This window comes from Falco biarmicus, chromosome 1 (genome assembly GCF_023638135.1).
Source record: "Falco biarmicus isolate bFalBia1 chromosome 1, bFalBia1.pri, whole genome shotgun sequence".
NCBI classification, from domain to species: domain Eukaryota; kingdom Metazoa; phylum Chordata; class Aves; order Falconiformes; family Falconidae; genus Falco; species Falco biarmicus.
In genome coordinates, this window is record NC_079288.1 from 55,586,296 (window position 1) to 55,708,191 (window position 121,896).

The following is a 121,896-nucleotide window of genomic DNA, read 5'->3' on the forward strand; positions in this document are numbered from 1 at the left end:
TGCAGATGAAATTTCTTATTTCTTTCTTGTAGTGCTCAAGTGTCTTGGCCAACTGAGACAGATAGGTAGTTCCAAGGTGCATATTACAGATTAATTTAAGCTTTGGATGATGAGATTTCTTTTCCTGTGGGTAAATTCTGCAGTACCCTCAGAGGTGGGTCACTTAAGCCCCCTACTGAAATCCCTCATTTTGTCCATTACAGTCAAATAATCATTACAAGGAGTTTTCTCTTCAAAGATAACATCAGTTGAACTGAGGGAATCCAGTTTCTTGCCTCTGCCTTCTGCAGATTATGAATACAGTGTAAAATAGGAGCAGGGTGGAAAAAACACGTGTTCTTACCCAAGCCCTTGGATGTTTGGAACATCTTACCCAGAAAGCTATCTCCTACTGCAGTCTGAAATATTTTTCTTCCTTTGTGAGCTAATTATTAAGTTGCTTCACTACTTGCAGCATCTTATTTCAGTATTTCCCAAGTTGGCCAGCAGTTTCTATGTCTCCTCCATTTCCTGGAAAACCTTCCGGTTCTTGACAGCCAGGTCACTGAACACCTCATCAATCTGTCTTGCTTTTACAGACAGAAAGCTCTGATTTGACTTCTACATTCACTCAGACACTTTTAACTGCATAGCTGAGAGCTTTTATCTCCTCTGACAAAGCACTGGAGGTCTCCCAGAAGGGAGGAGAGGATATCTTAACTCATTTTGCAAAATCTGTAGTTCTTGGGTCTCATTTATTGGACTTCTAACAGCTTTTGGTTGCTTCTCAGTGCTCCCAGCACCTCTGTAACGTTCTGTTTGGGCTTATTGGGAATATCACATTACAAGTTCCCTGCCTGGAAACTCTCTCACTAACACCAGCGCATCAAAATTTAGCCCACATCTAAATGAACAAAATGATAGGATCTCTATATAGGTTGAATGCCTTGGATAGCACTTTGATTGTTTCACGTATTATAGCCCCTATGTGTTAATGAAGAAGAGGGACAGGGTTAGCAAGGTCCAGGTTTGTTCGAGTGTTAAATGTCCATCTTCTGTCTGTCATTAACATAGCACCAAAGCAGCTGTGGAGGGCCTTGGCAGGCCAAGCTAATTGCCCGAAGTTCCTATGGTAAATCCACACCTTTACTTGCCAACACCTTCTTCTGGTAGCTGAGGAACACAAGCATCATTACATGAACTCTGCATCATGCCTAAGCTTTGATGCTACTGTTAAGGCACCTGCAGGTCTGCTTTGTGCCTCCTGTCTGGTGCAAGGCAGTGGCTGCCCATCTGCAGAACATTTCTGGTTTATGTTAGATAAATCATAAAAAAAACCAAACAAAAAACAACAAAACGCCCACACATACCACAACCACGCAACACAAAACTGACAGCGTGCCCAGATAGGAATGAAAATTGCACTAGTCCAAAGACTGGCTCTTGTCCAGATGAGTCTAGATCAGTACCATATAATGTTACTAGATACTGGAAGAGACCAACTGAATTTTAGTGGTCCTATAATTGTTAGTCCTATAATACTACAAATTCCAAAGCGCTCAAGAACCACGTATCTCATGTTTTCGATGCTGATAAATAGCTGCTTCTAGAATTAGCACGGATTGAATGACCACAGTTTCAAATTAACTGATGCATTTGCTAATTGGCATCTATACACAACAGTGCAGATCAATACAATTTAGGTATTACCAAACTGGCAAATGAAGCTTTAAATTGACTTAAAGTTTAGGGACTGATTGATAATTGAAGGCAGCAGTAAACTTCCACCTTTTGTAACACAGTTAGTCATGCTCACAAGCACATCAATCTCCATTCTAAACCAGACAGGTACTTCAACTATTCAGAAGGCTGATCCAGAATCCTGTTTTCTTTTAATATTTTCTTCTGTCCTGCCTAAATTAAGGTGCATAGCCCATTCATATGTCCCTATGCCATCCCTGCTTTAATTCTGTTTTTCTTGCTCGCTGACTTCTGTCTCACCTCTGTATACTCATAGATAGAAAATGTGATCTTTAGGCCTGCATTTTCAGACTACACAGCAGGTCATACTCCACTTTTAGGATATGTACTCCATTTTCTTGTAAGGCAAATTTGAATTTACCTTTCCTGAACCTGAGTAATCATAGAGATCCTAGATAAGAGCTAACCACTAAGAGACATCTTACAGCTTGAAGTTTCACATTGGAAATGGATCAAGAGGCCTATGAGATGCTAAAGAAAAGACATTATTAAGGATGTGTAAATTTGACCACCTAAGAGGAGAAGCAGCCCTGGATTAACATACATGTCCCTCTTACTTGAGGTCTCCTATAACCCCATGCTATTCATTACAAAAGAAAAAAGTAGCTCCTTGATTACAGGCTAGATTGAAGGAAGTGCAAAACCCAGCCCCTATTTATTCCCTTGTTTCACTAAAATAGCAGGACTGAAGAGACTAAAGCAGTTGTTCCTTGCTACTTTCTGCTCATTTAGCCCTTTGTTGCTAATGGATCAGGTTAATGCAAGCAGGCTTAGGAAGAAATGCATGCTGCCTTTTTAAATATTTTTTTCCCTTTTTTTGATGTTTATTTATACTTGTTTTTCATTTTTGGCCTGTCCACACAGGTTTTGTACTGCTTTAACTAAGGACCTACTGCAGCAAAAGAGAGAGAAACCTCCTGTGTATGTGGTTTTGTATTTATACCAGGGCAACATCCAGTTCTAATGCCCTTAATCAAAATAATATTGGCAGAAAATTTACACTGAACTAGTAAGTAATAAACTGTACTTAGTACTGACACTGCTGAACAGTTACACAATTCCTTAACTTGCAGCCATTGCTCACACCAAGACAAATACTCAATTTCAGCAATTACCTTTCACGTATTCTGAAAGTTGTCTTCATTATCATTAGTACCAGAGTGCTTGGTATCTTTTAGATCATTTTCCTTCTTTAGTCCTAGCTGTAGTATTCAAAGCATTTCCTCAGTGCTGTCTGAGGGCTGCAATTACACTCTGCCTGTGCTTAAAACCTCATGCCCAGCCCATTTAATTTCTCTGACAATATCCCATAAGGCATGTCTATTTTGCTCACTGAGCTCATTAGTATCTATTCCTGCTCCAGCAGGTAGATCTCAGACTTCCAGGGTCTTTTACTTGAAAGACTATTTTATTAGCAACCGTATACAAAGAAAAGGATTATTATGAATAAAAGATTAAAGGAAATCAGTGGCTATCGACTACAACATAAATGTAACAACAGTTATGCCAGCAAAACTTTGTCACGCAGATCTGACCTAAATGACTACTTGAACCAAATTGCAGAAAGAAGAGTGGGTTTACACACCAAGATGCAATTGATACAGTCAAACAATACCTACTTTACTAGCACACCGATGTCTGCATAAAGGTGATTTCCACTCCTAGATATACCTGCTTAAAGTATATCTTCCCCATAAAATTTCTTCCACACTATGGATTTTGTCAGTATGCCAGTTTTACATTAAAAAAAAAATAAATCATATCTTTATTTACTAGGCCAGAGTAACTACTCATAGCACCACACAATGTTAGGATCTGCTCTTTAAAGGTTTGGGTTAGGTATAACTTAAATGAAGCACCTAGAAGGACCAGGACAAACCCCCTTTCCCTCAGCTACAGAACACTTCATATTTTCTAAGATTTAATCATGCTTAGTTACTAATGATGGCAGTTACTGTGTCTCTACCCAGAAAAATAACAGTTTCTTCTAGAAGATAAATTTGCATGTCAATAAATGTCCTTGATAACACTTAAGCCTTTACTGAATTTTCCTAAATGAGCCAAAATTCTATGTAGTTCTCAAAAGTATGGCATACTCTTGCATTTAAATGTTTGTTAGGTGGCATAATATTTATGTCGCTGAATTGTAAAGCATTAAAAAAAAATCTTACAGAGAAAGGGAAAATTAAGATGCTGATTATGGGAATGGTACTAAATTCATATAGGAAGAGGAATGACTCATCTTTTGTGAGAAGTTATCTGAATGCACCCAGCCAGTACTGGCTTCATATCTGCCAGGCTTAGAGTATTTCTGGGAATCTAAAGAGCCTGACATTCCTGTCAGCTCCAACAATGTGTTCCCTTAATTAAGATATGCATACATACATTGATGAAACATCATTCCTGTCAACTGATCCGAGGGCTTGTCTGCGGAGGGAAGCTATTCTTGAACACACAAGGGTGTGAACGTAACCTGCCTGCACCAGGAGCTTGCATTCAACTGGTATCCTGCGATAGCTGTTTTATTCTATTTCCCCTTTAACCAAGGACAAATATGAAAACAAACAGATATGTTTAATTGCAAACACATATTACCTGTGGCGTTAACTTAAAAAGAAGCTTGCAAAAAGACAGAAATCAGTAAATCACTTACTGAAATCAAAGATTGGGAACCTTTACTAGGGATTACACAGAAAAAGTTTGCTGAATCTGTTGTTGTATATGCAGGAGAGCTCGCAAACTATGACTATTTGAAAGGTCATTCTTGAGACAACTTGCAGACTAGCATCCTATACATCTGTAACCATTTATTTTAGATAGTTCCAAAAATACGTAATTTGAAGAAGAAAAATCTTGTGGATTTTTTCCTGGAATACTTCTTATTCATTAAGCTCTGAGAAATAGAACATGAAAGATAATAATTTGATAACCTGAACCTATAGGTCTGAATTTTTCCAAATCCAAAGAAAATGAAATAGTAATAGCATACTGTGTACACCCCTACCAGTCTGGATACTTCTACCTATGGTGCACATTCACTCTAAAATAGAAGCAGACAGCACAAAATCCCTGGAACGCAGTCTGTCCTTTTTTCTTTGTGATTATTTTCTTGCACTGTCTGTGATGTGATGCAAATGACAGTCTCAATTTCAATCTGGAATTTCACTTTGGAAAGCCCAAGCATGACAAGTTAATTTTATTACACAGAACGTCTGCTGAACAATGCACAGAACTATGCTAACCACTCAAAAAATAACATCTTTGATGTGTGACTTAGCATGGCAACCAGGCAGAAAGCCACCCCTGCAAGGGTTTTACATTCAAAACCACAAGCACGGACTAGACACCACTTCGAGTTATAAAAGGTAAAATTTAGAACAATAAATGCTGGCCATCCCCATCATCTTAATACTTGAGCTCTACACTACGTCATGGAATAACACAAGTTCCCTACATATTTCAGGGGTTAGGGATAATTCCTTTTCTTCAGACTTGTTCACTGTTTTGTTCATGAAATTGTTTCTTACAGCTAAGATACCTTACAGAAATTTAAAACTACACGATGAAAAGTGGTTAGGTTTCTTACTAAACAGTTTATATAGACGAAATTGCCATAATTCAACATTTACACTGAAGAATAGGAAGAAAGATTAATTATGATTTTCAATAAAAACATACAAGCTCAAAGGCACAGTAATCACAAATAACAAGACAGTGATTGTACCATAATCATTTATCCACATGCACCATTGTAAGGGTCCTGGCACTTAGCAATTACAAGTTTCAATCTTCAGTAATGAGTTTAAAGCACTGCTACGTAAGATCCAACAGCAAATCTGTGTCCACTCTTCCCTGAGCATATTGGCTAAACCACTGAGGATCATTAAACCAGCTGTACCAGGAAATTAAAAAAAACCAAACAACCCCACATGAACAAACACACCCACCACACCACACCACAACCTTATTTCTTTTACATGGTTTAAGTTAAGCGTTGAGATGGGGGTGGCGAGCAGGGCGGCTGAAGAAAAGCAGGAGCTGATGATTCTGAACAGCATGGAAGCTAAGTACATTAACATCTTTTCCTCATAATCTCTAGATAACACCCCCCACCCTCAAGGTACAGACAAGTTCCTTTTAAATAGTACTAAAAGGATATATACACAGACTCCAGTTGCAGGGCTTGGAAACTACGAGTGGAGTAAAATACTACAGGGAAGGACTCTGTAGTGGGGCAGGACAAAAGAGATGTCTGGAAACATAGGAGTGTTGATAAGGTTGATAGAAACACTTCAATGTATTTATAATTTCAGTATAAAAGGCCAAACTTAGCGTATACACTTAGTTTCCTAACATTTTAAAAATCAACAAGCAATTGTAACATGTCATAAATATAAATAAAAATATTTTAATAAAGCATATTATTTTTTAAGATCAGTCACACAGCTTTTTGTATGCTTCAGGTTAGATTCTTGCATCCAGGCTTTTCAAAGGATAAAAAAAAAATAAAAATAATAATTTTCTTCTTGTCCAAAGATACTCCATAAAATATAGCATCTGTGTAAATAAAAGGTAACCTCACCAAGTTTGCAACATAAACTAACATGAAAGCAAATGTAAAAAAACAAGCTCCATTTTATTCTTAGGTACATCACATATATTGTGATTATCTCCTTTGATTCAATTGGAATTGTATCATTTTTACTGAAATAAGAACAATGAAGAGCATGGGTAATTATCTTTTGATTTTCTATATTTTTATGGTGATGTCTTGTAAACCCAAAAACAATGGCTGCAAACATGGAAAAGATTAGAAGTGTGTATTCTCCTTCCAGACAAGATAATCCTGAGTCAGTAGAACTGCATGGAAAGTTACACTATGTTATAAGGACTCTATGAAGGGGTTACTTGAGCTTATTTCCAGTACAGAAAATGATAATTTTTCACATCACTGGCCAATTAAATGAGTTCAAACAAACCTCTCATATCCTGGGGTAATGCAAATTTATAAGAAAAAAAAATATAGCACTCAGTCTTAGAAATCCAAACCAGGACATCAAAGGAAAACACATCACAATATCACAAATGCAAATTAGTTTTTGCCTGGGAAACAAAAAGCTCTGCAAAAATGTCCACAACAGCAGAATTCCTAGAGCTCAGAGTTTTATAAAGCCAGTTAGCAGGGTTTGACTCATCTTTGATAACAGAAGCCTGACCCTTAGGAAGTTATTTGTGATATTGGAGAGACAGTCCCAGCTCCCCAAAGTTTGAAGGTTTGGAAATGTTTAATTTTTACTAAATATTGTATCTGAAATGTTTTTATTCTATTTGAAGTTATTGTATTCTACCTGGCCTGCACAACACAAAGTTTCCTTTAAAATAACAAGCCTAAGGAACAGAGAATTTTTCTAGATTCCAGTAGAATTTGGGCCTGGGTCCAAAAGCCTACAAGAAACTGTAATGCCTTTATTTTAGGTTCTCTCTCTGAGAAGTAAATATCATCCATCTTAATAATGCTTCTAATTTGGTAGAATAAGGTATCAGGGGAAAGTGAATCAAATATTGCAGTGAAACTCTGAGGTAGAGGTTACAGTTGTTGTAGGCTCCAGTTATTTATGCTTGTTCCCTCCTGCAAAATTACCCATGGACTTCTTATTTTCAACCCTTCCAATTTATCAGGGTATGTTATTACTATGCTATTCACTAGTTATTGTTTGCCCTCACTTCCAGATATTTTATGCAGATAAGACATTTGTAATGCTGAATTTTGATAGCACTGGATCCCACAGGCATCCGCATATGATCCCATAATGGGGTCTAGGAGGCTCAGCTTAGACTTTGGTGTGCATTGATGTTGTCAGAACACACAGCTGCTTCGATTAAGCCACGGTCTCATTGTTAGTCCAAGGGGAGAGGCAGTGGTCCGCCTGGAGTTAGGCAAGCACAAAGAGGAAAGGGAGGAGGCTTCCCTACAAAATACACAGCCCCACAGAATCTCTCTGGAGAAGGTGAGCTAGGAAAAAAACAATATATAGGAGACAGTACAAGGAAAAGAGAAAAAGAAAAAAAAAAAAAAGATTTATTTGTCTCTCTTTACACAATGAGGTAGGTGTAGCTCTCTAACTGAGCAATTTTAAGCAAGTGTTTTGCATGAGATGAGCTTCCTGATTTTTCAGACCCACATCTCTGACCTGCAGGCTCGCATACATGTTTGCACATACTTCATTGTACATGTGGATTATACTTCCAAGTCCACTATTTTAACAAAGTTAGCATGAATACACAGGTGTACCCATAGGCCCAGCTCCAGCTAATCCCTGAACTATTCTTGGCACATCACCAAGCAGTAGCAAATATAACGAACGACAATAGGAAAGAAACGATTGCCTTATCTTTCTGGCAAGCGCTCCACAAGAAACTCATCATCACTAATGCAAGCCCAAGAAAGGGGGGAAGTGTGCTTTCACTAAGCAGCATTCTCACTGGGGGCTCTGTTTAGGATAACATTCACAGGAGCTTAGAAAACTTCCTATAATAAAACAGTCAGTAAAGACTCATGCAGGACAAATGTGTCAAAGCAAACAGGGGAGCAAATAGCCATTTTAACTATATTGGTTCATGACATTTTTTAAATTTTCCTGCTAATCGTTTATTAATCAGGTTTGTGAAAATAAAAGAGTTTTGGGAACTGTTACTTGAGAATACCAGAGATCTTTAACTGATTTTAAATGTTTTTAAATTTAAAGCTTGGGTAGTTACCAGTTTCATACCCCAAGAAAAAGGTCCTAGCCTCAAACGCAACATCAAAAATCAGAATTCAGCAACATAAAGCAGCAATGAGATTACTTGAAACCTTTTCTTTCTCTTTAACATCCCTGCACTCCTTGCCATCAGGAAGTGCAAGGACTGCAGCTGCAGTCAGCCCCGCAGCAAGAAGTTTAAGGCTTCAAAGCTAATTTTTCAAAGGCCTCTCATTTTGCTGTTGACAACAGTGTTTTGGTTTCAGTTCCAGAGTTCCTTATAACTAAAACCACTGAGATATGGGTACATATATATGGGTGTCCCTGAATGCAGGCTAACATCAAGCAGGAGACATTTTTTATATAGAAACTGCCAATTTGAAACAGTATCCTTTGGGGTGATGGGGAGGTCAGGGCCATAACATAGAGCTAGGAAACACAAGAGTAGAGGGTACTGGAAAACTGCAATGTAAATCAGAAATGTCTTTATAAGGCTAAAACATAACTCTTATAAAGAAGGTTTTAAAATTGAAGTTTTATATGTTCTACCTCCCATCATCTGTCCTCCAGCTTCAGTTTGTGCCCCCTACATTGTTGATTCCTCTTCCAGATTGGCAGGTCCAACGCTGCTGCTGCAGCCCTCCTCACCACGCCAAAAACTGTTCAGAGTGCACCAAGCCAGCGCTGCAGGCTTCGACTCCTACCTTCCCCATTCTTCCCCAAGGGAAATCACTCCTAAGAGCAATCTCCACTGCCTGAAGATCAAGGTACTTGGTAATTACCTTTGTTGTGATTTCCAGCCCTGCTTGTGCTGCTATGGATAATGTTTTCAGACATGGAAAGTACTGCAAGGTCTTGCAGTTTGTCAAAATGCCTGGCAGGCTAAATTGGCAATGGTGGTGGAAAAAATACAGTAACATATGTATGCAGCACTAAAATAGGGCAACTTCAAATCAGCTGTAAGCTTCAAAGTTGAGTAAACCCAGTATATTAATACCATTATTAGAACAAGTGTGGATCTAGCAGTTTTTAGAAATAGAGCTGTGACTGAACACAAGTTTATGTGCTTTTTGTACAACACATAGGCTACATTATGCTGGCAAGTTGTCATGCTCAGGAATGGTCACAAACATTGGGAGCACACCTGTACAGTTACTGGAAAATGAGGTCCGACCCACAGACTGTCCCACTATTTTTTTTCATTAAGGAAACAAAGAGAGAAATTTTCCGTTCCTGCACCTTCTTGTGTTACTCCAATTTTGAGGCTTCCATAAAATAAGAAATAACCCAGACTTCAATGTAAAATGCTGATGGAAATAATCCTTAAATTATATAGTCTGAATTTGACTTCTTTTTCATTTACATTTTATTTTCCTTTTTGTTTTGGTAGCTTGTTCAGTAGATAATGAAAACACAGAAGTATAAAAGGATCTCTGCATTCCAATTGCACTGACATTCAATTCTGTCTATGATCTGATCATCTCTTGCTGCTGCTGTGGCCTGGACATCATCTATCTTGGCAGCTTTCTCTGTATGTCAGAACACTACTGCTAACCACAAATCTTTTCCATCATGCAATATAACCATCAGATTTTTTTAAATCTCTCTATTGTCTTCTTTTCTCCAGATGCATCAGATTACCTTTCCCTTACTACTTGGGGTATAATAGATAATAACATTATTTCTTTATCTCAAGTGTAATTTCACAATACAAGTGTGAACTCTTCGCAGTCCTATTGTGTGTCTTAACGCTTAGTCCCTTTGTGGTCCAACTGCTGCATCTATCATCAAGTTGCTGTTGTATACCTGAAATCTTCAGCCATCGATTCCAGCCACTCTCACAGTCTTTTTAAGTATCATCTTAAAGATTCTAGACTAAGTAACACCTCTTTTTCACATTTATCAACAATCCTGACATCCTGTATTATTTGTCTGTTGTATTGAAATCTCAATCTTTCCCAAGGAAGACAAGTCTTAGGTACAACCCAAACAGCTTAGAGGCAACTGAACCTATGCCCAAAGGCAAGATTAGTATTGTGGGTTTTTTTAAAAAAAGATATTTTTTTTCCAGTCCCACTGGGGAAAGCAAATAAATTTGTTTGGGCCTGGAATATCATTATGTTTGGATTTTTTACATGGACCAAACCTTACAAAGGCAAACAATAAAAGTGGGGAACCTGGCTCAGTGAAGATGTTTTAGCAGTATTTTGTGGGAGACAGTTAAAAGTAGCACATTTCACAACTTTTGAGCTCTCCTGCTACTGTATGTAATTAATGCCCTTCTTGGGGAAAAGGAAAGACATTAAGGAAGGAGAAACTGACATAAACATTTTGAGATATCAAGCCTTCTCTGAACGCAAATCCCAAGAAGTCTGAAGAATCAGACATCTAGGCTTAATTTATCAGGTAATTAGAGTGAAGTGCTTTGACATCCTGAGAGTAGCTCTTGTGGGCATTTGAATGTCTCAGAATTGCCTTTCTGAAATTCTCAGCCTCAGCAAACAGCCAAGCTTGCCAAGAGCTGGCTATAACATTCAAAGATAACAAGGCAACAGCCTCACTTCTGGTGGCTAGGTGCAGATTTTCCCTAATTCTAGTTTTGGAAAACGCTACCTTTCTCTAGACTTGCTAGAATCTAGAATTCATTCTTGATGCTACAATGGATATGGGTTTTACTGGTAGCATCATTGTTGGTACCAAGATTTCAACATGAAAAAAAAAAAAAAAAGATAATAAGAATGTGAAATTCACAGCTACCAAAACTAAGACACTTGCTGGTCCCCTTCATGAACACCAGCATCTTCATTGACTGAGGCAGCATTTACAGTCAATTGCTCCATCATGCACCTTTTACGTACCCTGCCTTAGCTGTTACACATTAATTACTTTCACAGCATAAACTGCTAATCCACCCCAACCTCCTGAACTGCATGGTAGAAAGAAATGCAAGGGAAAAAAGCTTGCGAGTCAGCAGATCAGCCCAGAGCTCAACATCTATCTGAAAATTCAGTTTTCTTCTCAGATTTGCCCAACTGCATTTTTACAACTATAGACGTGTCAGATGCTATTACAGACTTAAGTTTCTTGCAGCATCTCAAATACAGTATGAGTTTTTAGAGCCTGTCTAGGAAAAACAACTCAAAAAAATTACTTCAAATCACCAGGTTATACCTAGAGCCGCCTGGCTGCAAAGCAGGCTCTAAGACCCAGGACAACAGGGTTCAACTAATTATTTATGTTGTGGAATGCAGTCAGAGAAATACGGGTTGCAGTAGCTCAAGGGATAGAAATGGGTAAAAAAAAAAAAAAAAAAAAAAGAAAAGAAAAATTAAAGCCTAAGGATTTTGTCTGTGATATTCAAAATTGTTATTTCAGGCTTCCTCAAATGTAAAACGACTTTTTTTTTCAGTTCATACCTAATTTATATTTTTAAGATATACCAGAAATATCTATGCACGTATACATATTTGTATGCATATATATAGACATATACATATTAAATATGCAAACATATATATATTTAGTGAAAGCTCTGTTTCTGAAATTCAATGAAACCTACAGCCAATCTTACATTTAAGGAACCACATAGCATACAGGGTCCTACATATATACACACACACAAATTTTGCTACCTTAAGATATAGCCTAAACTCCTGTACTATAGAACAAAAAAATTAAATAAACCATAGAGTTCATATTTCATCTCCTTGAACTAAAGACAGGTTTTAAAAGGACACAGTCCAAGCAGACAGATATTCCCTTCTCCACCTTATTGTAACACTAGCATGTTGTGGGCAATAATGTGGCAAGACACTGCCTCAGAGTTGCAAATTCCTCTGAAGACGGTCATCTGGCAGATGACAGTCAGAAGTAGATTGGTTGTCAACTGTAGCAAAATTATTTCCTGACAGGGATGAAGTAAACGGAGTCAAAATAGAGAGAGTTAAGAGTACTGGGGAAGCCCAAGCTCACTGGATTGCAGGGTCTGAAAAAAGCAGAAAGATTTAAATAAGTAAGGCTAACATACACATCTCTGTAATGTCTTATTTAAATTCTGAGAGCTTACTGATGCTATTAAAACATTGCAGTATTGAACTTGGCACTGAGGGATACACTATGTGATAAAGCATAGTGGTTTTTTTCTTTAACTTTTTTTTTTGCTATTTAATTCTATCAGAATACGTACAGCAAACAACAGATTGGTTCTTTTCCATCGGTTGTTGAAAGGCAATCCTCATGGACGTACAGTCACAGACCAAAGTAACTTGCTTATACCACCTAGAAAGTATAAGAGGTAGGATATCAAACCAGGTCTTTTTTGTAATTCTACCCTAAACCATATTTTTCTTTGTATTGTAATCGCTAACAGTTGAACACAGTGCCCTAGCTTAGCTACAGCTTTGCTCTTACAGTTACTGCTTAGATAGAATTCAGGTTGTTTCCATTAGTATTATCAAGTCAGAAGCTGTTTTTACAAATGAGAAGTTACTGACAGGGCTTAGTTTTATTTACACTGAAGTAGAGAAACTGGCAGAAGCAGACAAATAGGGCACAGTTGTCCCACTAGAGGAGGAACATTATTTCTGTAGTAATAAATTATAACATTTAAACACAAAAATTCTTCATAACACTTAAAGAAAATACCATAGCAAACTCTGCCACAGAAGCACACACTTCATTGGGTTAAGTCCAAAAACACGTGATTTAATCAAATGAAGATACAGTAAAGGTATACTACTAGAGTATTGTATAATTGCTTTGTACATCTTTCAACTCCAAAATAAACCAATACCCAAGAACACGATTGTGTATTAGCACTCACTTAGAAACAGCAGCACGAACCTATCAAAAGGTTTAATTCCAATTTATTTCACATGCCTCTAACTTAAGCAGGAAAATAACAAAAATTGTGATTATAGCCAGTCAATATTGAGAAGAACATACTTACAAAACAGCTGAAGATGCCTGCAGACAAAACCCCTTTTTAGCAAACACTGTAACCTCTTTCATTTAAACTAGCTGAGGAAAGCTTAAGTTCTTACCTACCATGAAGGGATATAAACCAGAAAGCCAGTTCATCCTTTCCTATGTTTTTTCTCCCACCCCTCTCAGCTGCCTTGAATCACTTCCTTAATGCATAACACCAGCAGGGGCAATGAGGTCACCTGTGTATCACAGGCCAATAAATTTAACCATGTTCCATGGATTAGTCTGACTTTACTCACCTGCACCCTAATGGGATTTAGTCAAATTTCACTGTGCACCACCACTGAGGAAGGGGAACCACCAAGTTCTCATACCCAAGACAGCTGCATGACTGGATGCTGGTTTAGGTGAGATTTATGGAGAGAGTTCAACTGGCAAACCACCTCCCATAGTGAAGGGAGAGGCAAATATAGGCAAGGCCCCTATCAATCTCACCTGGAAGCAAGGTCTTTTCCCAAGCCCAGATCTTGTGACTAGGTTATCCAAGTAGATTTTTTGTGCACAAAATAATCTTGGAGCTATTTTTCCCTCCAGTTGCTCTCCTAGCTCTTCTTGAGGACTGTAAGAAAGTCCTACTAAATACAAAACCCTAGCAAATAAACAAAAATTAATACATCTGCCTAGTTAATCTGAGGTGAAGAAGGAAGACTCCTTCCCGACTATGCAGGAAACCTTCTTCAGCTCTTACAATGTAAGACTAGCCTATAGGCTTGAAGTGTAATGAACATACCAAGCATCATATGCCATTTTACTCTCCCCAATACCCAGGAAGAAAGCGGGAGATTGTGGTCATTCAAAAAGTTCCACATTTTCAGGCCAGAAAGAGTTACTGCAATCTTGTAGCATGACAGACAATGCACACATACTCACACATAACTCACACAGATTTTTCCTTCAGCCAAATTAAATCTTTGAGTTTTTTGAAAGCTTGGGATTAAGAGATAAAAAATTCCCATGAGTTTCTGATTTCACTTTCCCAGGTCAGCCATTCTGGTATTTAAATTGCACTCACAGCTCACAGCTAGAAAGATGTACTTATTTGAAGGTTGGAGTTTTCTAATTGCAAGTTCCAGCACTTAGCAGAAAGGCTTTATCATGAATACTTACACACCAGATATGGGAACATGAATTAGTTATCATAGAACAAGGTCAGGTGTTCACTTTTGTATTAATAATTGCGTTTACCCCATGGAAAACATGAGGCAGCTTACTCTCAGGGAAAAGGACATCAGGTCATCCCTGGCAACACACCCTGTGCACACTTTGTTGTCTTCCCATTCACATATCACAGGAAGATCTCAACAAGTAGCTTGTTCTGTTTTCCATGTGCAAGTTTACAGGCAGCCCTGCACTATTTCCACCTCTAGTTTTACAAGAACTTGAATTTCTCAGGGCGCCAGGACTTGGAGTGTTGTCTGTGCCTCTAACAGGAAACAAAGGGTAAAGCACTACCCACACTTCTGCTTTTCTTGCCCTTCCTTTACTTACTGTGGAATCAGTTGTGACAGCCTATTCCCATCAGATGATTCAAATTCCACCAAGTTACAGTACCATATTGTATTTCCCTATGTAATTAAGCATCCCAACACCCTCCTGTTGCTCATGTAGGTTTCTAACATCAGTACAGAGGCAATTAAAAAAATATATTCCTTACATACGGTTTTGTGCCAAATTAAATGATACAATGTATGCAAGATTTTCAAGGAGTTGCTGTCAGGGGTGAGGAGAGGCGCTGAGAATTTGAAACTGGTGCAAGATATGACAAAGAAAATTCATGAAGCAGTAAGCACTAGAAGGTCACTTTGACTCAATTTTCCATTTTCTTGCAGAACATCAGACACAGTGTTTGGGACTGCAGAGACAGAACTTGCTAACAACTTCATTATTTCTGTAGTCTACAACTCAATTTTCACAGCTGTATTACAAGACCAGAAACAAGCAGTGATCTCATAAGCTGTTCTAAAGGATATTTTTATGAAAGAATCTTCCATTCACTTCCCTGCTGCTGAAATTAAACATCCCCATGAAATCCACAGAATGTGTTTGCACAGGTTTCTTCCCAATTTCTATTGCAAATCTCACTGGTAGCTTAACACATTGCTTCTAGTTTCGAGTTTTCCTCAAAACCCTTGGTTTTTAATTAATTTTTAATTTGATGAATATATCAAGAGCATCATCATTTCTTTGTTTATAATGAGATACTCTCACAGACATCACTGCACCACACTTCACAGGTGATAATCACTTCAAAAAAATCCAGCACACTGATTATGTCATTATCTTTTTATAGTTATGGTATCTAAAGCCCGGTGGCCCAAAGCTCTTCCATATAGTCTCTTGGAGATGGAAATTATTTTCATGAAGGCTCTCCTCCCTTCTGCAATATAACAGGAGTAGCCATACCTACAGGATCTTGCATTCAGCTGCAAGAATGGCAGGGCATGCTTTGGAGTTTTTTTACAACGGTCCCTTTGTTCTAGTGTAAACTTGTACCTAATTGAGGCACTGACAAAAAAATCAAGTCCTCGGCCCCTCTGGAGTTTTCTCTCTCTCCTAGAATTATGAAGTATTCAGTCAAAAGATCAAAAAGTCTCCCTAGTTTTGCATCGTTCTTTTGGATTTGCTAAAATGAACTATAATCAAAGATATTCTGTAGTGCCAGGCCTCTTTCTGCCAATTTTTTTGAAATCACAACTGCCCTCAAAATCCTCTCTTATAGCAGGTTAACAGGCTTACCTTTCTGGGTCTTGCAATGATATATGCCTGCATTTCAATTAGGACATGTAAATTAACTTGTGAAACCCACACATTTTACAGATTGCTCCGATTTATGCCAGGTATCCAAGTCCAAGTGGGAAATAATATGGAATAATATGTGGAATATCTCCTTCATGATCTCTCAGAGACAGATCAGTAAGAACAGTATTTCACTGCCTTTTCCCCCAGACAAGTAGAGGAAATATTTGGGAAAGTTATAAAGGCAAAGCAAAATTTATTGCCCGGCGAAACAAATGAGGAGGCAAAAACAGAGGACAAATGTGAATTTCAGGCAAGATTTTAAAACAGAAGCAAGAAGAAAAATACAGCTTTTCACCACAGACTCATTTAAGAATCCCTGTATTTTATTAGGTACCGAATTAGACAAACCCTGCAGTTAAAAAACCAGCATGTTCTCATTTGAATTTTCTGCACTCACAGTGCAATGAAAATGGTACCAAAAGTGTTTTAGTTGTCTAGCCATTCTAAAAAACATACTAAATGTCAGTATCAGCTGATCGTAAAATTACATATCTTCAGTGTCAAAAGTTCTGCATACGGGGACAGTGGTTAACCCCAATGAAGTCAACTGCAAAATTCTGCTGATGCCCTATGGAAGGAGTTGGTCAATCGTAACACTGCGCCAAAGTAAATGAAGAAGCCCCAACATGTCCAGTCAGTACTCCATAGAACTGATGAATTACCCTTTGCTTTGTCATGTCACGCTGCCCTTTTACAGGCATGAAAGCTCCCGGGACCTCTTCCAGAGGAAACCCCTGGCAACTGCTGATGGCTGATGAAAGCAACTACTGGCATCACTTGTGAAGCCACTGTGGGGGCTGACTCATCTGCAACTTCTTTTTACATCACTCATCTCAATTGTCCCTGGCCTATCCGTTTCTGCAGAGCAAGCAAAACACTCTGTCATACTCTTCGGTCCTACTCTATTTAACCACACTTCAGGATTTACTCAGTTAAACCTGTGAATACATAAATATGGAAAGATTTGGAAAAAGTGAAAATGCTACAAGAACTACTCAATTTGAAACACCATCACACACACACAAATATTAAAAAAATTTCTCACTGAAAGCGCTATAATGAGAGGACTGTAACAGCAAACCGGTCCTTACCGTTCCCTGCATTATAGACTGACTATCCCAGGGCAGAAGGGAAGGGGGAAAACCAAATAATGGAGATTTATCTTCTTGTTAAAACTGCCTTCACACCTAAGTACTTTGTGCACAAACCTTTCAGTTTTGGGTGTAAAACTTGTAACGTTCATTCAGCAAAACGTACGGCAATCGGACTTCACTGGGCAGTTTCCTCCCCCAATTCTCCCCACGTATCCCACATAAAATACGCTTTTCCATCCGGCTTAATCCCCCGCTTCGTGCAAAACGCTCCTCCTCAAGTCCCTGCTCTCGAATACGAACTTAAACGCCACGCTCCCCATTTTGAAGCCACCCGCCTCCTCCCTTACGTCCAGCCTGTGCCCCGACCCCGCGGCGGGGGCTGCGAGGTGGCAGCGCCGGGCCCTGCCGCACCTCCGGCGGCGGCCGCCTGCCCACCCAGCCACCGCGGCTCCCGCGGCACGCACCGCACCGCACCGCCCGGCCTCCCGCAGCCCCGGCCACCGGCGAGGCAGCCCGCCTGCCACGAAACGTTCAGGGGTGGCCGGCGCCGCAGGGAAATCCCCCCACCGCCCCACAGGTAACCCTCTCCCCGGAGGGCACGGGCAGGTGGAGGGCGGCGGGAGAAACGAGGAGCGAGCTCAGGCGCCCGCCGCGCCCAGAGATGGGGGGGTGGGGTCGCCGCGCACGCTCCCCGCCGCTGCCAGCGGTCGGACCGGCGCCCCTCGCTGCCCCAGCGCCATGCTGCCCCCGCGGCCCGGCGGGCGGCCCCACCCCAGCCCTAACAAAGGAGGCCCGGGGCCGCGGCGAGGGGCGGGAGCTGCTGCTCTCCGCGGGGACCCGCCCCTCGGCTCCCTCCTTCCCAGCCGGGGGCGCTGCCGCCGGCCCCGCACCGCCTCCGCCCTCCGTAGCTGCCCGCCCTTCCCCGGCGGCAGCGGCAGGGTGCCGCCGGGCGGGCGGGGTGTCTCCTAAGCGGCCTTGCCCGGATGTGCTACCCTGACTCATAGCCGCGCCGCACGCAGGCTCCGCGCCGCTGCCGCGCCCGCCCCGCGCTCACGCCTCCCGCGCCTCTCTCCGCGCCCGCGGAGAGGCGGCGGCTGCAGCAGCGGCAGGAGGGGAAGGAGGAGGAGGCCGCGGCGGCACCATGGGTAAGTCGCCCCAGCACCACGCCGTGCAGCCCCCCTGCCGCCGCCCCTCTGCCCCTGGAGGCCGCCGCCCGCTCGTCGCCGGTGGGTGGGGAGAGGCGGCTGGCCCAACTTCCCCGTCGGCCGCCTGCCGCCGCGCCTCAGCCTGGGGGGCAGCGGGGTCCGCCGAGCCCCCGGCGCCGCCGCGGCCACCGGCCGGCCCCTGGCCCTGCAGCGCAAAGTTTCCGCGGCTCCTGCGCCGCCGCCTGCCGGCTCTGCCCGGCCCGGGGTGCCCGCCGGGGCGGATTAGGGGCAGGGTCGGTTCTCCGGGTGCGAAGGGGGCTTCGGGGCAAGGAGTTATATAAGGCACCCCCGGACGCGCTCCCAGTTACCGTTTGCATAATGGAGACGGTTGGGACAGTGATTATAAAATAATCTCCCTTCGCCGCTCGTGGAAGACACAAGGATCCTCGTATTTCTCCGGCTTTTAGGAAGGCGTTACTCGTGCCTACAGATGCAGCCATATTACCTCTGCCTTTTTTTTTTGGTCTTAAGACTGTAAATTAAGTAGCTTCACGCTGGCTGCTGCTTGCACGGAGCTTCCAACAAATGCCATGTGAATCTAAGTAGTACAGTATTTGATTTTTCTTTACAGAGTGCTCAGTGAATTTCTTTTGCCTCCTCCACCTCATCCTCTTGCACAAACTACAGCTCTGCTGGTATTAAACAGCCACCATAAAACAGATTTCCCAGAAATCTGGCTGTAACGCAGATCCCAGGGATGGGTAGGGAGCGCCCACATTGAGCTGCCAAAGACCCAGCCAGTCTGCCAGGTGTGATGGTGAGACAGAGGGTGCAGATCCGGAGGGTAGGGAGCTGTGGCTCACAACCAGGGTGAGGAGGTGGTGGTTCCCGAGTTGGGCTCAGGGGTTTGACATCAGCACTTCCTGCGGCCTTAGGTAAATCAGTAGTTTCTTTGCAGATCACATGCATCTTTCACTTTTAACTAGAAGTTTCCATGGAAAGAAGCAGTTGCAATGCCTCAGTTTTTCTGCTTATGAGGTGGGGGTAGATACTTATTTAACTCCTTTAAAGCAATGGAGAACCTTTGGAGAATGGTTCAAATTAGAAGCTGTCAGGGTCAGGCATGAGGAATGTCAGGTTTCATCCTAGGTAAACTCTTTTCTTGTGCCTTGCCTTTTTAACCCGCGTGAATTTAGTTTGGGTATGTTTCCTGTCTCCTCCAGTCACTAAGTAGGACTATGAATCTCATCGTTCTGTTTAAAGTCTGCTTGTTGGTAACTCTGTTTTGGCTTCCAGAAAAGAAACAACTTAAGGGCATCACTTAAAACCTGTTCAGAAAAGCTGGTGCAGAATGAGCACAGCGCTCCTTTTTAGAGGAGTCTATGCTTCAGTTGCAGGCAGGTTCGTAAACAGCTTGAAAATCTGCTACAGCTTGCTGCATAAGTAAGGGTAGTTATAATTATTTTTAGGAAGACTGAAATAATTTTTCTGTGAATCTATCAGCACCTATCCATAATTGCCCAGAGAGATTGCACGTGAAAATACAGAGGAGCCTTCCCCACCCCAACTTCGTCAAGTATCAGGGTCTGATTCCACTGTCTTTAAAATCAAGGCAAACTGTAAGTAGCCTCTGCAGCAGATCTTGTTGTGAGTGGCAAAGACTGAAATCAGTTTCACCTTGGCTCGCAACTAATAATGACTTTCCATGCGAGACTTATGTTTAGGCTCATACAATCAATGCACTACCTTCCCTCGTTCAGCTTATAGTATTCTTTTTGCTAATGCATTACATAAAAGCTGAAAATCCTTAGAATTAAATCAAGGATGAATTTGTTCTTCCTGTAGCTTTTATATCTTTCCCTAATTTGGGCTCAATAAGCTAGCATTTGTGGCAGAGAGAGCACTAATGTCTTACGGTTAAACATATGATCTGTTCTGTATTTATGAAGCTTGGTATGATATTAAGTGGTTTGTATACTGATGATATAAAACGGAAGCCCAAGTAGGTATATTCTAACTCCAATTAAAATATTTCTATTGTTAAAAATACTGGTTATGTATACGTGGATCTGCTTTTTCTTGACTGTGTAGAAATACTTCTGCTGCCACTCTGATTCCAAGTGTGTATTCCTCTGAAGATATTATGGCTGTTGTTTCCTCCTAGAGGATACTGATTTGCTCTCATTAATATCAGTTCTTTCCAAAATTACCATTTTTGTTGCTTGCATTTATTCAGAGTTCTGTCTGAGTACAGTTTAAACAATATTCAATGTTTGGTGCTGAGAAGCAAGTTGCCATAAGTCCTTCTGGCGGTAGAGCACTTTGAATACTTGAGATGACATGTGCACCACCAGTACTTGACTTCTGTTTTTATAAGAACAATTACAGGTTTTCACTTTTCAGTTACTATTGTAATACTTCGGTTTCACAATGAATAGCGGTTTTCCAGAGTCAGTTCTTGTTATTTAACCTTGAAAAACACAAGTGGTATACTTGTGCAAACACACTATATCTAAGAAAATCTTTCTATTTTAGAGCAGTGTCCTGTGGTGGTTATTGTAAGCAGGCTGCAGTTATTTTACAAACGTAAATTAGTAAAATAAAAATCAGGAACTTGGTTACATGTTGACCGCTCAACAGTAATCCTTTGGCCCCAAAAGATGGAGAAACACCACTTATGAGAGTTTGTATGTGGAATGCAAATACAGATGACAATTTTTTTTTTTAATGAGACTTAACAGTTTGTTTGAAGTGTTATTATGGTCTGTAATAGGGAAAGCTTATAGAAGTATTCTTCCATTTTGAGACTATTGGTTTTGTTAGCAGAAAATGGAAGGCAGCCGCTGCTCTGATGAAGCTTAATACGTGCTTAGGCGCTTTGTTGGGCAGCAAACTGTGAAAGCAACCTGCTAAACTGTTTTTACAATACCTAGCCGTAATGGCATGATGACAAGATATAGAAAGCACACAGGCTGCGATGTAGTTGGATTTAAATACTGTCCATTTAGCTACATTGTTGTCAGAACAAAGATTTGTATTGCCTCTGTCTTCCCAATATACTCTTGTTTTCTCTCCCAGATTCCCTGAAGAATTACCACGTGCAACTATGTATCGAGTTTTGGGGTCAGCCTGAGGGTTGTCACACACCAAATCCAAAGTGAACCACAGGTCAGGGTGTAACAAGCCACTCTCTGTCTTCAGGATGTGAGTTCACAAAATAAAGGAGGCAGGAAGGTGTGAAGCTTCAGGCGTGCTTGTGTGTAATACTGTTTTCAGGAAGACAGGGATAATTCTCCCTGCTTTTAGTTAAAAATGTAATCACTAGCTTCAGACATGAGAGGAATGAAAGCTAATGAAAGTCTTCCATCTTGAGAGATTTCCTGCTAGTTTTGTTATAAAAGATGCAAGTCAGACTAATAAGTTGCTTGGAAAAGAGATCTATCCATTGCACAAAAAGATAATTTTTAATTCTTTTAAAATTTTTGCTAAAACAGACTTCTTACACCACCAGTGTATTAGTTCTAGCCAGCCCAAATATTTCAGTTTAAGCCAGTATAAAATATTGTATTAGCATTTCCTAAAAACAAGACTGATTTTTGGTGAAAGTCTTGTATTTAAAAAACAAACATGGAGAAGACTGGTTTTAGACTGCATCTCTTTTGCTTCAGTAATGTTCCTCGAAGTATGCCTCTGAAGCAGCCAGAGAGGTTAGGTTAGTTTGACTGACATTCCTTAATGAATAACTGTTCCTGTGTTCAGGCCAATATTTGTGATCTTTTGTTATTACGTGAGACTGAAATGAAGTAGTTCTGTCTTTAGCTTTAGGTTAAAGGCTTCATTCGTAAGTAGGTTTCCTGAGAGCAGAATATTCGGAGGTAGTGTCAGAAGTCTGTGAGGAGCATCTGGCTTTCTGTAGCATCAAACTGAAAGTGGAAAGAGAAAGGGCAAAAGAACAGCTGAAACCTGAAGGAAACAAAGCGGTAACAATGGAAATGAGAAAGCTACCAAGACAAGAGACAAGAATAGAAGGGAACAAAAATCCCTTAAGGGAAATGCATGGAGGGAGAGAAATACTAGAAGCAGAGGAAAGATGGGCGTAATAGATGGATGAATGGAACAACAGAGGACAGAAATAGGAGAAAGAAATGAGGATCTTGACTCTGTGTTCCCCTCCCATCTCTCCCCCCACCCCCCCCAAAAAAAAAAAAGTTAAGAAAATAGTTGTGGTATAAATGTAAATAAAATCAGATAATTTTTACCCTCTTTTTTTGTAGTACCATTTAGCTGCTGCTGACAGCCCTTGAGAAGACCCATTATAATTTTCCGTGTTCCTCAAGTAAAGCAGATTTGTTTCTGGGAGTTCTGAGAATTTAATTATTTATAAATATGTTAAAAAATAACATAACCTACAATTGGTTCAATAAAAGGAAAAATTATGTCATCACCGTTTGATGGAAAGCAGTGGAGATTCATGTATGGCATCTGTCAAGGAGGTTGGTTGTTATCCCTTCTTAACTCTGTGGCAGGATGTAGTTCATGTTTTAGCATAACAAAGGGACATTAAACAGTGACTGATGTAAGAGAAACTTCATTTTCCAGTGTTGACTAGTCCACCTGGGTCTGTTCACATGCTGTGTGTTCAAGAAAACGAGCATCCCTGCTGTCTTGATATACTGTGGAGGCATCACATTTCCAATTCTAACTTCTTTCCAGATTAAAATAATTAGGAACTATGTCTAAACTTCTGGAAATTAGGAGTCTTAAAATGTCAATACATGTTCTTCAGCTAATGGAGAAATTTTTTTAATGACAGTTTGAATTTTAATTAGACAAGGAGCTTTTCCTAGTAAGGGATTTTATAAGTAGAGCTTTCACTGCGAGGACAATCTCCCAGGGCCTCTTTTTGTTAGATATGATGTAGAAAATTGTTTCTGTTTACAAATTTTAATGTAATGGCAAGCAAATGAAATTTGTTCTGGTAGAGTAAAATAGTAGTTAAAAGTCATGGACTTCTGAATGGTGAAGTTCCTTTTAGTGAAAAAAAAAAAAATAGCTGTACTAGAATTTGTGTGTGCTCTAGATATGCCTAATACAATTTGTAAACTCTGAAATAAATGACTGTGGTTTAAGGAGCCTCAAAGCTGTGCACACAGCCTGACAACATTTGTTCAGCCTGAGAGTTGCATGGTTCTTGTTCAGAGAGTTTAAGTTGTGCAAACTCTGGTGATCTCACTGTGTTCTTAAGCTCTAGTTCAAGTAGGTTATGAAGTCGGCAGATATCCAGAAGAATTTGTCAAATCTATAAACCAGATAATTGCTGTTCATTTAGCTCCAGATAGAGGACAGAATTTAGTGCAGGATGCTTTGGGACCTGCGAATAAATACAGCATACCTTAGCTGTACAAGTATAAGCGTTTGTTGGCAAGGCATATGTCTTGGAAGTATCTCTGACTTGAAATACTTTCAGATACATCTTCTTCACAAATTCTGATAAGAAATGTCAGGGAATAAATGTATGTGTGTCTGAAGAAGTTGGAATTCAAAATATGCATAAATTGAGACAATGCAGATGCCTGTACAAAGTTGTGTTAAAATTTGCAGTATAAAACAAGTGAAGTGCTTTCATTTCATGTTTCCCATTTCTAGTTTAGACACAAACATCATACAAAAATCAAATTTACACATTTAAAAATCCGGGGGAGTGGGACAGAAATCACACTTTTGCAAAGGAAATACTTTGTTATCCATTTCAATATTAGGTTCCATTTTCCTCACATTTCACAGCTCTTACAAGCTTCCTGCTTCCTAGTCATGTGTTGTAGGGACATCTTAGACATAAGTCAATTTTGAGCTTTTATTAAAACACTAAGCTATTCATTGTGTTAGTGATAGCTCAGGGAGATTAATGAAAGTTAATCAGTGTTGTTTAAGTTCATCAGCTGGTTCCATCCACTGATACTTGCCAGGCACAGACAAAAAGGTGGGAGAAATATGCAAAATTTTTCTATACCTTTAATTTTTTTGTTGACCCCTCCAATCAGTCGACTTAGATTTGACAAGTCATTTCAGTATCTGATTAAATCCAGTTAAGCAGGTGCGTAAATTCCCATGGTGAACAGCAGCCTTTCTTTCAGGCTTACTGCTGGTGCTCTGGAAATGTGGACTCCCAAGTCTGCTTGGGAGTACAACTGGACAGAGAGACAGAGACTGAGTGAGAAGTCTGATTCATGGCGGAGAGCAGCTAAGCGGTATAGGATAGATGACGCGATGAGGATTGAACTAAACCTTGGAGAAATTTGTCAGGGCTACCAATGAGCCTGTGGGGAACAGGCCAGTGCTTGGGAGACCAGGGGAGGTGACAGCTCAGCATCTCCTGGTATTCTTGAGTTTGCATATTTAGTCAGCCACCTGTGCATTTCTATGGCCTTCCCGATGTCCCAGTACCGGAGCATCAGGGCACACAACCTGCAGTTGAAAGCCCTATCCTTATTTCATTCTTCACCTTTCAGTAAATGTCTTTACCTCTGGAATACACCAGTCCAGAAACCCCCAGATATTACAGAATACTCATCCTACTCTCATCTTGTCTTCCATACAGTAGAGGTCTACAGTTGGAAGAGAATTCTGTCATACCTAGCACTTTACAAGTTCTGTTCTACCCCTTTTGCTCTTGATTATACCTAGGCTGGAAACTAAAGTTGCATGGTACCATATGGATTAATTCTGTGACAGCATTTTTGTGGAAGGAAGCTGAAAGTTCTGCTAGCTTAGCTATTTGACTTAAATATCAAAAATGCTAAAACATGGCCTGCGAGCCTTTATGGTCTCTAGGGTGAGTGGGGCGTTTGACTGTGGAGGTCTGTGAGTTGCTGAGAGTGGCCTGCTCTGGCAGCTAGGAACTCCTCTTGGGAGCATATTTAGAAACACTTCCCATCTTTGATGTTGGACATGACAGTCCAGGGACTTAAATTAATGGGACTATTTTAACATTTCTAGCCTTAAATACAACCTTATAAGTACGTGTCAGTATTTACAGGGCCAGTAGTGTACCTGGTCCCTTCTCTAGCCTTGCTGAGTTTATTCCCATATCCCTTGTCTATGGAGAAACCCCATCATGCTCGCAGTCTATATAGCACCCAGTACCCTGCAGGCATAACTTGAGTTCAGTACTGCCAAATAGCTACTTGTGCTACATGAAGGCTTTGGAACAATTTCCTTAAATCAAAATGCTGTTCTATCTTGACAGCAGGAACAAAGCATGGGAAGAGAAAAGGGTTTTAAAACCAAAGCAGGACTGTACACATCTTTCTTATCTAAATCTTCCCTGTCCACAGAATGTTTAACTTACCTCCTGGGCCTCTGGAGGAACTGACTGAAGTCAGTCTTCTAAGTCTGGTGTACTTGGTAACAGCAGCATCTTCATATCTCTGATCGCTTCGTTCAGCAATCTTCTGATGTGCACACTGAAAGTCACTGGATTGCTGATCATGTTAGGACCCTGTTGTACAAATACCTAAGACACCCCTCCTGAACTTCAGTGAGAAATTTAGGAGGAAATGCAGTGAGTGAACGTGACCATCAAGAGGTGTGGTAGCAGCAATGAACAGGTATTTCCACACTTAACTTTCTCTTCACACACCCCCCCCACCCCTTTTCCCCTAAGTAACTAGTAGACATTATTTTTCCTCAGTCCTCTCCCATGCTTATGTGTTGAACTGATTTTAGGATCAGGATGCAGTTCAGGGGGCGGCAAAGGAAGGCCAGCCACAACAGAACACTAGTCTGTGAGCACATTCATTGTAGAATTGTCTGGTATGATTAAAATCCATTAATATGCTTTATACAAATACATTTGCTATCATCCTGCAGAACCTGTTGGGCAGTCCCCGTTCTTGCCTGGTTTTCCACAAAGCTCAGGCAGAATATACAGACATGCTGGCTTCTGCCATATGGAATTAGGGGAAAAGCAGGGAAATGTTGGCAATTGAGGGAAAGAGATGGAACGTGTACATAAGGAATTGCTGACAGGAACCAAGCAGTTTCAGGAGGATGGTTTCTGTTGTTGTGTTGTGGTTTTTTGTTGTTGTTGTTTTTTGTTATTATTTTATTTAAACCTTTGCAATAATAATTCCATCACCCATTTGCGGCAAGATAGCGCTTCAGTCCAATCACAGATACTAATCAATACTTGTACATGCAGCAGTGCCCAAAATACAGTGTGCGTTTTCCAGACGAAAAGCACACTTCTGTATCTGATGTTACAGTGTACTTATTTTCTTTGTCTCATCTATTTTACCAAAGAATCCTTTCATAAGCTTCACACACTCTTCCACGGCCTTCCTGTTCCTTTAAGACTTCTTTATTTCATTCCCCAGGTTTCTGTGAAGTCTTCCTCCTCTCTACCTCCTCCAGTTATCTGTTCATTTGTGTCTTTCTTCCCATCTCCCACTCTCTTTTCTCCTCTGGTTCTATCTTTATTAATTAAATATCTAACAGCTTCTTCCGTCATCTATGCTTTCTACTATCTTTGTTAGGGAAAGAATTGAAAAACTGGTGTTCCGCTTTCTAATTTCAAGAACTTAAGTGATTATTTTTTTTCTCTTCTCTTTAGTTAAATATGAGTTATTTATAACCAGTTTAAAATCATGCTTCAGTTTTTTCTAATGTACAGTAAGTGAGAATATATGAAAGAATGTATCTTGTAGGAAAGAAATTAGGCAGAACTGGGCCCTATTCATGTAAATGCTATTTATGCAGCATTCTTGTACCCACACAAAGCCCACACTGAGTACTGCTGAAGTCATTGGGATCCTGCTTTTTCTGACTCAGCTGTAGTAGAGTTTAAACTGCTCTGTTTTGGTGAAACCATGTAAAAAGACACGCATCACCCCATCCGTTCAAGACATAGTAATGTTGACTTTCCAGTTTTACAACTGGGGGAAAATGGCAGACACTGGACCGATTTTGACGATCTGTTAAAATGGCTTTTATTCATAGGTATGGTGCTATACTAACATGTAGCATCTGAAGGAACTTGCCAAATGAAGAAAGAGCCATGTCCTATGATAAAGAAAATAATTTGTTGAACTTGGCTTTTCTTAAAAATTTATAGAATTGTCATTTATGTAGTATGTTTTATCAAAGAGGAAACAAACTGAACATTGAACATCTTCCAGTGAAAGGAATAGTAAGCATGGTGTCTTAAGCTATTAATATACATATGTTCTAGCTTGTAGAAGCATAGGGGAAAAAGAAAAACTAAGTTTTCAGAAATCTGTTTCAGAAACTGACTTTGTAGCCATTAGGTGATGGCTTTTGGTGCTTTCTGATATTTCCAGCAAATGTTAGGAATTCCGCTTTGCAAGATTGCTACGCATTATGCTTCTGATGACGCATATATTTTGAGTGTGGACACTTAATGCTCTGAAGGCAAGAATGATGGAGAGAAACAAAAAGCAATTCGGTACACTTCTTCAGAATACATCTTCATCCCAGAAATGATCTGAAGTGCTTGTTTATCTTTATGAAGGCCATAACTTCCGAGGAGGGTGAAGGCATCGCAGTTCTTTTTTTTGGCTGTGGAGGGCAAGGTGGAATTTAAGACTTCCTATGCAGTCTCTGGAAGAGACTGGAAGAGTTCTCTTGTGAACATAGAATTTGAGTTCGGTACATGTACCCAGTTCAAAACAGATGGCTGGAGAGAGAAATGCCCTAGATAATCAGCACTTCATGTTAGCAAGGGGTGGCCTGTTTTACTTTTTCTTTAAATTGATATTAAATAGGCTTTCCAATAAAAAGCAACAGCTGTAGACTACTGGATTGTTTTTAGCCTGCTTAGCTCTTTCAGTTCTGAACAGTTTACTGCAGTGATCATAACAGCAAGGAGTCACTTGGAAGCCAGCATACTTAGCAACTATTTAAACTAAATTGCTTTCTTTTCTAAAATCAGAAACGGTCATCAACAAAACAAGCATATTTGGCTGTACATAAAGAACTTACTGGATTTTTTTGAAAGCTGTTTAATAGGCACATTTTACAAAACGACTTAATCATTGGCGTGTTTTTTGAAACATAGGCTTTTCTGTTTGACCCTTTTTATGCTTTAAAAATAAATAATGAGCCTATTAATTTTTTTCCCGTTACCAGAAATTTATTTCTTACAATCAGAAATATGCCGAGGAGCCTGTTTGCAGGTTAAGATTAGACTCTCTTTGAGAAAAGATGTAACTATGAGACCAAGGATTAGATATCAAACTTTAAAATTCAGGAATTCTTGCAAGTTTCTGATTTTTATTTTTTTTTTAAATCCTTCTTTCTTCTCCCTAGATTCATGTAGTTCTTGCAGAAGCAGCCATTATAACAAAACAGGCCTCTTCAGGTTTTGGTCACAGTTTGGAATTAAAATGTTTTTAACAATTCTTTTTTAACACTTAATTGTTGGCCCCTCAAAGAACAATCAGAATAGGTTTTTGACGGCCACTATGGTTGTTGTATTTATGTAACAGTAAAAGATTCAGTACTATTTAGGCTTTGATCATGTAGCATGTGTTAGACTTTAGCATTATTTTGTAACACCTTCAGAGGGCCAGTGCAAGTTTAGAAGCCAAATTCTGCTTGTTTACATAAGCATACTATTTTGCTCTGTATTTGTAGAACTAATTTGTCCCCAGAATTTAGCATGTCATTTGAATCCTTTCATTCTAGAGGTTTCTGCTGCTTCATGTAATGCAATCTGAGGTTAAGATAAAACCATCAGACAAGAAAATCTGGTTGCTTTGACATGAAAGATCTGGATGCGCAACACAGAGCTTATAAAAAGGCATTAATTGAATTAAAGTAATTTTTTTTTATTCAGTGCTGAGACATGACTTCTTTAAAATTGAATACAGCAAACTCCATTGAAATACATGTTTAAGTGTGTGTTGTAGTTTTAAATGACTCTGTGTTGCAGTGCTTTTAAGTGACCTGGTTGCAGAGCATTTAGAGAAGGTAATCTGTTGAAACCAGCTTTGCTGCTGAAGCTTCTGTGTAGTCAGATTATGGCCTCAGTTCCCCATTGCCCTGTATTATGCATAAAGTGACTGCAAATTTGATTTAAGATGGTAATTGGGCCCAAATTGTAGCTTTAATATTCTGCCTGGGCATAAATGGCCATAGGATAATGGCTAATAAAGTGATGGGTAATAAAATGATGCCCATGGTGCTTTCATATTTGAGATGACTTGAAGTCTCATTTTTAAATACTCATCGTGGTTTAGTAGAATTAATGGATTTAAGATCTGCACACAGTTTTGAGGCTACAGTGACTCACATCTGTAGAAGCCAGAAAAAGCTGCAGGTGTTTGGTACACTGGAGAATTTGTGGCACGGGGAAATTAGGAGTTGTATTCTCAAAAGACTAGTCAGCTCAGTGTATGATGGCAGACACAGATGAGGAAATTAACTTCTCAGGGGTTAGAAAAGGTAGATGTGCTACCTGTGGGTGACAAAGAGACAGTTACTGAAAAGAGAAGACCACTGATCTCTATCATTAAAAAAAACACTCTTCAGAGGGATCTTTAAACACTAATTCATCTAAATAGCCTTTTAAGTGAGAGTGTGAAGCAGGGAAATAAAACCAAATTTAGCCTTCCCCCACCCCCCAGTCTGTTTCTTTAAAGAAGTGAAAACGACAAGACCAAGATAGTAGATTGTAAAAAGGTGTCTTCCCCTCTACTCTTTCTCATGCAGGATTTAAAGTTTGTATGTTGAAGAAGGCTGCTATTGACCCAGATAGGGAGATAGGAAATAAGTGAAAACTAGATTTTTACCTTGAACTCTGGAATGTGAAAGTAAACAAGTAGCCTACCAAATGAAAGGCGTGCTGTGCAAAAGAGATACTGGTTTGATATATGTGGAAACATTTGCTCCTGAAATGTAGTTTTCTACTGTGACACTGCATCATTAAAAGAGACATCAAGGTGCAAAAGGTGTTACAATGACAGCTAGAATTAAACCCAGCATTTTCAAGGGCCTGTGTTCAGACCACAACTCCTTATTTACCTCAAAATGGTAAAGTTTCTGGATATTTTGATAATTATTGTATACATAGAATCTCCTAACAATTGGCTGGGAAGTTCCTAACCACTTGTTTTAGTAGGAATGTGCAGAGTTAATATGCTTTTGTGGTTCTACTAGTAAACAGTTCACAAAATGGCCTCTGTGGTTTGTGTCAGGTACAACATCTTCTCACAAATGCCAAATATTTTTTTAACCAGAATTCACATTTTTAGTCTTTTTTTTTTTTCTTTTCAGAGATAGAAATAATTAATAATCTTTCCTTGGTATTAAAATGTAGCTACAGAAAGCAAGCCTCATTCAAGCTTTTTTTTTTTTTTTTTTTTGCCTTTACAACTGAAGACCACAGTGAAAGGGACTCCACCTTCTCTGTTCTTCAAAGTTGTGCTCAGATCCTTCTGGAATAGTGTGAAGGACTTAACAAATCAAGATAATTATGTATCACATTCAACAAGTTGCTTTTTCCCAATAGTAAGACTTAGTCTCCATGACATTTTACAGTCACAAGCTGTCATCTTATATGTGGGAATTCAAGCAGTACTGAAAATACATACACCGCTGAGTAAATGCAAGACAAGAATCTCACAATAAAAAATAACAGAATGTTAGCAAGAGAAAGGGGATAATTTTATACATACAAAGGAGTCTGCTCTTACCTGTGTTTGAGGATTTTTCTTCTTGAGCCCCAAACTGCTACATTATTTGTAGAACAAAAGGGTACTTACCTGTTTGGAAAGAAAAGGAGAAGTTTTGTTATGTAAGGGTTAAATAGCAGGAATAGTCAGATCAGGATTTTTCCAGTCTGTGCTCTGCTAATTTTTAGTAAGACCAAGTAGTTACATTTCTGTCATGCAGCAAGACTTAGATATACCTGTAATAAGCATGTCCTGCCTGGAGGCATTGTAATAAGCCCTGTGGTATTTACAGTGAAGATGTTCCGAGCTGAAATTTGTAAAGATTCATGGAATTATATAAGAACTACAGAATTGTTATTTGGAAGGATTTTAAAGCAGGACTGCTGCCAGCACTAGAACCAGGTCAACTACGACTTTGTCTAGCTACTACTTGAAGCCTCTAGTCTTTGTAATGTCCCTTCAGGTAGCTACAGGCCTCCTCTTTGCCAGACTAAAGCAGTCCCCAACCTCCCCTTACATGTCATGTATTGTGGGCATGTGCCCATCTTGTTAGCCCTGTCCTAGACTCTGTCCAGTTTTTCAGTATCCTTCTTGATCTGGGACACCCACAACCAAGGAATTTTGGGACACACAAATCCTTGCCAGGCATGAAGCACAGTGTTGATCTGCTGGCCATGCTCCTAATATAACCAATACACAGTTTGCTTTATTTACCTTGAGAGCATGCTGCTGCCTCATGTTTTGCTTGGCATCCACTGTAACCCCTGGGTCTTTTCAACAGTTTGTTCCCAGCCTGCATTGATGCTTGGGGTCATTCTGCCTTAGCTGCAGAATTTGGCTCTTAGCCTTTTTGAACTTGATGAGACTCCTGTTGATCCAGTCCCCGGGTTTCTGAAAGGTGCCTCTGGATTGCTATTTGATATGCTAGCCATTCCCCCAAATTTAATGTTGTCTGCAAAAGATTACAAATGCCTATCTGTCTTCAGACTATACTGATATCAAACACAAACTGCATACTCGAAATCTGCAGTTTAACCTGTCCATATAGGGCCACGTAGACTCACATTTCACTTCTTGATTATTAAGTAAAGCAATGATAAACACTTTGTATCTCTAACTCTAGAAAAAGTAAAAAAGGCTGTGTGCCTGAAAAAAATCTCTAGGAGTGTTTGTTAGACTAGCGTTTGTAGATGCAAGTGAATATGAGTTACTGGCAATCATTTAATGCAAGTGAATGGAGGATGGCAAACAATTTGTATGCACTCCAATGGACTTAATTCTGCAGAATCACACTGGTGGTGAAATATGGATTCTCGGGTGTAGCCTAAATGGGATTTCAGCTTTTTCTGTGGTACTTGCTGAGCTGATGAGAAATGCATTGAGATTGACTTGCAGGAGCAATTAATGGGAACCATTGGGTCCAGATCTCCCAGTCATTCTCGTGAAAGCCCTACTGAGCATGGAATAGTTCCTACCTTGTCTACGTGTCCAGTTTCCTTTCCAGCTAAGCAGGTGACAGTGCATATCTTGAGCTGTCTCTGACATAGAATATGGTAAGCCAGAATGCATCCTTAGAAGCTCTCCCAAGTCCCCCAGTTTAGTCATAGCCACAATCTGTCTGTCATGGCCCATATCTTACTTTAGAGGTAAAAGACCCTTCCTACATTGGGTTCATTTATCCCACACATTGTGCTTTTACTTGTGTATTACTATTTTTAAAATATAATATTTTTTTCAGCTTCAGTAATAAATTTTTATCAACCTGGAGCAAAAGGAAGCTTTTCCAAGATAGATGAATCTACACTAGCAGATTTATTTGGTAGCATCTGCCACTATCTTTATCTCTCTAGAGCACCTATGGTATAGATCTGAAATAGGACAATCAAGACTTCTGCTCAACTAGATCAGAGAATAATTCATTTTCCTTACAGGAGTTCAGCTTTGATTACACATGGGAAGTGCTGTCATAGAATAGGGGAGCGCTTAGTCTGAGAAGGCCCAGTGTCTAGATGGAACTATGCATGTCCTGTCATCTGCTGGATTTGTAGGGAATTTGAAATTACCAACTACTACTCGTTGTGCCTAGCTGCCTGTTTCAGTGGGATGTGAGGAAGAAGAAAGACTTCTTTTTGTCTTGTGCTGACAGCTGAAACATTAGCAATTTTCCTGATAAATATTGCTTTAAGAATCAATTGCTGACTGAATTAATTAATATAACCTCAGTAACACTCCATGTGAGGCTTTGTGTGTTAATAAAATGGAAAGGATGGATATTAAACCTGGTAATGCTTCTTAAAATTTTTATTCTTATGCGCAGCCTCTGGAAGTAAATGGAATATGGCTAGCAACAAAGCTGCACTGATTTATGCCTGCTGATACAGAAGCATTCTGGTCTTTTCCTCATTTGATTAAAAACTCAGCGTATCAACAGTAGTTAAAATTGACAGCAGCTTTTGGCTTGTGCATAATCCACACATTTACTCCATGAAATGTGTCTCTAAAGTTTCCCCCTGTAAGGTGTGACAACTTCTGAACTGTTCTTTTCTCCACTTCCCCTTCCTTCTGCTTTCAAGGGACCATAACAGTTGAGAAAACAAAGATTCAGAAAAAAACATAATTGGAAAATTTAAAAGGAGAGATTCTTCCCTCAACTGTGGTTCCTTTGTGGCTGGCATCTGTGGGAGTTATATATGCTGACCAAAAGGAATTTCCTTGGCACAAACACTATGAATGTACAATATAGAGAGGACTGTGCTGGTCCTTGATGTTGGTGCAAGATGCCTAGTGGATAATGGGCTGGGGCACATGGGAGTTTTTTAGGCTATAGACAGACTTACAAAGATTCTTAGTGTCTCTTGACTGTCAAGCAGTCCATAAATTACTCCTCTGTACTCAGTTATGCTACAAGCTACAGCATCCTTGCTACGTGCAGGAGCTGGTCAGGAAATCACCTCTCAGAAAATCATGCTGTGTCCCTGCATCTTTCAGCCCTAATGGCAAAAGGACCGGCAGTCGATCAGTAGCTCAGTCCTTCTAGGAGTCTGCCTATGTTGGGTAGTCTACTGACATTATAGACCAGTGTAAGAGCACAACTGCAGTTAACAGCGATACAGTTCTCTGAGACCACGATTGAAAATGGCATAAAATAAATAACATGAATATCCTGAAATATGGACTGACTACAGTGGAAGTTTCTCTGCAGACAGGTGGTTAGGGACAAACTGCGTTACACATTCGCTCTGGATTTTAGGTGCTGGTTCCCAGCATGGCATTCAGACACCTGAGCCAGGAGTTTTATCTCCCAAAGCAAACAGTGCCCAAAATGTTCAGAGTGGGATCAGTTACCAAGCTCAGCAGGAAACCACCCGTCATTAATATGCATACCATTTTCTGATCAGCAAAATTTCTGCCTTAAGCCCAGGGCCTGGAATTATTTCTCAGGGGTGGATGCCTGCACCTTTTCTATTAAATTCTGAACCTTCATTTCTCCTTTTCAAATGTGAGTGGAAGAAGAGACACAACTGGGTTACCACCTTTACCTTCCTTGGGATAGGCACATGTTTACACAGGAAGCCGAATGGTCCAGGCTTTTTCTCTGCCTGAAAGTGAAGCTGCGCCATCAAACAGACCAGAAAACCAGACAGACCTAATAGTGGTATGTGTTCATAGCCTGTTAGTCAAGGCTTTTTTCAAAAGGTGGAATTGTTTAGTTCCAGCACTTCTTCCTGTGACTGCTCATTTGTTTTATGCAATGACTGCTTAATATAAAATATATCTCAATAGAAGAAGTACATGGTGTTTCAGTCCTCACGTGGAAAATATAAAAATCTGATTTGAGTATGTTTCTGGGAAATTGTGTTTAAATCCTTTCAGGTTGAGGAAAGCAATTGGTTTCTTTTCATGTTTAGGCTAATGTGCAAAAGTCACTTTCACATTTTTGCCACCTACTTTCTGTTGGATGCTAGTGTCTGTCACCAAGAATTCCTGTGTTGACTTTGTGTATGAGGCACATTCGAAGAAGGGACAGGAAGAGTCACTCTCTCAGAGATCGTGATAATGCTAATACATTATTTTGGTTATTAAGCTGCCTGAGAGGACTAGGAGAGTTCTGCATTTAGGCTTAAGCTGAATGCATGTGGAACCTCAAAGGCAAAAAGGTTAAATTTCTCCAGAATTTTGTGACATGTGAATGAGACCATGGGAGCTAGGCTTCCTAGAGTCTCCTCTGTGTATAAATGTGATTTTTAAATTATTATTTTTTCCTCCTTTGTGATTTAAGGGTCAGTCAAGATCTGCTTGGTCATCAGAGGGATGTCTTTGAGAGTACAGTGGACATTCTTGTTTTTGGGGCCATAGCATTTGCAACTGTACCCAGCTGTCACAGAACCATGCATCCCTTGTGAAACATATTCCAAGGACTTGTTTGTCCTCCCCATCTGTTATTAGCTCTACCCTTCATTCTTGAGACCTGCAGGTTGTATGCAGAACCTGACCCTTTATTCTGTCCATATGACTATTTAGTCTGAGAGATGGTTATTAAGCAGAGAAAGCAAACCACTCCTCCACTTTGCAACGCAGACAGATCCTGCTTGTGGGGGAAATAAATGACTTGTAATTTAATATAGCAAGTGGCATTTTGCATAATTTTTTTGTCTTTTAAAAATACATTTCTTTTTGAAAAAAAAATTAAAGTCTTGGTTGCCTTTCTTATTGAGCTTTGTACAAATACGTCTGTCTTGGGAGCATTTAATTTGTTTTTGTGATGTTGTCCAAACACAGCTAATCGCAGATTGGGGGAATAATAGTTTAATTAAGAGTCACAAGATTTAAGACAGATAAAGTAGCCTTTTCTTTTGAAGATTTTTTTTTTCATTTGATTTTAGACTGTTAGATTTTTCTCTCTCCAAACCCATGTTTTCAGTGGGATACGTATTGCATCTTCCCATTCATTGAAATGTTTATTGCAGTGGTTTGAAGTAATACTTGAGGCCTATAGCATTTGGCTTATGATTTACCCAGCTGTGCATATGTACTGTAATGTGCTGCCTCAGAACATCACTATCATGTTTACTGCATTGTCACTGTTGTATAATTTTTACTAAATAAACCTCTTAAATGCTGTGCAGAGGTTAATAATCACTTATAACTGCAGCAGTTATGCAGAATACTAGTGCGTTTTGTGGAAATATTTCTTTAAAAAACGGTTATATTAAGCATTTTGTGCTCCATTTTAATTTTGCCATCTGATTATGCAGTTTTATGTCAGTCTTACATGAAAAGTCAGTTAAATTCTTTTCCTCTAGAGAGCATCTGATCCTATCACTGCAGTGTTTTTATTGATGCTCTACATCCTAGGCATTCCAAAGTGAGAACAAATAACTGCATTAATAGGTAAATATTTATCACTAGAGAGATTAACCACAGATGTCTACTAATCTTAGTAACACCAGGTTTAAGGCAGAACATAATACCTATAAAAACAAATTCTAGAGTACATTTTGGCCCTAAATTCTTATAGATGAATGATACTGACAACCCAGTCTTCAATTTACAATATGTAGGCACCACAATCTGCCTACAAAGTGTACATTGTTGATTTGGGGCAATTTTAGTAATTTGTGCTAAACTGCTAAATTGAAGAACTAGTGACATCAGACAATCTCACCAGCCAAGAAGCAGTGCTTTTCAGGATTGAGTTGTTTTCCTTCATATCCTTCATTGACATTAGAGAACATCGAAAGCCTTTTTCTCCAAGGCACGAGGAGACTGCCACACTTCTATCAGCCCTTCTATGGTTAAAGGACATTTTTGAATTACAGGTTTTAACAATTGTGTTTTTAGGAGGAAAGACACATTCTTATGTGATAGTCTTTCCCTCTCTTCCTTCCTTGGGACAAAAATGTTTTGCTGAGAGTAACTGTAGTAGGAGAATAGAGCCAAACAAGTACTTATCATATGATTTTTCCATTGAAAGACACTTGTAAATAAAGGGGTTTAGAGTCACTTATTAGATTTGCAGCTGATCTCTTTCTAACAAACTTTCATTGAAAACCAAACAATAGCACAAATGGCAGGTCATTTCCATTATGAACTTGTTTGCAGACACTCATCGGGTTCAAACAATATATTTTCAGGGCTGAAAGCTTTCATGCATAGTTTGTAATTATCATGTAGTTTGTGATTAAAAGTAGTTATTTTGGGGAAAATTAAATAAAAACAAATTAAAAGCAGATTTTGAAAGTTCTCTGGGGAACAGCATAAATCACTGTTAAGACTTCCAATCTAAGGAACAGGTGCCCTTTGGGACATCATTGTGAAGTCCCCCTTTCTGACGAGATGCAGAGGCTGCAGTTCTGGTCTTCTGCTGGGATAGAGAATTGCGGGAAAACTGCATGTAACTGTGGGGACAGGTGTAGTGGATCAGTTGGTTTAGGATATGTTTCATGTTGTCAAGAAGGAAAATGGAACTTGCATGAGTGTCGTTGCGTAACAGAACATCTTATGTCTTTAATTAGGAGCAGCTAAGCTATTTATGAGTCTCTTTAATTTGTTTCTAAGCTTTATTTTGCCAGTGGCAGATGTATTATTTTACATTTGTATCTCTGTACAAAGTGACCTTTATAATTATATCAAGGTTAACATTTACTCTCCTTGCTGAGGTTTTGTTGAAGTGTGCTTGCGAGCCCTCAGCCTTTCAGTGTCTAACGTTAGATTCTGTGTCAGGGTGGTTTCTCGCAGAGCTAACACGCTAAGGGAACTATATCCGCACAGGACACCATGGTAGCAACTGCCGTTGCTGGACCAGGAGAAAATGGGTTGCTGGAGTGCTCTGATCAGACTTGAATTTAAAATAAGCTGCTTGAAGATCCAGAAAACAAAACCATTTCTTAGCTTGGAAAAGGACTGGGAAATTAAGTCTCCGTATTTCAAGAGTTTTTAAAGGGCTTACCATTCAGAAAGATGTTCAAGGTCCAGACTTCTTCCTAGAATGGTATACATTTGCAGACAGGTACAACAATTTAAATCCATAATCACATGCAAAAAGACAGTAGCAAAAAAAAAAGAGAAGTTATTAACTGATTAAAAATGTAAGATTTCAGACTGGGTGTACAAAAGCATGTTACATAAATTGCTAATTTTCAATGACAACTTCATTTAAGGTGCCAAGATACCTTTAAAAATGTAGTTCTAAGTAATTATAGAACATGTAGAAACATTGTTATGTTCTGTTATTAGGTCTATTATAGCCTTTTCTTAAAGTTTCACAGCTTTTCCTAGATATCTACTTTTCCACTGCTCAGGCCAGTTTTATTTTCTGTAGTATTTTCTTTTTGGGTCCTAATCATATATGTTATGGCTTTGAAGATTGGAGTAGCTAGTTTTAATTAAGTCCACAGCCAAGAGCTGAAAGAGTATGTCAAAGCAAAATCCTTTAAAAAAATCAATTTTGTCAAATTGCCCACAAATTAATTAAAACAACAATAAAAGTAGTCTTTATTTTTACAGTTTTATTCCCTTTAGTATCTCATTACGTATCAGGACCTCCAAGTGTTTATGCACATGTGGAAGACTGACTTACAAAAATAATCCAGCAAGAATGAAAAAGTTACTCACAGATAAGTAGTGACAGAATCAGGCTCTTATCTGTCTTCTGAGTGCTTATCCTACAGAGATTTAAGATAAAAATTAATCCCATTAATTCACAGATTTTGTACTTGATTCAGTTAAAAAGTGTGGAGGGATAGGAATGAGGAGGGAGTGTTACTAAACCACTTTTTATAACTGAATAGCGTTTTTGTCTCACTGTATTCCTCGCATCCCAGATAACTGATCTCCTAGCTGAGAGTCTGGTGGGACATTCAGTGTTGTTTTATCTGTCTGTTTTGACTCAATGTAGTGCAGAAGTGGATCACCTAGATTAATTCTGCCAGTCTTGCAATGCTTTGATTCCTCCCTGATAATTTGGCTATTACTGTGATTATTTTAGTAGTTATTTTGCATTGAAGGCTGTAGACCAGGCCAAGCAATTCAGTGCTGTGTGTTTATGATGTATACATCCTTATCAGATAGACTCATAGCATCACACGGAAAAGTAATTAGGGACATAAGAGGTCACCTAATACAGCTTCCTGTGCCAAGCTGGGCTAACTTTGAAGCTAGATCAGGTTGCTCAGGACATTATTTTTTATTTGGGGGTGGGGTTTTTTTGGTAAATCAATTTCAGTTTTCCAAGGCAAATTTGAATATAAGTTACAGTATGGGGTTTATTTTTCTCTATTAAATACCCATATATTAGCACAGTGACTAGAGAATAATTCTGTAACTGATTTTGGCACTAAAAGATACATACTTAATACACACTGAACATAGTACCCATCTGTTGCCAAAATCTCTCTCATTGCTCAGAGCAGTTCTTGAGATTTGTTTCCCCCGTGAATATTTTTGTCACTGAACATTCCTTTAATTTGCTCTCTACGGTGCCTTTAACTCCCTGTACCTCCTCCCATTCCATTGGCTCTGAGCAGGCTGAGCGTATCCTTACTATGCTTGTGGTTTTAGAACAACTAGGCACCAAGTTTTCACTTTCACTTTGTATTTGCCTAAGAAGGAACTTGGTGCAGCAGTAGACTGAACAATCTTAAATGCTATAAAAAAAAATACACAAACCAAAGCAACAACCCAAAGCCAAACCTCAGCAGCTTACTTTCAAGGTTAGTGTCAAGTTTACATGCAAGTAAACTTGTTAAAACCTAGCCATCTGTACACTATTAGGTGCATATTTGACAAAAAAAAAAAAAAAAAGGTAAATAAAAAACCTGTCAAGTGACTCTTGAACATTCAAATAGCTCAAAGGCTCTTTGTGTGGTAATGTTGGCACAGCTTCTAAGTGACCAGATGGAATTTTATTAACACTCAACAGGACAAGGGCTGAGATTTTGTTTATTAACTTACTATATTTGCAACACTTGTAGAATGTGTCAGAAAGCTTGATGTTTTTTCCTACTACGCAAAATTACACATATACCTTCCCTTAATGCAAAGATGCTGACTGCTTCAGAGGGTGTCATTTCTGTAAGGTGGGTAAGAAAAGAGATATAAGATGTACGGTAATTTAAATATCACAACTTTTTAGTGAATTATAAAAAGATTGTTTCATATGTACAATTAGTGGTCATACTAAAAGCAGAATTTAGAAACAGCCTTTTAATAAATAGACTTGATTAATGTATTTTTATAAGAAAGAATACAAAATATCTTCATTACTAAAATTACCTTGATTTCTGACATCAATAACCACTGAGAGTATTGATGTCAGATTCCCATTTAAGGATGCTGGTAGACATATAAACCCATGTGAATTTATGTAAATTCTCCTTTTCTAGCATCCTCATGGGTGTATTGTTAAGTTAGAAATGGCTGAGAACTAAGAATCTCCATTGTCTCTGGTCAAGTGCAGGATTACCTTCAAACCAGACAATTTAAGAAGCAAAGGAACAAAACCTGTAACACACTCTGGACTCCTTGTTTGCCTTGTGCCTTGTAAGTGCTTCCTTTCCATATTCAAGGTTTCTGAGGAACTCGGGAGAGCTAGAAGCGTGCTGTGTTGCAGATTAGTATTTCATAACATCTGACAGAAGAAGACTGATATGACATACAATTAGAGTTAGCAGTACTAATTTTGAGCCTGGGTATCTTAGGCAAAATTTTCACTGTTGCTTGGTGAAAGATGAGGCTGAGGGCTTTGTAAGAATCAGATCCTGTATTTGTTCAATAACTCAAACTGGTAGCATAAGTATAGTTATGACAGATATTGTACTTTGTACTTATATTGTATAATTTATATGTACTTACTTGCATAGTGTAGGCCAAAGACCAGATACAGAGCTTGTTGAAGTAAATCAGAGTATTTCTGAGCTTCTTCTTCAGCACTGTTGCTAGTCCTGGAACTTTGTATCCTCAGCCTTGTGTTGCCTGGTTTTAGTTTATTTATTTATGTATTTATTTTGTTAAAGCCTCAGCTGTGTTTATACTCTTCAGGTAGGAGAAGATGACAGGCCCAGTATCATTACAAGAGGAAAAAGTCATTTTAACTAGTTTATTGAAAGATCTAACAGTAGATCAACCTTGTTACGTAGATTAGAAATGTATAATTCAAATCTGAATCATTATCTTGCATTATAGCATCCTACAAAGGCCCATTCAGATAAACTTCTGGCATTGCATATGCGTTACTTTGTTGCTTATCAAGTCATATTTTGTACAGAACCTGGAAAAAGTATAGTGAATTGGGAGCCCCATTAAATTATGCGAGGAAAAAACACACCAGTGTTTGTTCTAATATTATATATCTATTAAATCAGTGCTTGTTCTAATATAGTAAATGGAATAATTTAAAGGAAAATTAAAAAACATTTTAGGAAAGTGCTTTCTTCTTACTTGATTTTGTAGTGTCTAGATTAGCATTTGCCATCTGCAGTCACTTAACTTGAATGACATTAGGATCAAGACGTTTAGAGCAAGTATGGTCAGAAAAGGTTATATGCAGTACCATGGGCAGAGAACATCCCAAAGAAAAGATCAGGCTGAGAGAGCTAACAGTGTTAAATGTGCTGTTTCTAGACTGTACTATTTCTGTAGATTAATTTTCTTTTGTTTGTTTTTTATCACCTGTTCTCTTTTCTTGCTGTCTTGACAAAGTCTCTCTTGCTTGTGAGGTTAAAAAATGCTTCAGGCAGAAATCATCTGGAGGGGCAGAAGAGGAAGGGAAAAGAAAGAGGACAAAAGACAGCTAACATGAATGAAAAAAAGAGCCAGTAAGCAGACGCAAGCCCTGCTAGTTTCGTGTGTGTGCATACACATACAAGTTTTTCTTTTCTATAGTCCTGCTCTGTATGGTTGTCTATTTATATGTAATATAGCATTGTAGGGAATAATAGCATTGATTGTTATGAAGGTTACCCCTTTATTTGAAAAAATCTGTTTCAGTCATTTACTGACTCTTCAGGAAGAGCTATATTCTATGTCAAGTGTCTGCTTTAGGCTGTCCATTTTCATTTCTTGGTTGGTTTTTGTTTTAGTGTTAGCAAAATACAGGTTTGGACTATTGTCTGAAGTATCAGTAGCTGTTTAAGAGACTTTTTGGTCCTGTCAATTTTTCCCCACAAAATATTTCTCATTCTGTGCATAGGGTGGGCAGCAATCCAGGATAATCTGGTGACAGAGACCTTCTGTTGCCTCAAGGACCGTTGCAGTGCTTGGAAGCCATGTCATAAATTAAGGAGGAGTGGACATGTATAGAGAATAATTGGTCTTGACAGTTAATAGTTGAATGTTCTTACAAAGAACTGGATCCCTCTCTCCCTCATGACACACAGTTTCTGTGGGAAAATATGGTAGACAATTTTTCAAACCAAAAATAACCCTGGTAATCTATCACATATCTCATGCTTTCCTGATACCTACCCATGGTGTGTTGCAGTCTGCTTTACAGAAGTGCTGAGGAAAACTCATATCTGCATCTGAAGACTCCAAAGGAATCCAGAATGTGCAGTAACTCTGGAACCTGAAAATCAGGAGCTGTCTCGTGTTGGAAACCCCGAATTCCCACACAAATACTTTTGACCTTAAATTTTCAAGTTTCAGTTCTCCCATTCAGTCACATAGTGTATTGATTCCATCTTACCTTATAAACACCCTGTGAAAATAAGCATATTAATATTTTTGAAATACTATGACATAAGGTAATGATACTAATAGTGTAATTGCCAATGAGAAAGTAAGTAATCTTTCAGAACAGGATTTTTTAATAGTATCTGGTAAATAAGACTAGAACCACATGCCAGGAATGAGAATAAGAGAAGACATTAAGTAGTTGTTCTTTGACAGACCATTTGTCCTTAAAGAGATAGGGGTCCCTTGGAAAGAGCTCTTATAACATGGAATACATGCAACTTTTGCTTAGATACATATTTTACTTATTTGGGCGATTACATTAGTAATAGTATTTGTTGATATCTAAGCAACTTAATGAAACTGACAAGCGTGGGTATAATTGTGGGAAAAACCCACAATGGAATTTGAAAATGCTGAATGATGAGCAAAACATAAAAAAAAATAACCAGTGGGATTATTTTGTAAAGAATAAGCCTTTAGTTTGTTTCTGTTATCTAGTTCATGTTTTCAGGTTGTTGGGTTTTTCCCAAATGTGAGAGCTAAAAAATGCATATTGGGAAATGAAACCTGGTAATTCTCAGATATTTGAGACTCATCGAGAGCCATGCCTTTGGAGAAATGCCAGATAACACATGATAATATTGTGACAGTTGATGACCTGGGAGCTGCATAATTTGAACTGTTCTTGGGAGCTGTTGTGGGAGGCCACCAAACCAAACAATTCATTTCTATAGTTTGGGCTAAAAAATCAGAAGCTAGTTAACAACAGAAAGAGGCTGTCTCTTTTGTGAACCAAGTGCTGTGACTACATACAGCAGCCAGCTGGTTGGCTTTTTTGCAAAGCAGCCTGTAGTACCTTACATCCTGGAAGAAACCTGTCTACTTCTTGTGGCCACTCCCTTGTTCTTCAGTAGGGACTGACGGGGAGACCAGCAATGCTGAAAGAAAGGATACCTGCAGCTTGAGCTTCAGCTCCCAAGCGCTCTTCACATGAGCTGTCACGTATTATATTGCTACAGATCAGACCTATGGGAAGCAGGAGGAAGAAGAAGCATAACACCCATCACACCCAGCAAGCAGAGGTGTGCATTGGTGTACTTACACAGCTTGCTTTCAAATCCTTAATTGTGTTTCCCTTCTTTTTTCTAAACCACCTGTTCAGTCCATTTGTCTAGAGGCAGCAGTGCCCCTGGCCGTAGTGCTTCTGCACAGCATGGCTAACATAGTAACATAGTTTTGACACAATCTGTCAATGTGAGAACATTTTATCTATTAAATAACATTGCATTTTTGTTAGATGTTACACAGAGGAAGAAAAATCCATATACACCACAATGCACAGGTATTTGTCTCCTGCATTAGATATATTCTCAGGCTATAAAAAAGTTGAGCCTTAACAGGACTCATTGTTTGAACGCTTAGGTTGCGATACACATTTTATAATTTTTCTTTTGTTTTTGACTTGGATCTATGCCTGAGCTATTATTTCTGATGATGGTGTAATCTCTTTACCAGGGAGATGGATTGGTACTTTTTTTCATGTAAATACAGGAGGAAGGTTAGGAAGATTGCTTCTGCTGTGCTACATTACCTGTACGGATTTCCTTGGAAGAGATTTAGAGACTCCACATAACCTAAGTAGGCAGATAAGAACTACGCAAATCCCCAACATGCTAAAGTTAGGCTTTTGACTGTCTTGCAGCTTTTCTTTCTGTGTTGTTACTGGCAATAGCTGAAGTGTCAAAGGACATTTTTATTTTGTAAGGACACTGGGCAGATGCCCTGCCTTAGCCTTTTTTCTTCATATGGAAAAATTGCTGCAATGAACTTTGATTTTCCTCTATGTTCAAAATTCTGATGCTGCTTTCCAGAAATGCAAGTACCCTGAATAGTAATATGGAGAGAAAAAAAACCTTAAAGATTGTCTTTCTAAAAGTAAGGGAAAAAGCTAAGATCTATTCAGTAGGGCGACTCTGAAGAAATCAACTGAGATATGCATGAAATTTGATGAAAGCGATACATCTATTTGAATTTTTTATGAAAGTAACACATTTTTATTAAATGTATGTAGTTATAAAAAGAGTGATATGAACATGTGAGAATTAAACCAGATGACACAGAGCAATATTATGTACTACTTAGGGTAGAGATGATAAGACATTTTTCTTCCAATCAGCACCCAAACCATTTTTCTCTGAAATTTGGCTGACCTTAATACAACACATCATTTAGGATAAAACAGTCATCTTACAGTGTTTATTATCAGTTTTATAACAGAGCATTGAATAAAGCCACTGATGTAAATTGTTTTGATTGCAGATGATGTTGTGTTTTTCTTGCTTACTAAGGATCCAGTGAGAATTTAAAAGGCTTTTGTCCATCAGAGGTTCCAATTAGTATTTTCTGTTACACCCTGCATGTCTCCTGGGTTTTTGTAACATAGCCTGGTGAAGATCAGGCACCTGGAGAAAATAATCTGTATGAAAATAAAATGTGCAGTTACCTGTCATTTAAATGTAATTCCTTACAAATTGGTAGCCATCTTGTGCATGATTTTGTTTACTAGACCTAGTAACAGAGTACTAGAAAAGATCTTTCCATAAGCTGAGAACCTGTATGTCTTTCATTGAAATAATTACTTTTTCTATCATTAGCTGATTTTAAAATGAAATTAATCTAGTATAGATTATCAAATAATAATATTTCTTTTTTATTTATGAAAAAATCCATTTCGTCCTTCTTTTATGACTTGTGTTAAGCAAGACCTTTTAGGGCTTTTTGTAAATCAGTAAAAGTTGTTATGTTGATTTCACTGAATTTTAATCGGTTTCTTTGGACCGTAAGACAATTCCAGATCTTCAGTGTTTAATGATGAAATATAAAGGTAACTAAATCTGTACACATTTTCCCAGGGAAGGGATAAAAATCTTCCAAGACTCTGCAAAGTCTTCTGAAATGTTGTTCTTATAGTCTAGCCTTTGAAAGTCAGGATTTAAATAATAGGGAAAGGATCATTAGCATACAGAAACCAATTACAGCAGCTACAGATCAATATACTATGCAATAGTGTAAATGTGTTTGTATTAATGTTTTGTTTTATCTGTGACTATAGTAAAAATCATAGAGATAATTATTTTCAAAGATCTCAAATTTCCCCCAAAGCAAAGAAACCAAAACAGAAAACAAGAGAACAGTCAATTTAGCTAATATCTGTTTCTGGTTATCTTTAGGGTTGATCCTTTCAATTCTATTTACAGACATGTTATTGAGGGAGTTCAGAAGTAGTAAAAAAACCCAAACAACCACCACCACACTACTCTTTTTGCTTAAAATGAACAAGAATTCCACAGCAAAATGAAAATTTTGCATTGGCAAGAGATTCCAAGTGAACTGAATGCCAGCTGATGTTTCAGGTTTGTTTTAGGTTTCTGTCCTGATTTTGAATACAAACTAAGTAGTTGTTAGCATGTATAGGCTGACCTGATAATTACAAAAAATAATTAGGTAGTTTACTGCTCAGGTGGCAGCGAGTCATAGCGTGTCAGTATTTTCAGGTAATAAAAATGAAGCTTCGTGAGGGATCGAAGTGTGAGAAAAACAGATGCAGAAGCAAACAGATAAATGAAAGAGTAACAAGTCTCTAAGGCCAGATGGTATATATCTAAGATTCAGAAAGTGTTTAAGAATGAAGCAGCTGAACTGTTAACAAAAATAGTCACTCTCATTAAAATTAGTTACTATACTAGAAAAGTAGAGCAAATGTACCTAAGTTACAAACAGGTTGCAGTAAAAGCCTCGCAGTATTTCTCTAGAACTAGTAAAATCAGTTGGAAAACAAAAATATTAACCCACCTCAGTGAAGATGTTAGGACAGAAACAAACAAGCAGGATTTCTGTTTAAAAAAAAAAAAAATAATCCTCCCTGATTAAGATACCTGGATTCATGGATTTAAGTGTTAATCTGGTTTAGGGCCAGGATCAGCCTCAGGACCTGTTCAGCACCAAAGATGCAGCCGATAACACAGGAATTACCTTACTGGCTGTGAAGAAACCACGGAACCCAAAATCTTTTCCAGCTTGCTGGATCCAAACAGAAGGCCCAGTAAAGTCCAAACACGTGGGGAGATTTGTTGGCCACCTTCTTGGTGAACTCGAGCACTGAGGTGCAGTGTGACAGTGCAAGTACTCTATGGCCCACCTGTAGCCGAAAGTCTGCGCACCCAGTTATCCTATTTCTGACAGTGGATGACCAGTAGCTGATGTCTGGGAAAACACTGGGTGGGGCAGGGACAGGGACAGGAGGTAGGTAAGTACAGGGTGATAATTCTCCCAATTTCTAGTAATCTAACATTTGAGAACTTCCAGAAGTTTTGTGCATATCATAGTATTAATAGCCAAGCATGAACTTTATTTTGCTTGTAATTTTTTTCTGATTGAAAAAATTAAATGAATCTGTTTATAGTTCCAGCCTCTTAATAGTTCCACAGTTTAATTACGCGTGGTGTGAAAATATACTTTGTCCTGTTTAAGTTGCTTGATAATTTCATTTTGATATTCTAGTTTTTGTGTTAGAAGAAACAGTAAATGCTAGCTTTCTTTTCATTACCTTAGTCCTATTCATGATTACATACATCTGGATCATCTTTTACCCAGATTTAAAAAAAAAATTAGGTTTTTTTTCAGAATGAGTCCTTGCCTATTTAACTTTATAACAAGTAGTTGTTCCTTACCTTTGCTCAGACATATCTGTGCCTTTTCTAGTTTTGCAGCATGTCATTTGCAGCACAAGGTGCCTAGACTTGTGTGCTGTATTAAAAATGTGAGTACATAGTGATCATTTAACAGTAGCAAAATAGTTTTCTATTTCCTGTTTGTTTCCCAACAAAGCTGTTGACCTTTGAATTGTCTTAGACCATTTGGTCTGTTCTGTTCTTACCAGGTCTCCTGGCTGTGCATCCTCAGACAGTTTAGGTGACCTCAGCCAGGAATAGCCCCAGGCTGCCAGCACATGTCTTGCAGGGCAGCAGAGCAGGCAGAAACAGCATCCTGTGGCTCATGCTACATCCATTCACCCTGGAGAGATGCTGTGTCCCTTCAGAGTCTCAAGAGAACAGGAATGCTTTCAGACTGCCCATTCCACTAGTGGCATAACTCACAGAAGCAACATCTGTAAGGGTCAAAGAGGAATCCCATGCCAGGTTGTTGCTTGGAAAGGTTATGTACAAGAGCACCAGTGCAGCCAAAAGCATCTTGTTCAAATGATGATAAGTGAGGAGAGCCACCTCCAGATACAACCAGTGTGGCTACAGCGCCTGTGCCTGTTTGTCAGCTTTCTGAGACGTGTTTCTTGGCACCTGGAGATCCTTCTCTGACATTGCTGACTGAATGACGTCTGCAGAATAGAGTGTAATTCTCAGGTAGCCTAAATTTCCACAGCAACCAGGCACAAGAGGGCATGGTAAGGAAAAAGGGCATTTGCTTGCTTTGATGGCCAGCATCTCAGTCTCCCAGCTCTGGCCTGCAATGCCATTATGTAGCAAAGAAGCAAGATGGAGCACAGGTTCATGTAGCAGATGCAGATCCATCTCCTGCCTATGTCCAGCAGTTGCTAACCCAGTCTGTGTGTCAGGTGTGGTTCACACTCGGGTTGTCCCAGGTGTGCCCTGGCAGTGTGTGAAATGCTGCATTTGTAAGGACCCGCTCCTCCTGGGCCCACCTGTTTGTTATTCCTGAGATGAGTAAAATGCTGTGGGAATCCATTGAGTCACACTGGACTTCCTTTGCTATTTGAAGGGCACTGTTACTTCTATCATTTTTAGGAGACAATAGCCAGCTAAGTTTCTCCTGGCATTACTTATCAAAACCTAATTCTTTACCACCAGCCTCTGACAGCATATACCTATGTCCTGATTAGATGCCAAGTTTCAAAATTTCCTGGATGGGAAGATCTAAGGGGGCAGGGGCAAGATCAGAGAGTTGTTTCAGATGGTGAATTTGGGTGGTTTGACAGAAAGCACTGTACACTTGGGAGCGCTTGAGGGCAGCTGCTGTGAAGAAAGGAGGGGCTGCAGTATTTTTTGGCAATGGCCTAAACATGAGGATAAAGTTCTTTTGTCCTCAGTAAGCTGTGTATTCGGGGTATTTTGCATGTCTAGGGAGATATACTATTGTATGGGACTAGGTATCTTCTGACAAGGTATCTAAGGGGAAGTTTCTCAGCTTTTCGTCATGTAGATTCAAGAAGGATGCATCCTGTGCATTCCTGTCAGTTCAATGTCCTGGGAACTACGGGTTCTGCCTGTTCTGGGCCTGCTCTTCAGGCTTGTGCCACTCCTGTGGCCCTGACCCTGAACAAGATGGATCAACTACCAAATTTTTACAAGATGAAAGAACAGTTTTCTGTATAAAATGTTAGTGGTTGAAAATAGGAATGAGTCAAAGGAAAGCTCTCATAAGAAAGGGTAAAGTGAAATGAAATGGAATATTAAAGCATTCACTTACGTTAGTGTCTGACTGTTTTTTCTCTGTAAAAAAGCCTGTGCAAGAGATAGCAAAAGTTTGTGAGAGATAGTAATAATGCTGTGCCACCAAAAGCAATGTGGGCTACTATAGTATTTAAACCACCTCATTTGTATGAGTGCTTGTGCAGGCATAGTTATCAGGGGAAAACAAAATGCAGCCATTGGTGGAATGGGCCAGGCAGGTCTGATAGCTCTTGCCAGACTCCACTTCCTGACTTATCAGTTTGTGTCATTAGGATATATGGGATTAAGGTCTGTGGGATTCAGGGCTTTCTGTCTAGATAGGAGAACTAATTCTTCTGAAAGCAATCTGGTAAACCAGGTATAAGTATGAGCAACTCCTTCTGTTTGGGGTCATCAACAAGACAGCTGATAGTTCTGTTAAATTTCTGACTCGATGCCTAACAAACTCACAACCTGATAAAAGATCACTGAGCAACTGTGCTGTAGGGAACCTTACTAGCCTTATCTAACCTTTACTATCCTGATCTTGCCCCAGCCCCCTTAGATCTTCCCAACTAATGTGAGTTTTCTTATGACCTTGCACATTGACAAAATCTACTTAATTCACATTTCCCTGACACTCAGCCAGAAAGATTCCTTATATTGTTTTTATCCTATGGGGTTTTGTCTGTTAGAATCTGATCAGCCTATGCAGTAGTAAGCCTGCTGAAAACAGCTTCTGTAGAAGGAGAGTAAGAGATAGAAAGGTAAGCAGGAGACGATCATAAGAAAACAACAGGGTTTTTGTACATGGAAGACAAGCATCTGCAGCTTCTTCCCTAAATGACAGGTTCAGGGCAAATATGAAACTGCAGAAGTCAGGAAGCCTTGGGTAATTATATGGTAAGAGCCCACTGGAACAGTACAGTTCTTCCTCTCTGAATATCCTTGTCGGTGTCATCTCAAACTGTAAAGTTTTGTTCTTTTCAGACCAGAAAAAAAACCAAACAACAACAAAAACCCAAACAACCTCTGAATCTATTCAAGATGTATTTGCATATGTCCAAGATTCTCAGGTTTCAGAAGTAAATGTATCTTTCAAAGTATTGACCCGGTTTAGAAGGGAGACCGGCTTTGACAGAAAGAATCAAAGTGGGCAAATAAAGTCTTTCCTGAAGGGTGTTTTTTTCCTCTGCACCAGTGGCCTTCTGACATTGTGTCAGGAGGTCTGTTGTTTCTGCAGTATTCCTACTTATGTTTTCTCCTTTTGCACAAGAATAAGTCTCAAGCTGCAATAAATTTAGAATTGTAGGCTTGTTAGAAGATCAAGGATTATTGTAATTTATTTTAGAAACATACTTTATGCATATAGTTTCTAATTTAATTTCTACTATCATTTTAGAAGTACCTATAGTATCCAGTCATATCTTGTGAAATGGCAGTTTGGCACCTATTGCAACATAGTTTCATTAGATATTTTTAAAGTAACCCGTCAATTTATTTTTGAAGTGTCTGTCTAAAGTTGAAGTCAAATGTCCATGTATGTCAGTGGGATGTGCAGATGCTTGGTACCGTGAAAAATTTAGTTGTCTTAGGGAATAAAATATCTGGATAGTCACATTCGAAATTTTTGCCCAAAATACAACATTCTGCATATCATATGTAACTGTATAGTGATAAAATAGTGAGCTCTTTCCCCAGAAAAACTTAACCTGGCACTGAGCAGGAAGGGGAGGTAGGAAAAAAGTCTGGGAAGACCTTCATAATTATGTTGCAGGTTCTGATGTGGCATGTAGTGGAAGAAATTACAAGTATTTGAGGTAAAGCACTTGTTTCTTTGCACAATGAAATAATAAGTGGGATCTAGTGATATATTGGGCACATGCAAGGTAGAAGAGGCTGTAAGAGAGAAATAAAGTCTGGTGTGATATCTGATCACAGTAGCCTCTCTCCAGTCTGCAAAATCTGGTGTGAAGGTCAATTTCTTACATATGCGTTTTCTTCTTCCACAGATTGTAGGAACCCCTGTTTTTAATATATGTAGTAGATTTAGTCCTTGTACTAGAAATGGTTGCTACAGTATCAAAGCTGAGTGTGTGAGTATACAGGGACATGAGATGCCTGTAGGATGGAAGAGAATTGGTGCCATACTAGTGGAAAACTGAAAAAAAAAATATGAGAGGGAGGTGGTTGAGAAAAGTCTAAGAGGAGGTGGAATGTACAATGTTCTGTTGTAGTACTGGGGCTGGACATTGGGTACCATACACCTGTGTCTTTTGAATATTCTTTCTTGAATAATTTAAACCATGAGACTTTTCAGTGCATGCTCAGCTCTACTGTTGGTTAAGTGTCATTCAATAAATGTGCTGCAGTAAGCCTGCTAGAGGGTAACGTTAAGTCAGTACAAGGGAAAATGATAAATCTTTTCTTCTTTTTTTTCTTGTTAGCTTGTTCCAGGAGGTATCAGTTCAGTGTAGTGAGGACAGGTGGCAAGGGAGGCAGGTTTAAGATCTCAAGGAGCACAACCATGCAGCTGCCCCAGAAACTTTTACAGAGTTGCCTGCATGCTGCTGACTGCATTTAGGAGTAATGGAATACCTGGCTATAGTGTAGCTAGGAACATGTTCATTACTTAATAGACAAACTAACAGCCTGATAAACAACTTCATGACAAATTTCTTACCTAAATACTGAGCACTTAAAAAATGAAGCATCTTACCTTTATCTGCATGGGATATTGGGCTTCAAAAGCATATGCTAATAAAAGATGGGTGTAGGACAGAAGCCACAGCTTTGAGCAGCAGAACAGCTCCAGAAGGAGTGAGATTGCATGCAGTCTCCTCGTGAGGTGCTTGCTGCTGTGTCTCTGCTGGGCAGCCAGTATCTCAGACAAATAAAGGGAAGTTCTTGCCATGCCTCCTGTCCTTTGCACCATGCCATATGTGGGCAAGTGAAGAGGAGGCAAAGCACAGCAGCTGCCAGCTCGCCTAAGAAGGGGGCTTCCTACATTGGTGTGAAGCTCTAAGGCAGCACTGGCTGCCATTCAGGCGTAGAAGATACAGTGATGCATTGCAAAGAAACTGTACCTACAGTTCTGTGGGGCTTGGGTCAAGGCTTTTTGGTTAGTCACTGGGGAACAAGAGACAACTAGACACTATTCAACATTATTTGTTTTGAGTAACACTTTCCGCTTACCGAGAGAGTTGGCATGGAAACTGAATCAGCACTCATTTTTTAGAAGGATAGTCCATTCAGAGTGAGGTTAGTCATCAGCAGGCAAACCAAAGAAACTCAGTCTGCAGCTGCTAACACTTATACCTTGCTTGTGAATATTCGAAATGGTAGCAGTCATATTACTTCAGCTTTTACGGGGAAAAAAAATGTGCATCTATTGAGAATTATATTATGTGGTTTGCATTGGGATGTTGGGTTGGTTTTTTTTTGAGGGAAGAGTTGTTTAATTATCTGAAATCCACAAAATAACTTTTTTATTTCTACAAGAAGCCTTATGTTTTTATGGATCAGTTGAATTTCAAGAGTTAACACAGTTCATATAAACAGTGGTGCTTATCACGTTGTGGTGGAAAATGGCATAACAGATTAAAAGGCTATAAGCTTAGCTTTAGGGATCTTTGAATATATAGCCTACACAGCACACAGAAAATGACATTTTCAATTAGCTTCCCTTTATTGATGAAAAAAAATCAAGATGTGCTTATTTCCATAGTATTTTTTTCTCGCACACAAAGGTAGAAGCAAAGAAACAGCTGCTGGTTTTCTGCATTAACTAGGCCGAGAAAATATTGATGGCTAAATTGCTGTTCAGTGGCATTTCATAAAGTGCCTGTTGGCATCCTATTCTCAGATGCAGAATGATAAAGGTATATCTAAATTTGAGAGGTTTAATTTAATCTATAAACTTTGACTCCTGGCTTTTTATATCCTCAGAATACAGACCATACATGCCTTCTTCATTGCTACAGAATCTTGTTGACTTTACAGTAACTATTTACATTCAAGGCTATAATGCTGTTACCAAATTGATGAGGACACTGATTTCTCTTTTCTTGGTGTTTACCAAGCAGATAATCTAAGTGATGCCCTGAAAAAGCTGCAGATAACAACCACTGACAGCACAGAAGATAGCTTGGAGGGATGCTTGGACTGTCTGCTTCAGGCTCTGGCACAAAACAGTAAGTTGTATGGACCTTTCAAATTTTATATCATATAATGAGATCAATGAAGTAAAATGGAGGTAGTAAAATGTGGAAGACTGACTTAAGCAGTAGGCTCCTGGATTGTCTCTTCTGCGTTTTGGGTTTTTTAACTCATGTATTTGTAACGTTCAGGTAGCAACAAAGACAGTGACAGGTGAATACCTGGATATTTGGAACAGCTGTAGTCCAGTCCTTTTTCCAATATCATGTAGTAGCACAATTACTTGTCCAATTGATCACTCTAGAAACCAAGAAACTGGATGGACAAATAAGCCTGATAGGATTGGGAGAGGGACATGGGAGCTGCTTGCTAACTCTGGTTAAAAGGCCAGAGTTTCCTATTTGTAAGTATTTTTCTTTATACTTCTGATCATATATTTTTTACTTCCAGTAGTTTCAATTAGCAGAAATAGGCTGGATGTCCAAAGATCGTCCAAATTTGACATGTGGTATGATGATAAAAATAACTGAAGAATGGAACAAGATGTCTTTTTCACCAAAAGCTGTAGAATGTATGTCCCCACACACAGTATGCAGAAAGGTATGGTAAATTAAGATGACAGTTTATAAGACTTTTCTGAGTTTAACTTTCTTAGCGCTTCAGATGATGAAAGAAGAAAAATCTGTGTACAATTTCAGGCTGAAAAACTTGTCAGGATAGATACAAGCCATGATTAGAAATTCTTCATTTAGAAAAAGTATTAGTCCTTTGTAAATATCAATACAGTCAAAAGTATGTACTATTAATAAGTTATGTTTCTTTCCCATGATGGTATTCGGTAAATCACAGCCTTTTGACTTAGTTGTTGTAAAATACTTCATGAGGTTTTTCACAATAAAATATATCCATATCAAACCAAATATGAATTATAATAGTCTCTGCAATTAATGGTAGTGGGTTTTTAATTCTGATTATTTTGCAAGGAGGTGTCAGCCAGAAGATAATAAAATATTTGGGGTTTAGATCAACCCATTTTTTGAAGATGCTGAATCATTTTTCTTATGGGTTTATTTATAATGTATATCCAATATTTCAATCCAACTTCCAGTTGGATTTCATATTTCCAGTACTTTCAAGTTTAATACCTAAATGATAATTACTAAAAAGAAGATGGTTTGAAAAGTGACAAAGTACTTAGCGCAGATAACAGAATTTACCATTTTGTCTATGAAGGTCAGATAGCTGTATCACAGAACAAGTTTTGGCACACGCAAAATAATTTTGACTGATGTACAGCAAACTTAACCAATGCATCCTGGCAACCCGATGACTCTCTTCTGTCTCAGTCTAGGGCTTTGCTCTTCCTTCCAAAATCTTTTCTCTTTGAGTCTCATAACTGCCACATCAGATAAGCAGATCATTAGGATTTTGACCTTTCTCTTTTGGGTAGTATTACAAAATTTAGCTATAAACCCTCCACCATTTACCATGTTCTTTGTGAGTCAGTAAGATGGATATGACCCTGCTGAGCTGCCATATGACATGCATCTCCACATATTTTCAGTTGCCCAAGATTGAGGGCAACTAAAATAACTCACTGAAAATGAGATGGGCTATAGATGGACATTTTTTTCAACAGATTGCTGCTGAATTAGACACTTCAACACCTAAGTTTTGCTGAGTCTCTTTGGACAACAAACAGGCTTTAGTTCTCAAGATAGTCTGATGATTTTGAAAAAAATTTAAAATTCCTCATAGAAGACAGATTTCTGGTTTGAAATAAATTTGTGAGAACAGCAGTACGTTCAAAAGGCTTCAGAGATTATGAGGTAAATTGCATGTAATAAATTGATTCCACAAACAGATAGAGAATCAGCTTTCTAGATGCTGCGGTCTCTGTGTTATTACTGGGCTACCAATATATTATGACTATCCTTCCTTTGGATAGTCAACAACAAATGAATGTCCTTTCTCATAGTTCTCATCCATCCAGTTAACATCTTAATATGGATTTTGTTTATTGATTGATTGATTTTTAGTTACAGTGTATACTATCATATATATGAGATATGATACAATCTAGACAGAGGATACACATTGAACTTCTGTTTCTTTGTATAAATTATTATACAGTAATAATTAGAAATCAGATTTTTTATATAAAACTACAGGTTAGTTGTAACCCAGAAATAATTTAAATAAGATCTCTCAAATAATTATTCTGCCCTCCTTTAGTATATTCCCATGTGTATGATTATATTGATAAAGTATACGTTCTATTAGAGTAAAACTAGAATAAGCCATGAAAGGAATACCTTATTTTAAGACAATTTTGTAGGACTATGTTTTCATTGGAAGTTCATGATGGTATCATAAGTCATAGAATTTAGTTCTATTTACTTCATTAAGACCTGGAGATAAAAATATTATTCTATTTTATATAAAATTTATATATTACTAATACACTAATGCAACCCACTCCCATCTACTGTCAGCCAAAAATGGCAGTTAAACCCAGTGTTAATACAATATTGTGATTTTTAGCAAAGGAAATCATAATTTCCACAACTTCAATTTGGGCATATTGCATGTTCATATCAATGTTTCAGAGACCATTACACTGCTTTTAATTGCTAACTGCATGCATGCAGCATAGGGTTGGGGCTGCTGCAGAAATGTAAGTTAAATTCCTTAGTCTACAGTGACAATTATAGTTCCATTTACTTTGCATCCAGTCTTTTAACTTTTCATTATGTTAAAACATTACAGACTACTTGCTTCCCATATTGTCTACCATATAGAAAGAGATGGCAAAGTTATAATGAATATTGTGGCTTTAAATTTCTTTTTATGTAGTCTGCTGCTCTTTCTTTTGTTTTTCACACCCATTCTGACAGCTGATCTTCTGATAATCCCAAACAGGCTGTATTGCCCCAGAACTGATATCTCCTGTGTTGCTTTACAAGCTATTCTGCTTTTTGTCACACCAAATTAAGGTGTGTGCACGCATGTGCTATGCTACACAAGGGTGAATCTAATAGTTTGCTGAGTGTGATAACTGCTGGTAAATATTTGGCAAGCCAAATTCAAATGGTTTTAGCTACTGTTTGTCCAGGAAGATAATTGCATAGCCCTTCATTCACATCTGAGACCCAGGTCTGAAAATCCTGCACAGATGGTTTCTTTAAGAGACATTGTTTGGAAACATGAATATTCCTGTTTATGCAGATATTTTAGTTCTTATCTGTCACCAGCACTTCTGGCTGAGACCAGTCCTATATGGCCTAGCTTGAGGCACTTGATAAAACTGAGGACTTTAGGATGGAAGAGGCAGCAATGATAATGTGTCACAGTTTAAACCCAGCTGGCGACTGAGCACCAGGCAGCCGCTCACTCCCCCCACAGTGGAATGGGGGAGAGGATTGGAAGAGTAAAAGTGAGAAAACTTGTTGGTTGAGATAAATAGTTAATAATAGTTAAAGCAAATGCTGCACATGCAAGCAAAGCAAAACAAGGAATTCATTCACTGCTTTCCATAGGCAGGCAGGTGTTCAGCCATCCCTAGGAAAGCAGGGCTCCATCATGTGTAATGATTACTTGGGAAGACAAACACCATAATGCTGAATGTCTCTCCCGCTCTCTTCTTCTTCCCCCAGCTTATATATACTCAGCATGACTGTCTATGTTACGGAATATCCCTTTGGCCAGTTCGGGTCAGCTGTCCTGGCTGTGTCCGCCCCCCACAGTTTCCCATGCCCATCCAGCCCTCTCGCTGGGAGGGCCAGAGAAACTGAAAAGTCCTTGAGTTAGTATAAACCTTACCTAGCAACCACTAAAAAGATCAGTGTGTTATCAACATTGTTCTCACACCAAATCCAAATCGCAGCACTGCATGGTCTACTAAGAAGAAAACTAGCTCTATCCCAGCTGACACCAGGACACAGAGGAATAAGAGAGAAGCATGCATTAGAAATGCTTTAGAATAATAACATACCTCATTTTGTGTGGCCTTCCTTCAGCATTTCCAGTGAAGTTAGCTGGCATTGCTGGGAACTTTGCACCTGTAAGGCCTGCAGTAATGAAGACATGCAGTAGGTTAGCTGGGAATCTAGACAATATTAAGTCTGCACAGCTCTCTTCACCTCTGTGGATCTACCTCATTCACGTAAGCTGAGATTCTGCCCACCTTACTTCTGAAAGGAAAACATGAATGCTTGATTTCTCTCTACCTGCCAGCATTCACCATCTCTAGATGGCTAAACTTTCCATAATTTAGATTTTTAAAGGAAGGCTGTGGTGCATGATCCATAAAGCAGTGTTAGCAAAGAAATACTCAGCCATGCATTGAATGAAGTACTGGCCTATACTGAATGAGGAGATAAAATCCATATATCACATGTGTTTTCTTTTAAAACTATATATTAAAACAAATTACTCCATTGTCTGCCCCACATAATTGGGTTCTTTCTATATAGATGTATTTTGATGTGTTATTGTCAGAAAAGAATTTTGCTGATCTGGAGGCAGACTGCTGTTATATGGAGCGTGGAATGATCCTCGCAGTCAGAAAAGGCAAAACCCAAAGAATTACTTGTCGGAGAATGAGATTCCAAGGTTCTGCAGCTTTTTTTTAAAATTCAGCTTAAAAAAGCCCCTCTGAGATTAACTGTGCATTGCAAAATGAAATTTCTTTTTGTGTTTAATATGTCAGAACTCCTTAGAATTTGAGACTTTTTACAAACAGGTAATTTTCTACCCCTGCGATGGGCTAGAGCAATAAACAGCTTATCTTGTAGCTGCTTTATAATAATGTGTGTAAAAAAGAAAATAATTGAAGTCTGCAGAAAAAGTCCACAGGAGGAAACTGGGGGAAGGAGAGCTGTAGTAGAAGAATCTGGATGTATTTTTCTCAGAGAAATGCAGCTGTGTCACCTCCCTGTGCTGCCTGCCCTCCCCTTGGGCTTCAGACAGCCCTCTGACCAGTATACAAGTGTTGCATGCATGTCTGCAGCCCACAGCCATCTAACTCAAGGTCTTAGCCATAGTTATGGAAGCTGTATATTTGCTCTGATATTTTTGCTAAGTTTCTGTCATATTTAGCAACTTCGGAATTCAAGGGTATTTTGTGTTGTTTTTGTAAATGACAGTTTACAGAGGAACATTCTCTGAAATCTCATTCTTCCCCTGCATACAAGTGGTACTGAAAGTTACGCTAAAGATGCAAGGGAGGCGTATTTGCTTTCCTGACCAACAGAAATTTTTAGTGCAAATACTGTAGAAAAATTACAGTATTAAAACATCAGCTCCAGTGGCATCATTAGACTGGGTATATTACTGAATTTTACTATTTTTTGAATAATAGGAAACAACTAAATGTTACAAGCTGAAGTGACTTTCTGTTTTGGAACCAAAACCTATCTTGTGAAAAAGAAAACAGTTATTGGTTTCAACAGTTTTGTTCGTTCTAAAAGCACAATGTTACATGTTTTACTATGATAATGCAAAGAACATAAGAGAACTAAACTAGTTATATGTAGAAAAAAATCTGTGAGACAATGGATACAACTTCATTTATGATTTTATTGGCTCAGATATTTTCAATATAAGCATTAATGGCAGGCTAAGGTAAGAGAAAAATATGATAACTTAACATATGCTTTGCAGCTTGGAATCTATTTAAAAAAAACCCTACTTGTCAAAAGAATGAGTAAAGCACTTACTGGAGAAAAGTATTTTGAGAGATCGTACACTTACATTTCTGGAAAGAAGTAGTAAGTGCTTTATTTTTTATCTTACACTCAAAGAAAAATATGGGTATGTACTATTGGGTATTGGAAACAATATGTTACTTGTATAGGGAAATACAACAGAAAACAGTATTTGCCTTCGTTTTATATCAACATACACATATTTATACCTACTAAGAGCTGTCTCATAAGTATTGTTCCTATCAAAAAAGTGCAGAAATCCCAAGATCCTCAAATAAGAGGTCCACAAGAAAGGACTGCCTGAGGAAAAGAAAACAAGAAGGAAATAGAAGTTTTCTTTTAAACCACAGCCCTTCTGGGACATAATTATTGCAGCAACAACAACAAAAAAAATGTTATTGCTCGTCCAGACATGCTGCGTTTTAGATACAGGAGGTTATAGCAGACATAAATAACCCAGTTTTGATAAATGAGAAATCTGAAAATCTGCTGAGAACGTTATTTTTGGCTCCGGTATACTCAGTGTAAGAGGCTGGAAATGCCTGCTAATCCCAGCCTTCAGCACCTGGCTCTGAAAAATCTGTGACATATAACCGAAGTGCAAAGGCTAGCATGTGCATTTGAAACATTTTTTTACATACACTTTTTGGGAGGCTAAGAGTATGAGTTTTCCCAAGTTTGTGTGGGAAAATGGCTGAACAAAATCACATGAATAAAGATAAGCTTAACTGAGAAGCCAGGGCCCCAATTTTGAAAGAGATTTAGAAAATTTGGAAAGCTCTTGGAGTTCAAAGAAGATTTAAAATAATGCACTTTACCTTGAAGATGTGGTTGATTAAGATGCGGTGTTTTGTATTTGTTGAGCTATGCTGGTACCTGGTAAGTCAAGGAATCGTCAGATGACACATGAAAATTTTAAATTCATGTTTGAAACTGAAAATTTCAGATTATCCTAAGGCTTCTTTGGCCTTTCATTTTTCTCCTCACACAGTTTCTTTAGGTTATTTTGCTTTGCCCCAAAACATATTTTGATTGTATACTGTAGCAGTGTTTTGCTTTGAATATACTCACTGTGTTGTATCAGAGAAAATAACTTCGTTACAAACTGCCTGAGCAACTATAAGCAACTTCGCCATCACCGCCCGCTGATTCAGCTCTGTGGTGTTGAGATCGTAAGCTCAGCCCTCCTACCTAAAGCTTCTGTTCAGGTTTTTCTCTTGAAAGTCACCAGTGGGTTTTCTCAAATGCGTTGGTTCCTGTTTGACAGCATCACAGAGGAGGATGTGTTAGCATCTGGACTGCTTAAGAAAATGTTGGATTTTTGCAGAGACTGCAGATTTCTCACATTCCTTCATCAGTGATGAAACTTTCCATCCAATGCCCTGAATCTTCTGTAGGCACTTGCTTTCAAAGGCATCTAGTTTCCTCTCTTTAACGTTTTGGTGGATTTCCAGTTCTCACAACCATATGTTAACACAGAGGTTATATTCGAGTTGGAAATTCTTCATTTTATTCTGCTCTTTATGTCTGTGGCTTCCATATGTTGTTGAATACAGTTAGTACTTATGCTCTTCCTATACTTGATGTCCTTTTTCCTGATCTTCACTGGCCATAGAAGATGGAGCAATTCCTCTGCTGAAGCAGAAAAATCATGGAGAATTTAGAGATAATGTTTTGTAATTGTTAAATTCAGAGCTCAACTAAAAAAAATACAAGATTTTAAAATATATTATTGTCACTATTAATGCCTTTGATTTATGAAAAATATGAGAGCTTTCCTTTTTGAACATTTTTGACAGTTTAGTGTACGTACTCTTATTTATTCATTGCAGAGTCAGGTAAGCAGCTCTCTGCTTAACTTTTAACGCATGAGAGTGTCATCGGATTTCCATGAAATCTTGTACTTCTTTAGTACACACAGGATTAAGCAATAGTCATTTCATCTTTTGTTTCTGTGATCCTCTCACACATTAGTATGGCAGTAAAAGATGTGCTACCCTCCCACCCCAAACAGAAAAAAATTAAATTGTAGAACCTCTTGTCCTAGCAGAGTTATTCTGAGGTATAAATGTTATCAGAAATCACTTCCATTTTGTCCCATTAGCTAGACATCTTAAGCTTACTCCTTTCCCTTTCTGAAGCATGGAGAAAAAACCTCCACATTTCACAGCTTACTCAAGCAAACCTGTCCTTAAACATCACCAAATTAACCTTTCTCTATTTTGAAGAGACTGTTAGAGCAGATTAAGAGTAAAATCAGGTGACAATCATTTCATGTGGATTGTGACCAAGTAACAAGGCTTTCATGATTGTGAATGCTTGATGTTACAGCAGCACACATGTTTAGAGCACAGAGTAAAATTAGTAAAACAAATATAAGGAAAGGTCCTGATTTTGCCAACGTTTATATATATTCTTACTGTTAAGGTCGTATAGTCTTACATTCTGGTAGTCCTGCTGAGGTCAAGAGGTATATTTTGTATGTATAAAGCTATATACGTGGCAAAGTGTTTGCATGTTCAAGGCTAAAATATGTACAGCCTCTTTTAGCGATTCCTTTTTTTTTGGGTCACCATCCATCTTTATTCTTACGGCAGTAGGTGTCAAGGAAAGCATTCTTCTTTCAAAGGTGTATTTTCAGTTTTTTAATTAGTACACTGGCTATGTTGAGCGTCATATGAACGTGGTTTTCTTGATGCAGAGTATAAAGCTGTAAAATCGAAGGAAAAAGCACAGCATAAGCTTTAGCTTTTGCCATTGATTTGTTTTACCACATCTATATTAGTAGAAATTAATATAACATTTAACATAATTGGGAATATTTTGCATGATGAAAAATCATTTTAATCGGCTTGTATGCATAAAATCAAGTCTTATGCTCACATAAATGGTGATAATGGATTACAGAGGAAAAAATTTTTGACAGGAACATTTTCATATGGAGAGATTGTTTTGGTGAGTGAATGTAACAGTACAGCTTCCTACCTGCAACCCCTTACTGCAGGATGCAGCTATACTGCCAAAAGCTACAAAAATAATAAAAGTCTGTTTTGTTGGTGACATTACTTTCTGAGGGATGTAGTGTAAGGAATTGTAGCAAAGGAACATTTTGTAGCAGAGCCAGAAGTTCTAATTGAATTGGGCCAGCTCAGCAAATGAAGCTCATTGCAGTCCATTAAGTTTACCTGAGAAGACTTCTAGTCAAATCCCTTTCTGAAAGTCGGAGATCCTGATGGATGTTTTGTAAGAGGGAGTATTTGCTCAAATACTGTGTTAGAGTGTTCCTTCTTTTTGCTGAAGTAAGATATTTGTTACATCTTGGCTCAGGAAGCTGTTGCCTTTTCATGGCACTGTATACACATAATCCAGAGAAGTTTCATCGTAAGTGATATATATAATATATTATTACAGTATACCTATTTAATTGGAACATACTAAATCAAGGTGACTGCTTTTTATTGGACTGCCTCCCAGTAAACTGGCATACCCTAATGATACTGAATGGTAATCACTGCTGCTTAGTGGGATTACATTTTACATAAATTCCTCTTAATAGTGATGTATTTAGCTAGTGCCAGATAGTTAAATGATGTTTATCCAAGTGTTAACTTCCAAGTGCTATTCATTGAATACACAATGTACCAAATAAAGATTATATATTATATATATTTTTCTTGGCAGAAGGCATCAGTGAATAGCAGTTCTAGATAATAGAATTGACAAATTTCTTTTTAGACTGTGTTTCTGAAATGCAATACAGAAGCGAAGGAAAAAGCTTGGTTTTTACAAAAAGTTGTAGTTAGAGATCATGTAAGTCACAATTTCATGTCTGAAATTTATTCTTAGTTTTGTCTCTGTCCCTTATGACTTACGATTAGCTTTTCCTTAAGCTAATTTGGCAACAAAACTTTGTAAAAATATCAGTAGCTAAAAAATTCCTTTGTATGTAGATGTACTCTTCCAATAAGCATTGGGCAGAATTTTACAGCAGGCATTAGAGCTTGCTTGAGAACACTCTTAAGAGATTGCTTAAAAGGAATACAAAGCACTTCCTGCATATATAATTTGCCGCTTTCAAATCTGATTTGTTTTTTAAACTAAATTGAAATTGGAAAAAGGATTTTACACTATGAGTCTAGTATTTCTCTTATGCAGATTGAAAAACCGAAGCATGAGGATACTTAAGGCTTTACCCAGGGTCTTTGTAGTAAGTCCAGTTAGTACAAGTAACAGAGCAGGCAGATTAAAATGTCCACATAGGCCAAGTATAAAACATGAAGATGCTAGTGGATAACATTTCTACTAAGATGCTAGACAATGAACTTGGCAGCTGAGGCGCTAATATCAAACTTTCACCAACTGTGCTACTGAAGTGGTTACCTCCTGCAGAGGGTAAGTCAGAAGGAGGGAGCGGGGAAACTAACAGCTCAGATAAATCCACCAAACTATGTGTCAGGGCTCTAAACTAGATTGAGTTCAGGAACTCAGGGGTTCTGAGCTGCCTAACTTTAATGTTCTGCCTTGTGCTGTGACATATCCGTGGAAGTATTGATGTGCATACATCTTCATTGAAGGCAAAGCTGTCATGTATTTTTATTAAATTACTTCATTGGTACCTGCAGCAGGCTATTCAAGGGGTGGGTCTCATCCTGAATTTCCTTTCCTCTTAGGATACAGCTTTTTGAGAATTTAATCAGTAGGAATCATGCAGCTACTTGCTTGATGAATCTCTCTCCATCTGTCCTTCCTTCCTTGTTAGAGCTGAGATTTTAATTACAAACATCTGTGCACTTTCTCTGTTTCGTCATCAAAAATAGGAATTGAATGTCCCTGTTGCTGCTGGCAAAGACAGAACAGAGCAAACACCATGATGGAAACATTTGCACAGCTAAGGGAGAATCTCTCCCCCTGCCTCCTTGGGGTCTAGTTAGAAGGGTAGGTGAGCAAGCAGATTGTATTTTTGGGGGCTTCTCCATGTGAGGAGGAGCATAACAAAAGGAAGTTATATTTATACATGTATTTCTATGTATAAATTATTACTAGAGGATTTTTTTCCCCCTGTAAAAACAACTCTATAGTTGGAACAGTCTTTTTGGCTAAGGTATGTTAAGCAAAAGCCTCCTTATCAGTGGTGTATTCTTTATTACATGAGAGCACATAGATTGTTTCACTGAAGTTCTTTACAACCCACTCTTTGTGCTCTTGTAGTCAGACTAAAACCTCCATTTTGTGGTTTGGAAAATACAGTAGGAGGCTATGGAGAGAGAGAGAGAGAGAGCGAGCTTGAGGGGGCCATATATGGAGAGAGAGAGCATTAATACTTACTCTTGGTCACGTAAACCTTTTTTACTGTGGTGGTTAGGAAAATGTGCCAGTTAAAAAGATATCCCTCGCTCCCTTCATTCTCCTCCCTTTTGCCTTCTGAAAGAGCAGGTGGGAAGTTCCTTTCATAATACACATGGCATATCGTTATTTATTCATGTGTTCATCTTTCTTTTTCTGATGAAAGTACATGTAGGAGGAACATTATAAATCCAAGGTAATTTTCTACAGTAGCTACAGGAGGCTTATAAAACATTTTTGCAGCTAGAAATACATGCATTTTTCAAAAAAGTGTATTGCAAACACAGCTGGCTTAATAAAGAGGACACACAAAGCTGCTCACTTACAGTTCTGTGGCGTGCCTCATTTCTCATGTAAAGCTCCACAACATGGGAATTATTGCAGTGCTAGCCTTCACTACTGTTGAGTTACATCTAATAGTGTAACTTAATGTTCATAGAGAACAGGAACGGTGAACCTATAGCTTCCTTCTGCTGGCAAGGACAAAGTAGTAGTGCTTCTGAAAGGTATGCTTTGCCTTGCCTTGCCTTCCCCGTCCTTGCCTTTTCTTTCACTTGAAGGTGGATGAAATGATGCAGAGAGGAGAAAAGAGTGAATAGAGAGGAGTGAAATTTCACAGAAAATAGAGCTCAGAGGGAAGAGAGTGTAGAATTTAATTTGAGACATTCATTGGATTTTTTTCCTATAGTGATTTCTGCTACTTAATTAAGCAGTCTCATAGCCACGGTGCTCAGCTCTCCAGCTCTGATCTATGGCATTAAAGAATTTCCTGCCCACACCCTTTATTATTCTGACTTCAGGCGCTGCAAAAAACATGAGAAGCAAGGATATTGATATTTTAATCATCCGGCTATGACGTTAATAAGATTTTGGCACTATGTGATATAACATACCCTTTGTCTTGATATCTAGTGATACAAAGAGACATCTAGAGCTGCAGGTTTAACCTTAGAGGTTTTTGCCCCAGTTGTGCTGCCATGGCACATCACTGTATTATATTGTGTGCAAAAGGGCTGTTTCTAAAGCAGCAGTTACAGTCCTACAGTGTCTTTGCTTTAAGATAGAGGGCAGCAGGTGCTCTACAGGTGGGTTGGTGCATGCAGTCTGAAAATCAGGCTTTAAAAGGAAGCATTTGAAATCTGGACATCACACATAGCAAAAGGATTTTGAGGTATAGCACCCTAACGTCAGACTACCTAGGTTGTTAGGTTTCCTTAAGAGACAAGTTGAACAGATTTGAAAGGGCGTGCAATTCTGCTAAAGGAGTTAAAATGATAAGGCATAAGCCAGCTTTTTAACGTGTGATTAACATTGGCTATAATTTCCCTTTTCTCCGTTATAGAAAGCATGGAAAGAGATTATATGGTCGGGATTTTGCCAAGATCTTTCTTGCTTTTAGAGAAATGTTTGGTTTTACTTGCTCCAACTGCAATTGACAATACATTGAAATAGTGATTCAAAAGATTACAAATGAAATTATTTTGAAAACTTATTTAGGCTCTAGTAATTTACTAGGGTGCCCAGAATGAAACTACCATGCAGCAGATTCATGTCCTTAACAGACAATACCCCTTTTGTGCATACACATGCAGATAGGAAGCCAGGCAGGCCTTCTCCAGCCTCCAAAGAGAACAAATACAGGCAAAAATTGAGGGTTGTCTGTGATAAAGCCATTAGCAATTTTTTCCCTTCGTTTCTGTCCCTGTCTGTGTCCCATTGCCTTTTATGCATTTATACAGCACTTGTGTTATAGAAGCTGAGCGAAAAAGAGGCAGAGGTGCATGGGCCCCAGCGGATGGGCAGTCTAAATCCATGCTTTCTAAAGGCCCTGCCCTAAGAACCATCAACCGTGCCACTCTCTAGTTATAAGTCTGGCTTGATTTAGGGCAGTTATTTGCTTTTCAATCGCAGCTGCAGTCCCCTCCTATCGCAGTTTTTGCCTTCAGTGCTCACTGCAGAACAGGGTCTGGAACTGCACATGACATGTGCGCAGTCACACACCAGACTCGTAGCTCATGTTTTGCAAGTATCTAGAAAGTAATTGTTCCATTTGGGCACTTCTAAGAAACATGAACTGCTTATATACCTACAGCTGTGCTGAAATAATCTTCAAAAGCTCCAACTTGGTATTTTTTTCTACAGCTATGTATTTCTGAGAATCAAGGAGGATGGGGAGAGGGGCTCCAGGCCCCTGAGCAGTGGGAAGTGGTGAGACACCAAGAACGACAGCTCTGACTCAGCGTGGGCATGGTCAGGAGCGAAGGTGCCCAGACCCCTGCACATACCAAAGCATCCCCTGGGAATGTGGCGAGCAGAGACAGGGCACCTGGGGGGGGCACCACCCCCCTACCAGCTCAAAGAGGCGAGCTCCAATAGTGGTCATTGTCCCCCCAGAAGGAACCTAGCTATGGTTTCCACCTGGCCAAAAGCCAGTGCTGGAAGGCATGTGGCGGCCGAGATGGAGCTCCCTTGTAAGGAGCATGCAGCTGTTCAGGTCCTGGGCTGCAGGGGAGAGCCTGAGCCTGTTGCTGGTACCAGAGGGCAGCAGAGATGACAGCTGTGTGAGGTATGACCAGGTGGATGATCTGCTCAGCCTGGTGGCAGAGCTGAAAGGGGAAGCATGGGCAACAAGGAGGAGGAGCTGGAAGCCATCGTGCAGCAGCAAGACTGACATAATCACCATCATGGAAACATGGCAGGATAACTTGCATGACTGGAGTGCTGCAGTGGATGAGTATAAACTCTTCAAAAGGGATAGACAGGGAAGGAGAGATGGTGGGGAAGCTTTGTAGGTCAGGGAGTGTTTCAACTGCCTAGAGCTGAATGATGGTGACAGTAGGGTTGAGTGTTTGTGGGCAAGAATCAGAGGGAGGGCCAACAAGGCGGGTATCCTGGTGGGAGTCTGTTATAGACCACCCAGCCGGGATGAAGAGACAGATGAAACGTTCTACAAGCATCTGGGAGAAGTCTCAAGATCACTAGCCCTTGTTCTCATGGGGGACTTCCACCTACCAGGTGTCTGCTGGAAATATGACACAGCCAAGAGGAAACAGTCCAGGAGGTTCCTGAAAAGTGTGGAAGAACTGCCTGACACAGCTGGTCAGTGAGCCAGCCAGGGGAGATGTCCCGTTGTGGTGGCTTGACCTTGGCTGGATGCCAGGTGCCCACCAAGCCACTCTATCACTCCCCTTCTCAGCAGAAGGGAGCAGCAGCAGGCCATCCCCATGTGCCAAAAGATGAGCTGGCAGGGAAGAAGACCAACCTGGCTGAACAAAGAGCTTTGGCTGAAACTCAGGGAAAAAAAGGAGAGTTTATGACCTTTGGAAGAAGGGGCAGGCAACTCTGGAGGGCTATAGGGATGTCACGAGGTTATGCAGGGCAAAGATTAGAGAGGTGAAAGCCCAGCTAGAACTCAGGCTGGCCACTGCTGTAACAGGTAACAAAAAATGCTTTTACAAATACATTAGAAACAAAAGAAGGGCCAAGGATAATCTGCGATCTTTACTGGATGTGGTGGGGAACGTTGCCACAAAGGATGAGGAAAAGGCTGAGGTACTCAGTGCTTTCTTTGCCTCACTTTTTAATAGCAAGACCTGCTTCCCTCTGGGTACTCAGCCCTGTGAGCTGGAAGACCGGGATGAGGAGCAGCAGAATGAAATCCCCACAGCCCAGAGGAAGACAGTCAGTGACCTGCTGCTCCACTTAGACGTGCACGAGTCTATGGGGCTGGATGGGACCCACCTGAGGGTACTGAGGGAGCTGTCAGAAGAGTTCATGAAGCCACTCTCTTTGGACCAGGCTGCCCAAGGAGGTGGTGGCATCACCATCCCTGGAGGTGTTTAGAAAACACATAGATGCAGTGCTTAGGGACATGGTTTATTGATGGACTTGGCAGTCCCAGCTTAATGGTTGGACTTGGTGATCTCAGAGGTCTTTTCCAGCCTGAATACTTCCATGATTTTTGGAATACTACCTGAATTTTGGTTTGGACTTCCAAGTTTCCACGGGGCAGTCCTGTGCATCATCTGCCTGTTAAGCCCTCCTCCTTTAAAAGAATATAAAAAATACTGAGAAAAAATGCTAGATTTAACAAGGAAATTTTAGGTTTATATATAAGGAGTCTTGGTCCAATTAAAACACCTTTCCTTGTGTAAGCATTTCAAAAGCCCACCAAAAAGATTGATTTGTCTGTAACTGAAATGTCTGCCAATTACATATGACTAAAGAAATTAATTTGTATATTTCAGCACATATCCCCCCCACCTTCTTTATTAGAATGTTAATGTGATGAATACATAATCCCAGAAAAAAAATATTATTTATTCTGCAGATACAAAGCAAGAACATTTATAGTAATGTGCATGAGGATGTAACAGCAATTTTATTGGCACATTCCCTTAGGATGCCTTATATGGAGGATGTACTATAAACTACCTGCAAGGATTTAGTGGCATACAGTCATATCTCTATTTTGACACCAAATTAATTTGTATATTACACCAAGTGTAAATTGTAGATGTTCTGCAGAGGAAGAGCAGGGCTTAGGTAGACTTGTAGTAGACAAGCTGAAGCACTCCATGGCATTTTTTACATCCAAGGCAATTACTAATAAAAAAAACCTCGGAGAGCACTGTGGGTGGCATAGGTAGTAGCTATTCTTCTGCTTGATGCCGGAGTAATGTGCTTTTCCCCACAGTTATGCACTCAGTCTGGGTAGTGGAGGTAGTAGTGGTGTCCCTGTCCAGTGATAGAGAAACACTCACTGCCAGTCAGATTAATCAGTCTTCCCCCTTTTGTGACTAGCAAAGGTTTGTTGTTGGTACTTAGCCTGGGTAACAAGAACCAGTGAGATGTTGGTTTGAAGGAGAGTGTATATGCAGGTGTGCCTCCTGTACTGCCTGAGTAGGAAAAAAGGCAATGCTCTGTTTTCATCTATGTGATTCCAGCAAGGTGATTACCCAGTTTCTGACAGGTCTGTTAAACGCTGTGCAAAAGTGACCTTATGGTCACTCGCATATCTTAATAAAATAAATCAGTGCATATCTGCTACACAATTGACCTGGAGAAGCATTTAATTTTATTTTCCCACTTCTTGCAGAATGTATTTTGTTCTACTTATGCAATTTATGCTTTGCACAGTAATGCATAGTCCTTCAAACTACAGATCATAAAAATAAGACTAGATACTGTATAACTCAGCAGCATGTCAGGAGAAAATGCTTTAATGCCTTCTGCCTACTATTACAGGTTCAGAGATATCTACATTTTCAATTTTGAATTCTATACTTTCAGTTTTGAACTGAAGGGAGAAGGAGGATCTCTTCTTTAATAGACAGCTAAGATGTCTGGACCAGTCTTTAGTTCTGATATGATTTTCTCTGAATTCAAACCTTTCTTCCATCTGCATATATCCATGGGAGAATATATCTACTAAGTGTATGCTATATGTCAGAACTTATAAAATATTCCAAAGAAGCCATAATATCACTGAGATATCACTTAATATCACATTATATTACTGAGAGGGTTTCTCAGTGCATTTGAAAAATTGCAGTTAACTAGATTGCAAACAGGTTAAAAATAATCAGCACATATATTATGCATGATATATTGAAATTAATCTTTTTTTGATACCTGATCTATTTGTCATCAGATGTCATCACTGATACATTGTAGATGAATAGTCCTAGCCAAAGACCAACATCCCGAGATGGAACTGAATACAGAAATACAGAGACATAGCTGCAATCCAGACTTGAAGTTCTCTCCTTTTAGTCCATTTTCTGTAGCCTAGATGTCACTGGCTCCTGGCCACTGAAGCATGTAGATACTGTATATGAGCCATGAAACCCATGTGAGTTACCTCTGCCAGGCTTGTGCTGACTTCTGTTCAGGGTCAGCTCATGGAGATCTCTCCTGCACTTGGAGGCAGGAGGGCTTGTCCTGGAGCTGACACAAGTGAAAAATCAGTTGCAGCCCTGAGAATGGGCAAAGGGAGGAGGAGGGAGGAGGTGGTGAGCCCAGTGACATGTTACCAATTCACAGGGAAAGCACAGCTAAAGAGTGGTTGGAAACTTGCTCTATAAGACTAGCTAGTTGTGGTGCATAAAATATGCATTTACTTGATTAGGGTAAAACTGGAGAATGTTGTCTTGAAAAAAAAAAATTGGATTAGTTTAAGGCTCTCCTTTGCTGTTCAAAAGTATATAATATCTTGCAGATTTGAAAGATACTATATAAACCCAAAATCCACTGATTACTGCTGTTGCTGCCGAGCCTGACTGTGTCAATAGCTCTTATACCAGAGTAAGGGCGCTTCTAAGAAACTGCAGATAGTGGTGGTCAGAGGCCTGTCTTTTCAGCTCTGAAATGTCTACATCCGTTTCTTACCGTTACTGGCAAGCTCTAGCAATTTTTTTTAATTTTAACTGGCACTTACTGTAAAGCTTTTAAGTGATATGAGGGGGTTTGTGCATGATATAGTGCTTAAAAATGCCCCTGTCAACCAACAGAGTTGCATTCAGATGGATTTGGTTTGCTTTGCAAAAGTCATCAATTAGAGCATCTCAAAGCCATCTTTGGAGAATGCAAGTAACTTCCATGACGATTGGCTTAAGGAGTCTTGCTGCTTTCTAAAGTGATAGCTGCCATCTAATCATATTTTGTGTCACACTAATATTCATCTCAAATATGATGTTATTTGAAAGCATTAGCAAAATACATTTTAGCATCAAGTACCTTATCTTTAATTGCAGTTGAATCAATGTTAATTTTCAGTTTGTAACAGAGCTGTTGGCCAGCAATGCTACGTGGGGCCCTGTTATGGAGCAGCTGCACAATTTGTCCATACTACAGGCAGAAGGAGGAAAGGTTTTGTCCCAAATCTTTGATCTCTACTACAAGAAACTCAGTGTTATTTTTCCCTTTCCCTTCTACTGAGACTATACTGGAACTACTATAGTTTAGCAGAGTAACGCAGAAGGTACTCGAGCTGAGTGTAAGTGGAGTCTAGACCAGGATCTGCATGGCTCACCCTCTTCTCCAGTTTCTGACTCCTACACTGCATTAAGCTGTGCCCTCAGCTGTAAAGTCTTCCTCTGTCATTCCTTGAACGTTTCAAATAATTATAGAGTACCATTCCTTGATTTTTACATAGTACTTTAGGCTGCTGCGTATCATTCTGTGACCTTTAGTCTTTCTACCAGTCTCTCCAATAGTTTCCTTATGTATGCATGAGTATGTGTCTGTATTTGTTTATATATAACGCAGAGTCACCTTGCAAAGATCAGGAAGATTAGGAATAGCAAAGTATTAAGTTTTATGAGCACATCATATAAAATAAATATGATCACTGAAACAGCAGTTAGCTTTTTATGTGGGAAAATAATTACTTTAATAATTACCTTTGAGAAGACTTCACTTCCCTTCTGCTTTTCTTTCTTTTCTTCCTCAAAGCAAGCTGATGCATAAGTCATTTTTGTGTAATGTGTTTTTCAGATATGGAGACAAGTGAAAAAATCCAGAAAAGTGGAGTTCTTCAGGTGTTCGCAAGTCTGTTGACGCCACAATCTTCCTGCACAGCAAAAGTAGCTAACATCATAGCAGAAGTAGCCAGAAATGGTGAGGTTTTCTACAAGAACTTTTCTGCTGGAACATCTTCAGTTTTTCACCTCACTTGTCAGTATGTTTTACTTCATTTATGTTTTCATTTTGTAGATTAGACACTTTTCATATCCCTCTCTTTCACTCTTTTTGTTTTGTCAAATTTTATTTCTCTGCTTTTTAATATAATCAAAACAGCGTTTGGCTGCTGGATTTTTTTAGTCCTTACTTTCATGCTATTTAGTTTTTAACACAATAGTATAATTTATTGGGCAGAAATAGCATGCACCTGGCTTTATGAAATGCATATAGAAAAAAAAGATGTGCATAATTTGTGCATCCAGTTATACATAGTGCACACAGTTACAACAGTAGTATGTGTAGAGATGGTTAAAGGATAGTAGATCGTTTCTTTGGTCTGAGATTTATGATGACATTATTATCATTATGAAGCCTTTGATACCACATGGAAATCAGTTACTGCTATCAAAAGAGCATTATATGTGTTAGAGCAAGAGCCCAAGATCCATTTTGGTATGTATTACATACATACAGTCATATAATATATGAGATGATCTACAACTGTTTAGATTTTTTTTTTCTTTAGGAGAATTATCTTAAAGCTCACCCAATCTTCTGTATACCTTGAGCTCAAATAAATGGTGTCATATCTGCAGGCAGGCACTACTGTCAGACCCTGTGACACTGGGGTAGAGGAGGTTTGTGGCTGACACTTCTCACTCCTTGACTTGCTGCTTTCCCAGCCAGAGAGGCACAGGTTGCATTTTGCACTTTCCTTTCTCAGACACGAACCAGAGAAAAGTAGGATGCCTCTTAACTGCTGTCTACATGCAGGCCTGGCAGCTGTATCTCTCTCCCTCTGTAAACTCTCATGCTGATGCTCTACAGAGAAAGGGCTACATTATTGCTGACTGTTTCCACATTCCCTTCCTACCTTTTCTTTGGAATCACAGTATTACAGCTTCTTACTGATAGCCCATGTGACCTCCTCTACCCAATTCACTGATTTTGAGACAATGTATATATGGATATTCAGAAACAATTATCAACAAGAAGACATATGTATGTATATATATATATATATATATATATGATTAGGTTTTAAGTTTTAAAATTATTTAATAAATAGTAAAAAGTGTAAACATAGAAATTTAAGCTTACAGATGTTTCAGAATAAGATTCATGCAACTATCACATGCTAATAATAACACTCATAATAAGTATATTTAGAATATTGCAGTCAACTGTGTATCCTCATAGTTAGTCCTTTTAGCTCCTACCTCAGAATGGGGAAAGTTAAGAATAAAACCAATGTTCACAATTAACTGATTACTATCCATTGTTTCCTGCCAGATTCTCTTACAGAGCATTTTAGCCAGTATCTTTCAAATCTGAATTAATACACAAAATCTCTGAATAGTTTCTCATGTACCCTTTTCCTTGCCAGCTTTTAAATTGTTGTTATGAGTACACTCTTCAGAGTGTACTTTGAAAGCATTTTACCTGGTTCATCATACAAAATAGCTTTTGTCTTTTTCTTACAGTTATTAGCAGGTATAACTGGGACCTCTGGCAGGTAAGGTTAAAGTGAAGGTATTCAGAAATTATTTAAGGTGCCCAGTGCTTTCAAGACTGAGATGAGCTGGGTGTTCCTCTTCGGATTCTAACTGTTGAAATCATTGCTTAAGCAGGATACCAGGGAACACCTTATTTGAATTCTGTTCTTTTCTTTGTCCTCTTACGTAAGAATACAAATGCTCATGCTTATATTGCAGCTTTTTTCAACAAGCTTCAAAGGCACTTAGAGAAAGTTGTGTTATCAACATCCTACAGATAGTAGGCATTAAACCCTGGCAGTTGAACTGATTTCCCTATGGTCATGCCAGGCAGCCCTGGCAGAGCTGGTAGTAGTGCCTCTGACTCTGAATCTGGGCTTTACTGATAAAAGAACATCTTTTGCTTCCCCACTTCTTCGTGACCTTTCCTATTCCCCTCATCTGGTCCAACACACAGACACACACACAGAGACACGCACACACACATATACAGACATGTCACATCATATCCCTCTGCCTCAGTAGTTTTGTTACGTTTCATCTCCTCTGTTCCAGCTCTTTGTGCTCTTGCTCTGTTTCACCTTTCCAGTTCACATGACTTTTCCTCCTCCAAACGTGAACCTGTGTTAATCTCTCCCATTTTAAATATCCAAACACACAGATTTCCCCTTAGTCAGTCTTGTCTCTCTAGCTACAGCCATTTCCCTTTCTACTGTGGGCATACTGAAGGCTCAGATGTGCTTGCTACATGGGGTTTCTCTCCCCACTGTGGACCTTTTAAACCCTCTTCTGAGGTCTTCAGTGTCCTCTTCTTTGCCAAGTGTAGGAATGAGAACATCATCTTCATACTCTGTAATACCAAGTCACAATTACATTTCTCTTTTGAAGTCTTGTCCTCCTTTGGTTTGTATTACTCTGTCCTCAGTGGTTCTCCTCCTAACTTCTTAAGTGATTCTTCACTGTTTCCTTCAAAGGATCAGCTTCATTTCCCCCTTCCAGGTTAGTGGAAACCTTCTAAATGGTTCTTTTTCTTTCTTCTATTATTTCTGTGTAGTATCACCTTCAAACACAGTTGCAGTTACCACATTTTTGTTGCTGTCTCACAGATCTATTTTGCTATATATGGCATCATTTCTTTACTTGTTGTCCTTACACAACCTTGATAAATAAAAGTTTGTTCAGCATATTGCCTAATTATTTTGCTGCTGAATGGGAGACTGAAAGCTTCTGCTCATTCCAAATGGAGGAAGGGTTTCTCACTCCTTTTCACCACATGAGCAAGAACCTAAACATATGACAGAACAGACTGAGACCTCTCAGTCTCTTAGGAAAGATCAAGTTCTATTTCCTGTCACAGACTAGGAGAAAAAATATATATCTAATTTTGATAATGTAGAAACTATGGTAAATTAGTGGATGTAAAAGAAAACGATGCAGGGAGAAGCTGAAGAACAGACGAGGTTTTATAGGCAATTAAGAGGAAAAGGCTGAACGGACAGAGGAAGGAACATAATACATTTAGTAAGTAAACATTGAGATGAAGATGAAAGTGGATGATAAAAAAATAGATAAAAAGTTACATGGACATGCAAGACCAGTTTTAAAGAACAGATGTATCTGATATTTGCTCAGTTCATTACGATGGATACCATCACCATTTATCACAGTATAGCATCTGTCTACAATTTTAAGATGTTACATTATCTCAGGAAGGTGGGTCAGTTGTGGTGACTACTGTCTTCTGTTGGACCTGTGCAAGTGTATAGATATTGCTTATTCTGCTTCACCTACTTGTTGGTATATCAAAGTTTATCATCCTGTGAGAATTAGCTCTGTGACAATTATTTCTTTAGCTGAAATAACACTGCAAGATTAACTACAAAAGGTACAATATGTAGCTACAGAAACATCTAAGAACATTGTAATAGGTGCAACAAAGGGAGTATTTAAGAAGATATATTTGTACTTCAAGCATTGTATGAAATCTTTGAGTTATTGGCATGTTGATCCAGAATCAGAAAAACTTTCTTATCTCTTTTTATGGAAATTGGACACTGGTTCATTCTGTTTCATAAATGACTAAGTAACAGAAAGGTAAGCTGATTTTAGAAGATCCAACATAGTCTAGGATCAGGAAGAGATATAATTTGCGTTTACAACAAATGTATTGACCTTTTGCCTATTACAATGCTACATCTCTGAATGGTGCTCAGTAGTAAACTATTAAGTAACACTGTTGGTGTGTCAGGTGGTTGCTTCTGTAAATTTCCTTTGTAAAATGTGCAGCACAGTGCCTGTGTAACTGTAGCTCCTTATGGAGACCAGTCCTTTATCTCTCTGATACCAGGATAATTCTCTATCTATGACTTGCATGGATGTGAAATAATACTTTGGTTCTCTGTGACTGGGGGACATAGCAGGAAGGAAGGACAGAAAGGCAGAGAGCTTCCCAGTGGATGGATCCTCTAGCTTTCCTCCCATGGTGGGCATCAGTTAGACTGTGGAAAGGTACAGGCCTTTGGGCTCACCTAATCTCTCTTGTATTTCTCATTCTTTCTTTTTCTTTTCCTTTCCTTACCTTCCAAATAAAGAGCCTGTTACTTGGCATTAATTCTTTTTTTTTTTTTTTTTAAAGCAAAAGCTTCTCGGGAGTTCTAATTAAGGGAATAGAGAGTAAAAAATGGTGCTCATTTTGGAATATGAATACTAGTCTTAAGTCATCTTTTGTGTTATTTAATAATTTTAAGTTGAATTTGTTGGGGTGGAGAAAAAGATTGTGAATTCACTGTTCTTTTCAGCACTTCTTTATGATGCTAAAAACATGCTCAGTCTGAGCTATGCTAAATTAGTTTCCATGGAAGTCAATTAAATACTCTTAATTCCTTCTAAATTAACGAATAATGGAAAGAAGATAAGCCCAAATCCTGACTTGGGCTTATTCTCTAGAAACTTGCATGAGAACTTACATTGTTTGTCCATGGATATGTTTATTCTCGCAAAAGGCCCAGATGCAATGCCAGTGTAACTAGAATGCATGAAACCGAAAACAGCCAGCTTGCTTTAATAGGCTTTGCATTATTTCCAGAATTTATGCGGAACCCATGTGTGGATGCTGGGTTGATCCCTCCTTTGGTGCAGCTGTTAAACTGCAAAGACCAGGAAGTATTGCTTCAAACAGGACGTGCCCTGGGCAATATATGCTACGATAGCCGTGAGTGTTGAAATATGCCATATTTTGCAATGCTCTTGTAGGAGGGAGGGAAATGCTTTAGGTGTTCTGTACATTCTGTACTAGGGGATGATTTTCCTTTTTTCTTGATTTTTATTTACCACATGACTTTTCTGATTGTATGGGGCAATTGAATGTCACATTTGCATTACACTTTTGTGACAGAGAGATTAAAACAACTGTTTCAATATTGTGATACGCTGGATATAAGAATAGAAAAAATTGTGATCCTGGGTTTGTTTTCTTTTAAACATAATGAGCTAGGTTTTCAAAGAGCAGGTATTATATACACAGAGGCCTGAAAGGTGTTTTTTTCTTCAAACAATGTCTCAGAAGGGAATGGAGTCAGAGGGGAATATTCATATTCTACCAGTCTCAAAGCAGTGCAGAGCTAAATATGTGGCTGAAATGATGTCTGACCTATGTTGCTGATTCTCAGAATCCTTTTGTGGCCAATCAGTTGTTTCAAGATTACATATTGGTAGTTTTGGTAGTCAGAAGTTATAGGGAAGGAAGGTTGGTGAGGGTTTTTTTTAGCCTTTTGTGGGCACAGTAAGTTTTGCACTGCCAAGTAATTGAGTTTTGAAATTAAATTGTGACTTCGCATGTTGATTACATGCATGGGTATTTCATTTGCAAAACCAAACCAATAGTCGTAGTGTTTTGAAAATGCCACTTCATTATCCCTTACTTTAAATATTTTGATAAAAAACAATAAATATGGTACAGAAGCAGAGACACCAGAAACATCTTTCTATGCACAGGAATTTAGAAGCCTATGGATGTCTGCAGATGGGAAGTCAGATGAAATTGTAAAAGCATTTTATTATCTTGAGATTTAGTGCCTTATTTCATATGGCAAGAAATTTTCTTTGTTCTGTGTTGCATTTACTAAAAGTTTTGTTGTTCTGAATACTGTCTGTTGAAAAAACTTTCTCCTTGCTACTTTTTCTCATCCTAGTTTGGAAATGTACATTTTGTATTGTTTTAAACTACTTTGCCTTTGACCTCAAGGAAATTGATCAGATTTTCCATGCTGGCATTTCCATTTACAGACTAACAACTGCTTGAGGATGTTAATGTATAATTCTTTCATTTAGGATCTTCTTTAAGGTGAGCAATCAACTGAACAGCTGCTTCCCCATGGAAACTTCAAGTAGAAGCTGTTGAGCTTTCTATAATGTAATTTGTTTACTATATTTTATTTCAGGGTCATATGTGATGTAAAGGTCACTCCCAGGTGGCACTGGTTTATTTCATATAAGTAAAATCTATATAACTATTCATGTCATTGTTGTTCAACCCAGATTCTTTTAATAAAATACAATAAAGACACACAAAAATGGCTTTGTAGTATCAGGTATTGTGGACTACTGCTGGCTTTTACAGTGCAGGATTTATTCAGTACAGAGAAGCTGTATTATGTGCCTTGTGTTGGTTGTCCTTCTGTGGAGCAAAGCTGGCACTGATAAAATCTACGGTAGGCAGTGATGTGTTCTGTATGCCATGTGTTGCCATGCTCCTGTGGGAGGGCAGTCATTACCTTCCCTGTCTATTCAGATAAGACTAATGAATAAAGTGTAATAAAATGTCACAAAAATCAAGATATTAGCATCTTGGATTTGAGTGGAAGAAGTTATTTACAGTGCTTATTTATTACATCTACCCTACCTGACTTTATTTTGTATGTTATCTTAATGTGTAATGATTATGTAGGTATGTATCCTATCCTAAATTCTTATCTAGGACAAATACTTTCAATATGATTATCACTATAAAATTTAATATATTTTCATGTATGACTATTATTTTTCCCTAACAAAGGGCTTTAAAGTATAACAAAGACAAGGTGTGGAGGCCAATAATTCTAATAAAAAAAATGTTATTATGTATTGATAGTCTTTTTTCTTTTCAGTTGACACAAACACAGGTGTTATCCTTCTGATAATTGAGACTCATATAGGGAACTTGAAATACATCAGTAACTATATTTTACCATATACATATGCTTTTTTTTTAACTTGTACTGTGTGTGTAATTATAACATGCAGTAATGAGGAAGGACTTTAAGTCCTAAATCAACGTTAGTCTGAAACTATGAAATCAATCCCATACTGAATGGGTCCTATTTATTGAAAGCCCCAATTATCTTGTATTTCATCCTAGCAAGCATGCATCACTTTTAGTGACAAGGAGTTAATCAGGTCTGTGTTTTTGAGAGAGGTCTGCATGGCACAGGACAAAAGTTGTGGGTCAAATGGCTTTTCTTCTAGAGAAGGCTGCTTAAAAGTGGCCTCGCAGAGGAGAAGGATTGCCTGAATTTTTTTCATGATCAAATGAAAATGGCAGGGGTTTCTCAGAGTTCACAAGTCCCAGAGTAGCTGCAGGAAGGCAAGACCATTTCCACGTAAGTTCCGGAAAGGCTACTCCTGGAACACCGCTGCTGTGGGAAACTTATTTCATGGCTAAGTCCCAGTGCTGGAAGAAGTTTAGTACCTTCCACAAGGTAAAAGGGGAATTACTTTCTGGCCAGAGACCTTACTGAATGATTCATCTCCTCACAGAAAACATGAAGTGAAAAGCTGTTGACTTACTGACAGATTTTCTTCTCTATTAAGTTTGAGGTATTGCATGCACAGTGTTATTGTCTGGGTGGTCGTCAGTGTTAGCCTCCTAAAATAATACTGAATCACTGAATCACTTCTTTGAGCAAGGAAGAAAATACAGAGAATTAAATGTATTTTGTAAACAGTTAAGGAGGAAAAAATAGGTCAAATTTATCCCAAGCAGCCTTGAGAGCATCCTTTTTAAAGTATTTATGTTGTGAAGAGATCTGCTTTATGTGAGTCTGAACGTCAAGAATACAGGCAAATATAATTGCAAAGCAAAGTAGAAGAAAGCTTTGTTAGTACTGATGAGGCTTCTAGCCTTCCTCTTGTTTGCAGAGATGAAAGAAACAATTGAGGCAGCCAAAAATATTTTAAGTCAGAAGCGATGAATTTAACTAATCACAGTATGCAGACTGTTCAATGCTGCCCTACAATTCAAGAACAGATACATTACTGCATGTTCCTGCACAGCCTGTAATTGTTATGCATGCTTTATCTAGTAAATGCTACACACACCTCGGCCCCCAAATATTCATCAAAGCAGAAAATGCAAAGCAAAGAAATGGAGATGTGATCTCTGCTCCTGTCCTTCCTGCTTTCTCCCCCACTGTATCTACAGACTGTACCAAATACAGCTACTTGTACTTCCATATCCCCAGACAATGGATTCCTCAGCCTCACTCAGGAACAGAATTTTGTCTGAACTATATTACTAGATGCAAAGCTCCTAGCCCACTCATTGCTTTTAACCACCAGATATGGGTTTTTGCTCATAATCAAAGCTAAATTCTTAAGCATTGTCCAGTCAGAGCATAAGACCTGTCCCTCTAGCTGCTTCACCACTCTCTATCCATGAATCAAACTATAGCTACTTTTCTACTGTCTTTCTTTCCAGTCCCCCTGCTGTTCTCCCCAGTGCTATTTCTTTAGTCAGTTTGTACAGATGTTATAGACGGATAGGGCATACCTCCAAAACCCTAAGTACCCCCTGCACCTTGGTTCCACGTACAACATGAAGCTCTTATCTCCATTGTCCAGGAAAGGTTATGTTTAACGTAACATGGTTCTTGCTATGAAAAGCAATGCCTTAAGTCACAGCAGAAATGGTTAATTATGCTGTAGGTAAAGCCTAAAAATTATTTCCTACCATCAGCTCTGCCAGTTGGGATATTAAGTTAAACACCATTATCCAATTTGCAGCTTGTGGTCACTTCATGAACAACCTGATGGCTAGTACATGCCCATGCCTCGGCTCTCTCTGCTGGCTTCTTTCCCAATAGGCTGGGAAGACTCTGATGACTTTAATCCTGTGGCAGATTGAGAGCTTGGGGGACAGGGAGACGGAGACCACAGTTTTCAGGTTAGGCCTGCCTTCTTGCAAGACCCACATGACAATGTAGGAAAAAGGCAAAACCTGTCTGTAGCCAGGTCTCTGACCTCCTTTGACAGCCGACACACCAATGCAGTTTGTATAGATGAAAGATCAGGCCAACCAGATCCATTTTAGTCAAGAATTTTAATGGAAGATGATACTGTATTAAAATAGTAGTGTTTTCTGAACAGATAATAGCCTCACGATATTTTTTATAATTGTTTGTGATGCACGTTCTGTCTTAATCTCAGTGATCTTTCCATAAGTAGTTTGTTAAACACTTCAGTTTTGAACTGATTGACAAACTGTTTTCTTGTGATTTATATAGCATTGAGCACACTAGAAGCTACCATCATTATACTGTAAAAGTGATAATTAAAAGAGGAAGTGAAAAGCTAGGATATTTAGAGCCTGATTCAGTAGCCATACAGACTAGAGGGAGTCATTCTGATTGGCTTCAGATGAGATTAGATTAGACTCTTACCCATTAGAAAATAATTCCTTCTTGCTATTTGGAGCATCCGCATATTCTGAAAGCTATCAAAAGGAAATAAGCTCTCCATATATCTTGTAACAGAAATGAAAAATTTCCCATTCTGCCCTTGCATAATATTTATATTAATGGCAGTGCTTAGAGACCTCCTTGGGGAGTCTCAAAGCTACTCCTTTCTGCACCTGTCTACAACCTTGTTTCTCCATGAAGCCACCAGCCTGGGTACATGTTCTCACCAACCATACTTCATGATATAAACAGCTATAGAATTGGAAAGAAACTAAAAATGAGAACTCATTCTATAAAGGCTTTCCAGACAACTGCTTATCCAGCTTTTTCTGCAGGAAATTTACTGGATCCTTTTTTCATTTTCCAAGCTGTGTATTTCTTTGTTACCTACCCAGTCTTACTTGGGTTGATGGCAGAGCTCCTCTCTGAATTGCAGCAGTGTGGCCTTTCACATAGACCCAGATCTCTCTTGATCCCAGCCTTAACATCAGACCATGAACATTATACCACTTCTTGTTAGAAAGATCCTACACATGCTATAAATTCTCTATACTCAGTTGTCGATCCTGTAAGGATGTACAGACCTCTTGCAGAGATCTGCTAAGAAAGGCTAAATATAAAAACTACTCAATTGTAGAGTTACATCTCCTCTCAGGAGATGAGGCTAGTTTCAAGATCTAAAGCAGAAAACCAGACAGCTGAGAATTAAAGGTACTGGAAAGAAGTCAGATTCAGTTTTCTCCAAAAATGGCATAACCTTTTTCAGTACCATATGGAAAACCGGCAGAATCTTAGAACACAACTGGTGTTGATAATGGCACACTACTGGCTAATCATTTCTATGAAGGTCACCCTGATTCATGCAGCCAGGCAACATCTTACCACAGTCTCACTTTTCATTGCACCAGATCCTAGCAAATGCAAAGGCCACCTATTAAGCTGTTTCCCAAGCAATACCATGAGATTGAGACCAGAGGTTTTAACTTGTTGCTTGAAAAGTGATTGTTTAGAATGGCTTTCAGAGAACAAAAATTCTAGTTTTCAGTTGTACAGTAATAAATATTGTTTTACCTTTAGATCTGTCCTCTCCAAGACATATCAGTTCTAGAAAACTATAGCATTTTTAACCTAGAAATCCTTGATAATGCAGAGTACAAGTATTGCATCAGCTAGAAACTAAGCACATCATATGCATACCAACACATACTTCCACAGTAATATTTAGTACTTATCAGCAGTTAATCATGAATGTACTTAGGAAGCTGTTAAACAATATTATTGTAATTTACTTATTTTAAGCTGGTCTAAATGGAATCAGAATGATGCGGAAATCTTCCTAGAGCATCAGAAAGAGCCAGGCAAGAGGTCATATGAAAAACCTGAATTCTCATTCTCAGGCTATTACTCTTTCTGAAATTTACATTCTAAATATTAACTCTACTGAAACAAGTGGCAAAATTCTCATGACTTAAGCCAGAACTTAACAGAAGGCCACACAGGGAAGAAAAAAACCCACAAAACCACCAAAACCAAATTGCCATAGATCTGCAACTTTAACCTTCTTTAAGATGAAGGTATAAGGCCTGATTTTCTGTTTGCTTTAAAGAGTAAAAGGTATGATAGGTTCTGCTTATTTTCTGCGGTGCAAATATTTTACCTCTTCCTGTTTTTTCCAGGAAGATTATTTGAATAAGCAGAATAAGTAGATCAGAATTCTGTCAGTACAGTTGCAAAATAAAAATCTAGAGAAACAAAGCAGATTTTTTTCTGATTCCTTACTTGCTGCTTCTCCAATATTTCATTCACAGTCTGTAAAGTTTGTGTATTGCTCAGGTTCCAACAGGCTCAGAGACACCTGCTTAATTTACAGTCAAAATAGAAGCCACAAGCAACAAGGAAATTTAACAAAAAAAGAAAAAAAGGGGGGAAAAAAAACCCAGAGAGAGATGAAAGGTGTTTCCAGGGTATTAAAGAAGTTCATTGGCAGACTTGGGAAGGAATTCTGCTTTATTCACTAGATCTTGCTGCCACCCTAAAAGCAAGTTAAGGATTCAAACTTTGGTTAAGGACTGAGCTATTTTTTCATACTTCAAAGCTAAAAAAGTAGGAAAGGCAAAAACTTGGAATTCCCCATATATTTATGAAGATTATTTTTAGAATTTCAGTAATAATAAGTGAACAAGACATGTAACTCACTCTTCTCCTTTCAATTCAGCCTCTCTTTTCATGTCTTTTTTTCACTTTGCCTTTTAAGATATTTTAATTTGTTCATATTTGTAGATAACTGCAGAGCCACATTTCATTGCTTTCAAGCCCCTCAGAAAGCAAAGCTCGTTAATTTGGTGTCTAGACATGGCCAAAGTGTCTAGCTTATTCTACTTTTATTTAGACAAATAGGCATTATGTGACTAGAATTATCAACTGTCACTGAATCAGCAGTGGTAGAGAATATTAACTAAATTATCATGGAAAACAGAATAAAGGATCTGTGAGCATCTTGCTAAATATTGCTTATTTGTAATTGGGATGTGTTTATTAGACTTTTTTGTTAAACTTGCAGCCATTGTTCTTTTAACTTTGTGTTTTAATACAGTCTAATTATATAATCATAGCTTATTAAATAATAATGTAGAATGTAATTTTGTTGTACTCTCATTTTTGCAATGCTGTGTGCATATGTTGCACAGGCCAAGCCTTTTATTTGTTTATATAATAGCTACACAGGCATCAGGTTTTATACAGCATTTCATACAGCGCAGTAACAGCATAGAGTTAGCACACAACATGCAAACAACCTGAATTAATTCCATTTGTTGTGTCCCTGTCTAAGGAATACTGCACAACTCTCAGAAACAGGAATTGGACATTATTATCAAAGAACGATATTAGTAAAATCTATCCCTTAGTGCAGTGAAAGTCTTGAATGTCACAGCCCTGGCACCAGGACTGTTTAGTCAGTGTCTTTTTATAATACTTTTAGTACACTAATATAATCAAGAGATGGTGCCCACCAGAGGAAGTTGCAGCCGAAGCATTTGATAAAAGTTGGTGAGGAAAGAGTTAGGTAAAAGTACAGATTATAGCAAGAGAGTTAGCATCAGCAATTATAAAGCTGTGTTCCTGTCACAGAAGGTGTTGGTGTGTATGAACGAAGTTGGTCTTCAAGCCTCCTTAATCCTGAGACTGCTGTGTGTCTGCATAGTTGTCCAGCCAGCAGAATAGCTTGAGGACTCAGGGTGGATGCCTTGAATACCCCGCCTACAACAAGATGCACATTTCCCTGAAAAAAGTGTCACTTTCCCGAGACAGTGTCTGGTTTATCAAACACATCTTGGCATCACTTGGCCTCTTGAGCGCCGGCTGTTCTGCAGTCATTGTATTGCTAGTTGCCCTCCAGTCAAATCAGTGGGTTGCCTTCTGCTAAAGAGGTAAAAGATTTCCTAAGACAAAACACTTTGCTGGTCATTCTCAGGTTGTATTCCACAGCCGTGCAAGATACAAGTATCTTCTACAGGTGAGCTCCTCTGTGCAGGCTGCACACTAACAAGCAACAATGCCCATGTGCTGGTGCTTGGAGCTGCTTCAGAAGGCTGGGCCCTGCCACCCCGCCTTAGGCTTCGTAATTTGGGGCAAGGATAGCACTGACCCCAAACGCAAGACTCACCCCAGCTTTTCCTAGATCCCAGGGTGATTTGTTACTTTCTCACTTCTCCAGATAGTTTTCTTTCTTCCTAGTAAGATCCACGAATACGTTTTATGGCGTGTTTTTTTGGTATTGTTTCATTTTTTGCTTCTTGGGCTTTTCCCAACCTACTCCAGATTCCCACAGGTTACACACTTTCTGAGTCTGCTTTTCTGGCAGCTTTGGTGGAGACCCACAGCTCCCTTGCTCTCCTTCAGCTGACAGTGCCACCCTTACACCATACCAGGCAATGCCCCTTGCCAAGCTCCTTTCAGAGGCACCCAGCAGGATGCTCCTGTTTTGCACTGGACTGTGACCATGCCATGTTCAGGCCACAGCCTTGTCCTGAAGAGTTTGAAGCTGAGAGACATCATTGCTCTTAAAGACTTAGGAGTAAAAATTCTAAATTAATTGCTGTGGGCAGGTTTATTCTGTTAATAGCATGACATGCTATAAATGCCTATTTACCATTCTAGAAAAATTTCCTGATGTTTTACTGTATAATTGAATTCCATGATTTATTTCATGCTGTATGAAATAATAAGCATGGGCTGGCTTCAGCTCTAACCAACCTAATTTGTTTGACTGCAGTGGAATTAATAAGGAGTTACATAGAGTTATAAAGTCAACTGAAGAATCTGCTGTAAGCATATTGCACATGAAAAGGAAGGCAGAGGGAAGTGCTGCATTCAGATTTGAGGACCTTTACCTGAGTTTTATATATCTAGTAGAACTTTCTTCTACTGGTTAGCTTCTTTATTTTTAAATAGAATTTAGGAGTGGAAATTACTGCACTTTAAAATTAGTATCTCCTCGGAATCCAGAACAAATCATATCCCAATACTGAGACTAGTAGTATTTTATATCGATGCTGATAAAAATATTTCTGCTATTATATTAGAAACTCAGATCCACTAGTAGAAGTTGACTGGAAGTGAAGTATTAAAAAGTCTTGAACAGTAAACGCATCCTATTCTTTTGCCTGAAATAGAAACATTATTTTTCTCATATGTATCTGACATAAGAAGAATATGAAAAATAAGCGAATTTTATTGGAATTAAATTGTGGAGTTGAATCTGGCTTGCATTTGACTGCTGCCTCAGCATAAGATTATGGTGATGTGGTAGTGGCACATTTACCTCCCTTCAAACGTTCTGCCAAACTCATGACTCTGTGGACAAAAGAAATTCCACAATACTCATGAGAGAGATTAGGGCTTGTAGACATTGATATCCTATGGTCCACACATTGAACATATTATAAGAATACCACTAGATCTCCATTTGAATGCAACATTTTAAAGTTGTGTTTCTTCGGAAAAAAACCAGTTGCATAAGAGGGCCAGTATGCTGCTGCATCAGTTGTCATTAGCCAGCAAATATGCTGGCAACAGTTTTATCGAAAAAGATCAGTGCTATATATTCTCAGTCCTTGAAGGCGCTATATTAAGTGACAGCGTTCTGTTAGCATTTCTAGTTTACTGTTTACAGATTTATCATTTTAGCAATAATTTCTAAAAGAATAATTTATGAGACAATACCTTCAATGCAGCTGGAGTTGTAGGGCTAAGGATAGTTGCTATCAATTCAAGATGAACTGATTACCAGACTGTACTGTGAAGCAAGCGTGAGTAATTTGAGATTATTTTTTCTTCATAAAGCAAAAATTTTAAGGCTATATTGATTGATTTTGGTCAGTAAGCAAATAAAAACTGTACTTGTGGTAATCAGAGTATTATAATTCCTGAAGGTATTAAATAAAAGGAAATGAAATTACAGTACAAGATAGAGCAATCACCAAAATTATCTTTCATATTATTAAAACATGAATCTCAAAATAAAGTATTGCTGTATCCTGTCCCTTGTAGACAACTGCACAGAAGACATGGAAAAAGCAGCAAACAAAAATAGTGCAATATAAATACATGAAGCTTACTTTCCTTGAAAAAATAAAATTAATGCAGTGCTGCTGTCTGTTCTGTAATAGGGCTGTAGTCTGTAGACTTGCAGTCAAAATGCTGACAGGGTCCAGAATCCAGTGATTTAAAAGCATACATAAACAGACTGAGGATTAAAAGTAGGGTCAAATATTGACTGACTGAATGACAGCATGGCATTAAAAGATTTATCTTTACAGTGTTCAGACAGAAAAAAAAAACAACAACAAAAAAGGAAAACTCCTAGTTTATGTAAGTAGCAATGTTTTTCCTAATGTCTACATAGATAACATGGTTTATACTAGCTAAGGGTTTGCCCGTAACTGTTTTCTGAATGTTATCTCTATTTCCTTAATAAGGAGAGAGAGAAAACACATAAGCAGGACCTTGCTTCCTTTGGAGTTCTACTCCTGCTGTTTTTTCCCCACACATGGTCATAATTTTCAGCATGTCACACCATCATTTCCTCTGCAGCAGCCAGTTTGATATCATAGATGATTATGACTTAAGCTGAAAGAATAAACAGCAGGAGCAGATGAATGCCTCAGTACAAAAACAATGCAAAGAAGATCTAACTAGAAAATAGAGGAAAACAAAAACAGAACATGTAGAAAGAGTCTTCCCCCCGCCCCCCACCTTGGGCTACTGTAAATTAGTTTAATCTAAAAAAAATAAATAATAAAACTTATTTATAAAGCACTCATCTAACGTAAGCAATATTTTGGTCAAAAAGAATGCAGGATTGTAGCCAAATGTAATAAAGATTAAGTACTTCAAGTAAAATGGCAGTATGTAATTTAAATTATTTTATGATTACACCCAATTGCAAAGTAAAATTATTTTAAAAGAAATATTTTTTTTTTTCCATGTCACCAAAAGCTGCTGTCTTGGCAGGTTGGTTTATGCAAATCGGGGACCTTGATCATAGAAATCATCCTTTCCCTCACTGACTTGCACCATTTATACCAGTGTAACTGTTTATACCAATAAACTTTTGCAGAACATGAATTGGCAAAAGGAGAATTTGGGTTTCCAGTTGCAAGGCAAAACCAGAACATTTCAAAGTACAAGTCTTAAATTTGAAGCCCGTAAGATCATTTTTAAGAAATACTATCAAGTAGTTTTCTAGCTGATTATATCTAAGAAATGGGTATATATTTGAAGCATACATATATAACAAACATTATAGCAACATGGTAGCTTGTGATTTCTGGTGCTTTTTAAAGGTTAAATCTATTTTATGCATTTTGAATCTGCAAACCAATATAGGGCCCCTACTGAGAAATATCATTACATATGATTATTGTAAAACACAAAATTCACATTTCAGAATGATGATACAGTAACAAAGACTTAGTAAGTAAAGAACCGTTTGGAAAGCAGTGGCATTGTGGCCATTGTGATGTAAAGATATGATAGGCAAAAGTAATAGAGTGTTCATACCTTATCTGTTTTGTGAGGAAAAAAAAAGGGGGCCCAGTTTTCGAACAACCATTTAGTACCTCACTATACTAAACATAATTTTCTGTGCTTTTATTTAGTCTTTATTTAACTAGCTACGATACCATCATCACCATAATCATAGCCTAATTTTTACCAGTCTGTGAGTTTACTCACCATATACACACTTAAGCTGTGCATCTTTGCAGGACCAGGATCATTTCAGAAGTGCAAATTAGTTCTAAACTGTAGTTTAAGTATTAGAGATTATGAAGAGAAAAGTGTGGACTAACGGAGGAACCAGACCATTATATATATATTTTTAACTTCATTAAAAATTGGTTAAACCACAAATTTTCAGAACTGTCTGAAAGAGTGTTGGTTTTTTCTCTTGTGAAGACACAGCTCCGTATCCTAATAGAACATCAATAAGAAATGTTTTTCTCCCAATCTATATGAGATGCATCTGTTTCTTTAATGTCACTTGGATTGGCAGAGCTTGAACTCTGTATTAAAAAAGGGTCCAGTATGAAAACAGCAAAGTTAAGTTAAAGTTTAGATTAAAGAGCACTAGGTGAGTATTTGCAAAAATATTTTCTGATACCTGTCTATACTATGGCACCACCCTTTGCCTGATGTAACTATATTTCCAGAAATAATAAGCTTATAGTGGTGACAAAAATCAAAGTATTGGTGCATGTGTTTTAGAAATAACTCATTGGCTTTGTATAGTTTATCCTTTACATTATTCCCATACTTTAAGCTGTCACTTTAATTCTTTTTTTCTTGTTAATCTTTTATGACAGTGGCTTGTTTTAAGGTTTAGGAAACTGGAGAAGAAAACTCAAGGGACAATTATGCAAATGCATCTTAGGAAAAGCAGATTGAAACTAAATGCATTTTAAAGACCTACCAATCATATGCACTAAAAAAATTTTGGTCTTTGACCTGGGCATCCGTTGGAGAAGACATGGCTGAGTCATGGGAAAGTTTGTCAAGACTCTTATTTGTAGAGGGAATGAGAGCAGTCACAGTAATTTGATAATATACATTAAAACCCAGTTTTGCATAAAAGCAAAAGAGACTATACTAGTTCTTAGAGATGGTTGCGGTACATTGGGCTAAAGAACAGTGTGGAAGTAACTCATTCTGTAATAAATCTTACTGTACATTTTGTAGAGAAAAAAAAAATCCCTCTGTTCTCTTGGGTTGTCATTCTGGCATCTTTAAACAGTATTACATGTACTTAAAAAAACCCTATACAACACTATTGCCCATTGTGAGCTGTAGCGAAGCATTTTTAAGCAGAAATGTGAATGCTGTCGTTGAAGTGTTCAATCACTGATCTCTTAGGCACAGCAAATGTTTATTTAAAAAGGTCACAGGAAAAGAATTCAACACAGCTTCTGGGAGGCTGGAAGCATGTTAACTGTGGGAGTTCATATTGCTGCTGAACTGCAAGGTAGCAGTTGGATTGAGAACAAGATACAGCAACATGCTGTGGTCTTGTTTTGACTGTAAATGATTTGGAGTTCAGTGAGTGTTCTTCTGTGCAAAATCTGTTTCTTAGTGACAGAGCAGGAAGAAGTGAGTCGGTAATAAGTACATGGAGCATTCTGAGTCAGAAATATGCTTTTTGCTTGGGGATGCGGCAGGGTGTCATAGCCTGAGCTTGGAGTGGGTAGTCAGGACCTTCAGAATTTTCCTCCTACATCTAGTACAGGGTTCTTTGTGGCCCTGCACTAATGAGCTGAGTTAATCCTCTTGGGCTTAAGGAGGCAGCACCAGGAAATCCTAATTATAGCACTAGCCCAGGTCTGTTCTTCACCCATCTGGCTAGGACAGAGAAGCAGCTACGCAGGATGAGCTGTAGCATGGGAAAGAGGTAGAGCAACAAACTCAGTTAAGGCATCTCTTTTATGAATCTACCAACCTATGTAGTCATGTCAAAGTCTGGCACTTATAGCCTGCCACCTAATTGGGAGGGATCCTGAAGTTCATTTTACCCTGACTTTTTGAGTATACTATAAAGACAGACATTTCTTGGAGTGAGATTTGTTTCTGAATCTTTCTGCCATACTTTTGCTGTCTGTACAGTGTGAAGCTGATTGTCAGTATCTACCTAACAAAAATACTGTGTGGATAAGAATTTTGTCATGTATTTGACATGAGAGACTATTATGTACTTAAAGATACAGTTGTTTTTTATGTATAACTTCTTTGACAAACCAGAGAGAATGGAAGTAAAAAGACATACAAGCTAGATTTTCATTTGTTGTAAAATATTACCACACAATTATTTTCAGTGGAGTTGTGCCAAATTCCATCCAGGTAAGGAACCTGGCTTGTGATTGTTTTTCAGTTTTTTAAACGTTGCTTCCAAATCTTCACCCAGCTCTACCTTTATATTATTCTTTGCTTACATTTTTTATATGCAGTTCCATATCAAGACATGTGACCAAGCCTGACAACTGATTCTCAACTCAAGCTTAATTTTATCATGGTTTTAGTTTGTTGAATCCAATTGTGTTATAGCAATTTGAGAACCATATTCAGTACATCTGATATAGAATCAGTGATTAAGTTTGGTTTTGCACATCTGTTTTGACTCACAGAACAGGTGAGTCAAATACAAAATCATGTATTTGCATAACTTTTGTAATAAAAAATGCATGAAGAGGATACCTAAAACAAGGTGCTGGAATATTCCAGCCAAATTTGGGGTGTTTTCTCTGCTGACTAGGTAAACATAAGCACTGAATATGAACACCTGACTTTATTGTCTCACTATATTTTGGTCTGGGACTTCCTTTAATTTCAGCATTATGTCTATGTTTGTCATTGCATCAAGGATGGAAGAGATTTATTTCTTTTATATTTCTTCTGTTTTTTATAGTTCTTTCTTGACACAGAATCTTGTCTTGAATTTGTTTGACTGTACGCTGATTCCAGTTTCTCCTTTTTCAAAATGGAACATACCTACCTGCAGTGAAACACAGTCCCCTGATGTCCTGATCATGTCCAAGATGGAGACAGTTGTGGCAGTGACATTTTTCCTCTTCTGCATCTATTTTTTATCCTGCAAAACACTTATTACTTTCGTAATAAATTTCGTAGTTAAGATCCACCAAGAATTACCCTTCCTCCTTCAGCTCCACACAGCAAATTCTCTGAAGTCCATTTATATACCCCTCATATATATATATGTATATCTATATTTATGAGTATATATAGTGTAACTGTATATGCAATACTTATAATCCTTTTTTAATATATAGTATGTAAGGACTATGTATAGTATAAACCGTATTAACAAAACTTGGAAGATTTATAAACTTCTTTTTGCAGAGCTCTGGAGCAATTTATAGCGGAAGATCATATTCTGAATATGGACAGCCTTGGTTTTCTTACTGAATACATTGCAGAATGAGAACAACTTAGTAGCTTGACCTCCACGTACGATAGAGAGAAGAGTGGCAATGGAGTGATGAATAACAAAGGAAAGAGGAGATTTGCTTTGGGGCCATTAAGAAATTGAGGAGAGGGGTTTTTTACGTACTTTGCAAAACTTTTGCTTTAGTGATTTCCCCCTCAAGGTTTTGTTTTCATCCAGATTTTCCAGTTGATTCCAACTCTAACTCACCTGGAAATCCCTCCTTTGGAAGCCCTGGAATTTAGGTTATTGGCTGTTGCCTGTTGCTGATTGCCTGCTGGGAAAGGAAGCAGTATTGTTGATTATTGCAATGGAAGGCCAATTTTTCCTTTATTCCTACACTGATACATCAAATCTGATTTCTTACTCAGAAGGAGTTCCATCCAAGATTATAGTGTGTTACTTACGACACCTCAGAACATTGTAGCCTTTTGTAGATGCAGAAGATTTTGTCTTTTAGCCATGCAAAAAGAATCTGATAGTGGTATTAAATTTCAGGTATAGAAGTACAAAGAACATGCTGTGTGGCAAAGTGAGTGCGTGAACAGATTTTGCAACTGGGAAATAGTACCTCTGTCTGCTTTGTCCATTTTATTCCCGATTTTGTTTTTAAGTAACCTAAGCAATTTATTTTCTGTATTTCAATTTCTTGGTCTGCATAATGGCAAAGGTAATTTACCACAAGAGTGTATGGGCTAGGCTTTGAAAAGTGCTGAGAACCTCCCTCTGGCAAAACCCAATGTATCTTCAGAATATTATTGATCAGCTCCAGCAGCTCTGCCTTAAACACTGGATTTCTTAACAAAGGTATTAGTGCCAGGTGGTTAATCCCTTTTGTTGTAGGTGTTCTCACTTTCCTAGCTCTGTTGCACTAAAAACTGGCCCTTAAGCATCTCTCTAGATGAATTTGACAAGACTGGAGGAATGACTTCACTCTATTTAAAAGCTTCGTTTTGTATGATTACTGTTACGTTCGGGACTCTACGGTGGGTTCTGGTTTCATTTTTTTTAATGTAACTCTTTGTTTTACAGATGAGGGCAGGAACGCAGTTGACCATGCAGGTGGTGCACATATTGTAGTAGACCATATAAGGTCACTTTGCAGTAAAACAGATCCAGCCAGTGAGAAGCTCTTGACTGTCTTTTGTGGCATGCTGATGAACTATAGCAATGAGAATGGTAAACAACACCGAAAATTTGCTTTATGTCTACCAGGAGAACAATCCCATCAAAAAAAGAAAAAAGAGAAAAGTTAAAGTCAACTGTAGGTTTGCACTGTGAATACAAACACTAAGTTATTCTGAAAAGATCAAGTACCTCAATTCACATATACAATTTTCTGTTTCAGTAAAATTATGTTCCCAAAAATACTAGATATCTTCCTGATGCAATTCCATATAGCATATCGTATAAAATTTTAAAATCGACATCTGGAATTTACTACTTTGTCTAAAAGCAATACATGGAGATATATCATACACCTTAGGAAACAACTTTTTTTTTAATTATTTAAAAAAACCAAGAAAAACCCAAGATTTTTGGAAAAAAAAACCAACCAAGATTTACAGAAGTAAACTATAAGGCTACATTAAGTCCTCTCTTTTTCATTTAGTATCAAACACCGTAAGACTAATTTGTTGCAGGCATGCAGTGTTGTCTTGATGATTTGGGGGTATGTATGCCAAACAGCTTTCCTTAATTATTTTTCTCCTTGTGAAATGTATATAAAACCACATGTTACTTTCTTCTAAGATAAATGGGGAATAATTAATGTGTATGTTCAACATGTGTATGTTCTGTGTCTACAGATTATAAGTTTATTTTCTTTATGCCATTAAATGGAAATGTTTAGGGGCTGGGACAAAAACACAAGATAGTATCTTAAATGAGTAAGGGTAAGAAAATAGTGTTCTACACTAGTTGTATAAACATACTGATATTTTAGTACCTAGTTTGCTTCTGCATGCAAACATGGTAAAATGCCAAAGTATATTTTACAGCATTCACACATTTCCAAGTTTTTTAAAATTTGAATCTCTAAGAAAATGGGGATAAATGAGGAAAGCTAAATAGTAGCTGTTCTCCTGACTTGTAATGGCACAGATTGCACATGTAGTTAGCTAATCACATTTTGTCTTCAATCATGCCCATTTCCTGAATTGTAGTGTTTTATGATAGGAAGAAGTAGCTTCTTTATTAGCTACTCACTATTTCCTTAATGTTGTCACTTGCTGTAACTCACTTTCCAAACCTATGTCCCCCAAACTCTTCTACTTTTCAGGATGGTCCATAGGCTTAACTTTTTTTTACCTTTACTGTATAAATTTTTAATCTGCTTTATCGTCTCTTCTAGCATAGTTTCCTTGTGTGTTTTCTGTGCCATCTCTCTGGATCTCTCCGCTCCTAATGTTACTTTTCCACCTCCGAATATCACTATTGTATATGTCTCATCTCTTTCTCTTGTTCTTACATGCTTGCTTTCCTCCTCCTTTCCTAGTATTATCTAAGAATACTTGTTTACAGTATGTCCTCCTCCTTCTCCAAATAGCAACTTTCTAGTTCCTTTATTTCATGTAGTTTTCAGGAATTGTTTTGCTTGGTGTCTGCATGAGCGTCACATTTTATTACATTTCATAGTGTTAACTTTCTGTTTTCCTTATTTGTTAAAGTATTTGAAACAAATAGATATTCTCACTTCTAAGCTACCAGAATCCTCTGGATTAAGACTAAGGAGCATCTAGTATATTTGGTAGCAGAAGACAGATGAGTCCAAGAGGGCTGTGAAGAGATACTGTATCAGTTTTGCTTCGGTGACCAAACTCCCAGCAGATATTCCCTAGGAAAACTAATTATGAGATAAATCTCGCAAACAAGCAGCTTCTGAACACTTTAACTGTTATGAACATTGAATACATGACTCATTCCATCTAGTAAGAAAGCTTATTCTGATGCAATCAATAAAGCAGTTGTGTAGTTCAGTGACAACTAAGGAGGATTCACTAGTGGCTCTCTACTCTGCTAAATGACATCTTTCATTTCGCATGAACTAACAGACTGACACAATATTCACAGGAGCCACTGAAGCAATGTCAGAAGTGAGAAATGCAGGAGTATTCCCAGCTTCTGGATCTGGGTGCACACCACCATCCTGTCCTACTACCACATCAGGGAGGAATACTGGGGGCTTTCCCCATATACTTGGTAGTCTTCATGAGAAAAGACCTTGAGTAGGGACCTAGCTCCTGTTTGGCCCAGGACCTGTGGCTGTGCTGTGTAAGACTTAGAATCATAGAATGGTTTGGGTTGGAAGGGACTGTAAAGATTATTTGGTTCCAACCCTCTGCCATGGGCAGGGACACTTTCCATTAGACAGGTTGCTCAAAGGACCTGTGTTCTCTAGTTCCACTGTGAATTTGCTCACTGACTAAGGCAACCACTGAACTAAACCCCAAAAAAATCTGCCAAATCAATATTAAATAAATAAATTAAAGAATTAATTTTTTAGAAGAAAACTCAGTGACTGTACCTGCAGCATGTGAACGGAGAGTCAGTTAGTTGACCTGTTATGCCGGTTTTATTTTAAGAGCCACAAGTACAATTGGACCATAGTTGTGAACTGCTCTAAAAATATCACCTGCAGACCACGGTAGATTTCAGGACAACAGTCTGTCAAACACGAGCCCAAGACATCCATTAACTTGCACACATTGCAGCGTCAGATGAATAATAGTATGACTAAATACAGTTCTTTGCTGACCTGTTAAACAAGAGAACTCAGATTGCTCTGACAGTTAATTGGGCTCACAGATCAGTGGGTAGCATTTTCAGAATTTACTTGCAAAGGCTTGATCCCATATTACTTAGGAAGAAGATAAACACTCCATTTGTTTTGGTGAAGGATGGGTAGCATTGGGTTGCAGCCTGGAGTCCCAGCTCGCTTTGTAGTTATGGAAACAAATTGGACAAAAATAAAAGAAGTAGTGTTAGAAATGTAAGAAGGAAGTGTTTCAGTCTTTGAAATAGCAGTTTTACCTTCTCTTTTCTTGTTTCTGTAATATTTTCCTGCTTAGCATGCTATGTTACAAAATTACAGGTGGGGACTTCTTTGAAGATTTCTTTACTGTTTTCAATGACTTGCACTCTTAAGTTGCACTAGCTATCCAGATAAGGATGATTACAGCATATTTGGTTCTTAGTTGCATCTAATTATCTGTGAACACCCAAATATTTTCTGATCCGTAGCATGTTATGAGCAAAGAGTATATAAATTGTTTTATTTGATTCTAAACAGTATGTCATTCCCAGTCAACTAATTGCCCTCTTTTTCCAATATGTACTGCTTTTTTTAATAGCTATCAACCACCTTATTTTTTAATATGAGAGACTCATTCCGGAGTACTTTAAGTTTTTGAATTAGTACAGGAATTTATCACACATGAGTTTTACAAAAATGGCAACTAAAGAGCAGCTGTGAGTCATACTTACTTTTCCTAAATGGAGCAAATTAATGGAGCATTCTTGTACCTTGTCCTCATTCTGGACAATCAGCTTGCAATTATAGCTCCATTCATAACACTGTTGTCTAAACTTTAAAACTAATATTCCTTTACAAGGTTCTTGTGCCATCTGCTTGTGTTCAGGAATTATTTTTGCCTGCTGTCAATTCTTCCTTTACCTCTTTGGTATCTTTTAATTTCAGTAGTCACTGCAAGGTTAACAGAACAAACTCGGCTCTGGCATCTCTTGCAGTTCTTTTAAGCTTCAAAAAAAAAGTGTTTGTTTTTAATTGCATTGCTAGTAATCAGAGGGTTTTTTTCTGATGGGACGCATCCCTTTGCCTTCAGCCCAGATTATCTTGGCCCTCTCTGTCATAATCGTATTTTACTACCCAAATTCAATCAGACACAAATAGCTCATCCCTACTTTCCATTACTTGTTCTTAAGATGCAAAGTTGCAGCTATGGCTAGGAGCAAAACAAATGTGTCACACATGTTCGTGAATGTTTTTGCTCATAGCTGAATCCTGAAAGAAGCAAGTCTTGGCAAAAACCTACAATAATTCTTTTTCAAGCTATTCAGACTTCATTTGAGGTACAGAGCACCTATGCTTAAAGCTGCTGTTTTGGTACCTTTCAGTGGGTTCAGTATGTTGTTGTGCTTCTCCCATTCTGAAGACTGTTATGCCATATAGTCTCTGTGTAAGCTATGAATCTGCTTAAGAGCAAGAGGTAAAGCAGGCTTGGCTAAAGAGTGAAAAACTAATAACTAATCTAATAAAACTAATAATCACATGCAAACGCTTACGTAAAAGAGTTAGTGACATGAGTAGTTATTCTGCATATCTCATAATCCTGTGAGCCCAGACTATTTACAAGTTAATGGGATCAGTCTATAAGGTAGCTAATTGTCTCTTGAGATTTATAAAACAAACCAGGAAAGCATTTTTAAAGAAGCAGAAATGGTGGAAGAACTAGGCCAATTGGCTTATTACGTATCAGATTGGAGATAAAGTTAACTGGATTCAGTATGCATGTGTAAAATTATACATACGTTTATATATGGGCATATATATGTAGATAAATGCAATCATGTATTGGTTGCTTCCTCATTTCATTTCATATTAAACTTCAGTCTGTCAAGGTTGTCTTTCCTTCAGTGCCTTCGTAAAATGCAACATCCTGATGTTAAATCATATAACTGCCAAGCTTTTCTTATTCTCACAAAACTCTTAGTGACTGGAATGAATGTTGGGGACTGATTTTCTCTGTTTTACCATCTCTATGTAAATACACAAGAAATGAAAGCGAGAGTCATGGCACCATTATTATGGTCTAACAGCAATATTCTAGTAGTGCTTCCGTCTAAGACTTACCTTTGCTAATTTTCATGCTTGCCGTGTTTTTTTGTTTCATTTACATCACAGCTAAAGATGTCTAGCATGCTTTCAAGACCTAAATATACTTAAATGCAAAATAACCTAAAGCATGTAAAAGCAGATAGAAAGTATGTTTCTTATGATAGTGAGATAATCAATACAATCATTTATATGTTATATGATGATCTAACACAGACACGGGGATTGCAAGCAGGTTTCTCTAGGGTACAAAATTATGCCACCAAATTGTACAAAACAGATTTTCCTTTAGCATTAAATTCACAGTTACTGATGAAACACAACATGATTAGTTGTTTTCTGAAATTCTGTCCAAAATCATGAACTAACCTAAATCAGCATTTTAAACTTAAATGCCCCCAATAAAGTTCTCAATTTGGGATATTCTCCCCAGATCTTATTGTTGGGAGTTTCCATGTGTGTCACCGAAGGACATGGAGCCATTGAAATTTGAGTTTTAGGTAGGTAATTCTTTGTGCTGGCGCATGTATTGATTGCCTTTTATCTACCTGTACAGCATCACTGTCAGTGCTTTTCACCCCGAGAGAACACAGATGTGTTTTACTAGTGCAGCATGTGATAGCAGTGTAAAATGTGAGAGTTTCTTTTGTGGCTTTAAGTCATAAATTCAGAAGAGGCATTCAGGTTTTCATGCTTCTGGCTCACTACACCCAAAGTTCTGCTTAGGAAGCTGGTAGAAATGCTGTTTCATCCTGAGACAGGATGTTGCCTGGCTTCGTGGCTCACTTCAGTCCAGTGTCGGGCAACTGCTTGTAGGATGGATGCATGTGTCCCCTGAATTTGTCTCCTGCTCTAGTAGGACCTTAACACTTTGTGCAGTGAAAGGTGGAGATACGCTATTCCAAGTTACCCAGTCTGCAGTCTTTCGTAGGACAGCCAGGGAACTGCTGGCAGGCAGTCCATGCAGCTAACGCTGATCCACTTGGATGTTTTTAATTTCTCTGAAAAGTGCTGTAGGTCTCCATACCAGTGAGAAACCTAATACAATACCCTTAAACTACTTCTTAACTGGTTTTGATCTTGTATTTTTTACTAGAGAAAGAGCCTTTTATTGGTGGTAATGACAGATGTAAATGGCAAGTTCAGAATTTGTATGGCAAGCCCAGGCTTAAGTATAAACATAGCAAAGAGCTGCTGGCAGTCTTTTTTTTTTTCCCCAAAAAAGGTTTCGTCTCCTATGCAGCTTTGTGACTTACAACGTTGTTCTGTCTTTAACAGAGGAGAAAATTCATCCTTTCACTTACTGCTGTTAAGGTATCAATAATTTACCTTATTGACAATTCTTATAATCCCATTCCTACCACTGTAGACCATTCCTGTGCTCAGGTGCCACCGTTCTACTCCAGGGAAATGAGACCAGTATGACCTGTATATTTGTCACTGGTTTGACCCAGTCCAATTGTTCTTTCTTGGTATATTTCTTTTTCTCTTTTTTCCTACTTAGGAAAGGCCCTTTTAGTACACTCAGGCCTTTTAGGCCCTTCAGTACACTCCATGCTCTCTTGAACAATATATCTTTCTATTTGGCTAAGATTCTAGTTTCCTTTCAAAGGTGGACATGGTTTCCCTTTTTCCACTGGTATTCTCCTCTATGCTTTTTATATATTTTGTATTAAGAAAGAGATAGCAGAAAAAAAAAACCCTACTCAAAATATACTTTATGCTAACACATTGCCAAATGAAGCCCGTAGAGATGAATTGTCTCTTTGTCCATTACAGTCGAATAAAGTGATGCTAGAGTCACTAAAGGCAGTCTAGTAACAAAGCAATTTCTTTCCACATAATTTTCTATGGCATTTGTGGTTTGTGTCTCTGTTCTCCTGTTCTCCATGACTACCATTTTTCCTTCAGAATTTTTAAGTGTCTGCAGGGGACAATCACAAACTGAGGACAAAAACAGATTATTTACCAGTAACTTGAGTTCTCCTACATGATCATTTTCTCCACAGAACCATTTCAGCTCCCCCCTCCCCTATTTTCCTATTCAGAGACAGATTTTTACAGCCCATTTGAAATGAAGTAAGAGGGTGTAGTAGTGACTCACACATCTGCTGGAGGTAAAATGGCATTCAATGCATGCGCTAGTGCAATTTGTACTTACCTGAAATTTGACAACTTCAACAGCTCTTTGATGTCTGACATGGCGTTCTCATAAAATTCTGTAAAAAACACGAATCTGTGGAAGAAGTAAACCCTCCCCCCAGAAAAGGAAATTCAGTTACTGGTAAGTAATACAGTTTTATGAAAGATGTCAAGCCATAAGGATTCCTGCTCATCCCCAATAACCTGCAATAACAGTGCCATTCGTTTATCTAGTGTACCAAATTGATAATTATTATTAAAGTGTTTTACACTGCATATAAATGAACTAAACATTCCAGAATTTTTCATAATTTTTATTATCTGAAAAATCCAGACACACTTGGCAGAATCATGAAGGCAAAGAGTTTTCTGAGAGCATGAGATGATACTAAATATGCTAGTCTTGAGATGTAATATGGTTTTATCTCCCTGTAAAAATCTGCAATATTTATGGGTCTGATTCTACAGGTATAAAAACTCCAATTGATTTCAGTTGCTTGGAATGAATTACTTAAAAAATAGAAAAAGAAAGAAATAATTCCCCTGCAGGGCTTGACCCAAAGCTAAATGAACTAATACAATTCTCTTGAAGTCACTGGGCTTTGGATCCTTGTCTTTTGAGCGTGTAACATCTAAACATAGTTAAACTGGTTAGAAACAAAGCTTAGGAAAATTACTAAACAACAGCTGGTGTGTTCATGTCTGCTTCATTCTATTCAACTGTGAAACAATGTTTTTCTTCTTTGCTATGTTATAGGTAAAACATGTAAGAGAAAATATTGTTATAAATAATCCTTTAAAACAATCATGTTTCTGCCTAACCATCAAAGCATCTTTCTATTTGCAGACATCTAGGAGCAATAACTTTCTTACTTGTAAATACTATAAACTTTCATTCTATGCAAGAAATGATCAGAATGGCTTCTAAGGACTTTTCTTAAACCTTCCATTTTTTTGTCTTTATTAAACTTTCTTTTTTCTCAAGCTCCTCATAATCTACATTGTGACTTCCTGTGTTTATAAAACTTTTCATGTTTATTTCAGTGGCAGTTTATATTCATTCTAATTTTAATTTTCCAGTTTTTATCTTTAAGGGAAAACAGTATATAGGAACAAGCTCTCAGATAATTATTTCACTGATGTAGTTTTGTTTGATTTCAGTCAGCTACTCTCAGTGAGCTCAGAATCAAACCCAGCATGTATTAGGAACGTGATAACCACAAAATTATCAGTAGCTGCATAATTCCCTATACCCTATGACCAGATCAGGAGGGAATATTTCTGGGAATACATCCCATTGGCAGGAACAGGGGAAATTATAAGTCCACATCACAAGTCTGGACCAGATCCTAGTGTAGAAGGGTACAGGAGACAGACATTTTAATGCTGCTTAGACTAGAAGTTGCTTTGTGTGAAAAATGCTTTTTCAGAACAGAAATGTAAACTTACTGTTGTACTTTCTTTTTATGTAGATACCCTGCAGTCACAGCTTATCAATATGGGTGTTATTCCTACATTAGTGAAATTGTTGGGTATTCATTGCCAAAATGCAGCTCTGACAGAGATGTGCCTTGTTGCATTTGGCAATTTAGCAGAACTTGGTAAGTCCACAATATTAATTTCAAATTTACATCCAGTTTTCATCCAGTTGGATCTTAAGACTAACGCAGGCTTTGCACTGATGCTTGTTCTGTTCCTTTTGGTACATTCAAAATTTAAAGCAAACATTTTCTGCTTAACGTCTCTAAAATCTATAGCTGTCTTTCCCTCCCCCCCCCTTCAGTAACTGAAATTTATTTGGGTACTTAGTACAACCTTATGTTTTATGTTAACGTTCTTCAATGCAACTAAGCACATTTTAAATCATCTAAACAGTACTTCCTGAGTGCTGTTGCTTACTGTGAATTATTTATTAATAATATAAATTATGTATCCTAGTGTAGCTCCATGAAGTTATATCAGGATTAAATTTGGCTCATGGAAATCACTGAATGAAACAGAGACAGGCACAGTTCATAAATCTGCCTATACAATATTCTTTTAGGTGTAGAGTTTGAACATGTTCTAGTCTAAATACTTATATGTATAAATCATGAATACTACTAAGCTGTAGATACTATTTTCAGCAAGTTTAGTTACAACTTCATTTAAATTGAAGAAGTTTGTGGTCCTGCTTTTATCCAATGTCTTTGCAGGTAGATTAGTATTCATTGGAATTCCATCAAGTGTAAACCAACAGGCTGTTAGACCCCCTGTTTTATTATCACTTGTGTTTTACACTGCTGTTCTTCTGTTAACCTATTTTCTGAAATTTTAGTCTTAAGAGTTTTTTTGCACTGAAGTACAATATCAGAGTAGTTATGATATCATCCTGTATTTCTAAGAAGATTTCAGCAGTTAAAATATGAAAAATATATCTGTGTGTTTGTACTGTTTGGTGGCCTGAAGTTATTCACAATTAATAATTCCTAAATACATAGATTTCAAGGCCAGAGAGACTATCATGTTATCTAGTGTAGTCTGATCACACGCATAATACCTTTGCTTATAGCAGACAAGTCTGCTTAACAAACCAACAACTGAAAGAGCCATCAAAATAGCCCTAAAGAAATGAATATATCAGATGTCTTAAAGGTGGGCACTGTGTATTGTGTCTGCACAGCAGGAAGTATAATACGAGATGTGTACTAGAAATTCTAGTGCTTAAATGCAACTAAAAACCAGAAGGATTTTAAATATAATAAATGGTATCTTTACTGAGAACTACATTTCTTTTCAATCTTTGGAAAGATCCAGCTCTGTCCAGTTGCATAATAAGAACCATGGGAAAGGAGCTTAACAGCAGCTGCTTCTTTTCCTGTTCCCATACACCAAAAAGATGCTCGTTCTTTAAGATTGGCACAAAATTAATTTCGCTTGTAATACTTTTATCTCCCTTAAGCAACAGCTTAGTCAATCACATTGTAACAGTAATATTTTATTTTTGCCTTTTAACTTCAGGGAATTTTATTATGCAGTTGTCATTTTTTATCACTTAAGAGACAACTGCATTGCACAGATCCCTTGAGAAGCATTATATGAAACTTTTATTCTGTGTCAAAGCAGGTCAAAAACCCAATAGAGTGATGTTCTGCTTTTAAAAACACTGGAACAATCAAAAATCCTCTTAGAATATGTTATGTACTTCTGCATATTGAGAGAAACCAATAATGGGATATGCACAAAAGGGTCTAGGTCTGCAGTTCATGCTTTTCCCCAGTCCTTGGGGTTAATTCTACATTAAAATAATCCCTAACCATCCATTAGAGCAGTAGCAAAGGTGCTGGAAGGTTTTCTATCTACAGATGGTCCTCAGGAGGTGGCAACTGCAGAATGCAGAACACCAGCCCCTACCACCTGCACCCCCTGTGATACTGCCAGTGAGTAGGAATAAGATACAGGCAATAGAATAGGAGATGCTTTTGTTGAATGTACATTTGAAGAACCGTTACCTGCTGGCTGATCTCCTGGTAGCAAAGTAGCCCATCTGCAAAGCCACTTTATGCTATCTGTGCAGTATGAAATGGCCCTGCAACAGCCACACACAGGTTTAGAAGGAAATGTCACCATCATAAAGCCATGTAAATACTAAAGCATTCAGTATGACTCTTCATCTCGCCCATAGAAAATGCAGTATATAATCTGCTCTCTTCCTGTTAAGCTGAGGGGAATCAAATGCTTAACAATTTTTGTAATTTACTGTTTCTATAGCTACCTTTACATTCTGTTGGGCAGAAACAGCCCCAACAGCCTTGATCATATATTTATATATTTTTAACACCCTTAGTCATAATTAATTCAAGTCAGTACATTTATCTTAAAGTGTTAGACATTTGTCTTTTTATTTAGTGACAAGCATGTCTATTGTTCTTGTCTGTGAAGAGCACTATTAGTCATCTTACTGAATAAACCTGGTAATAAAGAGAAAAAAATAGTCCTACCTTTTGATGTGGTTTGTTGACTTGATACTGAATTTTTCCTTTTGCTTCACAGAGTCAAGTAAAGAACAGTTTGCCTACACAAACATCGCTGAAGAGCTTGTGAAACTGTTCAAGAAGCAAATAGAGCATGATAAAAAAGAGATGATTTTTGAAGTTTTGGCTCCCCTGGCAGAAAATGGTGGGAAATTGATTATTTTTTTTTTCTTACGCTGTATTTTGTTTATTCCCTTGTATATATTTTGGTTTATCAGTGTCTTTCTCAGGGACTAAATGCAGAGTAACTGGCTGCCTTGTTCAAAAGCCACCGTGACTGATCCTCATGGTGATAGTTTCATATAAAGTGTATGAGTCTTGTCTGAGCATATGACAGGAGCCAAAAAATTGTTGATGCTAATTTCACCTCTGATTCACTCTATATACAATTATGTTGTATTTTATTTCCCTGTAACCACAGTAGGAATATTAAAAGCGGCTTTTTAAAGGGCTTTACAATATTTGTCTGCAAAACACAGGCTCAAGCGTTCATAGGCTGTTACAGCACCAGGACATGAGTCATTATGTCATTTTCTGGGATTGTAGAACCCCTGGCAGTTCCATTTCGTATGGACGTTATTTTTGCAAGGGGCATGTTAATTGCAGAATTAAGAGCTGGATGCTCTCCCCCTACTGTCCATTGACAGATCGATCATATGAATTTAATTTGGGTGTTTAATTTTAATTTGGTCACATGGTAGCCCCAGGAGACCTGAGTTTGGTTCACTGCTCAAGCCGGAGCAGGCAGTGCTGTGTGCCCAGTCACCCCTCCAGGATGTTCCTCCCAAAGTAGCTCTGGGTGGTTTGTGTAACTCCCATCTGCCTGTTAAGGAAACAGAACTGAGTTAACAGGTGGAGCTGGACTGAAGTGGGAAGCACTTCCGAGTATGAAAGGCATCATAGTATTTGGTGGCACTATAACCTTATTTTAATCACCTCAGCATTAAAGATCATTTGAATGGGATAAATTATTAGATAGAATTGTAAACTCTGAAGATTTAGGTTTCATCCAACTGTGTTGTACACACTGTCTGTTTCTTTTTTACATAATATAAATCAAGATAAATTCTTACTTCAATTTAAGAAGTTGTCTTTTAAGTGGTATGTGAAAACCGAATTTCTTTTTACAGTTCTGAAAATGCATATCTTGGCAAAATATATTCATTAATTATATAATAACTAGCAAGTTGCTAGAAGAGTTCCATCCTTGGAGACTTACACAGAATTGGGTTGAACCTGTTGCGAGTTTGACATATTTAAGTTCAGAGTTTAATTTTTCTTAGCCTATGTTTTATAGTCACAATAAAATTTGATTAGTTTGCTGCTGCTGAACACAACTCAGGTGTTTGCATGGTATGAGGTACTCAGCTGAACTCTTCCACTGTGGATTCAAGGCATACTTAAAGGAGTTCACTGTGCTGGTACCATTTGGGTGCTTTTGACTGTAGATAATTAGCAATAGGTCGGAAGGCAAAAACATCTAAAGTATTTGCAGAGTCTGCATTTTAGTAGTTGGGGTTTTTTGAGGCGTTTTTTATGTTTGTTTTGCTTTGCTGTTGTTCAAGCACACTGGTGTAGCAATTTGTATTTCAAACCACAGAATATTGTAACATGGTATTTTGTAACTAAGGGAACTCTCTTATTTTTTAAAGTACCTCAGTGCAAAAGTGCAAAAAGATTAAAAAAATCCCAACTGGATATTTTGCATTCCCTGACAAAGTTCATGAGAAGGTCAGCTGCTCTTAGAGGAACAATTAATTTCACGCAGACAAAAAGCCTAGTGACAAGAGGAAATTGAGATTCATTCAGAGTCTTCCTTCACCAGAGGCAGAACTGTTTCCTCACCTAACTGTTGCTTGTAAACTATGTGACAAAAATACTTCCAAAGCTTTGGCCTTCAAAAATATTTCAACTTTGCTTAAACTTCTTATTGTTAAAACACCCATTTCACACAGAAAGCTAAGAGAAATCAATTTGTTTGCACATTTCTGCAGTAGTTTGACTGTGCTTTCTAAAATCAGCATGCAAAAACTACCAGAATCACTTTCACTGATCAGAAAGACATAACATGGCATCAGGCAGCCTGCCAGACAACCTTAACAGAAAGGGAGATTAGGCATGTAAAGGAGATTTCCCAGCTTCAAGTTCACAGGGAAAAACCTGTTAAAGATTATGTTGTAGAAACAATAGAAAAAACATTACTCCCAAATCCTATGTCACCACCTGAAAAACATGCTTATCACCTCTGTTGAGCCTCATTGCCAATAACAACTAAGAAATTAGTTTACCTCATTAGTTTCCAGTTTTTCTTCAATCACAACAAATTTCTCTCCCAACCCAGCCTTTTGGATTTGGCCCTACTGTACTTCCAACAAACAGCACAGATTCTGGCTCAGCTAAAAGCAATGGCTGATTACTTGCTCTTGAGATTTCATCAAAAAGTTCTATGTGTCATACTTGCACATCTCAGTAAAGTACATGAAACAATAAGAAACCCCAAGTTTGTTCTGCAACACAGTCCAAAGTCTTTTGAAAGCCCAAACATAGCACAGTCCTTATGAGTCTGCTGCATGGTGACTGAGATGCCAGAAGTTTGCTGTAGAGAAATACCCTCATTTTTGAGAAGTCAAGAGCAGCTCCATGCAGCTTCAGTGTAAAATTTTGCTCTACAGGCATTCCAGAGCAGGGGGAATGCCTGGTAAATGAATAAAGTTGGCCCTGAGAATTTAAGATAAGGAAGTTGCAAGTTTTATCTACCCAAGCTCTCTTTGAAACCACTGACATCGCTGCTTCCTTTCACAGTCTGTCCTGCATGTTTGTAAAATAGATGTATTTAAAATCATGATTCTTACTTCTATTATCCATACTATTCTTCAGATGTCATTAAACTGCAGCTTGTTGAAGCAGGCTTGGTGGAGTGCTTACTTGAGATTGTCCAGAAGACTGTGGACAGTGACAAAGAGGATGATATTGCAGAGCTTAAAACAGCTTCTGATCTTATGGTTTTATTATTGCTTGGAGGTAAGTACGGTGTGTCACTATCTTCTGCAAAGCAACAACAGATACTTGTAACGCCATTTGGCTGCTGAATTTTACTATTTATTAATTTTCTAAATAACCTAGAGGACCTGCTACCTGCCAGTTAACATTTAATAGGTCAGATTTTGTCTCTCATCCCATTGCAAGAATGGATTAATTGTAGTGAAGCCAGCAGAGCTTCACAAATATAATTTTCCCTAACAAACACTTCTTTGGCTTGCTGATTGTCTGTGCTTTTTACCCCAGATGAATCCATGCAAAAGTTATTTGAAGGAGGAAAAGGCAGTGTGTTCCAAAGAGTACTTTCATGGATTCCGTCCAATAGCCATCAGCTACAGCTTGCAGGAGCATTGGCTATTGCAAATTTTGCCAGAAATGGTAAGAATATGCCATAATAGCTTATGTAAATTTATCTGTGCCCTTCTATCATGCTCTGTCTGTACAGCTACAAACAAAAACTGTATGTTGCGGTAAACCTGATATTAAGCTATACAGCAACATCAGTAGTTTTATACTTTATAACTCTGAAAAGTGTTAAACCTACTTTAAAAAATACTGTTTCACATTTGTAGAGGTATAGGGGATTTCTGCTGCCTTCAACCATCACTCTTAAATTTGTCATGAGCATTGCAGCTCCCATTGATGATGGTGGTCAAATTCTCAGCAATGAAATCTAGAAATGAGCAAGGAAATGGGTAACCCTTCTATTCTTAAAAAGCTCTTGTAAAAATCTTAGTAATAACCTTCCATTCACAAGTGACTTATCTCACACAGACGGAAACTGCATCCATATGGTGGATAATGGCATAGTTCAAAAGCTGATGGATCTGCTAGACAGACACGTGGAGGATGGAAATGTAACTGTGCAGCATGCTGCACTGAGTGCTCTCAGAAACCTGGCTATTCCTGGTAAGCCTCACTTTGCATTGCTAATTACCCAAAGGTGAAGTTCTGTTCTCCCTCTGCCCCCCTCCAGGGGATGAGGGTGGGAGAACTGACTGAGTCCTAGAGGCAGGTCAGACTGCTGCTTTTCATTCAGGCCCGTCATTGCTTTTATGTCTTCTGCACAGCAGCCGTGACAAGCAGTTTATATATATCACAGGCACATTGACCATTCCTTTGCAACTTTGATCCCACATATTATCCCCCATCACGGCAAGGGCAGCTTTGTAATGGGCAGGGAGCTGAGGAGGCCTTGGATATGATTTCTCAATCCTTTCTGTCTCCAGAGCACTGTATTTCTACTTTTTTTTTGTTTGTTTCATTTGGGATCTCTCTCACAGCTAAAGGGCCCCCACCAAGGAGCAGTGCCAACTTTGTTGAAACACTGCATCTTACTGTAACTTCCTGATGCTTTGACAATTCCCATATTAGAGCTAGAAGTAGACTGCTAGAATAGCCAGCCTATTGCAATTAGTTACTGTTTGTAGGCAATGAACTGAATGCTAATTTTTTCATTTTAATAACTTAATTTGTATGAGTTTTGATTACCCAAGCATAAAAGGCAGGGCATATGCACATAAAAACAAAGCACGTCTCTAATACTTGCATATGCTTTCTCATACCAAGCCAAAAATAAGCCTTTCATCCATTTAACCTTATTTTACTATTTCCAGTTTTGGCAAACCAGAACGTTCTAAAAAACGATCATGCGTACATAACTAAACCCATGCAGCTTCACAGCATGCCATTTGCTTACGTTTCTCAGCTGAGCGATGCTATTAGCTTCCATCAGTCGGCAAGCTTTCCTGTAGCCTATGCTCAAAAGCATGTCTGCCAGAGACCTACTTAAGATTTCATGTATATTGTTATAGAAAAATGAGCAAGTAATAACCGGCCTCAGTGATGAGCTGCTTATTAAACACTACTTTGATTATGAAAGAACTACTTTTTCCGAGTACAATATTGGACCACATTGCACCTTACATATATTTCAGACAGCTCCATGAAAGTGGAAAATGTAGACTAGAGGAGGGGATGAATGAGAGTTTGGAGGGGCAATACAAGGACTACAGGCTCCAGACATGTCAGGCCACGTGTTGTTTGTATAAAGTATTCAAACCAGGCAAGAGACTATTGTGCTACTTAGGTGCTTTAGTTCCTTTGCCTATGTGAAATAGAAGAGTGTTGTTGGGAACCAGAGAAGATTCCTCATATTTTGGGGTGCAAGTACCAGCCTGGGCTTCTATTTGATGCATTTTGTGGAAGACGCCTTTCCCAGAGAAAGGGGGAAAAGTCTAACCTTCAGTTTACGTTCAGGCTGAACACTGAAAATGTTGTGCATAGTAGGAAAAAGCACTTAATTTCATACCTGTGTCTTAGCAACTATGACATTTTTTCCACAACGCAGCATTGTCAGTGCACACTCATGTTCCTGAAGTCTGTGTTCACAAGCTATTTTTCAAACCGCGTCTGAAAATTTGCTTCAGGACTGTCTTGGAAATAAACTGCATCTTCCAGAAATGTTCTTGAGATCATCCCTGTTCTTTATTCATGCAGTTGTAAATAAGGCTAAGATGCTATCAGCTGGTGTTGCAGAAGCTGTATTGAAATTTCTCAGATCGGAGATGCCCCCTGTTCAATTCAAGTTGCTGGGAACATTAAGAATGTTAATAGATGCACAAGGTAAAAATAAACTGTTCTCTATGTTAAGTGATTCTCTTTGGTTCGGTTTGTGATATGCTGCCAAGATTCTTACAAGAGAGAAGCAAAAGGTTTTTTAAAACTTTATTCCTGAAGTGTTGGAATAAATCTAATGCATACACAAAGGAAGAAGAATGTGGGTTGGGTTTTTTTCAGAACTCCTAAATTGACTGCCAGGGACCCTCAGAATAGGTGTAGAATGCTTATTTACTTCTGTACTTCAGAACTCTCCTACACTGTCACATTACGAGTATGTATTGAGGCGTATTTTAAGCTACCACTCCTGTTTGGCTGTTCACTTACTGCATTTCCTGGCTGTACCTAGCTCCTTGGAACAGACTAATGCACTTGTTAATTGATAAACTGCAGTTTCAAAATGAACAAGCACCTTTTAGTTTAACAGCTTGTTCCAGGACGAGGATTTATAAAATCAGAGGTCTACTAAAATCTCAAAGTATGAGAGAAGCTAGCCAAGTATTTATTTTTGACCCAGCCCTGCAGGTTCTTTCAAAAGATCCATTCTAGTTCTAGCAAAGCTATTAGATGTGATATAGAAATTCATCGAAAGATTGTATGTGACTTACAGTCTATAAAACCAAATCTAACTGACCACAGTGCTCCCTTCTAGCAGCAGTCCCTCCTGGTTTTAAAATTTTGAATTTAAAAATTTAAAAAATTTTAAAAAAAATTTAAAATTAGCTCATCTGGGGCTGTGACATCACCTGTATTTTCCCTACTCTTAATCAATGCACATGCCTCATTAGCTGGCTGGTAAGTTGTTTTTAAAAACTGGATTATGAAGTTTTCCTGTATTTTGTTTTCATTTTGACTGGCTTTACTTGCTTCCATGAAACCTAGACTTCTCCCACTGTCAGTGCAAGCTAGTGAAGTTCTACTAACTCCTTCTAGTTAGTAAATTGCAGCTTATTTTTCTAGCACTTGCTTTAAAAAGTGACTACTTTTTTGTTGTGTTGTTGGCTCCGGCATCATGTAGCAGAAGCAGCTGAACAGCTGGGCAAAAATGTAAAACTGGTGGAACGATTGGTGGAGTGGTGTGAAGCCAAGGATCACGCAGGTGTGATGGGAGAGTCCAACAGACTACTTTCTGCACTTATACGACACAGCAAATCGAAAGTAAGTTAGTGGTGAAAAAGCTTGTAAGAACTAAGAGTTACCTCTGCACTTGGTATTGATAGCCAAGCCCTTCAGTATGTAATCCTTCTAGAGAGCCAGGTTGATTAATTCATGGGTTACATCTCCTCCACCTCTGGGACACGCCAGTCAGACACAAGCAACAGGTTTAAATGCTCACTGGAACTACGTAGTTAAAAAGACGACAAAAGCAAGGCAATGCAATTTCAGAGTGGCAGGGCAGTTGAAGGAACACTGTTAGGATTGACGTGGCTAAGTCGTGACTCATTTTTATTTGTATTGTATCCTGTAGAAGTTCAGCATGCCATATTTTCTACATTTTTAATGATGCTATATATGAAAAATTGCTGCACTCAATTGTTACATACTTCAGAGTTTTAAGATTCTAGTGGGTCATTACAAATGATCATTTATTCTGAATTCTAACAGAAGTTTGCTTGTACATGGCAAAAGGTATGACGCTAAGAGAAACTGTGGAGCAGGAATTCTGTCTCTGGGATCACCTCCTCATCAACCTTTACATAGCAGCTCAAGTCCACCTCCTTGCTCAGGAGAGTATTAGGCAGAACACAGCCTTAGAAGGGACAAAAGCATCTCCTCTAGAAACAAGCTATTTCAGGCTCAGACTTCACTGATGTGAACACAGGCTGCATGACTGAGCTTAAATAGCAAGGGTGGTTTGGAGAACTCAGACTTTTAACAGTGACCTCTTCATTCATGCATGGCATTTACGAAGTGAAAAACATATTGCGGACCTGATCTATTGAGCCTCTCCAAAAGCAAATCAACAGGCTTTACAGACATTTAAAGCATTGCTGATTTCTAATACTACTGTCTCTTTCTCATACCCATTCTCCATTTTTATGTTCAGCCGCAAAAACTGATCAGGTTTCATTTTTTCTGAGTTCTTATTTTTTTCTACACCCCACACATAGAGTCCCTGAGGCACACGTTTATGGCATACACTGCCACACCTGTGAGTTTTGATCAATACTTTCTACAGCAAAACAGAATTCAGTTCTTAATACAGAGACACTATTGATGGCATCAAATCGATATTAATACAGAAGTTAACAGTTATCACAGCTGAACTTTCATGTAGTTTATGTACTCATAGAGGAAATATAACTGAAATGGGAAAACAAGGCTGAGAGGGTGGTTTGTTTTTAATGCTTTTACTGCCCTCTAGGCTTGAATATGAGTACAACTGTATGGTTCTTTACGGCAGATCAGATCTGAATTTGGTTTTTAATTTTAAAGTGTTTGGGGTAATATTTACAAAGGCAACATTAGTTTGGAAAACTTATGTCTCATTCTAAAAAAAATGGAGTAGGTCATTGTGAGGTAAGCCACACTAGCACCAAACCTGACTGCTGTCACCTCTTCTGTCTGTTTGGTACTGCCTTTTAGAGGGTGATGTTCACCTACAAAACAAAAAACCTTGATGTCAAAGGTACTGATTGATCCGCAAGGCTTATATAGCCAAAACTTCACACCAATTCAATTAGCAGTTCCCAGATTATTCCATGAAGTCTCAAAACTACTTTGGAGTTCCACCAGAAAATCACAAATAATAAAATACATCATTGCAAGTAAGGAAAACCATAAAAATACTTACATGTTTGTGCACATCATGTCATTCAGGAAAGAAACAGATTTTAAATATGAAATGCTTGAGTCATTAGGCTGTGACTTGTGCCATTAACATCTTCAGTATGATTATCTAACTATTTCAGTTTTCAAGGATTATGATTATATTGTGGCTGTTTCCTTGCATAAAGAATGTCACCACATAGCCTATGCGAGCACTAGAACATAAATCATTCTGAACACATGTATCAGTTAATGAGTTTTGGCTTGTGGCTGGAGTTGGAAAGAGATGTGTGCTTTAAATGGAAATTCAACACTGATTAAAAATTTAAATCAGATTCTTATTTCAAGAACTATTATTTCAAAACTTTGTGCACCCACAGAACAAATAAAAAACAATAAAAAACAAACCACGTTTCCTGGAACAGTTTCCCTTGGGCATGCCAAGTTACCTGGTTTTCAGGTAAACATCTTGCAAGTAGTTTTGGGACATATGATGGTGAAAACATCAGGTGCAAACTCACTTTTGAAACAGTAATTATCAAGTAATCAAAGGCCTGCAGACACCAGAAATCTCTATTCATCCTTTGTCACATATGTAAATTGGATCAAGTTGTAGATGTGAAAACGGAATCCCAGCTGTGTATTTTTAAACTGCTTTAAAGCCATTTAACCCAGTCAGTTTTTTCATTTCCTACATACTGGGCAACAGTTCATTTTAATTGCTGGCTTTAGAACAGAAACCAATACATTGGTATCCCATAACTATCCTTTCCTAACCTGCTTTGTATTTGAAGGAAAATTCTACAATACTTCAAGAGAATGCTGGTCATTTTCCTGCCTGTTTCTAAATTTTTTTTCAAGTACAGCATTTCTGTTACGTAGTAAGGTGTAGTATTGGTGATCTCACCTCTCTGAACGTTTTGAAGAAACTAAAAATTCATGGAGAGAGATGATTTTGTAACTTGATTAAAACTATGTTCTTGTGTCTCCTTATCCCAAATACATGGTTTGTTGGGTGCTTTTGATAAGCTGCTCTGAACATCACAACATAAGGGAAAAATACACATCCTTGAACGCCAGCTGAGTTCAAACATAAGAGAGAGTAGACTCACTGTTAGGCAATTCATGGCACGCCATGAGAACTTGAGTTACACAGTATAACCCGAGTTAGTTGTGCATCTTAACTTAGTCATGGGGTTAACTGGCATGGTTTAACAGGTTGTATCTTATAATTGCAGAGTAATAGCAGACAATTTATAGGCTCACATGCGTGTATGTTCATGTATAAAGTGATTATATGTGCATAGCGCCAACGAGTATCCTTACCCAAAGATGACGTAGCATCCATGACAATTTAATTATTTAATACAGTTTGTATGCAATGCAGAATTTTCTCATTTCTATGTTATTTATTTTAGGATGTTATTAGGACCATTGTACAAAGTGGTGGCATCAAGCATTTAGTAACCATGGCAACCAGTGAACACGTAATAATGCAAAATGAAGCTCTCGTTGCGCTGGCATTAATAGCGGCTTTAGAATTAGGTGAGTATCCCAGTGGTTAACTACCTGTTTTCTTCCCAGTCTGCCAAGAGACGTCATAGAGAGAGCACTGCGCAAGTTCCTTTTGCAGTGCAGGGCAGCCTCCCACCTGCCTTTCAGTAGCACATAAGCACACAGCAGTTCATGCAGACATAGGCAGGCAGTAAGGTTATGCAGAAAACTGGAGTTTGCTGGTAAAGCAGCATCTGCTGCACCATTCTGGTAGGTGATCATATGATCTAGGAAGGCCCTTCAACATAACTTTCAGATTCTGGGTAAAACCCTGAAGGCCAACAGTTAAGAGTCATGCTTTAGAGTGGAGACTGTATGTATGACCTGACCACACTCCTACACTGGAATGGTTAATCCCCTTTTGAGAGGGCTTTCACTTACCTAATTAGTAAGAGCTACAGAATACACACAAGAGGTGGATACTGCCCCTGAAATGTCTTTATTATTAAGTTCCACAGAAACAGGTACAAGAGTTGCCATATGAAGGCAGAGATGATTACATGTCTTGACCTGCCTTTGTAGTACCTCAGCTTACCAAACAAAAAGGTAAATGCCCAACAGAGGTTTTGTTTATCCTGTCTGCTTGCTTCTTAACTAAGGAACAAGCAATATTACATATTTTTGCTCATGATTTCACCTCTTGCCATCTCATCCTACAGGAATGCTGTGTTCAACTTCCAAATCAATGCATCAGGGAATTGTTTTAATTAAAAGGAAAAATGTTCCTATTGACATGAATCATCTAACCCTTCTTTGTCTTGTCTTCAGACATTTAAAGGTTTCAAGCCCCAAATTCAGTACATAATGTTTCTTAGAAAGCTACTGAGGAAGTAACTCACACTCTGATCTTGAAGTTTTTCACAGCCTTTATAATGGGCTCCGAGCTCCCTCTACCACGGAATCGGGAATTCACCATCTGTTCCAAAAGCAAATTCAGGCAATGGAAGTCTTGAAAGCTGAAATATGCTGTGTTAGCCTAAATAGCTAGAAAGGCTGATGGCTCTTCTGTTAGCTCAATGCACATTTAAGATTGGATTTTATCATTATTCTGTCATTGTCCTTTCAAGCAGTTAGGCTAATTTTACATTTCTGTAGCAAGAGCTGCAATTCCTATCATCATACCTTCTAATAAGTGCTTCAGGTTTATGCCAATAAGCTATGTACCATAGCACCACTTTCACTACTGTGAAATAAATAGCTAGCACAGAAGCATCAAAGCAAGCAGCACTTCCAGATTTATAAATTTTCACTTGTGTTTCAGTCACTGCTGAAAAGGATCTTGAAAATGCTCAGCTTGTTCAGATTCTACACAGACTGCTCTCAGACGACAGGAGTGCTCCAGAAATAAAATACAACTCCATGGTGCTGATCTGTGCCCTTATAGGATCTGGTGAGTATTCAGGAGAGGCTGCTTTCCCAGGAGATTTATGTATTTAAACTTAGATCTTTCTTTTAGCCTAAACACAGAGCATATGCAAACACACTCCGAGACTGGTTCTGTGTTCACAACAAACGTACACAGAAGAGTTCAATTTACTATAATGCTTTATTTACAGCATATATATAGTTTCAAGAAAACTCAGTTCTGGATGTTAACTGCAGAAATTAGACTCTTCTTTGGAATGCAGCTAGCTCAAAATTTAATTGACCGGAGAGAAATGAAAGGCATTTAAAACTGTACAGTATCAGGCTGTCTTTGCAAACATGCAGATAACAAGAACTTTCTTTTCACCTGCAAGTTCCCAATAATTGATGTGATGGTTTTTTAGATTGGTCAATTTAGTCAAGTAAGATTTGGTGGAATTTTGCAAGGAGCCTTGTCACTTGTAGTTTTAAGTTCCTGCAAAAATGGTAGGAAGCCAATACAAATACAGGTAATATTTGCAGGGACATGTGCACACAAACAAGTACTTAGCACAGCACATAGGCTATAATCCTGATTTAGGAGGGATCCTCACACCTCACTAGGAGGAGTCCTTCCCTCTGCAGCCCTCACATGCTCAGCCCACCAGGTGCAACTGTTCATGGTTGCTTTGAAAGATGAGCAGGACACGCTCCAACACATGTCAGTGCTGAGTACTGTAAACTCTCCTGAGCTAACCCTCTGCTAGAGGTCAGACTGTTTGAAAGATGGTGTAGCAGGCTATGGTTTGATATTGCAACTTCCCACCTGTGTGTGGGCAACAACAACAAAAAAAAACCACAAAAACCCACAAAACCAAAACCCACCACCACCACAAAACACAAAACCACAACAAAACACAAATGAGCTAGGTGTCATGGGGAAATTTGATTTCCAGCTGAGGTTTCAAGAAGGGGCTATGTTTCTTTCATTCAGTTCTTTAAGAAGTATTTACTCTATGGAAAGAAAACAAATTTCATTCCCTAAAGGTTTCAAAATTTACAAACAACTAAGATGACATAGAACTGGATTAAGTACAGAAAAGTAGAAACTCAGAGCCTGTCTGCACATGACTTGCCAACTGTAAAACATCTGAAGGTTCTCCAGAGATGAGTTTACAACAATTCAATTGTTATTAAAAATTATCATAGCTAAGTGTGCGCTGTGTCTGTACACCAAGCTGCCTTTTTTTTTTTTTTTCTTAGTTTAGCATGCCTACTGTAACTCTGGTGACCTGTAAATCCATGTGCGTGAATGCTGTATTAACTGCCACCTTAAAGGAACAAATATTTTTTAGAGCACTATATACATCTCAGTGTACAAAGATTGCACTTAAAATTTGCTAATGAGCTTCAGCCCCCAGTAGGCATTCACTGTAATGTTAAGAAATAATTCAGTTGTTACTCACAACCTTCTTGCGCCATTTTGTGCTTGGGATTATCCATCCATTTTAGAGCAGAAGCCTTTCTAGAGAGGTTCCCCCTCAGCCTCACTGTGATGTTCTTGTGCTTATTCCCACTGCTTCCAACCAAAATAATCATCCTCAGAAATTCTGCCTGACATTTGGATTAACAGTTACTTAAAGTCAAATACCTGTCTCTCTATTCCACCAAAGTAAGTAGCAGTTTTGTCTTAGGGTGTTTTTTTAGGGTTATCCAACTGGCAGAGTTCCGTCTGCCACCGTACTAGAAGCTTTGCCTAGTCAGGAGCCCCCTCCCAGGCTCACAGGGAACGGAGAGCATGTTCATGCAATACGCAGCTGTAAAGGTAAGGCTCAGCGCTTGGCTGACCCAGTGTTCAGCCCTGCTTCCTGATGAACAGACCCATGTAAAATCAGTGAGTACATGAGAGTAACAACTGAACAACCCTGGTATTAACTTTTTTTTTTTTAACCAGTGGGGGGCAGGATCAAAGATCCAAGTCAGCTTTTTACACGTGAAAATACATCTCTCTCCTGGCTCTGTTGCCTCTAACTTATTTTCACCACTGTCTCCACAGAGTGAGACATTATATTTACATGTTTCCATATTTTACTGTAAACAGACCTGTGTAGTCATTTGAAAGTAATTGACCACAGTATAGTTCCATAAAGACTAGAAGTGGTTGCACTGGTTTCATTAATTCTCCAGTGACTGCTTGCTGTTACTATCTTTTGTTACAGGGCATCGCATTGAATTTGATATTGCCAACAGCTGTGTGCTAAGCAGTAAATAGATATATATTTATATGTGATCTTTTCCATCTGGAAGTTGCTCTTGCAACTGAGTGAATAGATGGAAAGAGGGAAAAATGAGGACAATGGAAAATGGAAACATGTAATATAGAGAATCAGCAAAAGCAGAGCATTCATAGCTGGCACAGTCATTTCTGTGTGTGACCATCTCCAGGCTCACAGGAACCTGGATGTTAAGCAGAACTATTCAGCCACTGTAAAGCACAGCAAATTCCTGAAATTCAGTTCTCTTAACACCTGCTTAAACATGATGCAGGAAGGAGAAAGAGAGCAGCAAGTGCTTACACAGCATAAGCACCCCAACAGCTTCACTTGGCGGTGCTCGCTATAAAGAAGTTCCCAGGTGCACAGCAGTGTGAGAGTTCCCAGCTCTTACATGGTATGGGTTAAACTGCAAGAAAACTGAAAACGTGTGAACAAGAAAATAGGTAGGAAGGGAAACAAATGTCAAAGTTTTCTTTTGAAAACTTACTTAGAAAAAAGTAAATGTGCACAGCATACAGCATAGCTCTCTGAAACAGATGGTTGGGATTTCTCTTTGGAAGCTCAGGGATTAGCCCCCCGGCAGCACCTGGGAAGCAAAAATATATAGTATTTGTTGCTGAGTGGGAGTTCACTAAGGTGGTCGGAACAGAGCATAAAACAAAACCAGCTGCTTTAGATCTCAGCTGTGAGATGTCTAGAGTACAGGGCTTCAAGAAAACTTTTTTTTTCTTAAATTGTTCAATTTTATAGGTTGTTCCCAACCTGTACTTATTAATACAAAGTACAGCACAATCCAGGATTGCAATCATGAAAGTGTCTGAGTAAAACATAAGCGCTGCATACCTATGCACAGCATTGGGCAACACACCATGTGTTGTATTTGCTTTAACTTCAGAGCTGAACTGTAAATGGACAGCTAACAGTGACCAAGTGGTGACACATCCATTAAAGAACCATCTCACCCACTTCACACCCCCACACAACCAACCAGAGCTGATCCGATGCAGACAGATGACCTAGTGGACCTTTCAAGGCAAGCTCACTTCATCAGGCTAGTTGTAACAAAGCAGAAAAAAAAATTCACTAAAAACACTTCCTAAACCTCTGTTTTGGAAGGCAGTCCAGGTGGGTTTTTCTATACTGCTATGCACCAGCTTCATCATTCATCTCTACCTGAAATCTGTGGAGTCTCTGCATGCCCCAGGCCCTGGAGAGCTTTCTTTCCATCCTCAAAAGAGATTCAAAGTAGTAAACAAAAAGGTTATGTGTACACACACATTTGTGTGCTTATGTGTGTGCAGGGTTCAGTAGGAAAGTTTCTCACATGTGCCAAGCTTTTCTGTTCCTTTGCCTCTCTCATACAAAGCACCATTTCTTTTACTATTTCTTTTTCCAGAACCTCTCCAAAAGGAAGTGCAGAGCATGGCGTTTCTAGAAGTCGTATCAAAACTCCGCAGCCATGAGAACAAAACTGTTGCCCAGCAGGCCTCGCTAACAGAGCAGAGACTTGCCGTAGAAAGCTGAGGAAGGTCTTGTTTCCAACGCATCCCATCACAGATTTCACCTTTGTCCTCCGTCCTGCTGCCGCTCCTGCTATGTTTTCCACTGTATCACTTGTGCATGCGTGTAATGTTCCCACACGAATCGATGAACTGCTGTAGGTACCCGTCCAAAAAGGTTTCTACAAATTCATAGGTGGTGTTAACATGAACCTGTCTCCACCCGTAACTGTTCTACTTGTATTCTTGTTGCTTGGGCCACATAGTAGAATGTGCATGTTGTAGTCCTATGATGATGTAGAAGTGGTACTACACAATGACTCTTTCCTCACGCCCCCTAACTGCATAACAATGTACTACTAAATTAGGGACAATACAAGTTGCAGCAAGTCCAGACTAGTGTGCTGACTATAGGATTAAGTAGTAAATCTAGCTCCATTTTTGGTGCTTTGGAGATTCAGGTTTGAATGCAATGTACTGCTGCTCATTCACTGGTCTTGCCTATTAATGTCAAACTTGCGGTACCTAGAGATAACAAATAAAAAATTCAGTGCTCTCACTTTATCCTGTGGTTTATCCTTTTTTGTAATAACATGCTGAAGCCGCGACTGCACCACCATGCACTGGCAAGGAGCCCTTTTCATTCCTGGCTCTGGCCCCAATGCAATCACTGCCTTTCAGTTGAGCAAACACAAAAGGAAACTATTCCAACCACTTTCACTGCGTGTGCTCACACAGAGGCACTGTGTGGTTTAACAATAAGGTGTTTTAACAGGAATACACTAATACAGTCCTTATCCCATAAGGCCATGTGGGTATGAGTGCTCTTGGGCTTGCCTGGGATTGGGGTTTTGTTTGTTGGGGTTTTTTTGTAGATTAATTTTTAAAGGCATATCTTGCAGCAAATTTTCAACAGAACCCCATTGAGAAGTGCAGCGTGCAAGAGTTCTTTTTTCTTCTTTCCTAGGTAAAGGAGTCGGGAAGCTGCCAGTTTAAGCATCTTCTCTCACAACTGCTCTTAGTAGGTTTGTAACATGCCAGCAAGCAAACCAGCAGACAACTCTTTGACAAAACCAGGAGCAGTTGGGATAGCAGTTTCCAGCAAGCCAGCACATGTCAGTTTTGACTGTGCGATACACTGTCTAGCTTGATCAAGCCCACAATGCACAAAGATCGTAAGATCTGTAACATTTCAATGTGAATACAGCGCTCCCAGTGCTGAAGTGCCAGCCTTGGAAGTATCAGGCTCCTTTTTTTATCAGCAGAGGCAGCAAACCCAGAGGCCAGGCCTACCACATGGTTGCAAAAACACTGCTTTTGACCCTCTCGAATTCACTTCCCAGCTCCATGAAACCACTGGCTATCCTATAGACACTATGATCAGAAGATGCTGGTTGTGATGGGAAAGGGACTATGTAAACACGCTGGGTATGAAGAGAAACTTGCCTCAAATACTCAGTTTTAGCTTTGAGACTGTACCAAAACTCAGCAGATGCTACAGGAGTATTAACAGCGGAGATTCCATGCCCATTTAATCCAGCACCAGAAACACAGGAAAAAACTCTAATGCTGAACTGTACAACAGCCTCTTATTTTAAAAAAAAATAGCATTCAAAAGACATTTGCTAGTAATAGCGCAATAAAGCCACTGACAGAGTGTAGAGCTGTGAACATCGACCAGAACCCCATGCCACCAGGCTCCAGGAAACACAGAACCTCTGCACTGCTGAACGTGACCAGTATGTTTACAGCCACAGTTCATAGTGGACCCATGTGAGCCCAAGTGTTCTCAGGCATAGAAATAATTTCCATTAATTTACACAGATCCCAAAATACATTTGAGAAGAGTTATCAATGACTTACCTGGTTCTAGAAAGAGACTACTCCTTTTGACAACAGTATAAACTGCAAATGCTCACACAAGCTGATCGTAACCAACAAAGTTGTGACACCAATGAAATTCCCATTCACCTACTTGTTAAACTGGACCTGAGGTTAAGCATTAGCCATATCCTTATCACTGAATTTTTAGTAAGGATACCACTGCCACAGCAAGCACAAAGGCCAACACTGATAACCTACTTTCAGATGATTTCCCTGGATGGAGTATCAAGTCGCTTACATCTCTAGATAAAATCTGTGCTAAGCCTATACACAGAAGGAACATCTGCAGCAGGGCAAAGATAGGCGTACGTTGCAGTAGAAGAAAGTAATTGAAGAGACTGTATCCACCCTCACAAATGCTGTGCTGTTCGGAGGCTTGCTACAGCCTGCAGGTCATTTCTATGTAGCTGGTAAATCATTTATCTTCTGAGCCTCTTTTAATAAAAGAAATGGGATCTAAGGACGTTACTATTGTTTGCATTTCACTACTTACTTGAAGTCAACTGAATTGAAATTGCTGACAATGGTTCTGATTAGATTTTTAGTGGATAGATGACATTTAAGCAAAGCTTGACATCTGTTGCTCGGGCTATTTCTCTGATGGTGAGGCAGGACACATCAGGCCTTTTCATTTGTCTGCTGCCACAGTACACCAAACTAAAATGATCACTGCTGCCACACCGCACAGAGCAGGTGGTACCTGCCTGGTGTGTTAGGTTTGGCTGCATCTGTACGAATTTTGCAAGACCTTGCATCACACCAACCACGAAGATTAAAAGCCTACATGTTTTGACATTTCACAGTGTGGAAATACAAGAAGAAGTTTCCTTTGGGTAAGGCACAAACCCCAACAATAAGGGCCTTGGATCCAGAGGACCCATTGCTCAAATGACACCATAAAACCAGAAAAGGTAATTTGTTTCAGAAGTCCTAGAAATGGTAACCAGCCACAACTTCAAGGAACAGTGTGCAAGTCTG

At 38.6% G+C, this 121,896-nt stretch overlaps 1 protein-coding gene and 1 long non-coding RNA gene across 11 annotated transcripts; both read left to right on the forward strand.

Annotated features, from left to right (window-relative positions):
- The first annotated feature begins 18,258 nt into the window (after positions 1–18,258).
- Positions 18,259–119,598, forward strand: RAP1GDS1 (Rap1 GTPase-GDP dissociation stimulator 1). 10 transcript variants are annotated; one of them, XM_056326762.1, is made up of 15 exons: positions 18,262–18,504; positions 53,416–53,526; positions 72,040–72,162; positions 76,807–76,932; positions 92,958–93,104; positions 101,394–101,522; positions 103,954–104,079; positions 106,812–106,955; positions 107,220–107,351; positions 107,748–107,882; positions 109,473–109,598; positions 110,611–110,750; positions 113,780–113,906; positions 115,177–115,305; positions 118,932–119,598. In XM_056326762.1, the coding sequence occupies exons 1-15, from the start codon at positions 18,501–18,503 to the stop codon at positions 119,057–119,059; spliced, it is 1,827 nt and encodes a 608-aa protein (XP_056182737.1). In that variant the 5' UTR covers positions 18,262–18,500; the 3' UTR covers positions 119,060–119,598. The 10 variants fall into 10 exon arrangements, with proteins under 10 accessions (XP_056182780.1, XP_056182763.1, XP_056182773.1 ...); XM_056326772.1 differs by having other exon boundaries at positions 53,419–53,526; XM_056326779.1 differs by lacking the exon at positions 18,262–18,504 and adding an exon at positions 53,942–54,091.
- LOC130143975 (uncharacterized) lies at positions 76,939–79,062 on the forward strand. The gene is made up of 2 exons (XR_008819965.1): positions 76,939–78,063; positions 78,161–79,062. It is a non-coding gene; the product is annotated as an uncharacterized LOC130143975 (long non-coding RNA).
- Positions 119,599–121,896: the final 2,298 nt, after the last annotated feature.

What these genes read in the sequence shown, in the direction of transcription:
- RAP1GDS1 (XM_056326762.1), top strand. An exon ending in CAATATATGCTACGATAGCC is followed by an intron (nt 76,933 to 92,957) that starts GTGAGTGTTGAA and finishes TTTGTTTTACAG; the next exon opens with ATGAGGGCAGGAACGCAGTT. An exon ending in GGTTTTATTATTGCTTGGAG is followed by an intron (nt 106,956 to 107,219) that starts GTAAGTACGGTG and finishes TTTTTACCCCAG; the next exon opens with ATGAATCCATGCAAAAGTTA.